We start from the raw sequence: 144,179 nt of genomic DNA, 5'->3' as shown, positions 1-144,179 counted from the left end.
GGGATTCAGATAAAATAGCCAGAGAAGGTTCCTAGAATACAGAGTCGAATAGATTCATCCAGGGTTTTGCCTCAAATCAGATTAGGCATATTGAAGACAAATTACCCTAGGCCATAGTAAACCCATGAAAAGGGGTGGGGGGGAGGGAGGGGACAGACAGTGATTCTGCTGGGAAGACCTAGAAGAATATGAAACTTGCCATTCCACTCTTCTCACAACATCGAAGTCTTTCTTTTGTATATCATCGTTTTTTCTTTTTTTCAGCAACTTGGCCAAATACCTGCAGCTGGCACTCCTGGGTCTCCCATAAACTCCAATTACCCAACCTTTTAAACTCATGCAGCAATGTTCCATGCTGCTGAGGTAGTTAAATGGAGTAAACTGGTATACATATGCCAGCAATTCAACTCACACAACCTCATTCAAACCAATGGATATCTTCTTAGGGTAATCAACTACAAAACTATAACCAGTCACAAAGATTATGACCAGGGCAAACAGCATGGAATAGTCCTTCAAATCAATGCCTGAAGACAAATTCAGCCTTACTAGTCAACCAATGAATTTATCAATCCATCCAATATTTATTAAGTGCTTACTGTGTGCCATGTACTGTTCTGAATGCTGGAGGTGGAGGTAAGTGGGGAGACAGAGACAGAGATTGACACTAAGATAATTAGAGAAGAGTTAGACAGAGAACAGCAATCCTTGCACTGAAATAGCTCACAATACAAAGGCTTAAACATATAAATATCTGGGTACATAAAAGATACATAAAGAATAGATAGAAGGCAACTACTAAGCATTGGAAAAAATGGGAAAGATCTCCAACAAAAGGTGGTGTTTGAGCTGAATCTGGAAAAAAAATGTCTGATTCTAAGAGGCAGGGGTGAATAGGAAAAGGGCTAATCAATACACCAGATGTCCAATGAAAACAAAATAGATTAATTCCTTCCCCTTTTGTATCCACTAGCTGGTTGCTAGAAAGTCCTTAGGACTTCTCTCAATATTTTTTTTCCAGGTGATCATTTGTGACACGACAGCAATAACTAGCATGAGTTGATTGAAAGACAAGTAAAATATAGTACATTGGTGGTATACTATATTTTAAAGTAACTTCCTCTCTGTCTCCTAAGAGTGAAAACTACAATAAAGCACTAAGTTTAGATCAGAATGTGTTGAACCCAACCATGTAATCCCCAAGGTATAGTGGAAGCAATACTAGATTTGAAATCTGAAGGTCAGGGCTTGAATTTTAGTTTTATTACTCACTAACTTCATCTTTCTGGATCTCATCTAGAAAATGAGGTGTTTGGTCTAGGTGACTGCTAAGGCTCCTTCCAATTCTAGACTTATGATCCATCTTCTCAGTTCCGCCTCCTAAATGGTTTATGTCAGCACTTTGGATCTTGAGCTTTGTTCTGCAGTTGGGATATCATGATTACCACTAGATTTATATTTTTAACATTTCAAGCTTGGGGGGACCTTAGAAATCAATCCCTTCTTTCTATAAACTGAGGCCCTAAATGATGAAGGCACTTGTTCAATGTCATATAGCTAGCTAATCTCAGAACTTGTTCCTTTGTCCTGTGACTTGTAAACCCATGTTCTTTTTCACTTTGCTCCCCAAAACAGCAATGGGAAATTCCAAGCTGTTATTCTTTTTACTTCAAAGGAAGGGGATGTAGAAGGTAAAAGTATGGAGGTCAAGGAAGAGCTAGAGGGATTGAAAATTGGCTCCATTTATATTCCTCCAAACTTTGCCAATAGTCACTGGTTATATCCCATTATCTCTATTTGTAGTGCTAGTATTAAAGCAAAGTTCTCTTATTAGACTACTGATATCTGATTACCATATTGCATAGCACTCTCTAAAAGCCAGGTGATATGATGGGCAATTAGACGAACTCTCCATTTTCACTAACCTATCACCACTACTAAAGAGGGAATAAACAAGATATAGGGAAAAGTGAAGGGAAGAGACAGATAGACACCAATCAGTGTTTATCTAGAAGTCACTGGGAACAAATTCAGGGAAACTTGGTAAAAGAGGATGCCACACACCTAATTAGATATCCAGGCACTTAGATTACATGCACATAGCTTTGCATGGGATTTTGAAAGAGAATGAAGGCCTTGAGGTTTTGTGATTCAAATCCCAATGCTCATCTGACTTCTCACAGTCAATTGAAAAAAAAAAAGCTATTAAAAACCCTATGGTGAAGACCTTTGAGATCTTCAACGGGAGGCTGACACTGGAAAGCAAAGGTATTCAAGGTCATGTACAGCATGCTGATTTAGACCAATCAGCACTGGTGGAAACAAGTTTCGAATAAATCAAGATCAAACCCATGAACTACAAAACTACATGTTTTTATCCTCTTATTTCCAGAAAAACAAAACAAAACAAAACATTTTTATCCTCTTATTTCCAGGGGAAAAAAGGCAGGGGGTGGGAGGGGAGGGATTTGGGAAAATCTCCTATGCATGATTTAACTTTCTTTTTTAAATTTTATTCATTTTATTTTTAATTTATGAAGTAAAACAAGCATTTACATGACACAGTAGAATAATAAAAAGATGATTGCACGTGAAACTGCAAACCTATTATGTACGACTTGTTATTCCTTTTAAGTATATACTAAATTTATCATGTAAATTTCTTTTTTCCTCCCTCTCCCAACCCTAGAGATGGCTACTATTAGAAACAAATATGTATATATCTGTGTATATATAGAGATATGTGTATGTGTATATATATGTATATATATACACATACATAATCATTCTATACATACTTCTATTTATCAGTTCTTTCTCTAGATGCAGATAGTATCTTCCTTCACATGTCCTTTGTATCAGCAATACACTACCAGGTCTATTTCTAAAGATGATTAGGGAAAAAGAAAAATAACCTATATGTTCTAAAATATTTATAGCCGCTCTCTTTGTGGTGGCAAAGAACTGGAAATTGCAGGGATTCCCATCAACTGGGGAATGGCTGAACAACGGTATATGATTGTGATACAATACCACTGTGTCTTATGTCATGTCTTATAAAACATAATATGCTTGTTGATTTCAGAAAACCATGGATAGACTTGCATGAAATAATGAAGAGCAAAGTGAGCAGAACCAAGAGAATGTTGTATACAATAACAGCAATATTGTTTTAAGAACGACTTTGAGTAACAAAGGCATTTTGACTATTACAGACACCCAAATTAACTACAAAGGACATTATGACTTAGCTTTCAAACAAATGAAAATAATCTTAATAATTCATATCTATGTACTACTTAATGATTACAAAGAGATTTATGCACATTCGCTGTATTCATTGAATCTTAGGATCAGGGAATCATAAACTTGTACTTGTTAGAAACCTTAAGAGGTCATCTAGTCTAACCACTTCCCTCTCATTTTACAAATGGAGAAATTAAGGACCAGAGACTGATATAGAAACATTGTTTCTACAAAGCTGATTTGAGAGCAGAACTGGAATTTGAATCCTGGTCCTATGACTCAAGTCTGATTATCTCCATTTTATAGCTAAAGAAATTAAGGTTTGGAAAGGTAATATGATAAAGCCCAGGCTCTGATAGTCAGTCAATAAGCTTTTATTACACACTTACCATGTGCCTAGCATTGTGCTAAGTGCTGGGGATACAAAGAAGAACAAAAGCAGTACCTGCCCTCAAGGAGTTCACAATCTAGCGGGTGAGACATCAGTAACTAAGCACGTACAAAATACATACAGAAATGGTGGAAATTAATGTCAGAGATGAAGGCGCTAGTGAGACCAGGAAAGACATTTTACAGAATGTGGAATTTGAACTGAGTCTTGAAAAGACAGATATAGGATTCAAACCCAGGTTTTGTGACTCTGAGATTAATAACTTTATGATGTCCCTATTAGAATAAGCATGCAGTGGACTCGAAGGTAATATACTGATAGTGGAAAGTATGCTGACCCTAGGGTTAGAAGATCTGTGTTCAAATCTCACCCCTGACATTTCTTACCTATGTCACTTTGGGCAAGTCACAACCTCCCTAGACATCAATTTTCCCATCTGTAAAATAAAGGGTTGGACTAAATGACCTTTGAAGTCCTTTACAACTCAGAGCTTTGAGTTGGTTTATAGAATTGGAATGAAAATCAGGGAGATTTCACACTCGTCAGGTTTTATAAAGGGTTAAATAATAAAACTTTTATTGAACTTGAAACCTTTGGCACAATCATTTTATTCATAGTGCATGCTTCTATGATTCCTATGTTCAAACTGCCAATGTGGGAACTCTTTCTATCAGTAAATTTCAGTAGAAAATGGAGGCTGAGTCATTAGCTTTACTGAAATACACAGGAATAGAGGTGATTTTTTTTTTTAAGAACAAAGGTATAAATAATAAATAATTGAATTGAAACATGGGGTCAGTTGGTATGCCTGCACTCTTCTAGACACACATACAATATTTCATCCTGACGGAAGACATTGCCATAGATAGCAAAATGTTGTACCATAAAGCAATGACATATCATTACAGAAGACCATGTCACACATTCCATATTCCAAGGGCCTAAAAAGAATTATAGAAACAAAAGTGTGTATATGTGCATACATATGCACATATATAATGTGTATACATATACATGTTATTGTAACTATTAAGATAAAGATACAGATAAAATAAAAACCAATCTCTACTTTCTCTTCCCAAGGCAGAGTAAGTAGCATCCTCAAGAAATGGATATTTGTCCAATGAAACACAAATGAGTTAATATAATAGGTTGTTTCTATTTCTAAGCGCTTCTTTATTGAGCTTATATGTGAAATTTTAAAATTATGTCTTCCAGACCTGACTCCTCATCAGTATGGCCCAATGCCAAAGAGGTACCCTGACATAAACTATCATTTGCAAACCTCGCCATTTGCAAGTATCCCCTTTTCTGCGTCTTCCATCTCAATAATTGTTTGCATAGATCTGCATAAGTTACACATCAGTTATTACTTTTCTTAGGCATCTGAGGTTGAAAATAATCATGCTATTATTAACATCTTTTCATGATTTTTCCCCTTATTGTATACACCATTTTTCTTCCCTGCCAGAGAAGAGATATGAGAGCAGTTTGTAATAAAAAGGTAATAAAATACAAAATATTAATATTATCATGGTTAATTCTCCTTTCTGTCAGATTCTACCCTCACAAATAATACCTTCTAGGGAAAGACAGAACAAAGGAAGGTAGTGGGAATTTCTAATCACCTCATCTCCCTGGCTACGTTGCTCCTTGAGGTCCTATCTTCTTCAGTGTTCAGTGGAAACGCTCTGGAGCCAGAAGACCTGGGTTCAGATTCTACTTCAACCACTGACTATGTGACATTGTTCAAGTCATTTAAACTCCCTAGGCCTCATTTTTGACTCTGAGGGTCCTTCCAGCTCTGTATCTATAATTCTATTTACTAAAGATACAACAAGAAAGAACACTTTTTAGATGATGGTTTAGACACAGGGGTGGGGAACCTGTGGCCTTCTAGGTCCTCAAGTGTAACTCTATTCAGTCAAAGGGCTGCACTTGAGGACCTAGAGGGTTACATGTGGTCTCGAGGCCACAGGTTCCCTACCACTGAGTCAGGCATTCCTGAACACTCAGTTGAAAGTCCTGGGGTTCAATTATCATCTCTTGACAGATGAATCCTAAGATCTATATATCCAGCCCTCAAGTCTCTCCTGACATTCAGCCCTATATCTGCAACTGCTTATTGGACCTTTCAAAATGGATCTCCTGTAAACATCTTAAATTCAACATTTCAAACACTCATCTCTCCCCAATAATATATACCTTTTTGAAACTATTTCTGACAAGGGTACTCCATCATCCTTCCAGTCACTGAGGTTCACAACCTTGTCACTGCGAGGCATTATCAACACCCAAGTCTTACTGACTCCAATTTCCTCTTCAATCTCCTGAATTCATCTCCTTCTCATATTCTCCAGGCTGTTAATCTACTCACCTCTTGCCTGGACAACTGCAGCAGCTTCCTCTTTCATCTGTCTGCCTAAAGGCTCTCCCTTCCCAAAAGCCATCATCCACATGGCTGCCAAAGTGATATTCCTCAAGTATATTTCTGACCTTGCCATTCCCTACTCAATAAACTCCAGCATCTCCCTACAAGTTCTAGGGTCAAATACAAACTCTTTGGTTTGGTATTGAAAAGTCTTCACAAACTGGATCCAATCTACCTATGTTGGTTTTCATCATGCATTACTGTCCTTCATTTTCTGTACCTTCCAGTCAAACTAGCCTCCTTGGCTTTCCTGAGCCACGACACTTCACTCATCTTGGAGGCTTTGTAGAAGCTGTTTCTCATACCTCACATGTACTCCCTTCTCACCTCTTAAAATCCCTAAACTCCTTCCAAATTCTGCTCAAATGCTACCACCAAATAAGGCTATTCCTGATTCCGCGGCTGTTAGTACCTCCCCCAAAATTACCACGGATATATTTCAAATATGCCCACAGATGTACTTGCCTCCTGCAATAAATTCTGAATTCCTTTAGGGAAGGAAAAGTAGCATTTTTAATCATTGTTTATCTGACTCCTGGTACATTTATAGTTACTTATTAAATGCTAGTTACCTTACTTCATTTGTTGACTTAGTACCTAGTACCTACAGATGCTTAATAAGTGCTCCTTGGTTGATTGAGAAGATCATAGGCTGTTGTGGGACTGGATGTTGCTGGAACTGAGGAGGTAGGACTCAAACTCCCACACTCTCATAGCACTAGGTGGAACTATGGCAAGCAGTAAGGCTATGGTGCACAACTTGGGGAACTGGGAATTAGCGTTGACCCCAGTTGGTTTGATCTAGGATGCTGCTGAAGGCCATTTGAGGAAGAGGAGGATAAAAATAGTTTTTAGGAATTTTGCAAGAAAAAACATTATAGCAACTTTATTTGTTTTTATCTTCTAACCTGTTTTTACTTGAGGGTATTGAAAAGTTATTTTAGTAAAAGCACTGTTTGTTCCAGGGATGAGGAACCTACAGCCTTGAGGCCACGTGTGGCCCTCTAGGTCCTCAAGTGTGGCCCTTTGACTGAATTCAAACTTCACAGAACACATCCCCTTAACAAAAGAATTTGTTCTGTAAAACTTAGACTCAGTCAAAAGGCCACAGCCAAGGACCTAGAAAGCCACACGTAGCTTCAAGGCTGTTTCCCACTCCTGGAACCCTCTGGCTCTGAAGTATTCATTGTACTAGATGCAAAGTAACCCAGATAGGGATAGGTTCATAAATTTAGAACTGAAAGGGATATTTAAGGCCATCTAATCCAACCCCATTTTACAGATTAGGAAACATGTTCACAGATGACCAAGGTCACACAGGTTAAAAAAAAAAGCCATAAAGCCAGGATTTGAACTGGTGTCTTCTGTTTCTAAAGCCAGTGATCTTTCCACGTTACCATGTTGGCTCTTCTTATGTTTTCTTTGGTTCTGGAAAAGGATAGGAAATCACATTAACATGTACACCCACTAAAATTTTGCCTGGTAGAAAAAGGGAGCATGAGAATCGTCAAAGGAAAATAATAGAATGAACTGTACATTTCAAAAAGTAGATTGAATTGGAAGGGAGAGGTAAGAGTCTAAAGATAGGAAAACAGGCTAATAAATGAAGAGGTGGCTAACAGATGAAACCTCATTGCACGGAAGACCTAGATTGTCATTCTGTCTCTGCAACTTAATTGCTTTGTGACCTTGGGTAAGTAACTTAACCTCTCCAAGTTTCATTTTTCTCATTTATAAAATGTTTGCACTCTTTTGTTGTGAGGATAGAATGAGATAGCAAAGCTATTATTAGTATTATCAGCAACCCAATCAGCAAATGCAGGAATGCTAATGCAAAAGAGAAACTTGAACGCATGGCATTTCTGCAAAGTTATGGTTTAACTACAGGGACGCTAAGAGATAGGGAAGAAAAATAATGAGGCATGATATCAAACTTCCAATTAGCTAAATTAGAGTGATGCTGGGAATCACCACTGCTTTTACATCTTGGTTAAATCAAACAGCTACAGATGATACATATCCTTCTGTTTGAATTGGCCCCCAGATGCCGAAGCCTGAGTGGTGGTATCTATTTCTGTCTACCATTTGGTTGCGTGGATTCTCAAAGACACCTCAAACTGAGATCCTCCCCCTAAAGCCCCTCCTCCCACTGACTCCACTATTCTTTGTGTGACTACATTTTACCCATCACCTCATGTTCCTAAAGTTGGGATTGTCTTTAAACTTTCTTCTCCTTTATTTCTGTCACCTCGCATAGCTTGTAAGTGACCAAGCCCCATCCATCCTACCACTGCACCATCTCTCATATCTACTCTCTCATTCAATTCCCACTACCATCACCCTAATACAGAAACTCATGACCCTCCCCTCTTCCGCCCCCCCCCCCCCAGTGTAGAGTATGAAAGAAACCTTCTCAGAGGCCTTTCCATCTCCCTTCTTTTCAGTCATGGAATTGCCTCCTAAAAACTGACAGTCTGAAGCAGTCACAACAAAGATGCAATAAGCTTACAGGTCAGACAGAATTACACCATTTGCACTGGTTCCATATGTGGACTATTAGCTCCAACCAAGTGAATTGAAGAAATAGCTTCAAATCATTACCTTCCTCAGGCCTGAACAATGAATGAGGTATTATCACAATCACAAATTGAAACTGGATCACACTTTTGGGGAGGTTTCCTGCCCTAGAACGGAGATAGGTAGAACCAAGTCATATTAGCATGGCATCAAGCACTGAGATGAAAAGGGAAAGATCCCACAGAGAATTAGTACTTTTGGCAATATCCAGATGTTTGTCATCCTATAAAATAGGCATCTGGAGTTTCTTTTCACCTCCCCCTTATCCCTTGCCAATCCTCATTTTCATTAGAGTATTTGATAAAATTGCCAACTATAACTGTGTTTACATGAAGTCACTTGGATTCCACAAAGTGCCACTGTCCCAGAGATGAAGCACAAATAAGATAAGGGGGCTATCACCATTACATGGTCTCTACTATTGGCTGCCTCCTGGACCTTCTCAGTTATGGGACAGAGCTCCTCTGTGCAATAGAGATTCTCCTCCATCTTCATTGTGTGGGGGTGTAGGAGGGCTCTGCAGAACTGATCCCCTGCAGACACAGTGAGCCATGTGAAGGATTAGTCTGCTATGTACAGTCTCATCAATATGCCTTTTCTCCAGTTGGCTCCAGCTGCCAACTTCAATTGGGGAGGGGGAGGGGAGGTGGCATTATTGGTTCCAACTTAGCTTAGTCTTTTGGCCTTTTACACACAATCTGCCCCCCTGACCCAGTATTAGCATAACACTCATTAATCAAGCTCCATCCTCCAATTAATGGCCAGCTGTGTGGATGCTGTCCATTTAATAGCTTCTGAATCAGTCAGGCAAAAGGTTAGGCAAATAGTTTTGGCAAGAAAAGATGGGGGGGCCCCCAATTTGAAGGGGTGGCATCTATCTATCCAACAAGTGCATTTGACCTCATTTTCAACTGATAGGGAAAGAGTTGTGAGATAGAGCTGGCTAATAACACTCCCCTCAGTTTTGCCTCATAGTTGGCCTAGAGGCCACACTCTCTCCCCTCCTTCTGGCCTGGGGTTACCCCTCTTCACATCACTGCCTAGGCAACCGGCCAAAGAAGAAAGCTCTGATTTATTGCTCTTGGCAGCATCTAGGATGGGCATTTCTATAAACCCAGCGCCAGGACCGACTAATAAAACATACACTCAGATTCGCCCCTCAATAAATGTCTTTCAACCTTTAATCCTGTTTGTTGCAGTCTTTAAGGGAGGCATTGATTCGGCAGGCAATGAGCGCTTTTCCTCCCATCTATCTCATACAAATCGATGCTCTGTCACCCTACTCCACCCAACCCGACAAAGGAGCAGCCTCGAAGGGGAGAGGAGGGCATCTCTCCAGATTTATTTCACTTCTTATGAAAGGAGTTTTTAAAACTGCCATTTGAGTCCTGCTTCTGCACAATATTTCTGATCCTTAGCAACTCCAGACTTTTTCTTCCATCACTACTTCCACTCCCTATCAAAGGTACCAGAGTCCAAGACAGAGTCCTTGACTGTGGAGCCCTTAAAAATGGAGTTATGTAGAATGACCCTCCTGGGTTTGACGAAAAGCTGTGCAGAGAATGTTTTGTTTGTTTGTTTGTTCATAACAATATTTCTCTCAAACTTGGACCCAGAAAACCAAATAGGACACATACTTCTTAAATTGTTGTTTGTTGTTGTTGTTAGATTGTTGTGGTTGTTGAGTCATTCAGAGGCAACTAGGTCATGCAATAGAGTACCAGACCTGAAGTCAAAGACCTTGTGCTCAAATCCAGATTCAGACACTTACTTTCTGTGACCTTGGGCAAGTCATTTAACCTCAGTTTGCCTCAGTTTCCTGATTATTAAAATGGGGATAATAATAGCCCCTACCTCCTAGGGTTGTTGTGAGGATAAAATGAGATATTTGTAAAGTTCTTTGCAAATCTTAAAGCACAGTATAAGTACTAGTTATAATAACGATGGGGCAACTAGGTGGTGCAGCGGATAGAGCACCAGGTCTGAAGTAAGGAAGACTATCTTTCTGAGTTCACATCTGACCCCAGACACCTACAAGCCATGTGACCCTGGGTAAGTGACTTAACTGTTTGCCTCAGTTTCCTATCTGTAACATGAGCTGGAGAAGGAAATGGCAAACCATTCCAGTATCTTTGCCAAGAAAACCCCAAATGGGGTCACCAAGAGTTGGACACAACTGAAATGACAGAACAACAACAATATTAGTTTTAGGCTGGACTTGTGATTTCATCATAATAGGGCTCTCTGTAGAAATTCTCTCTATCTAATATAGATCAGAACTAGTTCCATAACTTACAGAGTTACTCAGAGTCACATAGCCAGTGTGTGCCCAGATGTGAACCTCGGTTTTCCTGACTCTGAAGTCAGCTAGGTCTCTTTTGCACCACACTATACTGCCTCCCTCTCATGCCTTAAGCAGAGTTCTAGAAAGGTTAAGAGAATCAGAGACAGTTAAAACTGAAAGGGATTAAGGAGATTTTTTTAGTCTAAGTTATCTCATTTTCTAGCACACTAGAGTTTAGCTCCTGGTACATTCTCTATAAGCTCCATGGGGAAGAGTTCTGTCTTATTTAAACTCATTCTCTCTCTCTTTGTACCTTGCATGATGCTCTGTATAAATGTTTGTTGAAATGAATTAGAGAAACTTGCCCAAGGTCACAGTACCAGTTTGTTTGCAGGGACCAAGAAAGCTAAGTGAAGTTGAACCATAAATTAAATTTCAATTTGTTTTATTGGACAAGAAATTCTTCCTTGTTTCTTGCATAGCTTGCTATTATCTGCCTAGTCAGATGTAGTTCTTGACAAGGAACCAGACTAAAGGTCCAAATGCATCTCCCCACGTATGTGGTTTGCATCTCATCCTGGAGATGATAAACAGTAAGTTAATCGACTGAGTTCTTTCTCTGGACACTTAAGCTGGGAAAGAGGAGAGAAGAGGATGGCCCGGTTAAAGTATCATTTTCTGTGCCCTATACCCAGAGGATGAAAGTCACTTTCCCACCAACATGGCTCTTCCTCAGTCTCTGGTGGCACAGAGCTGCCAGTCTACCAGGGAAAATGCCAGAGCACCCCAGCTGTGTGATTGAATTAGCAACAATGTTTCCAATTTCTGGGAAGACGTTTGACAGAATTCTTCCGACAGCCGCAGAGATTAATGCACCCGCCAAAGGCAATTCTTCTAGTGAAGCAAACTAAGCAATGCTGATTTCCCTGCCTCCCACCCCTCATTGCTGTCTGGCACCCACATCACTTTCCTTTCCCTTCCACACCACAGATCAGGACTCAGTGAAATACCAAACAGTTAAGTTGGACAGTGGCTTCAGATGCACAGTGGTCACATCTCACGCAAAGGCTGGCCAAGACTTCTTTATGAAATTATGAGACCAACTCAACCGAAGGAATAATGAAACTTAATTAACTCAGTGGTGCTCCTTGCTGGGTTTTTTTTTTTCTTCTTCTTTCTTGGCACTGACAATGAAATTGAATTGCAAGTACATTCATTTTCATAGGCCATCACTTTCCATCAAGCCTAGTTTATCCAGCTCTATCCAAAAAAGGAAACCCCCTTGGCACTCTATGTTTCCGCTTGTCTACCTCCCCCTTTGTATCACACATGTGGACTAATTAGAGCAACATCAAAGCCCTGGCACCAAGACCAGAGACTCCATGTCTACTCCCCAAATCATCTACCTGTGCCACCACATTTACCATGATTTCATTGAACCAGGATCTTCCAGTAGGAATATGAAACCATCTCTAGACAATGGAGTCCAAGGACACATATAGAGAATCAAGGCACAGGTCTACACAGATTGGGAATATAAAACTAGGACAGACTTCCTTAGGGGTCCAGAACCTGAGTGTGGGGGGCTAACAAGGAAGGGAGAAAAGTAAGGAAATGAGAAACTCTGGCAGAAGTGGATCATGGTCACACACCTAGAAGTAAATATCTGTAAGTCATAAGATCATAGATTTAGAGATGGAACAGACCTCTCAGGTCGTAAGATCTCAGACTGAGAGTTAGAAGAGCCCTTGCCAACCATTTGGAATGACTCCCTTCATTTTATTGTTGAGGAAACTGAGACCCAGAGAGGTTAGATGATTTGCCCAAAGTCACATCAGTAATAAATGGAAAGAAAAAAAATTGCATATTCGAGAAAAAAGGGGAAAAGGCATTTCTCCTGATCACCAGTTTTCTTAGTGGCCTTTCCATTCTAAATTCTCAGCAATGGAGACAGTAATAGATCAGAGAAGACCCATACTTACAGAAATTCCTACCCAGTTTTCAGATTTTAGGTTCAATTAGGTGGCAAAGTAGATAGAGTACCTAGCCTGGAGTCAGAAAGATCTGAGATCAAATCCTGCCTTAAGTACTAAGCTGCTGTGTAACTCTTGTCAAGTCATTTAACGTCTGTTTCCCTCAATTTCTCTTGTAAAAATAGGGATAATAATAGCATCTACTTTCCAGGGTTATTGTAAGGATCAAATTAGATAATATTTGTAACACACTTAGCACAGTACCATATAAATATTAGCTATTTTATTGTAAGGATCAAATTAGATAATATTTGTAACACACTTAGCACAGTACCATATAAATATTAGCTATTATTGTTGTTATTGTTACCAATATTATTATTATTGATCACAGAACCTAGGCTCAGGTCCTTGCTCTGTTACTTACTAGTTATGTGACCTTTGCAAAGTCACTTCACAATGACTTGTCATAGTGACAACTAGCTTGGACAGTAGGAGAACATAGCCTATTTTATCTCCATGTAGGAGCTACTGGGGGTGGGGGGAATGCTAAAAGCAGAGGGAAAGGAGGGAAGAGATACTTATTAAGTGCCTACTATCTACCAGGGGCAGTTAGGTGGCACAGTAGAGATAGAGTGCCAGACCTGGAGTCAGGAAGATTCATCTTCCTGAGTTCAAATCTGGCCTCAGACACTTACTGTGTGACCCCAGGAAAGTCAATTAACTCTGTTTGCCTCAGTTTCCTCCTCTGTAAAATGAGCTCGAGAAGGAAATGGAAAACCACTCCAGTATCTTTGCCAAGAAAACCCCAAATGGGGTCACAAAGAGTAAGACACGACTAAAACAACTCAACAACAGCAACAACACTGTGTGCCAGGCACAGTGCTAAAGCACTTTTTTTTTACAAATGTATCACTTAATTCTCATAACAAAACCTTCCCATTTTATATTTTAAGGAAACTGAGGCAGACAGTACTTTTATGATACAGCTAAAAAGTGTCTGAGGCTGCATTTTAACTTAGATCTCTAGGACTTCCAGGCTCAGTATTTTATGGACTTCACTTAGCTTACTCTAAAGAAATTCAGAGTTAATTAAAAGTGTCAGAATGTAAAGCACAAAGTGCTTTTTAGGTAATAATACTATCCAATTCCCTTGTTATACAGAGGAAGAAACCAAAGCCCAGTGAGGAAAAATGATTTACTCAAGCAACAACATAAATAGTCAAGGAGGGACTCCAAGCCAAGTTCTCTAGCTGCAAACCCAGTGCCCTTTCTATAATATCACAATACAGTGACTCTGCTCCAAAAGTAGAGATAAAACCTTGGCATGTCTTTGAGGGTAAAAGTTAGAATATAATCCACTTCTATATCATATCACCATAGCTGTCACTCAGAACACAAAAGCCATTTTTGAACTACAGAGAGCCAACCTCAGCAACTCACAGGCAGATGAAGAGAGAAGGAATGTCATCTCCTTCAAAGTGGTGTTGATTAACACACTTGGGATACAGCCTTTGTTTCACAATATCTTGGAACTTGGAAAGAGCAGATCAAAGGGGAGCAACACCTCTCTCTCCCCTTCAGCATCCTCTACTCCTACCAACTTAACTCATCCCTCTGTCTTCTGTAATCCTCGCTGGGAAAAATCACTCCAATGCCTGTGCATAATATATGTTCAACAGTTTTAGACTTGAGGAGGGATAGCTGGTGGGAAAGTGACACCAGTGAAAAATGGATACCAGAAGACCATAATGATACCCATTTGCATCATGGAACTCAGGGAAAGCTCAAGGGAAGAGAAGGGGATATGTATAGGACTGGAATAGTTCTACTTGGGCTCTTGGAGCAGTAGAGAAATTCATTGCCTTGAGACAATGGATATTAATTTGTTTCTTTAAAAAAAAAGAATAACATAACTGAATAATTGGGAAACACAAGGAAAAAGATAATACCAAACTCATTAAGTGAAGCCACAATGGCAAAAAGATATTTGATTTGTTGCCTTTTCTATCGACATAAAGAGCTGTGTATCGACATAAAGAGCTGTGGAACCATGAAATTCATTTGGAGAAATCTAACCCTGAAATAAGTTTTTTATTCAATTTTCTGTTGAGAAAAGTGAAGGAGATAGGGTAGACATCTTCTTTTATGGTTACTCAGAAAACAAGGAGCCAAGTTGAGAAAAAAATTTGGAATTTTGTTACCAGTTATTGTACTCTAGCTCTAAGCAGAGCAGTAACTAAAGCATCAACCTGGGGTGCCTATTTTTAGGGTTGCTGCTTTTATTCCTTAAGTAGAACTGAGATTAATATCTAGTCAACAAGAATAGTTAAAATAGAAAGCTATCCACTCTACTAAATTCTTTTAGGAGACAAATGTAGTCCTAATACCTAAACCATGGAAACCAAAGAAAGAGAAATACAGGCTAATACAATTAAGAAATATTGATTTTTAAAAATTAATTAAAATGCTTGGGGGAAAGTAACTATGGTGGTGTATCCAAAAAAATATTCATTATGACCAAGGATTTATTCCAGAAATGCAAAGATGGTTCAACATTAGGAAAATAATATAATTAATCGTATTAAAGAGAAAACATCTAAAATCATATGATTAAGCCAATAGATACACGAAAAGCCTTAGACAAAGTATAATACTCAGCAAAAAACCCACCACCACTACCAATAACAGCAACAACAAAAAAAAATTCTCCAAAATTTATTTATCAAGGGATCTTTTTTAAAAAAATGATAAAAATATCTGAAACCAAAAGTACACATTATAAACAACATGGAAACCCTAGAAGCTTTTCCAGTGAATACAGTTAAGGAATGCTATTTCTGTACCATTTTTATTTAGTTTTAAAATGCTAGCAATAACAATAAGACAAAGAAAAGAAATTAAAGATAAAAAGATAGGCAAAACTGAGACAAAACTATCCCTATTTGCTGATGACATAATATTTTGCTTAGAAAATCTTAGGAAATCAGCAAAGACAGTAATTGAGACAACTAATCACTTCTTCAATACTACTCAAGTTAGTTTACAGATTTTAGTGCTATACCAAACTACCACAAGAATATTTTATAGAGCTAGGCAAAATAATAGCAAAATTCATTTAGAGGAACAAAAAAGAATCTAGGATATTGGGGGGGGGGGTTTGAATGAAAACAGAATAATACCTCCCTATCTCCAACTGTATTGGAAAGCAGCAATCATTAAAACCATTTGATGCTGGTTGAAAACACAGAAAAGCAGTTCAACGGAACAGTTCAAAAAAAAAAAAGAATTGGAGATAACTGAAATCAATATCTCAGTGTTTGATCAATCCCAAAACATAAATTACCAATTTATGGGGCTGATGAGGCAATGGGACCCCTAAAAAAAGCCCTGAGGCTTTTAAGGCAGACTCACCTTGTACCTTTACATTTTGGGGTTCCCAGTGATGAGGATAGGATCTAGACCCCAAAAAGGAAAAACCTTGGACTTTCCCACAGCGCCAAATCTCTGGTGTTCCCCTGAGGCTATAATCCCACCAACTGGCCTTTCATTGTGGCTAAACCCAATCTCTGTTAACCCTTCCCTATGACCCCCCACCATTTCCCACCCTTAATCCTAATGAGACTCCATTCTCCCTTGGCCACATGCTCCAGGTCCCAGGAGTTCTGTTCACCCCAATTTACTGTCCACTCCCATCCAGATCTCCTTAGATCTCTCCTCCAGTCTCTCAAAACTACTTGGCCACTCCTAGATCCCTCCCATAGTATTTCTGTATATAAGGACCATCTAGTCTCCATTAAGGTACTTAGATTCTTATAATCTAGCCATTGCTCAAATTCTTAAGATCTAGCCATGGGCTCAGATTCTTACAATCTAGCCAATAGCTCACTAATGTTCAGACTCCTTAAGAGTCTGCCCAATGTGACGGATGTTCTAATAAACCTTGTCTTTGGCTGAAAGAAGGCTTGGGTTGAATTCTTTCAGTCAGGAGCCATGTGTCATGATTTTGGGATTCTAGCACCCTAAACCTCAACACCAGCACCCCAAACAGCATCACTATGAAGCAACTATTATGTGGGAATTTCTGGGAAAACTGGAAAGCACTCTGGCAGATATTAGGCATTGCCAATCCTAACACCTTATGCCAAATTTTAAAAAAAAATTAAAAATGGATATGGAACCTGAATATTGAAGTTCATACCATTAAAAAAAATGGAAGAGAAGATTATAAACCTTTGCCAGCTATAAGAATGAGGGGTAGAGGCAATTTCAAAATCTAAAATAGGTAATTTTGATGAAATAGCACTAAAAAATGCATAAACAAAATTAATGCATGTAAAGAACACAAGTGTTCAACTGGGGGAAAAAACCTTCCCATTAATGTCTTTGATAAAAGGTTAGTATTCAAGATATACAGACAACTAACAAAAACATAAGACCAAAGCCATTCCTCAAAAAAGAAGTAGTTAAAGGATATAAACAATTCTCAAAAGAATAATTGAAAACTATTGACAAATAGTCCAGCTCATTAATAAGAGAAATACAAATTCAGTCAATAAACATTTACCAAGTACCTACTATGTGTTAAGAACTGGGGATACAAAAAAAAAGGCAAAAAGACAATCCCTGCTCTCAAGGAGATCACAGTCTGATCAGAAAGACAGCATGCAAACAACATGTGTAAGCAAGCTCTATATAGGATAAACTGGAATTAATCAGTTGAGGGAAAGTACTAGCATTAAAAGCGGGGGGGGGAGTTAGGAAAGATTTCTTGTAGAGATGGCATTCTAGCTGTGACTCGAAGGAAGCCAGGAGGTATCTATTAGGAGGGAGTGCATTCCAGGCCTGAGGGACAACCAGAGAAAATATCTGGTGCAGAGAGATGGAGTATCATGTTTGGGGAATAGCAGGAAGACCATTATCACTTAATCACAAGTATGTGGAAGGTAGGCAGTGTAAGGAGTAAAAAGGTAAAGGGAGGAGGTGCTGTGTGAGTTAGAAAGTACTGTGGCTTGTCCTTAGTTCTGGAACAGGACCATGACATCAGGGAGATGATGACATAGCTTGCAATTCACTTTGATTTGAGTGAAGGAGGGCTGTGCTAAGTCACCAGCCTCACTTTCTCCTCCCGAGCCATCTGGGTCTAGTGGCCGGATATAGATAAGGACAACTGGAGATGGCCCAGGATGCAGTGGGAGATCTTGGCCTGCTTAAGTTAAGGTTTTTTCAGGTTTTCACTTTGACTGAGGCAACACCCATTCAGTGAATAGGCCTCTTTAAGAAATGAATCAAGGGATGGCCCCTTTAATAGAAAACAAAAAAAAAAAAGAGAAAGAAAAGAAATCAAACTGGGAGGGGAAGAACTTCAGGGTTGCTAGTCAAAAGAGAAACAGTTACTATTTACATTCACTCTGAAAAAGAAATCTAGCCAGTAAACCCCAAGTTAACTAGGTAGGTTTCAGCCATCAAAATATACCTTCCTTTGGGCAGAACTCCCTCAGGTAAGGGCAAGAGGAGAGGAGAGGAGAGGAAAGGAAAGGAGTTGCCAAACTAGAATTGGCCAGCTAGGTCCCCAGTAAGGCAACTAGGACTAAAGCAAACAGAGAGCTTTATATTTGATCCTGGAAGTAATAGGGAGTCAATTAAATTTTTTGACTGTGGAGGTGGGGTGGGGGGTGGTGGTGAGTGTATATGACATGGTCAAACTTGCACTTTAGAAAGGTAAGTTTAACAACTGAATGGAGGATGGATTGTAGTGGAAAAAAATTCCAGGCAAGAAGGCCAACCAGCAGGATTTTGCAATATTCCAGGTATGAGGTGATAAGAGTCTTCGTTTGGAGGAGGGGGGTGCATATAGGAGAGATGTTCTGAAGATAAAATTGACAAGTCTTGGTAACAGATTGGATATATGGGAGTGGGCTAAGAGACACTGAGGAGTTAAGGATGATACTTGGGTTGTGATCCTGAATAATTGGGAGGATGGTGGTACTCTTGACTGTAATAGAGAAGTTAGAAAGAAGGAAAGATAATGAGTTCAGTTTTGAACATGTTGAATTTAAGATGTCTTTGGAACATACAATTCAATATATCTAACAGTCAATTGGAGATGTGAGTCTAGGGGTCGTAAGAGAGGCAAGGGCTGGATACGTAGATTTGAGAATTCATCCACATAGAGATGATAATTGAATCCATGGGAATTGATGAGATCACCAAGTGAAATAGTTTAGAAAGAGAAAAGAAGAGGGCCTTGGTCAGAGCCATGGGGGACACCTCACTCTCTGTGAATTGTCAGAGATGACAAAAATGATAATAGCCAATGTTGGAAGAGATGTGAGAAGACAAGTAAAAAGATGCATTGTTAGTAGTGCTGGGAATTGGTACAAATATTCTGGAAAGCAATTTGTTTATGTGCGATTTGTTTATATCAAATTAAGTGACTAAAATATCCACACTCTTTAACCCAGAGATTCTGCTGTCAGGCATGTACCCCAAAGAAGCCATTGACTGACTAAAAGAAAGGCTTGGTAGACACAAAATATTTATAATAGCACTTTCTGAAGTAGCCATTTCCTTCTCCATCTCATTATACAGCTGAGGAAACTGAGGCAAACGGGGTTAAGTGACTTGCCCAAGTCACACAGCTAGTAAGTGTCTGAGGCCAGATTTGAACTCAGGTCCTCCTGACTCCAAGGCCAGAGCTCTATCAACTGCACCACCTAGCTGCCCCAGAGAGGTTATGGTTTGGGTTGCTGTTGTTGGTTGTTGTTGTTTTATGTTTTTTTGGCTAGGCAATGGGGTTGAGTGACTTGCCCAGGGTCACACAGCTAGTAAGTATCAAGGGTCTAAGGCTGGATTTGAACTCAGGTCCTCCTGACTCCAAGGCCAGAGCTCTATCAACTGCACCACCTAGCTGCCCCTCTCCTTCCTTCTTGATTGAATCTATTTTGGAAAATTGAGTTAAAGGCACCTGTTCCACAGCTTGCCCAAGATGCCTTGTGTCTATGAGTGGTCAGTGCTTGTCTGAAGCAAAGAATGCTCCTTGAGAATCTTGTTTAAAGTATTCGGTTTAGAATGGGAAGGTGTCCCCACAACCCCTATGTCCTCCTTTCCCATTCCATTACCTCATCCCAGAGTTCAGCTAGAAATCATAAGTCCTGCTTCCTGAATTTCTGCTAGAACAGAAAGGACACTGACTCCAGAGTGAGAGAACTTAGGTTCAAATCCCATTTCTTGCACTTACATCTTGTATGATTTTAGGCAAATAGTTATATCTCTCTGGGCCTCAGTTTCCTCAAATACAAAAAGTGATTGGACTAAATGGTTTCTGAGGTTTCATCCACTCAATCTTTGATCCTATAACAGGAACACCCCCCCACACCCCCCACCCCCAGAGAAACATAACCAAACAGATGATACAACTACTTAAAAAAACCCGGACTTCCAGGAAGGGTATAGACAGTACATGCAGAGTAGAGATGCAGCAGCTTGGTCTTAAAAAAAAATTATTTGCAAAGCAGAAATCCAGATGTTTTTCCTTTGAGCTTTAAAAAAAAAAAAACAAAAAAACAAGCAGTAGCAGCTTGAAACTCTCTGTGTGGCCCAGCTGAAAAAATTCTAAGGATTGCTTCGAGGATCTCACTCACAACTCATCTTAAACTATCACAAGAAGACACCCATTAGAGAAAGGGAGAGGGAGAGTGTGTGTTAATGAGCTGAAGTGTGAGAATGGGGATGAGTAAGCAGAAGCATGAATACAGGGAGTGAGGCAAATGAAATAATTACCCAGCTTACCATTGTTACAACGCAATAAATTTAATGTAATTCCTAAAGGCCAACCAGTTCTTTTCTTTTTTTTTTAACTCCTTTTTACATTTTCAGAATTATGCTTTAATTAGCATAACATTTAAATTAGCGAATGGAATCTTAATTAGCGAAGGAAATAGACTTTTGTTGGAGTGGTAACTAAAACAAATAAATCCACTTCCTCTTTCAAGAGCAGTTTGCTTATGGCGCATTTAATAGCCTAGTGTACCATAAACAATTTGAGAGAAGGATAAGTAATTAAATTAGAAAACACACTGAGAGAACTCTCCACTGGCCAGCTCCCAGCTCCCAGCTCCACGATGCTGCTGTCTGATCTGTTGGGAAGCATGGAAAACCAGGGATGCCATCTGACTTCCAGTCCCTCCAGAGGGTCATCATATCTAGAAGAAAGTCTTCAAGATTATTAAACTTCTTTGGGATTTTCCATGAAATACCTGTAGCAAGTTGTTCGTTGTTGTTCTTGTTATTCTTGTTCTGTTCAGAGTGAAGGGAATATGAAAAGTCCCTGGGATCCTAACAGTATGGATGAAGCATTTTGGAGTAACTAATGGAAATGCTCTATTACTCAGTTTCTCATCAAAATCTTCTCATGCAACTCAGTAGAAGAAAAATAAAGCTTCATGACTCTGCATGTTAGACTACAAAATAGGACTTAAAGAATGGCCAATGTAGAATGGATACAATCTCACTCCACAACATGGGGACAACTGGATGAAATGACTAACCTAATTCCCTTAGCAAAAAAAACAAAAACAAGATGGTGCAGCAACATGAGAAAGTTTCTTCGAAATGCTCTGCCATGGATTCCAGATTCTTAGAGGAAAGTATTGTTGGCTTGAATTGAATCAGTGGTATATGAAGAGGTCTAGAGGTTTTGGAGTGCTCGAATGGACCCCAAGATTGTGGTGTCAGGCCCTGCCTGAAGGAATTCAACTCAAATCTTCTTCCAGCCAGAGAAAAAATTTATTAGAGATAAATCACATAAGCCAGGTGATGCCCTTAAGGACAAGCGGGCATGAGAAAACCTCAGCCTCTAGGCATGAGAGATTCTCAGAGTTTTAATGGGGGCCAAGGTGGATCTTATATACACTAAAGTAACGTTGGGTGGCCAGAGGAAGGGGGGGTGGTTGGGAAAAGGGTCTAGGTGAGAATTCCCTTTGGAAGATCTGAGGGATTGAATAAACAATGGTAATAGATAATGAAGGGAACTGGAAGGAGGAAGTTTGAAAGGCATCTGAATAAGATCAAAAGGTTGGGCCAGGGCTTTCAAAGAGAGATAAGGGGAGTAGATAAGGAACCTAAAAGTTTAAAGATTCTCTGGGACCCGTAGACAAACGGGAGCCAAATTCTTTTTAGGGCTAGGGGCAAAGCTGAATCTAAAAGTTTAAGGGTGTTCTGGGACCTGTAGACAAACGGGAGCCAGATTCTTTTCAGGGATAGGGAAGAAGGTGCATCTGAATAAGATCAAAAGGTAAGGCTAAGGCTTTCAAAGGGAAATACGGAGCTGGGGCCTATACAGTCAGATTCCCTTTGGGGCAAGGGGTGAGGATCTCGACTTGGGCCGAAACCCCATCAGTATATACATGAACTTCTCTTGGCATCCTAGCTCAGAGTCCTATATCCAGGACTTCAGGACTAAAAGTAATCAATATCAAGCACATTGCAATAGATATCAGTGCTGGGTTCTGACAGATTGTGACCTTTACCTTGAGTCATTCATGCTAATCTCTTTAAGCCTCAGTTTCTTCATCTGTAAAATGATTCTTGAGCTAAATGATCTCTGAAGTCCTGTTTGGACATTCTTTGATCCTGAGGCAAGTAATAGTAACTAAATTAATCCTACTGAATTCTAATTATATTAATTTAATAATGAAGCATTAGATGAAAGAATTGGAACTAACTAGATGTATGAGTAAGGGTAAATAATTAAATCACTCTGGGAATATGAGAATCTCATTCATACCTTCCATTTTTTTTTAAATTTTGTTACCCCATCTTGACTAGACTAGAAGTGCACCAGCCACTCACTGCCTAATCGTAATAGATTTGAAAGCTTTAACCTACTCTGTTTTTCTGACCTGGTGTAGTTTGCTCTTCTTTGGGGAGACTGATGATCCTACATTTCCAGGGATCATCACATTGCTACAGGACTTAGTGTGGACACCTGATTGGTTTTAGCCCTCCTGCAGCTTAGAACTCCCATACTCATGTGATCCTCCAGCCTCATCTTCCCCCAATACCAAGGATTGCAGGTCTGTGCCACTGTGACTTAGCTCTTGTCTATAAAGAGAGGGGGTTGGCCTATTTGATCTCTTTTAGCTCCCAAAAAATTATAACTCAATATTTTACTGCCAGTGTTTTACTTTAGGGAAAGTAACTAGGCAAACTATTTATAAAAGACTTTCTTATCTTTGGCTAAAAAGAGATAAATTTCACGTGCACACACATGTGCAGTACTAGTATCCTATATTTTCCTATATCCTATATTTTCACCAGTGATTTGAACCCTATAAGAAAAAGAAATTGTCATACTAATCAAAGCTTCTAAAGGATTATTTTATAGAGCTAGAAAAAAATGATAACAAAATTCATCTGCAGAAACAAAAGGTCAAGAATCTCAAGGAAAATAGTGAAAAAATAATGTAAGAAAGGGGTCTATCAGGATCAGATTTCAAACTATATTACAAAGCTGTAGTCATCAAAACAGTATGATAATGGGTAAGAAATAGATGAATCACTGGACAGAATGCTTACAAAAAATATAGAAGGAAATGAGCACTGCTGTCTAGTATTTAATAAAGCCAACTATCTTAATTATTAGGGCATGAACTTACTAGTTGTCAAAAACTATTGGCAAAACTGGCAGAAACTAAGTGTAAGCCAACATTCACAGGATATACCAAGATAAGCTCTAACTGATTTTACACGACTTATACATGAAGGGTGACATCATAAACAAATTAGAGAAATAAAGATGAAATTACTTAGATCTGTGGATAGTGGATGAGTTCACCACCAAAAAAGAGAAAGGATGACAGAAGGTATTTTGAGTTCTTAAAATTAGAAAGTATTTCCACAAAAAAAGAAACTTAAATTAGAAGAGAAGGAAGTAAATGGGAAAAAAAAATCTTTGCAGCAACTTTCTCTGATTAAGGTTCCATTTCTAAGCTATATAGTGAATTGATTCAAAATTATAAGATTAAAAGTCATTCCCCTAACAATAAATGGTCAAAGGATATGAATAAACAATTTTCTGAGGAAGAAATTCAAGCTATCAATAGCCATGGGAGAAAAAAAATGCTTTTTCACTAGTAAGTAATAAAATGCTAATAACCAGAGAAATCAAAACAACTTTGAGGTTCCACCTCATGCCCATCAGATTGTCAAAGTTGACAAAAAGGGAAATGACAAATGCTGGAAGGATTGTGGAAAAACAGGCACATTAATGCACTATTGGTGTAACTGTGAACTTGTCCAGCCATTCTGGAAAGCAATTTGGAATATGACTCATAAGCTATTAATCTGTAAATATGTTTTAAACCAGTGATGCCATCACTACTCCTACACTCCAAAGAGATTAAAAAAAAAGAAATAAGAAAAGAATCCATATGTACAAAATATTTCTAACAGCTTTTTATGATTGCAAAGAACTGGTAACTGATGGGGTATCCATAAACTGAGAAATGGCTGAATAGATAGTGGTACATAAATGTGATGGAATTACTATGTACTGTAAAAATGATGAAGGAAATGGTTTAGAGAAACCTGGGAAAATTTATATAAACTGATACAGAGTGAACTGAGTAAGAACCAAGAGAACAATCTACATAATAATAACAATATCATAAAGACAAATGACTTTGAAAGACTAAGGAACACTGATCATAGTGATAACCAACCACAACTCCAGAGGACTCATGATGAAATATGCTAACCACCTCCAGAAAAAGAGATGATGGACTCAGAACATAGAATGAGACTTTTTTTTTGACATAAACAACATGATAATTTGTTTCTCTTGACTTTTTGTATTTATTACAGGAGTTTTTTTTCCTCGCTTTCTCAATAAATGAGGTAGAAAAAATAGAAGGCAGATTAAAAATAAAAATCTAGAAATTATGAGCCCTCCTGTGTTGTTATGGGAAGACTGTTTTCAAATCCATTTCCTGGTCTCCAGCACAGCATCTTGGGGAGATGGGGACACAGCAACTCTCCAGGGAATCAACAATAAGAGTTCTGAATGGTCTGAGTCCCAGCCAACACTGTGTTTGGGAAGATGATAACTAAGGAAAGGAAGACTTCTCTTCAAGGCAAATTGCTTATCATAGAGAATGCTGTACCATAAGCTAAGCTTTCCTGGCTGGGTCAGAGACCCCAAAAGGCTAACTGCCTTTTCTACCATTTTAAGCACACTGCTCTTACTTCCAGGAACACACTAAGTGGGGTTTCTTTAATCCTATTGTTCAAGACTGGTGATCTCAGCAGTATAGGAAACCTTGCCAAAGCAGCAACTACTATGCTACTAAGAGTCTCAGAAAGTTACCTGGGGTGCTGGGAAGTTAAGTAATTTGCCCAACCGTTATGTGTCAGGCAAGACTTGAACCCAGGTCATACTTATTCAGACACAAGGCTTTTACTCTACCGTACCACTCTGCTTCTTTCAGTCTTATAATTTTTTTTTTTAGGCAATTGGGGTTAAGTGACTTGCCCAGGGTCACACAGCTAGTAAGTGTCAAGTGTTTGGTCTGAGGCTGGATTTGAACTCAGGTCCTCCCGACTTCAGGGCCTGTGCTCTATCCACTTACCCACCTAGCTGTCCCAGTCTTATAATTTTGAAATCCTAGTTCTAAAACAGATGCTGGACAGTCAAGTTGTCGGATATTCTCATCTTCAAACTGGGCCATACTTAAACCCTCCCAGAAGGATAAGAACCTTTCCTCAGGTTCAACTGTGGTGCTCATTTCCTAAAAGAAGAATTTCCTCATTCCTGTAGTTGCTCCTGTTCTCTCTCTTCTTGGATTAGTTTTCATGTATCTGTTTATGTTGTATCACAGAATTGCAAGTAGATATGTAGAGCTTGAAGCAACAGGATTATAGATCAAGAGACTTCAAGAGTCCTCTATCAATCAATCAATATTAAGTGCCTACTATTTGCCAGGCACTCTGCTAAGTGCTGGCGACATAAAAATGACAGTCCTTGTCCTCAGGAAATTTATAATCTAATGAGGGAGATAGCATGCAATTGTATATCAAGCAAGCTAAATACTGGATAAACAGGAATAATTAACCTAAGGAAGAATTAACTAGAATTAAGAGGGTTGCCCCTTGAGGGCAAAGACAGTTATTTGTTTTTGTGTCTATATCACTGATGCCTAATATAGTGGCTCATAGGCACTCGATAAATGTTTGCTTGTGTTGCTTAAGAATTCTCCAAAATAGGACAGAGCCAGGAAGGCAGAGAGAAGGCAGGGACTCACCTGAACTCTTCTCAAAACCTCTCCAAAGACCTTGAAATAATGCCCTAAAACAAATTCTGGAGCAGCAGAACTCACAAAAGGATAGGGTAAAACAGTTTTCCAGCCCAAGACAACTTAGAAGTTTAGCAGGAAAGGTCTGTCACACCAGGGTGAGAGTGCAGTGCAGTCCAGTGCAAGCCACACAAGCTCAGATTGGGCCCCAGGAAACCAACTGCTTCCAGAGCTCTCAGCCCACAGATGGTAATGGGGTCAAACAACTGGTCAGAAGGAGATTACAGGGATCTCTTTACTGGCATGGGGAGCAGGACTCCACTGCTTTGCCCATACTTGGATATGCGTTGCAGTCCTGGGTCTCAGCCCCATTAGCATACCAGAGCTTGAGGTCACATTGGAACAGAAACCTTCATCACAGTTCCAGGGCAGAAAAGAATACTTGTGGTCACTCACAGACTAGAACACAGACCAGAAGAGTAGTAAACACATCTCTCCTTAGTTCATACCACCTTGGAAAAACTGAAAACTTACAGGACCCTAGAAGTATCTCTGAAAACAGCTTATCAAAACCCCTGAAGCTTGGAACAGTGAGCCTTCTACCCTAGAAGCAGAGCCCCATTTTAGGAAAGAGTTAAAAGTCAAGAGATAGGCTGGGAAAATGAGCAAACAACAGAAGAAAATTCTGACTGTGGTGACAAGAAAGACCAAAAAGCACACTCAGAAAATGACAGCCAAGTCAAAACTCCTACATCCAAAGCCTCAAAGAAAAATATTTATTGGTCTCAGGCAATAGAGGAGCTCAGAAAAGATTTTAAAAATCAAGAAAGAGAGATAGAGGAAAAATTGGGAAAGGAGTGTGAGTCAAGAAACTCATGAAAATAATAGTCATCAGCTTGGTAAATGAGGGGGAAAAATACTGTAGAAAATAACATCTTAAAAAACAGAATCAGCCAAATGGTAAAAGTGGTACAAAAATCCAGGAGAAGAAAGCCTTGAAAAGCAGAATGGGCCAAATGGAAAAAGATATGCAAAAATTCCCTGAAGAAAAAAAAAAATCAAACCTTTAAAAGGTAGAATTGGTCAAATGGAAAAGGAGGTACAAAAGCTCACTGAAGAAAATAATTCCTTAAAAATTGGAATTAAGCAAGTGGAAGCTAATGACTCTATGAGACATCAAGAAACATTCAAACAAAATCATAAAAATGAAAAAATAGAAAAGAATGTGAAATATCTCATGGAAAAAAACAACTGACCTGGAAAATAGATCAAGGAGAGAGAATTTTAAAATTATAGGACTTCCTCAAAGCCATGATTTTAAAAAAAAGAGCCTAAGCATTATTTTTCAAGAAATTATCAAGGAAAACTGCCCTGATATTCTAGAACCAGAGGGTAAAATAGAAATTGAAAGAATCTACTGATCACCTCCTGAAAGAGATCCCCAAATGAAAACTCCCAGGAATATTGTAGCCAAATTCCAGAGCTCCCAGGTCAAGGAGAAAACACTGTAAACAGTCATAAAGAAACAATTCAAGAATTGTGGAGTCATACTCAGAATAACACAAGATTTAGCAGCTTCCACATTAAAGGATTGGAGGGCTTGGGATATAATATTTTAGAGGGCAAAGGAACTAGGATTACAACCAAGAATCACCTACCCAGTAAAACTGAGTATAATCCTTCAGGGGAAAATGGATATTCAATGAAACAGAGGACTTAAAAGCATTCTTGATGAAAAGATTAGAGCTGAATAGAAAATTTGACTTTCAAAACAAGGCTCAAGAGAAGCATAAAAGGTAAACAGGAAAGGGAAATCATAAGGGAATTAATAAGGTTGAACTGTTTACATTCTTATAAGAACTTTCTCATTATTAGGGCAGTTAGGAGTATATATGGACAGAGGGTACAGATGTGAGTTGAATATGATGGGACAATACTTAAAAAATAATAAAATTAAGAAGTGAGAAAGAGGAATGTACTGGCAGAAAGGGAAAGGTAGAAGTGGAATGGGGTAAATTATCTCACATAAAAGAGTCAAGAAAGAACTTTTACAGTAGAGAGAAAGATGAGGGAGATGGTGAGAAATGTTAGAGCTTTACTATCATTAGAATTGGCTCAAAAAGGAAAAAAACATGCACATATCAATTGGATATAGAAACATATCTTACCCTATAGGAAAGTAGGAGAGGAAGGGAATAAGAGAAGTGGAAGGGGTGCTCAAAGAAGGGAAGGTGGATTGGGGAGGCAGTAGTCAAAAGCAAAACACTTTTGAGGAGGGATAGGGTGAAAGGAGAGAGGATAGCAAAAATGAGGGAAATAGGATGGAGGGAAAAACAGTCAGCAATCATAACTGAGGAATAAAATAATTTGAAGCAAGTTTATCTGATGAAGGCCTCATCTCTCAAATACATAGAGAAATGAGTCAAATTTATGAAACTAAGAGCCATTCCCCAACTGACAAATAATCAAAAAATATGAACAGTCAGTTTCAGACTAAGTAAACAAAGCTATCTATAGCTTTGACATATCTATATTTAAATTACCATTGATTGGAGAAATGTAAATTAAAACAATACTGAAGTACTACCTCACACCTATTAGACTGGCTAATAGAACAGAAAAGGAGGATGACAAATGTTGGAGGGGATGAAGGAAAATTGAGACACTAATGCAATATTGGTGGAGTTTGTGAACTGATTCAACCATTATGTAGAGCAATTTGGAACTATGCCCAAATATTTATACCAGCTCTTTTCTGGAGGCAAAGAATTGGAAATTGAGGGAATGCCCATCAATTGGGAAATGGCTGAACAATTTGCATTATATGATTGTGATGAAACACTATTGTGATATAAGAAATAATGAGCTAGATGCTCTCAGAAAAACCTGGAAAGACTTGTACGTACTGACACAAATTGAAACGAGAGAATCAGGAGAACATTGTATTCAGAAACAGCAATATTGTAAGATGATCAACTGTGAATGACTTAGTTATTCTCAGCGATAAGTCTGAAGGACTTATGCTAAAAAATGCTATCCAGACCCAGAGAAAGAAATGATGCAGTCTGAATACAGATAAAAGCATACTTTTTTTACTTTCTTTATTTTTCTTGGGTTTTTATTTTGGTCTGTTTCCTTTTATAACTAATGGAAATTTGGAAATATGTTTTGCATGACTCTACATGTATAACCTATATCAAATTACCTGCCTTCTTAATGAGGGAAGGAGAGAATTTGAATTCAATCTTTAAAATGAATGTTGAAAATTGTTTTAAAATGTAATTGGGGAAAAATAAAATACTAAATTTAAAAAATTCTCCAGAATAGGAAAACCCAAAGCCAATCCCAGGAAACCCATTCTAATATATGATAGCTTTCAGTCATGCTAAAGTATACATGACTAAGTACAGAGGCAGGCCAAAAGCTAAGAGACGTGGGTTTCAAAAGTTGAAGGACCTCTTCCAGCCTGAAAAAAAAATCTAGGATCAGAGCCTGTCTCCTGTTAATGTCACATAAAGGGAAAAAACCTCCTGGAAGTAGCCAATGGAGTCTGTGGTCAGATTTTCTCATACACAATTCTCATAGTGAATTGTTTGACATAAACCAAGGTCTAAACTTTCTTTTGGACCCTACACCCACACCCACACCCACACATACACACACACACACACACACACACACACACACAGAAGGTTCCTCAGGACCCTTGTCTCTTCTAGATAATACAGAGATGAGACCTTTCTCTTTCTGAGGGAAGGAACTATATAACTTGCTAACAAAAAAAGGAGGACTATATCTCAGCACAGACATTTATCCCTCAGCCTATTCAATATATTGAATGCAGTGTCAGCTCCCATAATAGTGTGACTAGCTTGGAAATCACCAATAGCTGATCCAGAAAATATTGTTAAACTTTTGATAGGACCCAGCCCCAAATCATATTTATACAGACTGCCATCCTGCATTTCTCTAAGCATGCCAAATTCGCCATTAACAAAGACAACAATTTCTACTTAGAGGAATGCCCAAAGACTTAAGTAGGGTGAGGTGACTGGGGCTTTGTTCCAGAGAGAAGACAATCAGGGACACATTCTTCCTCCCGTAAGTATCATAGAGACCATCATCCCTACGTCTCATATACTTATATAGCACAGCCTTGTCTCTTTTCTCAGCCCTAAGTCACTATCTACAGGGTTCTGGTATCATAGAACCATTCTGTTGGAGTCTATCTCCTGAAACGCCAACCCCCAGATGGACACATGCCAGATTTTCTGGGGACAGACCACACTTATGGTTAAACTCTCCTCCAAATGTCACCACTGTTGCCTTCACCATCCAACTATTCTCTACCATTCTCTAACTTTCCTTCCTTGACTGTTTTTTGCCATAGGTGAAAGAATCCCTAGTTTAGTACTGTTAATTTCTAATTGCTTCCCCTTCCATCCTATGTACCAATGATTGCTTCTACTTGGTATGTTTGACTCCAGTTGGAATAAGGATCCTTTATTTTTGCTTACTGGTACATCTTAAGAAAATCTGAACATTTAAGATTGATTTAGACAGGTTACTTAGAAGGCGGGCAAGGACTTAATTTATCTGTTCTATTACAAGCCATTATTTCCAAGCAGTCAAAAGTGCTCTGAAGGAATGGGACACTTTTGATAGCAGTTTGGGAAAGGTGGAGGGGAATGAGAGAAGAAACCTAGAGTAGGCTTTGAAGAGGGGAATCCTGGGCATCCAGGAGACAGGGTGATAATAGATGTCAGTAAGATGAAAAGAAGCAGGTGAAAAGGCAATGCCCAAGCCCAGCTTTACCCCTTTCATGATTTTTGCTTGAGCCTAGACCATGTTGGCAATTAATAATAAGCATATTATTTCTAATTTTGTCCTTAGTGGAGATAAAGGACATAATTTATCTTCCCTATATAGTTACTTCCCTCCCCCACTCCCATCCTTATACACATACACACACTCTGTTTTTGCAGGATAAGAGAGTTTGAAAGGGGAGCCTCCTCTCTCCTCCCACTTTATGCACTGTTAATAGGGCATGCAATGAAGCCGAAGGACTCAGGCTGAAAGCTGGTGCAATATGCTTCAGGTCTGGTGAGTGAAGAGGCAGGACGTTTCTTCAAAGGGAGAGCTGAGGAGGAAGCAAACAGCCATCAACAATTCATCCCAAATAGCACTTGGCACTTACAGATCTTTCATCTCCCTGAGCTTGCAAATCCTTCACACTCAGTAACTCGGACTTTAAACACCCGGAGGTGCAAAGGTATTTACTTGTTCCCAGGTGGGTAACACTCTCCCTGCCTTCTTTCCAGAGAGGGCACTGTCCAGAAGGAAACAAGTAACCCCAAAGAAATGAATAAAAGCCATTCTGTGGAAGGAAGAGGAGGGGGTTACTAAGGTTGAAAAGGAAGCTGCTATCTGTTGGTCTGAAGGGCAGTCTCCTAGAAGGAATTCTGGGTTGAAGAGTCAGGACTTGTATGTTCTATTGGACTGAATTCTTAAGAGCTGCTTCTTTAGAAAAAGGGCACAGATGTGAGTTGAATATGATGGGATGATATCTGTGCCTAAGTCTCATTTCTGCTTTCTCTCTGATGCCTGAATTTCACTTCTCAGTGGGCAAGGCCTTTCATTACATGATGACTGATAAGGCTGAAAATGCAAATATCCCTGAGGGACAGAACAAAGTGACATATATAAACACCAAAATATTAAAAATAAAAACTGATTTAAGATCCTTTCTAGGTTGGGTTTTGATAGAATGAGAAAGAAGGGAGCAACGAGATGACCAGATGCCTAAAGGGAGGGGTATCCAATGGGAAAGGGGGCACAAAAACTAGATATTCAGAGTGCTGAAAAGTAACTTAACCTGCTTTGTAATTTTGCAAACAGCTAGCTCCAAAAGCCAAGAAGGCATTTCAGGGTCCATCTGCTTTTCCTCCCTCCTGAGTATTCATCAGAAACCAACGACCAATCCACTGTCAACTCCTCCTGTGTCAGAATGTCATCCTCCAATGGAAAGTGTAAAAGGATATTCAGACCTCCCCTTTAGGAAGAGAAAGGTTCTGAACTATAACTGTGTGGATTCTGGGAACTGGAATTCCATAGGGACAGCACAGTTTCTCTCCACCTTGAGAGAAATATTTTTATGAGACACATATATAAAGGATTGAGAGGAGTAAAGCCAAAGGGGATGAGTATGAAATTCATTCTTGGTACAGGCTTGGAGAAGAACAAGACACATGGCAATGCAACAGTGGCTATAGAAGAAAAGAGATGACCCCCCCCCCCAAGATATTTTTTGCAATGTGAGATCAGAGGTTAGTGTCTTAGCCTTATAGGTTTGACTCCAGCCACCAAATCCTCCATTCATTAGGAAAATGTTGTGATTGGGGTAGTTTGAATGGATTGAAACTATTGGCTGTTATAATTCCTTTTGATCAGCAAAAGGACAGACAAGGTTTAACTCCTGGCCCCTCCCCACTACTTCCACATTGTCTACAACTGGCTTGCATTTTTCCATATGGTTTCTCTGTTTCTTTAGGCTACTTTAATTTGTGGTTTAAAAAAAAAATAAAACTGTGATCTATCATGACCTCTTTCTGATTCGTGTTTATTAATGGTGAACAAAGAGCTTGCAATAGAGGAAGCGATTGAAGAACTTGGAATATATAGAACAAAAAAGCATAGAGTTTTGCAATTGGGTCCAAAATGCTAGGACTTGTTCTATCTCACCTTCCTCCTCCCTATCCCCCATTTGCAAGGACTGAACTGAATGAGATCTTATGATTTTAATAATAAGTCTTACAGGTTTCTATAGGAACACACAAAGCAGAGATAAACCAGCCAGCTGATTGGGTACCATTTGATCCTTGGCTATGGAGTCATGAATAAGTAAGACTTAGGTGACTGAGTGGTCAGTGTTTCAATGAAGCTTCTAGCCTCCAGAGAGAAGAGTGGACCAAGGTGTGGGCCAAGGGAAAGTCATGATCCTCTGGATCACTTGATAGAAGGAGGAAGGAAGATAAGGTCTGGGAGGAGTGACCACACCCTGGGGCAAATGCCCCAAGGACTACTCCTCCCTCACCTGTACAACCAAATTATATTTTATAGTGCTATCCTCTGTTTACAAAAGTCTCAGCACCTCAACTAAGTGCCCAATAAAAAGATGAAAGAAAGAAGTAGAATCCATATTTAGAATATCCCTAATGAGCTGAAATATTTATGTCTTAACTTTCCTGTCAAAGTCTCTTATTAAAGATGAGATCTCTCCAAGTCAGGCTTAAGACTTCTTTGGTAAGCACCAAGGAAAAACTAAGGGTCTGAACATAGATAGAGACCACAATCTGAGTCAGCTTGTTAGGAAGAGAGACAGGGACAACTGAAGTGGCAAAGTGGGAGAGCAACTGAGGGAGTTCATTAACAGTGCCAGGGGTGATATTGGCACTCATCTGATCACTACAGGGAGGCTTCTCGGAAGAGGCAGGAATTCTAAAGAAGTCTGAAGGGTAGATGAGAAAAGGAAAGAGAGCATTCCAGGGAAATGGTACAGCTTGGGGGAAAAACAGGAAGGAATGGGGAAACCAAATGAAGGGTACACTGCACTGCTCCCTCCCCTGCACATACCCAGGAACCAGTCAGTGGAAGAGAAAGCTTTCCTGATTCCGGGCCCCCTCGATTTCACTCCGGCCAGACAACTGCAGAGAGCAATAAAACTTTAATGGCTCCCAGTGGGTCGATTCGGCAAGAAGGAGAACGCTATAAATCTCACCCGATGCTTATGTGCAGCTTAAAAAACAAACGGCTCCAATCACACTTAGCAGAGCCAGCCAATTTCCCCACCAGGCGGATGTAGCAGGGGAAGATTTACCCACCTGCAGGACTCTGTGGAGTGAGGAGTTTGGGGGAGAATGAGAAAAAGGGAGAGGTGGGTATGGGGAAAGAAAGGTCAGCTACTGAATCGATGACAATGATTTCACCGTGGACGGTTTGATGCTAAAACATAACACACATATACACATACCCGGCTGCCCTGCTAAGCATCAGTGGACAGGTGGCTTGAATAAATCATCCCCCAGTAGTAAGACTTATTTGTGGAATCAAAGCTCTAGCTGGGAAGTGACCTCTTGGCTCTCTGGCATTGCTTCGGCGTTGTCCCTAGAGTCCTGCCTGTACCTTTAGGGATCCCCACTTTCTTGGCCACTCTCCCAGCATCAGAGGATATTTGACTTAAGCAGTGCAGATGCATGATGCACAGGCGTTGGCTCTCACTGCTATTTCTTCTTATCTACCAGCCCTGGGAATATTAAATGGAAAGCAAAGTGAAGTGAAAAGGCTTTATGTCCAACAGAACATGTGCTGTTTGGCTCACTCTTTGCAACTGTGATTGCTCTCATCCCTTCAGTACATATCTAGGATATAGGTGGGGGCCGTCATCCCAATATATATCTTGCCACTGGACCCAGATGACTCTGGAGGAGAGAGTGAAGCTGGTGATTTTGCACAGCCCTCCTCACTTAAATCCAATTCACTCGCAAGTCATCATCTTCATGATGCCATGGTCCTCTTTGAGAATGAAGGACAAACCACAACCTGTGAATAGTAGTAGCTGTCCCTAGGGGGACCCAACTGCCCAGTTCCAGTTGGACAACACAGTTCCTTCTTTCCTTCCTTCCTTCCTTCCTTCCTCCCTCCCTTCCTTCCCTCCCTCCCTTCCTTCCCTTCCTCCTCTTCCTCCCTCCTTTCTCTCATTCACATAGGGAATCATATCCTTATCTGCAGGTGCTCTGCCCAAAGGAATATAAATTTTGATCACTTGAAACCTCAAATGATATCTTGGCATTTACAGGCTAGATTGCTTTCTTGAGGACCATGCCTTAAACCCAAATCACTCTGGCTCTCATTGAGTGGCCAATATTAAATCCTAGCCCAAGCCTCTCTTGGTCATTGTTTGGGCCCGGATAGTCCAGAGTGAATGTAGAAAGCAATTGTTTCTATTTCTATTTTCTGTCTCTGAGGGTCTTCTGGAACTTCCCAGACTGATTTTTTTTATTAATTTATTTTGATTTATCAACAATCACTTCCATGTGCTTTTGAGTTTAAAATTTTTCTCCCCACGACGGTGCACAATCTGATATAGGTTATATAGATTTTTTTTTCTTTTTTACTAGATAAAAGAGGCCATTCTTTGCTTCATTTCTTATCTAGCCTTAATCACTGAATGGGCTTTGACTCAGTGAAACTGAGACCTGGGAAAAACCTTAGCTTAAAAAGGCCAAAGGCTCCCACTGCATCTGGGGCCATCTCCAGTTGTCCTGATCTATATCTCGCCACTGGACCCAGATGGATCTAGAAAAAAAGAGTGAGGCTGGTGACTTTGCACAGCACTCCCTTGCTTAAATCCAATTCACTTGCAAGTCATGGAATTATTTTCCTGATGTCATGGTCCTCTTTGAGAAAAAAGGACAAATAACAGGATGTAGGAAGTTAGGCAGTTCAGTGGACTTAGATTCAGTACAACCTGAATTCAAATCCTGGGTAAGACACTTTCATAAGTTGTGTGACCCTGGGCGTCACTTAACCTCTCTGGGCCTCAGTTTCCTCATCTGTAAAATAGGAATGATAATAACACTTTCCTTTCAGGGCTGTTGTGAAGATTCAAATGATAGAATATTTGTAAAAAAAAAAAAATTCACTTAGCACAGTTCCTGGCACATTATCTTCCTTTTTCCTCTCTCTTTAGGAAAAAAAGTTTCTCTATAGGTTTCATAACACTGCTCTCCCCTAGTACTCTTGCCAATCTAACTACTCCTCATCCTTTTTTTTGATGAATCTTCACCTAATTCTAGGCTATGTCTCCCAATGGCGGGTGTCCCCCAGGGCTCTATCCTAGACCCTCTTCTTTTCTTTTTTTTTAATACTAGTTTATTTAGTGATCTTATCAGCTCCCATGGTATTAGCTCCCTATTATCATCTCTATGAAGATGACTCTCAGATCTACCTGTCCTGCCCTAACCTCTCTCCTAATTTCCAGGCTTGCATCTCCAACATTACAATCTAGATGTCCCATAGACATCTTAAACTCACCATGTTCACATCTGAACTCATTAACTTTCCTCTATCTAACTTCTCTATTACTGTCACTAACCCCCCAGTAATAGAGAAGTTAGAAATAGGGGAGGGTTTAGGAGGAAAGATAATGAGTCTATGGGATATCATATAGAGGATTTATTTGCTTGTAACCTAGGTGTCATCCCCAACTCCTCACCCTCTCTCTCAACTTCTTCTCCCAAATACAATCAAATGTCAAGTTTTGTCATTTCTACCTTCATAAAATCTCTGAGATAAAAGTCCTTCTCTCTGACACTGAAACCACTCTGGTACAAGCCCTCATTACCTCCCATCTGGACTATTGCAATAATCTACTGATTGGTCTCCCTGCCTCAAGTCTCTCCCCACTCTACTCTATCATTCACTAAGCTATCAAAATGATCTTCCTAAAGTGGAAGTAGAACAATATCCCACACCCTCTCCTCTCCCTTGCAAACAAATATAAAATCCTCTATTTGCATTCAAAGTCCTTCAAATCCTGACCTTTTCCTACCTTCCAGTCTTCTTGCATCTTCTTTCCCTCCACACACTCTGTAATCCTATGACACCAGCTTTCTTGCTGTTCCTCGCACAATAAAGTCCATCCCTTGACTCTGGGCATTTTCCCTGGTTGTCCCCCATGCCTAGAACACATTCCCTCCTCATCTCTGCCTCCTAGCTTCCCTGGCTTTCCTCAAATCTCAGCTAAAGCCTGTGAGAAGCATTTTTCATTCTTTCTTAATCTTAGTGTCTTCCCTCCGAGATTACTCCCCTCCCCAATATATATGGTATATGCCTTTTTTTGTACATAAGCTTGCATGTTATTTTCCCCATTAGGCTGTGAACTCTTTGAGAGTAGAGACTGACTGTCTTTTGCCTTTCTCTGTATTCCAGTGCTCTTCACAATGCCTGGAACAGAGTAGGTGCTTAATAAATGCTAATTGATTGACTGATCCTAGAGGTAATAGATGAAAAAGAGAAAAAAGTACATTCTAACCATGGGTATTGGCCTTTGTGAATGTGCAGTATGACAGAAACATGAAATATACATGTTATCATCAAGCTTAACATTTGACTTTTTTTTCAGCTGACCTCACAAGTTGCATTCCATCATAGCATTGAAGATTTCATCTCTTGCTTAATGCTTCAGAATAGGGCATCCTTAAAACAGTAAAGGCAATCTCAAAACAACAAAGCCAAAATGAGAGTATGTAAAACAAGGTCTGAGACAAAAGAGTTAGAGAACACAGGGGTGACTGGAACTCTTGGCAAAACTTGGAGAACTAAGGACAATAGAGGCACTATGGTGTCATCCACTTGGCATGAGAAGACCTAAGTGGGAATCCTGATTCTATCTGTGTAATCATTTCAACTTACTGAAGAGCAGTTTCCTCTTCTGTAAAATCAAGGGGTTGGACCAGATGGTTGCTAAGGTGCCTTATAGCTCTAATTCCTATAATTCTTTTAAATTTCAAAATGAGGGAGAAGATTGGGGAAAGGGAGAAAAAGAGGAGCTAGGTTACTGTTACATGGCCAGTAAGTGGTAGATTCAGTACCCAAATCCAGGGCTTCTGAATTCTAGTCTTATGTTTAGTTGAGTTGGGACAAAGGAAAAAAGACTTTTCATTAGCCAATTTAGGACATAAAGACATTTTCCTTCTAGTCACTAGGAAGGGAGAAAGCTATTGATGCCATCCAAGTAAAAGTCAACTAAAAAAACACATGGAGGGGCAGCTAGGTGGCGCAGTGGATAGAGCTCCAGCCTTACAGTCAGGAAGACCTGAGTTCAAATCTGGCCTCAGAAATTTGATACTAGCTGTGTGACCCTGGGCAGGTCACTTAACCCCCATTGCCTCACCAAAAAAAAAAAAGCAAAAAAAAAAGCACATGGCATGGACATAAAGCTCACAGAAAATACTTAAATAATCTGTTACAGGTTGTTGAGTCTCTATTTCCTATCAGACCCTGGCCTATTTGTGTTTTCTTCCTTCTGTATCCATTTCAGAAACTTTCTCATCTAAGCTTTTTCAGGCCCCAGTACAGATGTGAATTTTGCAGGGCATATCAGGGAACTATCTCCTATCTTGATAGGCCATTCATCTGTCCCCACTATTCTCAAACTTGAAAGAGGGAGAGATGGGGAGAGAAAACATGCAATCACGAAAGAAGATTTATGCAAACCTGGGTTTGCCTTCGGGTTAAGGGTACAGGGAAGCCATGACCTGCACATCCCAAACAGTAGAGATCCTGCAGAATCTGAAGGAACCTCACTATGATGAGCTCCTTCCTGCTAGACAAAACTACGTAAGTCTCTTCCCCAAACTCCAGATAACAACCTGTCTGCTGCACATTGGCTGAATCCCATTCTCTCTACATGAGAAATAGGGAGAGGGGCTCTGATAGGCAGGAGAAGGATTGAGCTAGAGATCCAAAGCTCTGCCCTTTTATTAAGGCTCCCAAAGCATTCTGGCCAAGTGCTGAGTTTTTCCTGACCTCCATTTTGCTCAGGCTCCCCTCCTCCTATGCCTAATCTCATATGCCTTTAGTAGCCCATCCAGTGAAAGAAAAAAAGAAAAGAAAGCAAGCAAAAGAAAAAGGAAAAACATCAATGCTCACTCACTGACAATAAGCAACTGTATCTGCCACCTCCTAAGGGGCTGTCTGAGTCCCAGGGAACAATGCAAACACATCCATCTTCTCTCCATTTTGCTCTTCCACATTAATAAAGTCAAGGATACAGGCAGCTGGATACAAATGACTATTAGTCTTGTTCTTTCTGCAAATTTAATTTTCACAAGGGAATTACTGGGCCTCAAATACCCCTGAGTTGACCTTCTCCGGTCCAAGACCAGTGCCACTGGATTCCTCCTCTTGAAAGCCTCATGTCATCTCCAGCTGCTTCTCTTCCCCTCCCCTGATTCTTTCAAGTTAAATAGATTAGGCTAGTGTGTTTATCTTTTTTTTGTTGTTGTTGTTCAGCTAATGGATGCCCAGATTCACCTCCATTTTACAGTGCATTTACCAAGCTAAAAACGTCTTCCTTTTAAGCAAGGATGGAGGAACAGCTTCAGATAAAATTTAAAAGGGCACCCAAAGTCTGTGGGAACCTCAAAACTCTGCACTTAACCAAGTTCTTTTACTGAAATATTTCCAAACCTATTAAGGTCCATTGTTGCCTTCCTATTACTGTTTCTCCTTTGTAGAGTTATAAATTTAAGATCCAACAGGGAAAAAATTACTTCTCTAGGTTCAGAATTATTGAGGTACATGGATGGTCAAGATTAGATTTTTAGCGAGCTTCCCTAAATCACAGAATAATGGAGCTGGAAGAGGCCTCTACAGTTAGTCCTTTTGTTGAGGGATTTACTCTGTGAAGTTTGGATTCAGTCAAAGGGATGCACTTGAGGACCTAGGGGGCCACATTTGGCCTTGAGGCTGGAGGGTCCCCACCCCTGGGCTAGGCCATACCCTAGCTTCTCCTAGATGGTCTCAAACTCAGGAGGAATCTATTCTATTTTTATTTTTTAAAGCGATGCAGCTTCTACCATCTTCTTTATCAGTCCTTGTCAACCCTGCAGGAGGCTTTCCTCCCCTTCAATGTAGTCTATGCTTTCTGTCTGCTAACCTTCCAAATGATAATAATAATAATAATAATAATAATAATAAATATTCCTAAAGCACCTGATTCTTATCAAATGCTTTCACAACCCTGTGAGGTAGACAGGTCAGGTATTGTTAGTAAGTCAACAAGCACCTATAAAGCGTACAGCACTCTGTTAAGTACTAGGTTATTGCCCGTTTACAAATGAAGAGACTGAGTTAGAGAGCTGATAATAACTAGTTAGATGGCACTGTAGATACAGTGCCAGGCGTGAAGTCATCTTCCTGAGTTCAAATCTGGCCTCAGACACTTCTTAGCTGTGTGACCCTAAGCAAGTCACTTAACCCTGTTTGCCTCAGTTTCTTCATCTATAAAATGAGCTGGAGAAGAAAATGGCAAACCACTCCAGTATCTTTGCCTAGAAAACCCCAAGTGGGATTACAAAGAGTCAGACAAGAAACAACAACAACTTGTTAGAAGTTAAGAGAAAAGGCCTTAGAGACCATCAAGTCCAACCCTCTGATTTTTCCTCTGTCCTTTCCTCTTCTCTTTCTATACACTTTGACTTGGAGATCTCATCAGCTCCCATGGATACAATTATCTCTATGCTAATGATTCTCAAATCTACTTATTTAGTTCTGACCTATCTACTAACTTATAGACATTTTACCTCAATATATCCAAAAATGATCTAATTTTCTTTTTCCCCAAACCCTTCCTTCTTCCTAACTTCCTTATTACTTGTTGATGTTACCTTTGAAAAGCTTTTGTATATGTCCTATTGTCTCTTCTGACACAGCAACCATTTTGCTGCAGGCCCTCATCACTTCATGCCTATTTACTGGTCCCTCAGCCTCAAGTCTTTGTCCTTTCCATTCCATCCTTCATTCAGCTGTCAAAATGATCTTGCTAAAGTGTAGGTCTGACTATGTCACCCCTTTACCCATCCTTCACCCCCCTACACACATACACATACACACACATTCAATAAACTCAAGTAGTTGCCTTTTACCTCCAGAATCAAATATAAAATTCTCTGCTTGGCTTTCAAGGCCCTTCATAACTTAACCCTTCTCTTCCCTACTCCACCCTGAATTTTGCAACCTTCTTATACTTTACTCTTTGTCATGTATTCTGTGATCCAGAGATACTTGCCTCGGTACTGCACAATCTCCTGACTTTGGATATTTTCACTGGATGCTCCCATCCCTGAAATTCTCTGCCTCCTGGCTTACCTGCATCTCTTCAAGTTCCAACTAAAATCTCACCTTCTGCTAGAAACCTTTGCATATCTTCTTAATCTTAGTGCCTTCCCACTGTTTATTATCTCAAATTTATCCTGTATATATCTTGTTTATACTTACTTGTTTGTATATTGTCTCCCCATCATACTTTTTAGCTCCTTGGGTGCTTAGCACAGTGCCTGGCACAAAATAGGTGTTTAATAAATACTTGTTGACTGGCTAGACACCACCCTGGAAGAGTATAGACCCCAGATATTGGTCTTGTGCAGAAGACAATGAAGCTACTGCTGGGGAGGACATCACAGGGTGTTATAGGAGGTTGGGGTGGAGGAGGAACAAGAGGGATGGACCAAGGAAGAACTCATCTGGGATATGCCTGCATGCCATCTGGTAGCTTCCAATTTTAATTAATTATTCTGGCTAACTAGGTGCTAAGCTTAGTTATTTCTATGCAGATGAAGGACTATAAGAACTGTCAAAACAAAAATGTAAAAATTTTCAAAATTGCATACTCTTTAAACATCATTATTTCAAATTTTTACATTTTCCAAATTTCAGTACCCAGGGACAAAGGTCCTACCACTTTGCCAAAGCTACCCTTTTGATGTTATTGATAGCAACTATCCAAGGTGTCCACAGGGCTGTCTATAATAAATAACTTAATATTGATTTCAAACTCAAAAGCCAAAGGCATCACAATGAAGCCAAAATGTATATTTCTCATTCCAGCATTTAACAGATTAGTACATTAGCAGGAATTTTACACCCTTAGGGCAAAAGACCACAGACAGAAAAAGCCTATATGATGTGGTCCCTAATAGTTCCATATAAATCTGGACATAATGTGTTCCAATCCACAGCCATCATTTCTTGGGATTCAACTGAGAAATCTTTTTCCTTCTATCATAAACAGGTATGCTGTGGCTTAAGTCAGGAATAAGTCTACAATGTGTGACAAAGCAGTCACTGCCCGAGGCACATGTGTAGCGCCTTCAACTCAGGGCTGTTGATTGGAATCTGCTGAGTGGGCTGAATATGAAGTCTCCCATAGGTTTGGATTGGCTGACTCTTGGTCAAATAAAGTAATAAAGGGCTGCCAACTACTGAGGTAGCAACAAGGCATGAGTTATAAAATGAAATAAGGATTGACATGCCTCACACGTGTAATTGTGTGTATATATGCACATACATATCATGGTTCATAGGCTCATAGGACATGAGAGCTAGAAGGGGTCTTAGAGATTTTCCAGGTCATATCTCTCTCATTTTATACACACTTGCCTTTAGCCATAATGTATGCCTAGGTGTATGTTGGCTTTTTAAAAAATATTTTAATTTCTAGGACTTTATAGTTAGAGTCATCAATGAAAATTTAAGGAGGGGGCTCCCCAGGGATCTGACAATAGAGAAAACTCTAAATGGAATGTGGAATAGGCAGGGTCTCTGCAGGAGTGTGGTTAGTTTCAAGAGAAACTATCCTCTTTTATGCCTATTAGTGGTAGTTGTTCAATAAATTGAGTTATTAATTATAATAATAATTTTCCTCTCCCCAGGATAGGGTGGTGGATTGGCTGATCAGATTTGGATTAGGCGGGGCTCCATGCCTTGCTAACCCTCAGCTGGAGGAAATCCTTCTCCATGGAGAAGAGTCTGGGGATACCCACCCTGATTCACCCCACCCTGCTCTTATCACTCCTTAATTCTGCCTTTTCTTCCACACTCATGTGTTTAAACTGCACACTGTTATTTTGTGCTTGATATTCTGCTAAATAATTGTACTCGTGTTGCTTTGTTTGTAGGCTTTGAGACTGTAGATGCCTGGAGGGCTGGGAGCATGTCTCATTTCTTTTATTATTCTTAATAATCATAACAACTTATAGTCATATAATCACTTAACAGGTTTACAAAGCACTTCCCCTACACTGCCCAAAATAATCTGGGGATGTGGGCAGGATATTGTCAACCCCATTTTATAGCTGAGAAAACTCAACCTCAGAGAGACTAAATAAATTGATTATGGTCACACAGCTTGTCTCAGAGAAGGTATTCAAACCCGGATCTCTTAGTCATACCCAGTGCTTCTCCTACTATGACCAATCACCTGACATTTATTAACCACTTATGATGTGCCAAGTGCTCTGCTAGGTGCTGGGGATACAAGGATAAAAAAGATACATTCCCTGCCCTTAAGGGGCTTACATCCTATCGAGCAAGACATTTACATATACAAGTTTATAAAAAATAAACATAAATTTATGGGGAGGCATGATGCTGGATGTGAAGAGACTCAGGAAAGATTTTATATGAAAGGTAATGCTTCAGCTCATCTTTGAAGGAAATTAAGAGTTTCTACAGACAGAGGTGAAGAAGGAGCACATGCCAGGCATGATGGACATTTTATAGAGTTCTTTCCTCGTAACTCTGATAAGGCCTCCAGTGCTATAAATATCATCAGTTTTATTTTACAGAAAATTAAGTAGGTATAAAGTGACTTGTCCAGGGGGTAGGTAGATGGTGCAGTGGATAGAGTACCAGCCCTGGATTCAGAAAGACCTGAGTTCAAATCTGGCCTCAGACATTTGACACTTACTAGCTGTGTGACCCTGGGCAAGTCACTTCACCCCATTGCCTTGCCAAAAAAAAAAGTGACTTGTCCAAAGTGACACAGTTAGTAAGTGAAAGTCAGGATTCAAACCCAGGTATTTTTTACTTCTACTGTGCATACTGTGGTAGTTTAGTATGGTCTGGGAGTCAGGAGAGCTCTGTCTCAGTCTTAGCTCTGTCTCTAAGAAGCTGGGCAGCCTTGGGCAATTGGCTTACTTTTTCTACATCAAGGGTTCTTCTTGAACAGATTTTGGGAGCCTGAAATCTTGGATCAGAAAAATATATATATACATATTTATTTTCACTAACTTCAATTGAAATGCTGTCAACTTGGGGGCATGCCATAACACTACAATAGAAAATGGGGAAGAAACTAAGGTAATACTATGACATCTTTTGACATCGTGGCATGTGAATGGATGAGGGTGAAACAAGCAAAAATATGGTGTTCATTCTTAAAATCACTTAGATATAAATGGAAGACCCTTGGGCTTTCTCCAATTTGTCTAGGCAATTCTTAACCTAGCAATTTAGGAAGTGTCTAACAAGGGAAAAGGAAGACTAAATCGGTTACCATTAAGATAAAGCAATGGAATAAGCAGCAGTTGAAAATGGTTTGCATAGTTTAATTAATAAATGAGGTATTACTGATTTTAAAAAAAGGCATTTCCTTCAATTACTTAAAAATATATTCTGAAAAGGGACCCATAGTTTTCAACAGAGTCCCAAAGGATTCATGACATTAAAAAAAAGGGTAAGAACCCCTAGTGTAGATCTTAATTTCCTTAGATATAAAATTCAGAATTTACACCACACAAGATGAAAGGTAGATCACTATCAGTGCTAAATTTCCAGAAACTTTCCCCAAATGTGATCGGTATAGTATCCTGTACGCAGTCGGTGCTTGACAATTGTTTGGTAAATGTTGTTCTTAGTCATGTCCAACTCTTCATGATCCCATTTGGGATTTTCTTGGTGAAGAAATTGGAATGGTTTTGCCATTTCCTTCTCTAGTTCATTTTACAGATGGGGAAAATGAGGTAAATAGGTTTGGAAAATGAGGTAAATAGGTTTAAGTGACTTGCCCAGGGTCACCCATCTAGTAAGTGTCTGAGGCCAGATTTGAACTCATGAACAAGAGTCACCCTCATCCCAAGCCCAGTGCTCTATCCATTATGCCACCTAGCTGCCCAAACATTGTGGTTACCTAATAACTGCTCTCAGATTCCTGATTCCAATGCTGGACCAAGTAGCACTGAATGAATGAACATGTGATTTCCTATCCAAGAATCTGGGGACAAAACACCAAATTCTCCAGTCAAATATGGTTCCCTTGACAAATGTGGACTATGTGTCTAGGGCAAGTTAAATACTAGCCAAACTGTACCTGGCAACTCAAAGGCTTGTGATAGCATATAGGCCTAATTCTCACATTTTCTACTTCATTTCCTATGGCTGTCTGGGATGGGTTTAGGTTTGGGATGATCTATTCATTGTTTCTTTCTGTTCTCCTGGTGTCTGGTCTCTTTCTTCCAATGCCCTTAAAACTGAGGCAAGTGTAAGGCCCGTTAAACAGGGGATAGATTGTCTTAGATTCTGCATCTGCCACTCACTGTCCTCAATCCAGATCCAGTCAGTCAACAAACATTTTTTTAAGCTCTTACTATGTGCCAGGAATTGTGTCAAGCACTGAGCATACCAGGAAAGATAAAAACAAAGAATTTGTTCTCAAGGAATTCACATCCTAATAGGGGAGACATCATGTTCAAGTTACATATATATATATATATATATATATACACATATACATAAATATATATATATATATATTTACAGGTAAAATGTAAAATGGAAAGTAATGACAGAGGAAAGGTATTTATATGGCAGAAGGCAGGATTTTATTTAAGTCTTGAAAGAAGCTAAGGAAATTGAGTCTGAGGGGAGGAGAAGGAACCTTCCAGGCATGGGAGAAAGCCAGTGTAAATGGGTGGAGTCAGAGGATAGAATGGTATGTATGAAGAACGGCCAGCAGGCCAGGATAACTGCTTTGTGGAGGACACAGAAGGGAGTAACTATAAGAAGACTGGAGAGCCAGATTGTGAAAGACTTTAAATGGCAGAGGACTTTACTCTGTCAGAGCAGAATAGTGTTTTGATCCTGGCCATAATAGGGAGCAACAGAGTTTACTGATTAGAGAGGTTACATGGTCAGATCTATTGGTCTATTCATTTCAGACCCTCCTCCCCCTCTGCTATGACTGGTTTGCTGTGACATTTGGTTTTCACCTTTATAAAGCAGAATTTTGATGTTCCCCATGGTCTTACCATTTATTTATAATGGGGACAGCATCTATGTTCTGCCCATCTCCCCAAATTTCTAAGCCTTTTCTAGGCCTGATACTATTAATCTTCTCAAAACAGAGGGTGGAATCACTATCCACAGTTTATAGATTACTTAACTGAAGTTGGAGGTGATCATCTATTCTGTGCCTTTCTTTCTCCCTTTGGACTCAGAGTCTCCCTTTCCAATGCCATCAGATCTGAGGTTAACCTAGCATGGAAAGGATTTAGCTAATATCCTTCCCTAAGCCAATAGAAAAGGTGAAGAGAGCCATGTTTCTGACTCCTAATTAATTGAGCTCCCTACTTGAGAGACCATATGGGGTTTAAAGGCAGTATTATATAGTGGAAGTACCCTGGATTTGGAATCAGAAGACCAGAATCCATCACTTCCTAGCTATGTGAGCCTGGCAAGTTCTTAATCTCTCTAAGGGTCAGTTCCCTCACCTGTAAAATGGGAATGATAATACTTTCACTTCCTACCACCCAGGGATTTTATATGGATCAAATTAAATATTGTTATTCAGCATTTTCAGTCCCATTCAACTCTTTGTGACTCTGTTTGGGATTTTCTTGGCAAAGATACTAAAGTGGCTTGCCATTTCCTTCTCCAGCTCATTTTACAGATGAGGAAACTGAGGCAAATAGGGTTAAGTGATTTGCCCAGGGTTACATAGCTAGTAAGTGTCTGAGACCATATTTGAGCTCAGGAAGATGAGTCTCTAAGCCTGACATTCTATCCTCTTCACTACTTAACTGCCCTGAATGGATCAATTTAAATAAATGCATGTAAAACCTTATAAAAATATAAAAGTTCATATTATGATTATTTCAGTGATGACAAATTACTGTATGATTGCACTGGCATTTCTCAAAATATAAATATCAAATAAAGGCCTTTAGCATGTGGAATAGGCCTGCTATGGAGGATTTATAGAAAGATATGGAAAGGAATCATACTGGGAGTGTTTTGAGTACAGTCCTGGCAGTAGACAGTGTCTCCTTTCCAAAGACCAGTCCAGCTCAGGACAGAGACGCTCCTCACCAGGAGGCCGGCCACTTGGCAATGAATCCTTTGGCCAACCATGAATCCCTTGGCATCTCATGAAACAAAGAAAAAAAATACAAAATGGTTTTCAGTTCTGTGTGTCTACATTCTGCAATGATGATGACAGAATGGCAGAAAAAAGAAGAGAGTGTACTAAAAAGTGAGCATGAATCTCATGGGAGGGGCAGGTCCACAGATGATTTGCGATCTTGAAGAGAACACCCGTATTGATTAGGGTACAGAAGCACCTCAGATACTTTGAAATATTGCAAGTTGAGAATGGACAAGAGTTGCCCAGAATCTGAAGACAAAGATCAACCCTGATGGAAATCTACACTGATCAGATCACCTATCTATTGAAATGTCAAGCCTTAAGTATTATTATTTATTTTCATTATTACTAGAGATATGGATACGGATGAGTTCTAGACCTATTATTTCATTGATATAGGGAAATTTCAAGTAAGGAAATTCCCTCTACCAGGCCAAAGCAGCATATTCTTTGCAAGTTGTAGTCTTAGAGAGTCACCTAGAACATTAAGCAGTGAAGTAACTTGCCTAGGGTGACACAGCTAATATGTGTCAGATATAGGACTAGAGTGTAGGTCTTTCTGGCTTCAAGGTTGGCTTTCTATCCACCCTGCCTCCTCCTCCTCCTCTTCTTCCTCCTCCTCCTCATCATCTTCATAATCAACAATAAAGTTATTCTCATCCTTTTTTAGTCAATCAGCAACAGATATTATTAAGCCAAACACTATGATAGGCACAGAGGATACGAAGGCAAAAATGAAAAAAATTTGATCTTAAGAAGCTTACTTTCTATCCCAGAGAGATCACATGTATTTAGAAAATAAAAACAACATAAATACAAGGTAATTAAAAACAAGGTCATTAGCAAGAGAGAGAGGACTTCAGAAGTTGGGGTGGGTTATGGAATCAGAAAAGATTTCATGTAGAAGGTGGTGCCTGAGCTGTGTTTTTGAAGTAGGAAGGACTCTAGGAGGCAGTGGTAAGAAGAAAGAGAATTCCAGGCAAAAGGGGCAACCAATGAAAAAACATGAAGACTGGACATGGAATGGAGTATGTGAAGATCAGAAAGAAGGCTCGTTTGGCTGGATCAAAGAATGCAGCAAGGGGTAGTGGCTGAGGGAGGTGTTAATGTACAATAAGAATAGAAAGATTAGTTGGGGTCATGTTGCAAAGGGTTTTAAAAACAAAACAGAGGAATTTATCTTTGATCCTAGAGGCAAGAAGGGGCCTCTGATGTTTACTGAGAAGTGACTGAGGTGGCCAGATCTGCACTGGAGGACAAACACTTTGGCAGCTATAAGACAAACAGACTGAAATGGGAGCAAGCCTTGAGTCAGGGAGACTCATTACCAGTCCATTGCATTAAGCTGGGTGAAAAAAGTGATGAGGTTCAGAACCAAAACAGTGACTTTGTGAACAAAGAGAAGAGGTCGAATGTTAAGAGATGTTGTGGAGGTAAAAATAGCAAGATTTGGCAACTGACTGGATATGTGGAGTGAGGGCGACTGAGAACCTGAGAGTCTGGAAGGATGAGGGCGCACTCAAAGGGGAGCTTGGAGGAAAAGGTAATTTGTTCTGTTTTGAATATGTTGAATATGGGATGTCTCTGTGATATCCAGTTTGAAATGTCTAATGGGATGTTTGTAACAATTGAAGCATAGAGGAGGGATAGTTCTATGAGTCATCCTCATCAATGAAGTTCAGATATAACTTTCTATCATTCTTTTGCTTGTGATCCTAGGCAAGTCACTTGACCCTGTGTGCCTCGGTTTCTTCATATGTTAAATGAGCTGGAGAAGGAAATGGCAAACCGCTCCAGTATCTTTGCCAAGAAAAATCAAAATAGGGTCACAAAGAGTTGGACATGACTGAAAAATGACTGAACAGCAGCATTATTCTTTTATATTTAAAGTTCTGTGACCAATTGCACAGGTGGATTGCTTTTTGGAACTGAATGAAAGTATGAGCCCATCTTGCATAGACTCATTGAAAGCACTTTTAGGATAATTCAATAAAAGACAGAATGATGAGGATGGTATGCACATCATCTTGTTCCCACAAAGTTTTGGTTTATTACACTGGATTTTTATATTTTGAAAGCTTTTCATTTCATGTAGTCTTATGATTGTGTCATAATTACCCACTTCTTCTCATCTATCATCATATTATCAGCTTGCCCCAGGAAAGCACCTGTAGCTAGTTGCTTGCATATAGATGAGAATCTTGCAGCTCTACAATAAGTGACCCAAGAAAATAAAGATTACAGATCAACACAATGACTCCTAGAGAACCCTCATTTTTGAAGTCAACTGGTACAAATATAGTTCTTTCCTTTTTCATTGCTGTTTCACAGCTCTGCTTTGAAAGCATTCCTATTATTCCTTGTGTGTTTGCGCCTTGCTTCTTTTCCTATTTCAGTAATGGGTGCATTGGGTAGGGACTATGCCTAATTGCTTGCTGTTTACATTGCCTGGCACATTAGTAGCCCTCAATAAACATGTTATTATTGTGATTATTGTTATGATCTATCACAGCAATAATCATTCCTTTAGATTTCTAGTCAACTCTGTGAGCCAAGCAGAAACATACAGACCTCAAGAACTTCAGACAAAGATCTCATTTGGGGAGAGGAAGGGTACTTATCTGAGCAGAACCTCCAAAGCAAGGGAGATTAGATGGTGATTATCTTCTCTCTAGAGATGAAGTGTACCATGGGAATAGCCTTAGCCCAGCCAGAAAGGATGGGAAGTAGAGAAAGAATGAGGTACAGATGAGAAGAGATATAGAAAAGGAGAAATGGTATTAAACCACAGCTTGTTCAGAGGCAGCAAAGTCCATATCTAGGGCTGACCCAGTGGCAAAAGACCTGCTCAAGTGAAGATAAGAAAAATCATTTACTGGGTACATTAATTTAGGTTGGGATGTGGGAGTTGAGTGTTTCCTGGATCACTCATTGGATAAGCCCTGTCAGGAGTGGGGTATGAGCTGTTCCAATGAGATGTAATAATTGAATTTGTTTTCATTTAATTTGGAGGGCCTTTAATTAAAAGCCAGGCTTGTGTGTGCAGAGAGATAAAGCCTGGCACATGGAGACTGGGGGTAATTTGGGTGCTGAATGCAATAATTAATTGTAAATTTGGAGGTCAGGAGACTGGCACTATCTTCTTGAAATCAGCACAGTGAGCTGGCCATCCGGATGGAATAGACTCATAAATGGTGGAAACGCTTAAGTGATTTTTGAAGCCTTAATAGCAATTACAGAGTAGCGTGGAGGTTAATTTGCAGAGTTCATTAATCAGAGAAATAAACATGTCAGTGATCACCCAGTAAAAGGCAACCTGGAAAAGTCTTGGTTTCTTAGCCATGATTTCCCAGTGCTCACTTTCTATTTGAAAAGCTCCAAAATCTACATTAGTGATGAATGTCTGACTAACCCCTCTTTCAACCTTGGGCTGTTGAATAATGTATCTCTCCTCTCCAAGCCTAAGGTTAAACCCATGTACCTGACCACAACAACAACCTTCCTCTAAGATAATCCAAACATGTCTTAAAGTGACAAGGCTGGCAACAGAGAGAAAGTAATAGGATATACACTACAATGCGGGGCTTCTATTAACATTCAAGGATACACCATCTAGAATTAGTGTCAGAAGACAGGGCTTGAATTAATATCCAATATTAATCTTGGGGTTAGGATTATGGGGTTAACCAGAGTCATCCATCTCTGAATGCAGTAGCATTTTGTGATATAAAGTGATAAAGCAAAGATTGTGCTTGGATGTGAATTTGCTGCCCAGAGAAATGACATCCCATTAGAGGCACATTTTGTGCATGAAGGAGCTTTATTATAGAATCACATCCCAGCATGCAATGGTAGAGTTGAGGTTTCATTACCATCTTCATCCTTGGGGAAAGTGATTGGGTTTGAGATTCAGTGGTTCCGGTCATATCTAAGAACCTTTCCCTTGTGAGCATGTATCTCTTCCCTGGAAGCATAGAAGAGACAAGATGACCTTCTAGCATATTATCCATAAAAGGGATTCATCACTAAATGGAAGATTGGACAAAATGACCCCCAAAGTCTCTTCCAACTTGAATAGTCTATGATCTGCAGTAAGGGCATCATGAAATGTAACATCTCGGTAACTTACCAAATTCATTTGGCTTTTTTGTAGCTAACTAGACCATGCCCAGCTTTGGTGGATTGATAGAGAAAACTACTACAAGAGGGTAAGGCTAATGTTAACCGTTATGAATTAATACTTTATGTCTGTAAAGCACTTTATAATTTATAGACCACTTTCCTATAAGCTATCTTTTTGGATCCTCATAATAATACAGTGAAGTAGGTAGGATGGGTTTGCTTCTGTTTTATAGGTGAGAAGATAAAGCTCAGAGACATTTAATATCTTGGCCAAGACCATGAGTTTAGTAGGAAATAGACCCAGGACTTAAACCTAGGTCTTCTGATTCTAATTCCAGTGCCCTTTTCATGGCACCAGAGGACTCTGACAGCAGACAAGACCACAATAGGCACTATAATAGTATGGAAACACCACTAGAACCAGGGAGGGCAAGGATAGGATTTTTTATATTTATATATCAGAATGAGAACAGCAGGACTCAAATAATATCCCATTCAAGCCAAAGACCATCTGAAGGATTCCAGTGATCACCTGACATAGTCCCTTTTTAACTCTAGGTTTCAGCTTTAGGTTACTGGAGTTAGAAATCTTGAATTCAAACCCGGCCTCAGATAGTTATTAGCCATGAGGCAAGTTATTCAACCATTCTCAGTCTTAGGTCTTCATCTGCAAAATCGGGCTAATAATAGCACCTCCTTTCCAGGGTTACAAAGATCAAATGAGATTACATATATAAAGTGATTTACAAAGTGCCAAGGAAAGGCTAGTTATTATTTTTTAAATGATCTTTGTTTGTTTTTGCTTTTTGGTGAGGCAATTAGGGTTAAGTGACTTGCCCAGGATCACACAATTAGTAAGCATCAAATGTCTGAGGCTGGATTTGAAGTGAGGTCCTCCTGACTCCAAGGCTGGAGCTCTATCCACTGTACCACCTAGCTGCCCTAAGGTCATTTATTATTATACTTCGGGTGTGAACTATCCATGGAGATTGTCTTTATGACTATCCAACTCCTAAAGGTGCAAGCACCCTTTTCTTTGGGAGAGAGAAGGCTTTCATGGGATATGTGTGCTTGCCTAGGATGGCAGCAAAAAGGTGGGGCAATGGGCAGGGTTTGTCTGTAATAAGATATTTCTAAGAGCCACACTCTCAATTTCTTTTTCTCAAGCTGTTATTACTCCCTTGAGAAGGGCTGCATCAAATGAAATTGTGGCTTCCCTTTCTCTCTATTTTAGGCAATAGCTTAGAAGTTGTGGTTTTTGTTTGTTTGCAGTTTTTTTGGGGGGGGAGGGGTTGTTAGGTTTTCTTTTTCCCTCTCAAGTAAAAACACATGTTAAGAAGACAAATGTCATTTTCGTTGACTCTTTTGAATGTTGCTAGGAGAAAAAGAAAATAGTCACAAGCCTCCAAATGGGCTTTAAAAAATATATTTTAAATAAACCCCTTTAAAAAGAAGAATACCTTGGTAACATGTTGTACATTCTGATCCCCAGAGGGATAACCTGTATAAGACTCATGTATATGAGTATAGGTGGTGCAGTGGATAGAATGTTGGACCTGGAGTCATGAAGACTCATCTTCCTGAGTTCAAATCTGGCCTCAGACATTTACTAGCTGTGTGACCCAGGGCAAGTCACTTAACTGTGTTTGCCTCAATTTCCTCACCAGTAAAATGAGCTAGAGAGGGAAATGGAAAATCATTCCAGTATCTTTGCCAAGAAAACCCCAAATGGTGTCAGGAAGAGTCAGATATGACTGAAAAAATTACTGATAAACAACAATAATGACAATCCCATAGACCTCTGCCCACTGATCATTCTGAGAAGGGTAGAGGAATGCAAAACAGTACCTAGAAGATATCCTAGTGTTGCATGGCTTTGACTGGAAAGTAGCTGAGCCACCCAGCCACTCCCAGAGACACATGTACAGTGTCCTAAGGGATTGGCTCTTTGGGGTGATGCAGTAATCCTTTGGTGCCTGTGATACCAAAAGGTAGAGGAGAATAATTCCAAAGGGGACTGACCACTGAGCTAAGAGGAGCTGCCACCCTACTAGATTTTAAAGGGAGAGATGATTCCATCTCCTCTCATATTTGTTGCTATTGTGGGTTGTTCAGATAGGCTGTATCTATGTGATGGAAGATCCTGAAAATGGTGGATGCTACAATTCTTCTCTTTGGAGGCAATTTGCTGCTTGGAAAAGAGTCATAGATCTGGAATCAGAGAATCCAAGATCACATCCCAGATCTGTCAGTAAGTGACCTTGGGAAAGTCTTTCAATGGTTCTGAGCCTCAGTTTCTTTATCTATAAAGTAGAGGAGTTGGACTAGAAATAATGACTTCTATCATTCCCTCCAGCTCTGAATTTATGTTCCTAAAGCATTCTTAGACACTTTAGCAAAGAACTGGAAAGCTGTCAATTGGGATTGAAAAAGAGCTGTGGTGCCCAGAGAAAAGAAAAAGTAGATAGAGACTATGGGAGCAGTAGAAGTTGAGGAAACAGTAGGGTTCATGTAAAGAAAAATTTGCTAACAATTAGAGCTATACCAAAACATAATGGGCCATTTCAGGAGGTTGTGAGTTCTTCTTTACTGGGAATCTTCAAGCAAAGACTAGATAGAATCTACTTGCTCTTATTTTGGAGGAAATTCTTTTGCAATGATGGATTGGACTAGAACAGATCATGACTAGGGTACTTTCTGACTTGGCAATTCCCTTATTCTAACTGCTGCCTAACCTCTCTTGATTGGGGCTACCTGTGACCTCCACATTCTGTTTTCTCTAAGCCCTCTTATTCTCAGTCTTGGCTGTGTTTTTGGCCCTGAGCTGAGAATACCTTCTATGCAAAAGATTGGAAGTCAATCTTGTTTGTCTTTCTATAAGCCACTGATAGTGGGTTACTACTGCCTTTTCTGTTGGCACCATCATCTTTGATACACTCACATACAGAACATGTTTTCACACATTGGACATACTGAGAAGAAGACCTTTTTGCTGATACATGGTTAGTAATTTTAAAAAATCGATTTAGATTGTATGTAGTTGTTATGCATTCATGCCTGGTGTAGGTCTCTCTCATCCTCACAACTATCATCATTATCAGTATCGTTTGGATTAGGAGGTAGGAAAGCTAGATTCTGGTGACATGTGTGACTTCGGGCAAGTCACTAATACTTTTGAGGCTTCAGTTAACTCATCTTTAAAATAAAAAAGGTTAGACTAGTCAATCAACAATCATTTTTTTTAAATGCTTCCTATCTCTACAGTGATTTCTCAGATGAAACTCTATGATTCCCTGATCATCATGTAGCATTAACAGCCAATGAAATCTAAAGTTCTCCTAGACTTCAATCGAAATGCAGTGTCCATAAGGAGGGAGGCAGTAGTCTTGCTGTACTCTGTCCTGGCAGACTATACCTGGAAGCCATATATCAAGAGGGATATTGATAAGTTGGAGCGTAGCCAGAGAAGAGCAAAGAGGGGATTAGAAACATTGTCATAGAATAGAGGTGGCTTGGTGGAGCAATGAATAGAATGCTGGGCCTGGAGTCAGGGCCTGAGTTGAATCCACCTTCAAACACTAGCTGTGTGACCCTGAGCAAAACATTTAACCTCTTTTTGCCTCAGTTTCTTTAACTGTAAAATGGGAATAACAGCATCTCCCCTGTAAGATTGTTGTAAGGATCAAATGAGATAATATTTGTAAAAAGTTATTACACAGTGCCTGGCACATAGGATGCTATATAAATGCCTGTTCCCTTCCCCTCCCTTGCATGGAAACCATCAGGAGACGCTAAAGGAACAAAAGACTTAGGAGCGCCTACCTAAAAATCGCGGCATTAAATGTTGCCCATGCATCTTAAAGAGGTTGAGGCATAACAGAATCATGGATATAGCTGTGGAAGGAACTTCACAGGCCCTCTACTCCAGCCTGCTCATTTTACAGATGAGAAGACTGAAGCCGAGAAAAGTGAAATGACTTGCCAAAGTCACTAAGGTGGTAAGGGACAGAGCCAGGATGCAAACCCAGGTTCTCTGACTCTAAGCCTAGTTCCCTTTCCACTGGATGGTTCTTCTCCTGGCTAATTAGCAAAGGAGCTAGGATTATGGCTTTAATGTAATGGAACTGCTAAACTTGGAGAGAGGAAACCTGATTCGAATGCCATGCTAGTTATATAAAACTAGATAGTCACTCTCAGCTTCAGTTTCTCCACCCATAACTGGTAAGGATTATATTTATCCTTATTACCTCGGGGGTTGTTGTTTTGAAAATACTTATAAACTTATAAACTGTATAAACTGTAAAGTATTATATTAAATGTGAGTTATTTATCTAATTAGCCTTCTACCAAAGGTTTCATAGGAGAGAACAGAACCCTAAAAAAGTGGGATAGAAGTCAGGTAAGCGTTGATCAGGTAGGAGGAGATAGAACAGGTAAATGACTGTCCAGAGATAATGAGTCACTACACTGGAAGGGCCTAGGAAGCCAGGAGAAGCATGGAGGTGCTAGACACCAGGAGAAGCATGTCTAGAAGGGAAGATGGGAGGATGCCAAAAAAAAAATAATAATAATACAATTCTTTTTGTGGAGGCAGCTTGGTGGTACAATGGAAAGAACATCAGTCCTAGAGCCAGGATGACCTAAATTATAATCCAGCCTCAGACATTTACTAGCTGTGTGATCTAGAACAAGTCACTTAACTGCTATCTGCCTCAGTTTCCTCACCTGTAAAATGGGGGTTATAATAACATCTATTTCCTAGTGTTGTTGTGATGATCAAATGAGATAATACTGCAAAAAGCAGAAAACAGTACCTAGTACATAATAGGTATTTAATAAATGCTTATGACCTTCCTCTCTCCCACTGTTTATGATTTTGCTAAGATTCCTCAGGTTGGAAGACCACATAAATTATTTTTCCTCATCTTATCCATAATAAAGGTTTTTTTTTTGTTTTTTTGTTTTTTTTTTTTTTAGGCAATTGGGGTTAAGTGACTTGCCTAGGGTCACACAGCTAGTAAGTGTCAAGTGTTTGGTCTGAGGTCAGATATGAACTCAGGTCCTCCTGACTTTAGGGCCCATGCTCTATCCATTGCACCACCTAGCTTGCCCCATAATAAATGTTTTAAAGACTAATCTCTCTCTCTCTCCAAATTTTCCCTCTCTCCCTTCCCCCTCCTTCCTTTTTTTTTTTACCACCTTCCTTCTTCTTTCATCCTCTCCCTCTGTCCTCCTCTTCTACTCCAAGTCTGGGGACTAAGCCAGATCAGAGTTAACTTTCTCTGTGCAAGAACAGTGCTTAATTAAACATTTTAATTAAAACCTACAAGAGTGATTGTGCTTGTCAGTATGAGAAAGAAAGGCTAATAAAGTCCCTTTCATCCAGTCCAACAATTGGCCCAAGGACAGACCACTAGAAAAGAGGCAGTACCCATGCCTCAAAGACAATGAAGAAACTAAGGTCTTGATGTGCCCAAATTGCTTCCCAGACTCATTTAATTTTTCTTGGCAATGTCAATAATAAGGGGCGAACAAGAGACAGGACCATTTTGCCTTCCTTTAAAACCTGGAACTGAGTCAAAAATGTGGAATTGGGGGCACACAGAGAGACAGATACAGTCAGATGAAGGAAGATATCTATTCCTCCAGGGCCTCACAACTCACACCCAATTATTTTGTATCTAATATGTATATCTGCATCTATGTGTGTGTAATATGTATATATATATATATATATATATATATTATATATAAAAGATGTGTACTACATTTAAGTGATATACACATATTGATGTATGGGTGTATATTATTCATAGATGTACATATAAACATGCATGTTATATTTACTGTTTTTTTATACAGGCTATTTCCCCCTAGTTCCTTGAAGGTATGGACTGTATTCTTTTTGTCTTAGTAGCCCTAAAACTTAGCACAGTGCCTGACACATAGTAGGACCTTAATAAATGTATGTTGAATTTAATAAATGAAGGCACAAAAACAGACACACATTTTTGCTCAAAACATTGAATACCCAAATGTGCAAGGCACAACAGACATAAGCACAGAAAAACTAGGATAGACATATTCTGAAGCATGAGACTCAGTGAGATTGTGTCTATAAAAGCCTGATTCTTTAAAAAACCAGGTTCACATAAGAACCTGGAAGTTCATCCTTTGGGGAGTTATACTTGGAAATGCTCCAAACACCCTAAAAGTTCCATTGAAGCTAATTCCTTGAAACTTGACAATTCTCCTGGGAAAGCAAGTTAACAGCTTGAATTCATAAACTCCAGGTTCTGTTTTCTTTCTTTTCCTCATCTCATTAGCACAGTCATTTGAATAGGTTATGTGTTTTAGAAGCATTTTCTTGTCTTAGTCTCTAGCCTAGGGTTCTTTGCACTGTTTACCCCTCAGTGGTAGTTACATTCCTACTTTGGTGAACATTAATATTATTGAAGAAGAAGCAAATGCTGGTAATCTACAGGGTGCTAAAGACTAGAGCCAAGCAGGAAACTCAGTGTGTTTAAATACATAAGGTTTGGTAGAAGATACCACCATTCAACATGTCAACAAGTATTTCATAGACTGTAAGAAAAACCCTTAGAAGACACAAAGTCCAATACTCTACTGAAACAGAAGCCCCCTCTGCTACAGCTCCAATTAGTCATCATATAGCCCCTATTGACAAGTTATTACTTCCCAAAGCAGTTTATTCCATTTTTGGACAATTTTGGTTGGTTTTGCTAAGAGATTGCTAAACCCTAGACTTTCTGGCAAGAAGGGTAAGAGAGCATACAATCTACCTTTAATGGTGGCCTTCAGAAACCTCAATTAGAACTCTGAGAGCCTGGTCCAATGTTTTTCTTCCTAAATAAACCAAACTAAACTAAAATAAGTTGACTCTGTTGAAATGATGCCATCCTATCAACATCACTAATGGAAAACAGCCAGGGTAAAGGGAAAGAGTATATCAAATGATAACAGCTGCTACTTATAAAGTACCTTACGATTACAAAGCACTTTCATAACAGTGGATCTATTTTGATTCTCACAAGCACCCTGCAAGGTAGGTGGTACCAGTATTTTTATACCCATTTTGTTAATGGAGAAACAGAGGCTCAGAAAGACAATGTAACTTGTCAAGGGTCAGTAAGTAGTGAACCTGCAACCCAAACTCAGGTCTTCTGACTCTAACTAGAATACTGTCTAGAGCTCCCTCTGCCCTTTTCCCCCAAGGGTCTTCAGATTTTATTGGGGAAAGCTAAAGGGATACACATGAAAAAAAGGAAAACCTGCATGCTGTAGAAGGGAGGGAGTATGCTGTAGAAGAAACAGTGTAGAATCTGCAGTTAAAGAATCTGCACTAGGATTGTGTGAGCACAGGCAAATGATTTAACATCTCTAAGACTCAGTTTCCTCCTCTATAAAATGGAGCTCATAATGTTCCTACTACCTGCCTTATAAGATTATTGGATCAAAGAAGATCACATAGGTCAAGCCCTTCATAAGCCTTAAAACCTATATAAATATGAGTTCTTATGGTTAGAAAGCAAGATCAAGAGTTGATTACTGTATTATTACTATATTATTCTTTGCCAGGAAGGATGGCCTTAATTTTATCTCAGAATCCTAGGAAAGAAGTATATTCTAATAACCCAATTAGATATGGAGAAACCATAGAAAAATGAATGCAAGACACTTAGTTGTCCCTTTAGTTGAGGAGTGGACTCCATAATCTCTTGGCATCTTTTATGGGATCACAGGATTATAACTTTAGAGCTAGAAGGGACCTCAGACACAATCTAGACCAACTTCCTAATTTTAAAGATAAGGAAACTGAGGCCCAAAGAGGTTTGAATGACTTACCCAAGGTCACACAGTTAATACATATTTTCTGGGTCTATGTTTTTTGGGTCTCAAATTTTTGGGCATTTTTTTTCAGTACTAAACATATATATAATATATACATGTACATATAAAATATGTGTACTACATTTAAGTGATATAAACATATTGATATATGTGTGAAGAATAAAGCTAAAATAATAATAATTCATACACATATATATACATATATACATGAGTGTGTATAAATAGAGCATTTTAAGGTTTACAAAATGCTACAAGTTTAAAGAGTAAAGGAGCAATAATGGTGGTGATGACTATTATATCTGCTCAACATTATTCAATGACTCCCTGTTGCCTCTGGGATAAAATACAAACTCCTTAGCCTGACATTTGAAGCTGTCCACAATCTGGCTCCCACATACCTTTCCATTTTTATCTCATAATATTCCTCTTCTTCTGGTCCAATGGATCTACTAGCTCTTCCTATTCAGGATATTTCATGTCCTGCTTTCTTGCTTTTGTGGTCCCCCGTATCTCGAAATGCACTCACCATCTCTCCATGTCCATCTCTTAGAATTCCTATCTTCCTTCAGAGCACTGTCCAGGTGCTGTGCTCTCTCTCTCTCTCTCTCTCTCTCTCTCTCTCTCTCTCTCTCTCTCTCCCTCTCTCTCTCTCCCTCCCTCCCCACCCATATGCACACACACACACACACACACCTCACCCACCTCACCTCAGTTGTTACAACTGCTTCTGTCTTGGAATTTTTGCATTCAATTTTCACCAAGTTTGTATTTATTTACTTAGGTACTTGTTTCTGCAGTAGACTGTAATCTCCTTGAGGGCAGGGATTTTCATTTTTATCATCATATCCTGAGTGCCTAGCACAGTTTCTTCTTGCGTATAGTAGGCACTTAATAAATGTTTGCTGAATGGAATGTCTCACAAACATTCCCCAGAACAACTCCGTGAGGTATTTAGTACAAATATATATCATTATCCCTATTTTACAGATGAAGAAACAGGCTTAGAATACAATTGACTTGCCCACGGTCTCATTCAGTAGGTATTAGAGCTGGAATCATAGTTGAGTGTGGTAACACAGAAAAGGCTTCCTGAAGTGGGGTCAGGACTGCACCAGGTTCATAATTGTTGTTCAGTCGTTTTCAGTGTCAGACTCTTCATGTTCCCATTTGGGGTTTTCTTGGCAAAGATCCTGGAGTGGTTTGCTGTTTCCTTCTCCAGCTCATTTTACAGATGAGGAACTGAGGCAAACAGCATTAAGAGATTTGCCCAGAATCACACAGCTAGTAAGTGTCTGAGGTCAGATTTGAACTCAGGAAAATGAGTCTTCACCATGCCACCTAGCTGCCCTACCTCATTGAATCCTTGTTAATTGACTAGCCTTTGGCATAATTGTAACCAAACCAAGGCATCAACCACAAAGCCAGGTGACATTAAGTTGTGAATGTACTTCACTACCAAGCCTGGACTTAGTTATTTAACTTCCCTGAATAACTTTTGAATACAAACTGCCTTAGAAGCAAATTTGGGTCTCCTAGGCCTGAAGCTAATTCATTTGGGGGGAAAACTGTGAGAGAAGCACCTGAGATAGCTTGGTCAAGCCCAGAGGAACAAAAACTCCCCTTTGTATAGTATTCTGCTCACAACAGCCCTCCATGTCATGTAGTATAAATACTAACAACTCCACTTTGCAGATCAGTTAACTAAGGTTTGAAGATATTGGTCTATGGTCACACAACTCAGAAATATCAGTTGGGATTGAATCCAGGTCTCCAGTCTGCAATGCACCTTCTATTATATCTCACTGCCTCATACTGTTCTCATGTCCAAACAAGAGCACACCTTCATCCATCATGAAAAGTGTTTCTTTATTTCCACATCACCTTCAATCTCATGTACTTTACTGCCCTGTTCTTCTCTCCAAGTCACCTGGGGCAATCGACGTCTCTCTTTAATTAGCTATTTAGAACTCTTGTTCATTTGCATGAATATGAATTATACCAGTTGATTCTCATTCTACTTTTCTCTTTCCCAGTGTACATTTTGACTTCTTTCTGTCTTTTGGTATTATTCTTCTGGCCTCATTGGTGTGAATAACTCCCAATTAAGATCCATCTGCAAACGTCATTAACATGCTATTTACTCCCTCATTAACACTGAAACATTATAATTTATCATTATCTTTGGGAATGATCATGGGACTAAGGGTGTGGGAGCCTTAGGAAGTTCTCCTTCTAATCAGTAAATTGAAAGGGATAAATCAAGGGAGCATGAAGACTATAAAGGGGTATTTCGATGACTCTCTGACTCAGTTTCCAAATAAAGAGGAACATAAAATTTCCAATTTAACTTCAGTGACCAACATGGTAAGGATGGAAAACATCAAAGAACTTAGAACAGAGAACTCTGTTGAAAACTTAAAAGGTTAGGGCCATTTGTCCATCCATTTATATGTTTAGTACTGCAAAAAATACACCCAGAAATTTGAGACCCAAAAAACATAGACCCAGAGAAAATGTATTAACTGTGTGGCCTTGGGTAAGTCATTCAAACCTCTTTGGGCCTCAGTTTCCTCATCTTTAAAATTAGGAAGTTGGTTTAGATTGTGTCTGAGGTCCCTTTGAGCTCTAAAGTTATAATCCTGTGATCCCATAGAAGATGCCAAGAGATTATGGAGTTCACTCCTCAACTAAAGGGACAACTAAGTGTCTTGCATTCATTTTTCTATGATGTCTCCATATCTAATTGGGTTATTAAAATATGCTTCTTTCCTAGGATTCTGAGATAAAATTAAGGCCATCCTTCCTGGCAAAGATTGCAACTAATTCATTGGATGTAAAAAGATAATTAGGCCATACACTGGAGGCAGCTTAGAATAGTGAAAGATAGCTGGCCTCAGACCCCAAAATGCCCTGGGTTCAAATCTTGTTTCTGACATATGCTAGCTGTATGATCCAGGACTAGTCCCTGAACCTGTCAGTGCTCCCACACAGCTCTCTGAAACAAGCTGCTAGTTTACAATGAGAAGGGGAGTTTCTCTACCAGGATTTCCCTATGCCAAATCACAGATAAGTTGTTTTTCTTTTCAGTTAATATGAGCAGCTCTAATCCTATTACTATCCTGCTAGAAAACATTTAATGACTCCCTATTGACTCCCTAAAAGTTACCTCAGATTACTACTCCCTTTTTCATACTGTAAACATTTACTAGAGTGAATTTTAGACCATTCTCCAAATACCATTTGCATGTCTTTTCATCATTGACCAAATTATTGCCTTTGCTAGGAATAGCCTCTCCTCATATATCCATTCAATCATATTTTACTCATCCAACAAGTTCCAGTTCAAATGTTAACTTCTCCACGAAGCTTTCCAGTGCTTAACACAATGCCTGGCACACAGTAGGTATCTGAATAATTTTTTTTTTGTGGTTGACTTATTGAGTTCCCTAATTTCTTCAAATGAAAAAATAATAACTAGCATCTGCAAGACATTTTTAGGTTTGCAAAGTACTTCACAAATATTATCTTTTATACTCCTAATAACCCCAGGAAAGGAGATGCTACTATTATACCCATTTTATAGATGAGAAAATTGAGGCAGAGAAAAATTAAGTGACTTGCCCAGCATCACACAGATGATAAGTGTTTGAGGCAGGGTTTGAAAAGGTCTAACTCAAAATCTAGCACTACTACACTAGCTGAAAGTTCTCTTTTCTTCCTTAGAACTTTGTAGATTTTTGGTCAGAACCCTTAGATTCATCACACACTATTTTGCATTTTATTTGTGTTCACTTCTTATCTTCCCTAACAGGCACAAAAATGAACTCCTACTCGAGTTAAAAAAAATGTGCAAGCACAAATTGGAAGACAGTGAATCAACCATTCATGTGAAAAGAGATCTGAGGGTCTTGTTCAGTGATATTTCAGTCATGTCTGACTCTTCATGGCCCCATTTGGGGTTTTCTTAGCAAAGATACTGGAGTGGTTTGCTATTTCCTTCTTCAGCTCACTTTACAGATGAGGAAACTGAGGCAAACAGGGTGAAGTGACTTGCCCAGGGTCACACAGGTAGTAAGTATCTGAGGCCAGATTTGGACCCAGGAAGATGAGTCTTCCTGACTCCAAGCCTGGTGCTCTGTGCACTATGGCACCACCTAGCTGCCCATCCTGGTCAGGTAACATCTGGCTTAATGAATTCAGTTCATTGTCATTGATAAACTGACCCATTTCCAGAGGACAGCCAGAATGTTGAGGATACTAGGAATCCAACCATACCAGAAAGAAGCAGCTGTAGGAACGAGGGTGTTTAGCCAAGAGAAGAAAAGACTTGGGGAGGGGCCAGAAAGCTATCTTCTAGTATTTGAACAATTGTTAGGTGAAACAGGGATTAGCCTTGTTGGGTTTGGCACCAGAAGGCAGAAGTGTACAGAAGTTATAAAGGCAGATTTTGGTCCGAAAGGAGGAAAAGTTTCCTAATGAAAAGGAATTTACATGGTAGAAAGAGTGGAAACAGTGTTAGCTTTGGAGTCATAGCACCTGGGCTTAAACCCTGCCTTTGTCACTTACTACCTGTGTGAACTTAGAAAAGCACTACATCTCTCTAGGCCTTGGTTTCCTTATCAGTAAAGTGAGAAGCTGGGACCTCTAAGGTCCCTTTCTTAGTTCAAATATGGTCTTTAAGTTTAGGATCTATGGAATAGATTGCCTCTGTAGCTAGTGAGTTCCCCCTCATTGGAGGCATCTAATGAATCATAGCAATAGCTACCGCGTGTGTGTGTGTGTGTGTGTGTACATACAGATATAGATACAGATATAGATATAGATATAGATGATATAGATATAGATATAGATATAGATATAGATATAGATATGTATTGAGGCAATCAGGTTTAAGTGACTTGGGTCACATAGCTAGTAAGTGTCTGAGGCCAGATTTGAACAACTCAGGTCTTTCTGACTCTAGGATAGGTGTTCTACTCATTGCCCCACCTAGCTGTCCCTGTATAATGTTTTAGTGTTTGAAAAGTGCTTTATATATATTATCATACTTGATCTGAACAACCCTGAATAACAAACCTGTGAAGTTAATGTTTTTATTCTCCCCATTTTACAGATGAGGAAACTGAGGCTCCAAGAAGTTAAATAACCTACCCAAGGTCACAAGATAAAATCTGAGGCAAGATTGGAATTCAGGTCATCCTGACTCCAAGCCCACTACTCTGTCTACTAAACTCCACGTTCTTTAAGATGACAATTTGACAAGTATATTGTTGAAGGATTCCCAATGGGTTGGACATGCTGGCTTCTGAGTTTCAAGATTTTATTAGTCTGTGAACCTACAATCCAAGACCTTCTTGAACCTCCTCACCAGAACTAAAAACCTTTCTGAGCCTTCTTGGTTTCAAGAGAGAAAGGGTTAGAACCAAGCATTCTTTCCACTATACCTCCTGCACATGTACCATCATACATTCTGCCTCCCTTTTCAGCTCTAAATCATGTTATCAATCTGCCTTATATGGAAGCTCCAGACCCTCAATCATTTAAATTGTCCTTTTCTGAACCACTTCCATCTCTATGTTATCCTTCTTGAAATTCAGGGACCAGCATTTCAAATGCAGGACTCCACAATTCTGTTCAAAAGAGAGTTAAGTTTCTCTGAAGGGTTTCAAATAACCCTTTCTGCTCATGTCCATCATCTGCTAGTAATTTGGGATACAGACACATATAAGGCTGATGTCTTCAAGAAATAAATAATAACTCAAGATCTTTTTCCTGGATTACTGACCCAGGAAATTCACTGAATAAACTGTACAACCTCCATTTCCCTTTGTATTACTTAGATTTGTACCTAGGATAAATCTGTTGGTATAGTAGACAAAGCACTGGGTATGGAGTTTCAAATCTTGAGTTCAAAGCCTATTCAAATGCCTGTGTGACCTTGAGGCAGCTAAGTGACACAGTAGATAGAACACTAGGCTTACAGACAGAAAGATCTGTGTTCAAATATGACCTCATGTACTTATTAGCTGGGCAAGTCACTTACCCTCAAAAAACTTGCCTCAAGTTTCTTTAACTGTGAAATGGGGTTATTAATAGCACCTACCTCGCAAAGTTGCTTTGAGGATAAAATATATCATGAAATGAAATATTTGTAAAAAGTAATTAGTGCCTGGCACATAGTAGACACTATACATAAAAGCTTCCTTAGTCCCTTCCCTCATTCAGATTACTGAACCTGAAACTTGGTTTTCTCATTTCTAAAATAAAGGCGTTGGATTCCATTAACTCTTGAGTCCCTTCTAACTGTAAAATCCTAGGATCCTAAATAATTTAACCTCCTTGTTCCCTAATTTTTCACACTGACAGGAAAGAAGTTCCTCTCATCAGGGTGCTCAGGATTGATGAGCTGAAGTCTTCACACAGTTTGATTTCCTTTGGAAAAGAAGATCTGATCGTGATGGTGATTGACAAGCTATGAGAGGAATAAAATACAGCCATAGTCCTTTGTGAAAACATGCCTTCCACTCGGTATTGGAGAAGTAAAGGGGCTATTCAGTTTTCTGATGACAAGGGCTGGACAGCACACTCCTTTCTGCTGATCCAGCTTCAAGTCTCAACTAAATCTCATCTTTTACAAAGAGCTGTTCCAGATTCCTCTTAATGCTAGTGCCTTTTCTCTGAGATTATCTCTATCCTGGATATATCCAGGATGTATGTATCTCTGTCTTGTCTATGTCTTGTTTGTATAGGGTTGTCTGCATGTAGTCTTCCCCATTAGTCTATGAGCTCCTTGGAAGCAAGGACTGTTTTTCCCTTTCTTTGAATCTCTGGTGTTTAGTTAGCACAATGTCTGGCACATAGTAGGTACTTAATAAATGCTTGCTGACTTGACTTAACTTTATCTAAGCAGTCAGTTCTCAGTTTCTCAGGGCAAAAATTGGTTCAGGTCATCTCCCCTCTGCTTAGCCTGTATCTCCCTTTCACCATGGGATCCAGCTTGGATGGATCCCAAGAGTGGGTTGTTAAATTTCCAGTATGAGCATTCATACCTCAGAAATCAAGAAAGCTACAAACTTGGGCTCAATTTATTGTTTCCTTGCTTGTCTACACTTAAGTGATGGAGAAAATGTTAATAATTCAGGTTAAACTTTAAAGTGTATCAAGCATTCAGGGTTTATTAGTTTTTTTCTGCTATTAAACATTTACCAGAAGGCCACTACCCCACCACCACTATATAGAAACCCCCCCCCCACAACTACCGAACATCAATTAGTTTATGTTCAAGGGAAGGCATTAGTTTTCACATTAATCTCAGCTAATAACAATAATAATAATAATAATAATAATAATAATAATAACAATAGCAATAATAATTAGAAAGGTAAAAATTTACAGTTAAGAAATCATAGAATATACTCCAAAACCAAATAGAAACAGTACAGAGTTGTTCATGCTCTAATCTCCCTCTGTTAGCACAGATGGTTAGAAATGAATGATGTTAGCTCACATTTCTATTGTATTTTTCTTGCATTCCTGTGAAGGAAGTAGAATGAGCATTATTATTCCCATTTTACAAGTAAGGAAACTGACCTTCAAATGAGTTAAGTGACTTATCCAAAGACACACATCTAGTAAATTTCAGAGCTGAAACTCAAATTCAGGTCTTCTGATTCCCATGTCCTGTGCTTTTTCTACTGTAATATGCTACATTTCACAAATATCACCCAGTATGATACCCACCAATCCTGTTGTTTTTTTTCCAGACACCCTTAGGTTGTCTCCTAGGTTCCATTTACCATAAGAATGGCAGATAGTATCACAGTAAAGATGAAGAAGAGATAGTAACTACCAATTTTCCCCCTTCCCCTATTTCCATTTGTGGAACTGTAACAAATAAATAACATCCTGATTCATTATTAATTGCCTTTCAGGAGATCAAAATAAAAAAGTAGAATCCAATGAATAATTCTACCAACAATTACAAGTCTTCTAAATAAAAAGAAAGGTATTTGATGTGGATGCTGAGAGCAGGGGATAATTAAAATAAAATAACTGATTTCCATAAATAACGAAGATGGGAAATTATCTCTGACTTCGTTTGCAGAAGCTCAATTTCCAATCTCTCCCCCATGAAGAGGTTTAACCATTTCTGTTCTCATTCTCGGCACTTCATCTGCGAGGAGGAGATGGTGCCTTGCAAAGACACCATTGTGTCATTCCTCCCAAGAACTGAGCTACTGATCTGTTAGAGGGAGCTAAATTCAGCTACTCCCATTTGAAAACAAAGTAGTGAGCCTGCATAGTTGTTGTAAAAAGACACTGAACATAGGCTATAAATATCTTTTTTTCTCAAGACACACATGCACACACATACATATGCTGTGGTCACAAATTACCCAACTGAGAACAGAGTAGGAGAACCATTACAGTACTAACAATACATTGCTATTTCTCTTATATAAAGAAAAAAGTTTAAAAAAATCCCCACCTACTACAACAACAAAAATAGTTCACTGCCAATGTTGCCTCTTTCAAATGAAAACAGCATTTCAAGAACTAACAAGAGTCGAGGAGCCAAACTGGGAACAACTTTCAAAGTGAAAGGATTGCAACCTTTACATCTGTTGCAATTTTTTTCTGACTTGGCAATAGGGAGAGATGGGAGCTAGGAGATTGCAAAATGGGAAGATTAAATGATCACCCCTTTTCCATGCCACATTTTATATATTTTCCTGATGTCCCTGGTTAGTGGTGCCCTCCTTCCCTCAAACTGCCTCGTATTTCTGTTTTATCTATTTTGGATATACTTACATAAGCATATATTGTCTCCTTCTAGTAGAATTTAAGTTCCTTGAGGGCAGGATCTGGTTCATTTCTTGTTTTTGTAACCCCTATACCTAACAAAAGCAGCTAGATGATATAGTAGATAGAGCATTTGGCTTGGAATAAGGAAGGCTTATCTTCATGAGGTCAAATCTGGCCTCAAACACATTACGTGTGTGACCCTGGACAAGTCACTTAGCCCTGTTTGCCTCAGTTCCTCATCTGTAAAAATGAGCTGAAGAAGGAAATAGTAAACCACTCCAATATCTTTGCCAAGAGAACCCCAAATGAGGTCACAATGAGTCGTACATGAATGAGACTCAACAACAATAAAATACCCAGCAAAATACCTGGCATAGAGTAGTCACTTAAATGCTTATTGATTGTTTTAATTGCCCATTTATGACATTTATCTTTGTAGATTATTCTGCCACAAAAATTCTGATAACCAATTAAGAATAAAGCCAAAATACTAAATGTTTCAAATAAACTCACCTACTCAATGTTCCTTAAATTTGATGTTCCATCTCCCACCTCCTACTTCCATGTTCAGACTGTTAATTATATTTGGGTTGTCCTCTGTCCTCACTTCATTCAAGACTCAAGTCATGTGCACCCTCTACGGGAAGCCTTTCCTGTTCTTTTTAGTGGGTTCGCCTCTTTCCTCTTTGAATGAGCTTGTATTTAATTATCAATTTACATATTGTACTCTCCCTTAGAATGTGAGCTTCTGACATTTAAGAACTGTTCTTCATTTTCTTGTTTTTGTATTCCCCGAACCTCCTATGGTGCCTTGCACCATATTATTAAGCACTTGATGAACTGAATTGAATTGAATCAGCACTCAGGAATAATAGGTAGACAGTATTCATGACTCCCCTAAGGATTTAATTCAGTAAGCATTATTAAGTACCTACTATGTGTAAGGCACCGGGGCCAGGCAATGGGGATTCATAGTTAAAACTAAAACAGCCCCTGCCATAATAATAACAGCTAACATCTATCAAGTGTTTTAAAGTTTGCAAAGTTCTTTACATTTAGTACCTCATTTCAGCTTCACAACAACCCTGCAAGGTAGATGCTATTATTATGCCCATTAAACAAATGAGGAAATTGATATTTAGATAGGTTAAAAGACTTGTCCAAGGTCACACAACTATTAAGCATCTCAGGCAGGATTGAAATTCAGGTCTTCCTGACGTCAGGTCCAATACTGTACTCTACTGCATCATTTAGTTGTCTTACATTCTATTATTATGTGGGGAGGTGATGGATATGGCATGAATATAAAAAAGTATAAGTAATTATAGTAAGATATAATTTGAAGAAGGAGTGAGGATTAACAATGGACAAGGAGTAGGGCTTCATGGAAATGATGGAAGCTGAACTAAGCCATGAAAAAATAGAATTCTGAGAGAGTGACAGAGACAGAGACAGAGAGAGACAGAAACAATGACAGAGACAGAAAGAGATAAAGAGAGAGACAGAAACAGAGAGACAGAGAGAAAAAAGACAGAAAGAGAAACAGGGAGAAAGACAGAGAGACAGAGGCAGACAGACAGAGACAGAAAGAGAACATATTTCAGGAATAAAGGGTGGTCTGTACAAATGCACAATGGTGGAAGATAAAGTGTTGGTGTAGAGAACAGCTAGTTGAGTCTGGCTTGAATATACAGGCTAAGAAGGTAGATGAGAGCTAGCCTATAAAAGACCTGAACTGTTGAGCCACTGAAAGCTTTTGAATAGGAAAGCAATATGGACATACTTATGCCTTGGTAAGATTATGTTGCATTTGTGAAGAAGGACTAGAGGGAAGAAACAGTTTATAGGAGATCAATGGGAGGCTATTGCTATGTTGCAGGATTAGGCATACACAGAGTGTGGCCCCCTGTGAGGGGAAGGGGAAGGAGAAGGACCAGTGGTAATGGTCCCCCTCAGTATGCCAACATTCTTGGCTCATGCTCTATATATGCCTACGAGTCAAGGCAAAGGATGACAATGACCTCAACTACAGTAGTGGCCATATTAGTAGAGAAAAGGAGATGGATGTGAGGGATGTTGTAGAGACAGACTTCACAAGACTTGGCAACAGATTAATAGATCAGATAAAAGGAAGGGAGATAGACAGAAGAATTAAGGATAACTGCAAGTCAAACTTGAATGACTAGGGAGGTAGGGTGGAATGCCCTCCACAGACACAGAGAAATTCAGAAAATGGTCAAGTTTAAGGGAGAAGACAATCAGTTCTATGCTGGATATTTTGAGCTTGAGACGTCTCTAGGATTCCGTTGTATTCAATTCAACAAGCATCAATGTGTATATTGAAACCCACCAGTATAGGGATAGGGATCGGAGCGGAGAGAAAGACCATGAACCAGGTATTTAACTTCTTGAAAAAGAAAGAAGAGCAACCTGGAGGCTGACAGATTATAACCACAAGAATCTGAGTCAGGTGAGACAGATGGATGGAGTGAACCTCTAAGGCAGAGACGTTGCTAATGATGTTGGAAGAAGGAATATCTGGACATGGTTGGAGGGATCAAGAACCATATCTATCCCTCCTCTTGGTTCAATATATCCAGGGGAGAGAAAGAGTAAACCAGACTGGAGAGGGTCTCTGGGAACATAGTTTATTCATTCAGTAGAATGTGAACTCCCAGAAGGCAGGCATTTAATAAATTCGTGTTGAATTCAATTGAATTTAGTTCAAGAGGGTGTCAGTTTTCAACAGAGAGGGCTATGCTTCTAGTAGGCTCCGTTTCATTAGCTTTACAAATGGGATTGTATAATCTATCAGCTCTAAGGAATATTTCCTAGATTGGAGCATGCTTGCCTATGACAGGAAAATTATACACCTAGTGATAAGAAGCAGGAACAGAACCCATAGCAATATATTGGATTTCTTCTCTATTTTCATTTTTATTTTCTCACTGATGATTTTTGTTTTTGGCAACGTTCAATGTCTTCTTGGATTTATTATTTAATTTGCGTGGTGATATTATGGCACAACTACCCAACCACCCAAACAGGGAATCAGACTTTAATTAGCATTGATTGGATGTATCAGTTATGGTTGGGATTAGGATTAAAATGCCTTGTGTATTCAATTATCATGCAGAAGTTTGGGATTGTCTCCCCAATTCAGGCATGGGAGCATTGGGTATGAGATCTATTGGCTACTTGTGCCATGCTGAAGGATACAGGTCATTATCTTCACCTTCAACCAGCCTTTTAATGATTCCTGGAAAACAAAGAGGCATTTGGGGTCCCTGCATGCATCTATGACTTCCCACTTTTGAGCAAATAAATTTCTGAGGACAGGATGAGGCTTCCACATATATTTGGTTCTTTTTTTATTATTATTATTTTTAGGCAATTGGGGTTAAGTGACTTGCCCAGGGTCACACAGTTAGTAAGTGTTAAGTGTTTGGTCTGAGGCCAGATTTTAACTCAGGTCCTTCTGACTTCAGGGTGGGTACTCTATCCACTGTGCCACCTAGCTGCCCCATGCTTCCACATATATTGATGGAGCCTTTTGCCAGGTTCCCACTCTTAGGCACACCTTATTCCCTCTTTCTTCTCCTACCCAGATACAGTGGAGAGGAGAGGTGTCAAATATGCTACATTAGGCTTACATAATTCCCTGATGGAGACTGAACCAGATTAAAATGTCATTGGGAAATATTTAACAAAATAAAAATACAACAAAACACAGATAAATTAATATATGGTTTTCAAAGTCAATATGCAGCCCATAGGGATCCTTACAAACAGTTTAATGACCCTTGTTTCTAGTTGAGTTTGACACCTCTGGTATAGAGGCAAGAGTACTCTCATTATAGCCCTTCCCTTCATGAATCCCACCAAAAATGACAACCTCTTACTTCCTATGTTTTTGTATTAAATTATGAGCTTCATATTGAGTATCAATGCAATTAATTAAATTTGTTTGCTAACTATATTTGAATTAATTTTGACTCATAAAATGTCATAACTTTCCATCACTCTCTCTAAATTCCCATGAGGTTGATTTATTTGTCCATTGTTTCTCATTTACTTTTCCTTATAGTCAGTTAGAGTATACTATATATGGTTTGTTTGTTTTTTCCTGCTATGCATTATTTCATAAAGGTCTTTCTAGATTTCTTTATATTCCTCAAATGTGTTGGTATTGATTGCACTATAGTACTCACCACATTAATGTACCACATTTGTTTAACTGTTGGCCTGTTGTCGGATTTTATTTATTTATTTTTTTTTGCAATTACATATAAGCCTCTATGAAAATCTTTGGGCAGATAGTTCTCCTTTGCCATTGTTGTTTTTGATAACATTCACAGTATATTCCCAAAAATGGAATTGTTGGACCAAATGATATGAGAAATGTTTGTAACTTTTACCAAAAACTCTCAAATTGCTCCCCTAAAGATTCTGTAATTTTATAATTGCAGCAGCAATGAATGAGTGTGCCTGTTTATCCACAACACTTCTAATATAGAATTTTGTCACCCTTCCTTATCTTTTTATCATCATTGGAAAATATTTGTCTAATGATTATTTGCATTTCACTTGTAGTAAGAAGACACATGAGTTCAAATTCCACATATAGCACTCATTAGTTATTTGACCATGGGCAAGTCACAATCTCTCTGAACCTGTGTTTCGTCATTGGTAAAAGAGGGATCATAAAAGTAATAGCCTGAGAGGCATTGTGACATAGTGGATAAAAAGATGACTCAATAGTCAGAAAAACATGGGCAATCTTAACTCTGACACATCCTGACTGTGTCTGGGCAAGTCATAGAATCTCTCAGTGCTCTGGGCAACTCTCTCAAGACTCTAAGTAGGAGAGAAGGCACCAATCTGCATTGGTACAAATTCCTCACTTGAAACTCCTACACAGATGAAATCATAGACCTGTTTTGTTTTGTTTTGTTTTTTTAATTGCTCACATTTATGTAGTATTTTAAGGTTTGCAAAATATTGTAAATATATTATCTGTTTTGAACTTCAAAATAACACTGTAAGGTAGGTACCACAGATATTATTATCTGAATTTTACATATCAGGAAACTGAGACTAAGAGATTTTAAGTAGCTTGACTATGGCCACATTCAATAAATATTAGAAGTAGGATTCAAATTCAAGAAAATTTTTCCACTGAGTGGCTTAATGAATAGAGCACTAGACTTGAAGTGAGGAAGACTTGAGTTCAAATCTAGCCTCAGACATTATTAGCTATGTGACCCTGTGCAAGTCATTTAATCTCTGCCTGCCTCAGTTTCCTCTTTTATAAAATTAGGATAATAGTAGTACCTACCACCTAAGGTTGTTAAAAGGATAAAAGGAGATAATGTCTATAAAGTACTTTGCAAACTTTCAAGTACTATGTAAGTTCTAGATATTTATTAATATTATAAGTGGACAGCATGATTGGTGATGATATATACCTCACCCTATTCCCATATGATTTTGCCTTCTTTTGTTTTATATTTTGAAGGATTTTTATTCCACATAGCTTAGAGATTCAGTATTTGATATCACAACATGTATTTTAAGAACTGTTCTTTAATTTTTTTTAGTTCAATGTTCAGGTGATTGTGAGTAACAATTCTGCCCATGATCGCAGTTCAGTTCTAGTCATTATTTATTGAACTCTCAAGGGCATTTTGAGGTTTGTATTTGCATTATGGGGATTTTTAGTCTCAATTTATGAAAGATAGTGAGCTTCTATTGTAAAAATTCTCGCTACCAGGCTATGACTTTCTAGGTATTTGCTAGGTGGTAAATTTTGGCTGTACAAAGTGATGTCTTGCACAATTTTTACTATTTATTTGAATGCTATCCTTTGATCAGTAAGTTCAGGTCTTTAAGAAACCTCTTTCTAAAATCTCTGGTGGCAATGACCTAATCCTGAATTGTCGCTATAAACTCTTCTGTTTCTACAAACGAATCCATGTGACTCAATCATTCATTCAATACTTCTTTGTCCACATATAATCGGTTCATGTGCATATTGCCTATAGTGGATATGTTGGTTCTGTCCTTTGAACTGAACTGTTCTTCATGATACATCTGGAAGTAAACCATCAGCAGTTACATTCCACAAATCCAATGGCATATACCTATTGTCAGGTTTTACTACTGCTCAAAATGATATCTTCTTGTACTAAAAATAATTTTTAAAGTTTTGAACCTTTTATCACATGCTCTGAGAATATCTATCAATTCCCTTGTTCCTTCTTAATGGGTAAGTATTAATCTTTCCAAAGCTATCTTAGGGTTCTGGGTCTGCGTTTCATTGATATCCTATAGGTTTCTGTCAATATACTTTCCCAATTGACCATGGTACATTTTAGGATTTCCAAAATATGTTAAGACTGGTATGACATAAGTATCCATTGCTTTAAGTATGTACTTTCCATTGAACTCTAATTTCAGGCTTCCAGTAAGGCTCTTGGCATGAACATCCATAGTTTTCTCATTAATAGTTTTATTTTTACATGTGTATTGCCTAAAGATCAAGGTATTTTTAAGTACAGTGGTTTAATTTAACCTCTAGAATCAAGCTTAAAGACTTCAGACTCCTTGGTTTATATTAAGTATTTTATATTTATTGAATACAAATTATATCTTGATACTATTGGAGCAAGATTGCAAGAAGTAAAGCAGCTATTTAATTGGTTTTGGTGGAGCCATATAACGTGACATCATCCATATACATCGAGTGATTAATAAGATGTTTTCATATGACAACTTCATTATCTTGAACTCCTTATTCGGTTCTATTTAGCAGAGATGATTATAGGTTTAAGGCTAAGCAGAACCATAAAGAGTTTAAACTGTCTCCCTGTAATATCTCACATTGTATATTAATTGTTCTTGACATTATTGTACTGGTGGCATGGTCTAAATAAAGAATAATTTTCCTTGTGGACATTAAAAACTCTAGTGGATTCACTATCCTTGGATCTGTTATATATTTGCATCATCATCATCATCATCATAATTACTGGTATCTTATTCTCATCTTTTTTGATAACATTTAAGCAGAAACAAGTAAAAGGACAAGTATCTATCCTACTATTTAAAAAAATTAATATTCTGCAGACCACTGTACAAGTAGATAAAAATGACTGCTTTTTGGAATTCACTGAGAATATTACAGCGTAAGCTCATGTATATTCATTGAATGCATCTTCAGAACAATTCCAGTAGTAGACAGGACAACAGGGATGAGATGTAGGCATACCTAGTATGCACATACATATACATATATACACATATGTATATGCATACATATATAGTATCCCCAAAAGTCTTACAGTAATTTTCTGTTATTAAAAGCTTACTAGAACCATACTGACTTTTAGGATACTGGATATCATATTTATCATATCACATCATATCATGTCATATAATATCCATTAAATATTAAACTATTTGAAAGTATAAAACATAAATATAACCACATATGTATATATAAAGTATTATTATTACTTTTCATAATACTATGCTAGATACTGTATGAAAGACCTACCTAGATACTACCCCTAACTCCTTGAGTAGTATAATGTAAAACAGGCTACAGTGGAAGAACATTAGTATCTAGAGAACCTCAGAACAACCCAATAAAAGTGCATGACAAATAGGATGATTTTCTTGGTAATGTGTGACCACTTGGTCACCCTATATGGTAGGCTGGATAGCCTCTGTAAATATAGACTACATTGGGATTATAGATTGAGAGCTGGAAGCAATCTTATTTATTTATTTATTCATTCATTCATTCATTTATTTATAGACAATTGGGGTTAAGTGACTTGCCCAGGGTCACACAGCTAGTATGTGTCAAGTGTTTGGTCTGAGGCTGGATTTGAACTCAGGTCCTCCTGACATCAGGGCCAGTGCTCTATCCACTGCACCACCTAGCTGCCCCTGGAAGCGATCTTAAAGGCTATCTGATCTAACATCTTTTTTTTTTCAGATGAGGAAACTGAGGCCATGATGTGTTAAGGGACTTGCCCATGGTCATGCAGGTAGTAAGTAATATAGGCCAGAAGTGAACCTAAAACACTGTGCCAAGCTGGAAGGGGGATGTCTCTGTAGTTTAAGGATGAAGAAAGAGACTTGAATTAATTTAGCTGAGGTATGAGGTACCTGGTTTCTTTGAGCATTCACCAGGACCTACTGATGGTAACAGGAGCAAGATGATGTGATGGGGGGGAACAACAACAATAACAACAACAGAAATAAAATCAGAAGACCTGGGTTCAAATTCTAATTCTGATAATTTTGAGCCATTCTGAGCTGTGTGATCAGAAAAAGTCATTCAGTCAGTGAACATTTATTAAGCTCCTACTATGTGTGAGGAACTGTGCTATATGCTGGGGAAACAAACCAAAAAAGGGGGGGGGCAAAAGACAGCGTTCACCCTGGAGGAGCTCACATTCTAATAAGGGAGACAACAAGGAATATGTACAAACAAGTTATCTGTAGGATACAGATATTTTAAATTATTTATTTAATACTAATAATAAACAATCAGTAATAATAATAAAGCAGATTTCTTTCTCTGGTGATCAGTTTCTCTATCTTTAAGGTGAAAGGGCTGAACTAGATGACCTCTTAGGTACCAACCTTGCATTTCCAATTTGGTTAGGGCAATCAGAAGACCTAAGTTTGAGATCCCAAAACTCAACAGGTACTGACCATTTGAAACCAAACAAGGCACTCAATTTCCCTTAGCTTCAGTTTTCTCACCTGCAAATTGGTGGTAATGATATGAACACTACCTACCTCCCCCTGTTGTTGTGAAGAAAACACTATGTCAACAGGGTGTGGGGCACTGTTATTTCACCTGCTCTCTTTCTCTCTTCTGCATGGAAGCTTGTAGACACCCTCCCTCCTCACTTGCATTACGCTCAGCCCTCAATTCAGGACTGCTTCTAAATTAATTCCACTGGCAGATACAGAGGTAGCAGTGGCAGAAAATAACTTTAGGTGTCTCTATTCTCTATTCCCTGTTGAACCCTGCACAGTATTGCTCATTACAGTTAATCAGAACCACAACACTACATCCTGGGTGAAAATAATAGGCCCCATTGTACATTAGTAACTAGCTTCCGTAGCCCTTTCATTGCCACAGTTAACACCTATTATTTCCTCCAGACACCAGTACGCTAATTCAGGATCATTCAGCTCTGAAGTGGGGTAAGTAAGCTTAGCCACACTGCCTAGTCAGAGGTAAGAGTTCAGGGTTCCCCCGGCCTGCCTGGGAGAGGAAAGTAGATGCTTTGTATGGAAGAGGAGATTTTTGCCAAAATCGAAATGCACCACCCTCGGTGGAGGAAAGAAGGCAAGTGATGGCTTCATTAGAATGTTTGCCTAGAACATGCCTGAGACTCACCAGAACAAAAGGATTACAGCACTTAGATTCAGCTTGCTTTCCTATTTGCAGATGGGGCTTCCAGGTACACAAGGGACAGAGATACTGCTCTCCAAGCTTCACTCCAGGTAAAGTTAGGCTGAAAGCACCTGGTTTATCTTTTCTCCACTTTGTCCCAGGACATCAAAATAGAAGTCAGTGGAGGGGGAGGTAAAAGGACACTGAAGTTAAAAGGAGAATGACAATCAGGTACTCAATAAATATTTAGGGGAAGCCACCATAAGGCTAAAGATGCAGTAAAATGCAATGTGTGCTAGACTTAAAGTCAGGAGACGGGTTAGCATCTCTGATGACTACTAGATATCTAATTAAATGTAGAGTCATGACTTGGATGAGTTAACTAGATTTTGTCCTAGAACAATGGTATCTTGAGGGTGTACTTCCTCCCCTAATTGATCTGGATCCCATTTCTTGGGATCTTTTGCCTGTTTGTGTCATTCATTTCCATTCCACTCAATTGCCTAGTTTAATGTCTCTACCTCAGGGTACCATCACTGCCATATCCTTTCTACAATTGTCTTGCCCCAGGTGAAAGAAATCCTTGTTTCATCTCCGACCATAGGCCAGTTACTTAAACTCTCTGAGTGTCAGTTCCCTCATATGTAAATGGCAGTGCACATACCAACTCACAGGGTTGCTATGTAAAGTGTTATATAACCCTTAAATTGCTGCATAAATGTGAGCTAATAAGCTATTACTAGGCACCAGAGGATCATAGTAAAGATCAGACACTATCCTTGATCTCCTAGAGTGCACTGTTTGATTGTTCTCAGTGGATATTTTAGCAATCAGTGGAGCCAGAGGTAGAAAGAAGAGGTAGAGCCCCAATACATAGAATTTCAAAGCTAGAAGAAGCCATAAGAGGTCACTTAACGACCTCATAAGCTCCCATGGGAACAATGACCATCTAGAGGCTGATGTATCCCAGTCCTTGGTCTCTCCTGAGCCCTATTCTCATATCATGAACTATCTATCAAACATTTAGACCAAGGAGTCCTATAGGTATCTCAAAATCCACATGTTAAAAATGAAAGTTATTATTTTTCCCTACAAACCCTCCTCTCCTTCAGACAGCATATTGCCAAAGACGACTTGTACATGAAAAGTAGTTCCAAAGACATCATCAAGCACATGTATGACTAGACAAGAAAGTAAACAAGCCAAGTAATAAAAATTGGAGTAACAGATGGACAGTCCAAGGGTTGCACCAGGAACTATCAGATTAAAAATGAAAACCTACACAAAAAGGTCCACAAGAACATTGAATGGATGAATGGTCTGAGAATTATGAAAATGTAAGGATGGCAGTCTCATAGAATAAGAAGACATAGACAAGCTGTGACCTCTATCAGTGGAAATAGGAAATAATATCCACTGAAGAGCAGCCTGAAGTTTTCCCTAAACCAAGAAAAACAGTTACATGGTTAGAAAATAGCTCTATTCACCCCCATATGGTTCTGCCTACCCTAAAACCCACTCATTCATCTATCTTTCCATCCATCCATTCTTTTTAAATAAAATTAAACTTTACTGAAGTCACAGGGATAGTGAATTGGGACAAAGGAAAATGAACTGTCACTCCCTTTCCAGAAGCAATGTTAGAGCAGATTTAATTACTGCTCCTCAATCAAGAAGTTGGAAGAGAAACAAGGTTATACATGCATAGTGACAGAGCAGACAGCAAGGAGATGGCTGGAGGGGGTGATCAAATGGGATGTGAAACATGGTCCGGATTCTGGGGCTGGCTAGATATAGAATGCCATGTGTATTTTTACTGGATAACTCACAAATCAAGACATTATGACCCCAAGGCAATGGTGTCAAAACTGAGTGGATTAAGTCACCCAGAGCATGGTCTCAGATCAGAAAAGGAGATGGGCTGTGGCGAGAGAGAAGGATCACAGATGTACAGATCAAGTACCCCTTTGCACTCATGATGGCCTGCTGGTACGCATCCAACACATTTGGAGGATCTATGGAAGGACATGGACAAGAATTCCACAGGATGAAAAGGCATGTTATAATGAAGTGACAAGATCACAGACCCATTAAAGCATGGAATTAATGAAATCCCAAGTGTTTACTAAATATTTGTTAAATTGAAAGAATAGGGCTAAGATAATGTTAAGAATAGAGAGAAAGGGAGCCATTCCAAGCCTTCTGGGAAATCCAGATGCAGTTCAACTTTAATAATGTTTCTGTGGTTTTATGATTTGTGCTCTAAATTGGGGACAAAAAAAAATTCCTGCTCAACCTACCTCACAGGGATACTGTGAGGATCAGAGAGATAAAGGGAGAAAAGCTATAAAGTATTCTCAGTTCATTCAGCTCTTAGGACTCCTCTTTTCACTTTTCTTATTGGGGCTGTTTCCCAGTATGAGATCAGGACTCTCAGACAGCCTGCAACCCTGTTAATGTTAATGGAATTTAAACTCCTGTGGGTGAGACTAGTTGTATACAGACCTAGAGCCAAAATAATTTGATGGATTGGTTTCCTGAGGAGTATAAGGGACTCTAGATTACTCCCTTTTATCTCCTTCAGGATCAAGTTATTTGTTGAGACAGAGTAGATATTACCCACATAAAACATTGTCCATACACCTCTTTCAATGACCAGGTTTGAATAATTAGGAATTTTCCCCTGAAAATACATCTTTTGGAAGTGGTCATCTAGAATTCTTTCCTCTAAAAGATCATGTTTCTCACTTATGCTTTTTATACATTAACATAAAAGCTGGCCAGTGACCTCAATGGTATTTTTTTGTTGTTGCTTTAGACAAAACATACCTATATTAAGGGGTTTTCGTATCAGACCTGTGATTTCATCCTTAGAGGAGAACTCTCAGAAAGGGAACTCCTTCTGCCAGTGTAGATGGGCTCTTGCTCTGTAATTTTTTGTTCTAAGGAGTTGCCTGGGGCACTGTGACATTAAATGGCTTGCCCAGGGTCACATAGGAAGCATGAGTCAGAGGTGGGCCTTGAGCCCATGTTTTGATTCTGAGGCTGACTATATGCCATATCTCCCTGCCTATGACGCTATTCTTATCATATTAATAATTAATGTCCTTTAAGGCGTGTGTGTGTGTGTGTGTGTGTGTGTGTGTGTGTGTGTGTGTGTGTAAAATCATTTCATCTCCTTGCCCAAAGTCGTCCGGTGTATCTCTCTTAGATAAAATGTGTTCTTCTTAGGCTTGGCATCTAAGGCCCTTCACAATCTGACTTCAGCCTACTTTCTGGCCTTATAACTCATTATTCTCTTTTGTGAGACTATGTCCTAGCCAAACTGGACTCCAAGCCATTACCTAAACAAGACATGACATTTCTCACTTCCATTAGTTCAAGGATCCCATCCACAAACCTGTAATATAATCTCTCCTTCTGTCATCCTTCCAGAATCTTTGTATTCCTTCAAAGTACAGCTCGGATGCCAACTACTCTGTGAAGATTTCCCTGATGATCCTATTCCCTTGGCCTGCTCAAAGTAATCTCAGATTTTCCTAGAGCCATTTGTTTGGCTCTCTATTTTCCCCCATCACTCACTACTTTTATATTTTGCTTATATGGGTAGGCATCAAATCCTGCCCCAACAGCCCCATAGCAGGTCAAAAGCTCTTAAGATAGAGGGAGTGAGTATCTTTATATTCTCAGACACTAACACATCACCATGCACCATGATCTTTTTCTTCTCTTTCTCTCTCTCTCTCTCTCTCTCTCTCTCTCTCTCTCAGCTGTATGAGGACTCAATCCCCTTATATCAATTTTTATTGCTTCTGGCCCTTACTCTCTAAATGATAAGATTTGAAATTATGCATACTTTTCAAAGCATGGTCAGTACAACACCGTAAAAAACCCCACCATATTTGAAGTTTGAAAACTTGAGTTTGACTCCCACCTCAGACACTTTCTAGTTGTGTGACGCTGGGCATCCATTTAACTTTCCCGAGCATCATCTGTAAAATGGGAGTAATTATAGCACTCACCACAGGGTTACTATAAAGATCAAATAGGATAACATATGTCAAGCACTTTGCAAACCTTAAAGTGTTGCGTATTAACAATGATGATGATAGTGATGATGATGATGATTAATAATAATATAAATGGCTAACATTTATTTAGCACTTACTATGTGCACTGTGCTAAGTGCTTTACAATTATTATCTTGTTTGATCCTCACAACAACCCTGGGAAGTAGATGTTGTTATTATCCCCATTTTTCAAATGAGGAAACCAAGGCAAACAGAGGTGATGTGACTTGTCCAGGGCCACATAGCTATTAAGGATCTGAGGCTAGATTTGAACTCCAGACTTCCTGATTCCAGGCCCTGCCCTCTATCCATTGTACTATCTAGCTGCCTTTTTCATATTAATATGAACTATTATTATTAGTTGTTCTTATGTTTATGACAAGTTTGTGAGGTATAGTTGGTGATGTTACCAGGGAAAGTAGCCTTAAGGAGATTTGGTAACTCACTCAAAACCACATAGCTAGGTAGAAGCTAGCTGGGGAATGGAATTGAGCATTCCTCACAAAGGCCTAAATTGAAAGGTCTCAGGGAAATCTCTAACCAACCCGCAGCTTACAAGGCCTCTCTCTCCATGTTCTCTTGGAGGGGATGAAAGTGGGATAGCTTGGAGCTCCAAGTTCACAGATTACCTCACAAAGCTGCTCCCCGAGTCAAGGACCCAAGGCTCTCTGGTTCCCTGATCCTGGTGCCAAAGGGAAAAGGTTTAGAGGAACACACGGTTGGAGAACTCCAGCTGCCAGTGAATACTGAGAGCCCTAACAGCCCCGAGCACAGTGCCACCCTCCCAGTCTTGGTTTGGCAGGATTACAGTGAGAAATCAAAACCTTTTTCATATCTATGCCAAGTTCCAGCAAAAATGCTCGGAGTTTCCAAATCAAAAGTTTTCCCCCTGAAACCCATTGAGAACAAAGTGGGTGTTTATGGAATTGAAAATTTAATCAGAATATAGGGTTCTGTTCTGGGTCTGTGCATTTTTAAAACCATTCATCTATTGTGTTGTAAGAAAAGAGACTTTAAAACTTTTTGATCAGATTCTGGAATGTTAAACTCTACTAGGAAAAAAAATTGTATATAAAATTTATTGCTTTTCTCCTCCTCTTACAAAGGATAATTTATTTATTTCATTTCATTTTTTCGCTGGGAGGTTATTTGTTGTTGCTTATTTTTTTTTTTTGACAAACAACCCTTCTGAAGTGCCAGAAAGAAGTGAGACTAAATATACATATTGCTTAGGTACGAATGTGTGTAAGTGTGTGTATGTATGTGCTTTAAAAACTTCCTTATTTTTTAATCACATTGTACAGAAATAATAGTCCTGGCTTCTTTATGCCCATGTTGGTTATACCAGTCTTCCAAATACAGCTCAATCATGACATCTCATTCCTCTCCACCTCCCACAACCCCTACCCAGGGCAGAAATCACCAGCTCTGGTCCCTTTGGCTACTTTTTGTGACTACTATATCCACACACAGCCTAGGCTCTGCCACTTACAAGGGATCGTCTAATCCATGGATGAATCTTGCAAATGGAGATGAAAGTAAAACTAAATATGAATGCTCGAGGTTGGAGCTCAGCCATGGATTCCAGACCACAGACTACCTGAGGTTATGATTCAAATAAGAATGTGGATATGGAAAGAAGAAAATCCATCCATCTGGAACTCTAGTGGGAGAAAACAAGAATGTATATGCATGGTACTTTCAAAGAAATAAAGTATCTAAACCTTAGAAGGAAGCTTCTATGCCACAGAATCACAAAATTTCAGGCAGCCATCTAGTCCCACCCATGTGTGTAAAAATCACAACAAGAATGCCGCTTACTTGCTAGCCAGCTTCTATTTGGAGACCTCAAAGGAGAGGAATCTTGTCACCTCTTAAAGCAGTTCATTTCACTTCCACATATTTTAGGATGTTTGGAGTTTTGGTTTTGGTTTTTTCTGACATCAAGCCTAAATTGGACTCTGAACCCACTGTTCTTGGTTCTGCCTTCTGAGGCCAAAGAAGAAAATAGCCAAATCCCTCCTCCCAATGACCGGCCTTTCGACACGTGAAGACAGTAATCACATCCACTGAATTTTCTCTTCTCCAGACTAAATGTTCCTAATTTTTTTCAACCAATTCTCATGTGACATGAACTCAAGGCCCTTTACCTTCCTGAATGTCCTTCTCTGGACACCCTCCAACTTTTTAATATACTTTTAAAACCATGTTGCCCAGAATTGAACACAATATTTCAGATGAGGTCTAGTGTGGGCAGTCTACAGAGGGACTATGACCTTCCTATTCCTGGAAGCTCTGCCTCTCTTAAGACAACCAAATATCAAATTAGCATTTTTATTTACTATATCACAGTGCTGATTTGTAGTCAGCTTAGGCTTATGGTCCACTAAAACCTCCAGCCCTTTCATTTTTCCAAAACAACTACCATCCAGTCACTCACCAAGTACAGAAAATCCCTCTACAACAATCCTAGAAGATGGGATTTCAGGAATGCACATGAGAAATGGTAAACCAGATATGGCTAATGATGTTCCAATCCATGGAGACCAAGTCAAGTTTCAGTTCAGTCCCTTATCTCTTCACAATCCTAAATACCCCTCTTCTAAATTAATAAAAACAGATGACGACCTAGCAACTCTGACCTATCACAATCTTATTTTTACTCTTTATCAATCAATCAGCACATATTTATTCTGCCCCTACTATATGCCAAGCACGCTATGCTAAACACTAAGGACTGAAACAATATTGTCTGTCAAGATGAGTTAAGATGCAGAACAAACCAGACACTCTGGAGAGTCACAAGAGAATGAGTAGGCATGGTCTCTGCCACCAAGAAATTTACGTTACATCATTTTGGCAAGAGGAAAATACACAAAAAATACACATATGGATGACAAACACAAACACATTGGACCGTAGAGTCCTTAAAGGAGAACAAGGCTAGAAAGTGGGTCTGTGCAGATTCTGAAAGCTCTGCTTTTAAATTTCTACCTAAACAATCTCAACTTTCCTTTCAACCAAGGATGATTAGAAGGCTGAAGAGCAGGACCTAGTCATTCCACTCAACTCATTCAATGACTGCTGGGTTAACCACTACTACCATAGTAACTACTAAGAGCTAAAAAAATAAAAATTAAAAAAAGTTAAAGGGTTTGAGGCTATTTAGCTTGAAGAGAAGGATGGGAGGGGGAGGCATATGGCTATCTTTAAGCCTATGAAAGGCTCTTGTAAGGAATCTGCTAATCAGAAGCTCTTTATTTTTATAAAGGAAAGAACAAGAGAAAACAGACTTTAATTACAATGAGACAAATGTAATCTTGACATAAGTAAGACTACTCCTTGCAGCAAACTATAGAGGAAAGCTATAGAACAACTCTTCTGGCCCACTTTTAAGACTAGGATAGACCCATCTTAGTTGGATACAGTACAATCTGACCTAAAGTCGGTGACAGTGGAGGGATTGGGGGAAAGGGATAGAATGCTGTCTAGTCCAGTCCTTAAAGTTACGAAATCAGCAGGGTCCGCCAGAATTAGAAAGAGGGGACATAGAGATATGGAGGGTCTCTATATTTTTTCAATACATTTTTTGAAAAAAAAAAGTTACCAGATGGGTTGGGGCTACTATTCCTAAAGAGTAGAATACTGTCTTCACCCTGGAAGGTTATCTAAAAAGAGCAGGCTTAGAAATCACTCCATTACATTACATACCAGTGTAATTCTAAAGACCATAACTTTTAAAACCTCAAAGCTGACTATTTCCCTCCTCCACTGAACTGAAAAACACTGTTTTCTTAAAAGGAGGAAGGGTACATAAGTGACTGGTTGTGATTAAGGTCAGAATAAAATTTCCTAGGCACAATTTCCTGAAAGCTACAGCTTTAAATGACTACCTAAGTAGCCGCCCTGAATCTGAGAGGAAGAAAAACAAAGAAATGGAAGAATGGCTCATTTGTTTCTTTCTTTTAGTTCAGCTTTTCATTAGGATGGTCTCACTGCATTATGCACTGCTCAGATGACATCAGGAATACTATATCTGGTTCTAAGTATTGCATTTAAGAAAGGACATTGAGGGAAAAAATAATGTAACAATAACTCAAATGCATATGGCACTTTAAGATTTACAAAGTTCTTTCCTCATAAGTCAATCAGTCAGTAAACATTTATTAAGCATCTATTAGGTGCCAGGCAGTACGCTAAGCACTCCTAACACTCCTGTGAAATGGTTACAAGTACTATTATTGTCATTTTATAAGTTAAGAAACCTAGTCTTCCACAGAGGTTAAGTAACTTTCTAGTAATCACTTTTATTGTCACAGCCCAGATTTAAACTCAGGTCCTCAAAGTTCCTGAGCTCAAATCTGGTTTCAGACACTCACTAGCTGTCAGACCATGGACAGACCACTCAACATCTTTTTGCCTAATCCATTGGAGAAGGAAATGGCAAACCACTCCAGTATCTTTGCCCAGAAAACCCCATACAGGGTCATGAAGAGTGAGACACAACTGAACAACTGAACAGTAACAATAACCTCAAAGTTCAGCACACTTTCTAGGACTGTGTCCAGGGGAGAGTGACAGGACTCAAAATCACAGCAAATGAGAATTCAGCATTCTAGCAGGAAGGCAAGACTAGCATGGCAGAAAGAACTGAAGAAAAGAGAAGATTTAGGAGGGGCGCAGTGTTGTTGTTCAGTCGTTTTTCAGTTGGGGTTCTCTTGTCAAAGATACTGGAGTGGTTTGCCATTTCCTTCTTCATCTTATTTTACAAGTAAGAAAACTGAGGCAAACAGGATTAAGTGACTTGCCCAGGGTCACACAAGCTATTAAATACTTTGAGCCCAAATTTGAACTCAGAAGATGAGTCCGCCTGACTCCTGGTTTGGTGCCCTGTGCACTATGGTGCCACCTAGCTGCCACAAAAGGGACACAATAGCTGTCTTCCAATATCTAAATGATTGTCATACGGAAGAGGGGTAAGATGTATTCTGTCTCTAGAGAGAAGAACAAGTACCAATAAGCAGAATTTGCAGGAAGATTGACTGTTCAAAAACATAATCATAAAATATACATCTAGAGCTGTGAGAGGCTTGAGATGCCATTTATTCCAACCCCTGCATTTTATAGATAAGGTCCAGATTGTGACTTGCTCAAGGTTATATAGGTAGTAAACCTCAGAACTGTGATTTGAACCTAGGTCTTCTGAGTCTAGGCCCAGTGTTCTTTTAAGATCACTAGAGGAGTTAAAGAAGATGGTTGGTAACCAATTGTCAAAGATAATATAGATAAGATTTACACCAAGTAGGAGGTTGAGCTACTTGATTTCTCAGATCCCTACTTTCTCTGAGATTCCATGATTTTTTGACCTTCTTACCATTGTCCTACCATGGCACTCTATCCACTGTCCACTGACCTGCCCATATTCATCTTGAATAGTGGTTCTCAAAGCATGGTCCAGAGGTTCCTGGGGGTCCCCAAGACCCTTTCATGAGGTCAAAGGTCAAAATTATTTTCATGATAATAGCAAACCATTTTTAATTTCTAATATGTACCACACAATTCCACAAGCATTCAAACAATGAAGATCTATTGATTTAGTGCTATTTGGGTGCAAAGCACTCTATTATTGATGAATATAAAGATGTTTTAGCTTGTGTGGTCCCTGCCCTTGAACTTCCAATTTAAGAGATAAGACACAAGCATGTAAACAGTAAAATAACAATATCAGAATTAAACAGTGCTATAGAATAACAGAACAGATGTCACAATGTTGTAATATACATACTTTATTGTAAAATGAGCGATATTATTTGGAGAAATGACTTCCAAATCACTGCAATTTCAGAAGAGAATGGGATCATTTTTCATAAGCTTGGAGAAGGTGGGATCTGCACTTGGCATTCACACTCACCGGATTAGGGGAACAAAGGGCATTCCAGGAGAGGGAAACTTTCTGATGAAAGGTAACAGATACAAGCCTATGTGGTATGGCAGCAAAGTACAATGGAGAGCTCACTGAAATTTGAGAAAGGAAACCTGGATTTCTCATTTACTACCCTTGTGATCTTAACCTCCACCTCTCAGTTTCTTCATGTTGAATTTGTTGGTCAGTCATTTTTCAGTCATGTCCAACTCTTCATGGCCTTATTTGGGGTTTTCTTGGCAAAAATACTAGAATGGTTTGCCATTTCCTTCTCCAGATCATTTTGCAGATGAGGAAACTGAGGCAATCAGGATTAAATGACTTGCCCAAGGTCACAGAGGCATTGAATGGCTAAAATCAGATTTGAACTCAGGTCTTCCTGACTCCAGGTCAGCACTCTAACCACTGCACCACCTAGCTGCCCATCGTTGTTATTCATGTTGTTGTTGTTATTTATTATTATTATTTAAAAGGAGGGGAAGAATGTAGGCAACATGGGGAACTCAATAGACCCTAAGGATATGTTATCATAAGGGGAATTATGATGGGCTTCAAATCCATCGATTGATCACCAAACACTTATTAAGTGCCTACTATGTGCCAGGTACCATGCTAGGTACTGGGGATACAAAGACAAAAATGAAAGAGTCCCTACCATCAAAGAGCTTATACTCTACTGAGAAAACAACACACCCATACACAAATCAGTATACAATCTATATAAATCAAATATGACTTTTTTTGTGGGGTGGGGATGGAAAGCACAAGCTGCTTGGGGATCAGGAGAGACTTTATGAAGAAAATGGTGTTTGACTTAAGGAAACTCAGGCTTCAAGGAGGCAGAGGATAGGAGGAAGTATTCCAGATGCAGGAGACAGTTTGTATAAAGGTATGGAGAAGAGAGATGAAGCATCATACCTGAGGAACAGCAAGAAGTCTAATTTGCCTGAACCATAGAGCACATGAAGAAGGGTAATTTATATTAAGTCTAGAAAGGTAGGTTTGAGACAAGTGATGAAGTGCTCTAAATGCCAAACAGAGGAGATTAAATTTGATCTTCAAGCTGATAGAGAGCCATTGAATAATAAAGTGACACAGTCAGATCCCTGTTTGGGAGCAATCATTTTGGCAGTCATGGGGAGAGTTGATTGAGAGAGGTGAGACTGAAGGACAGGAGACCAATTAGGAGGTGAGAGACAGTAGGGGCCTGAACCAGAGTAATGGCTATATAAGTAATAACAATGACAACAACAACAATAATAACAGTATTTTTATACAGCAAAAATGCTACATAAATGCCAGGCACAATACTAAATCTTTTCCAAATATTATTTCATTTGATCCTCACCAAAACCTGGGAGTAGGTATTATTATTATTCCTATTTTACAGTTGAGGAAACTGAAGTAAAAAGAAGTTAAGTGGCTTGCCAAACTAAAAAAGAACGGGACAGAGGTTACAGCTGTGGTAGAAGGAGAACCCATTGACTTGGTAACTGATTGGATATACAGCACAAGAGTAGAGAACTAATGATGACTTCCAGGTATCAAAGCTGCGTGACTCGAATGATAGTGATGATGTTCTTGACATAAATAGGGAATTTTGGAAAAGGGATGGAATTTGGAGGAAAGATAGTTCTTAGACAGTAAATTTGAGACCCCTACTAGGCATCCAGTTTGAAATGTACAATACATAGGTGATGATGTTAACTAAAGCCTAGGAGAGACTAGGGTTGTATTCACCAATCTGGGAGTCATACACCTTTAGATCACGGGTTCTTAACCCAGGGTCAGCAAATATTTTTTATATATTTTGACTATTTTTTTTATCTTAGTCAGTTTCCTTTGTAATCCCATATGTTTTATTCTCTGAATTTAAAAACATGATGCTGAAAAGGGATCCATAGCTTTCGCTGGACTGTCAAAGACATCCATGACACACACAAAAAGGTTAAGAACCCCTAGTTTTAGATGATCATTGAATCCATGGAAGCTGATAAAGTCACCAAAAGAAAATGTAGAGAGAAGAGAGGAGACATAGGACAGACCCTTGGAGTTTATTCACAGGTAGGAGTGCTACATTCAGTAAAGGAGGCTGAGAAGGAGACATCAGACAGGGAGGAGGAGTACCAAGAGACAGCAATGTCATGAAAATCCACCAAAGGGTAAAGAGTTGTTGGTGCCAAATGATGAAGAGAGGTCAAGAAGGATGAGGAATGAGGAAATACCTCATATTTGACAATTAAACTATCACTAGCAATTTTAGAGAGAGAAGTTTCCATTGAATAACGAGGCTGTAAGCAAAAGTAGAAAGAACTAAAGAGTGAAACAAGACGAAGTACAGGCAGTACAGTACAGAGCAGTTCTTTTGAGGGCATGGAAAGCCAGATGAGGATGTTACAAGGATGATGCAGACCTGGGAATGATTGTAGGCAAGAGGGAAAGGAAGACAGTAGACAAAGATGAGATTAGAGAGAAAGAGGAGGTGATTGAAGACACAGTTCTCTGGAGGGGATAGAAGAGGATGGGATGAAGGGTCCCTGTAGAGGAGTGGCCTTGTGAAGAAACAGGCCTAACTCATTATCAGGCACAAAAGTAAAGGATAGAGGGTAGAGGTGAAGCAATTGTTGTTCAGTTGTTTTACAGTCGTGTCTAACTATAACCCCATTTCTCAGCAGAGATACTGGAGCACTTTGCCATTTCCTTCTCCAACTCATTTTACAGATGAGGAAACTGAGGCAAACAGGCTTAAGTGACTTACCCAGGGTCACACAGCTAGTAAGTGTCTGATGCCAGATTTGAACTCAGGAAGAGGAGTAGCCCAGCACTCTAACCATTGCACTACCTAGCCTAGCTGCCCCAGGTGAGGCAAATGTATTTTGAAATGCAAAGAAAGGGAGAAGGGAGTGCAAGGTAGGAATAGGGGAAAGGGGAAATAAAAATAAGACAAAACTTTCTCTCAGCAGAAGGTCAAGGAGGATTCTGATATGTGATAATCCCTATTATTTACTCTGTATGGGATCTCATACAAATCACTTCTCTTTGGGCCTCAGTTTCCTCATCTGTAAAATGGGGCAGCTGAACTAGATGATCTTTAAGACTGCATGGTAAGTTAGAAAGAACACTGACCTCTAGAATGTTCAACTTCTACCTCTAAAGATTACTATCTGTGTGACTTTAGGCAAGTCACAGAGCCTCTCTGGGCCATGGTTTTCTCATCTGTAAAATGAGGATTAGATTTGGTGGTTTCCGAGTTCCCTTCCAGCCCCAGATCTATGATCCCATGATCCATTAGCAAAATGTATAGCATGTACGCCAGTTTCTGTGAACATCCAGTGGTAAGAGAGTAGGCAATCACAAACTAAAAGTCAGATGTGACTGCTTGCCCTATAAGTTTGTATTAAATCGTAGTTCAATTAAATTCAACAAACCTTTATTAAATGCTTACTCTATACAGAAACATTGTGTTACCTATATCGGGGAAGATACAGAGTTTATGGTTCCTGACTTGCTTAAACTCAGAATCTAATAGAGAAATATGACATGTACACAAACAGCTATAATGCAAAGTGCCTAAGAAATACATTGTGCTATGTGCAGGAATCTAACAAATAAAAATAAAGTTTTAATTAAAATAGCCGCAATAAAACAATTCACATTTAGATAGTGCTTTAAGGATTGCAATATACTTTACATATATTATCTAAGTTGATCCTTACAACAAATCTATTATATAGGTAAGACTCAAAGAGGTTAAGTCACTTGCTCAGGAACATACAACTAGTGAAGTGTTTCAGGTGGTATTTGAACCTAGATTTTCCTGATTCCAATTTCAGTCTTGTGTCCACTAAGCCACACTACAGGATAGAGAGGAATAGAGGGGGAAAAGTATATTCTAGATATAGGGAACATTGTGAATGTAGACATAGAAGGGGATGCATATGGAACATGTTGGGCATGAAGCCAAAGGAATCAGAATCCAATTTGGCAAGAATATGAAGGGGAGGGTTACATGAGAAAGTTAGAGATAGATTAGATTAGATTGAGGATGGGATCCTTGAAGATTAAACTGAGCCTGAACTTTTTTGGCAGATAATAGGTAATTATTAAAAGCTTTGGAGTAGAAGCAGAGTGGCATATCCAGATCTATGGATGAGGGAGGGAGGAAAACAAGCAATGACATAAAGGACGCATTGGAGAGGGGGGTGAGCAGAGCTGGGAGCACCTATTAAGTGGCTATTGTGATAGTTCAGGCAGGTGGTAATGAGGGACTGAACTAGAAAAGTGGCAATGAGAAGAGAAGATTAGACAGATCTAAAAGCTCCTGTTAAAGTAGAATTGGCAAGATTTGATCACTGGATAGCGAGGGAGAAGGAAAAACCAAATAGAATAAAAACAGGGGATGGGGGACGATGAATGGTGTCACCACTGGGGGAAAAAGTGTTGATATCAAGAATGTAAAGTTGGGGGGGCAGGAGAAGTTATAAACCTGATTTCAGACATGTTCCATGTCGGGTGGGGATAAGACAGCTATCTATTCAGGCAGAGATGTCTTATAGACAATCAGAAATGCTGGCCTGGAACTCAGGAGAGGTCATGGCTGAAAATAAAGACCTGAGATTTATTCGTGTGCAGGATATGCTTGAAACTATGGGAGTGAATGAGATTGCCAAAGGAGAAAGTGGAGGGAAAAGAGGAAGGGTCAAGGACAGAATTTTTGAGGAACACCTACCTTAAAAGGTTCAGGAAGAGGATGAGGAACCATAGGAGCAGCAATTAGAAAAGAAAGGTGAGAAAAGGAGACTGTGGTGGTCTCAGGAAGCCAAGGGAAGAGAGAACGTCTAGAAGGAAGGCAGGGTCCAAAGTATAGGAAGCATGATGTGGAAGCATGGTACAGTAGAGAGACACTGGTTCTAGAGACACATACTGCCAATGTGACTTTAGTCAGGACACTCCCTTAGCCTTAGTTCTCTTACCTGGAAAATGAGGAAGTTGGGCTAGACTGTAAACATATGATTCAGGGGTCTAAGTCTGAAAATGGGCCCTTTAATTTGTTGATTAGATCACTAGGGACCTCATGATAGAATTTGATATTGCTTAGAGATGACTGTAAAAGCTTTGCAGGAATGTGGGCAGGGAGTACAAACTTTTTTGAGGGTTCAGTACCTCTGCAGTAGACAATGACCAAATTGTGAATTGGAGGTCATTCCATGCCGCCAAGATGTGTAATAAGGAAATGCAAGCCCTCTGCCTGGGTGCAGGGCAGGGTAGCAGGGCAGCTGGGGGAAGAACCTAAGATCACTGGTACTTAAGGTAATGGAGACCTGAAGACAGGCTTGCAGAGTTTCTATCCCACGGGAAAAAGGCAAAAGCTCAAGAGAAAATGCACAAGCAAAGACTAAGATATAAACAAATTCAAGATCCAAGAAAACCAATCAAAGAGGAGGAAAACAGAGTGGAAGAAGGGGCAGTGGATAGAGTTGCAGGCCTGGAGTCAGGAAGATTCACCTTTCTTAGTTCTAATCTGGCCTCAGACAATACCTATGTGACCCTGGGCAAGTCATTTAACCCTGTTTGCCTCAGTTTCCTCATCTATCAAATGACCTAGAGAAGAAAATGACAAACCACTCTGGTATCTCTGCCAAGAAAACCCCAGATGGAGTGATGGAGAGTCAGACATGACTGAAAAGCAATTTAACAACAACAGGGTGGAAGAGAGAGAAGGAATCAGATCTGATAACAGTACCAGTTGTGTCAGGTCATAGTGACAGGGTTATGTGCCCACCATCCAGTTTGAAATCCCTTAGATTTTTAGATTCCCTCTACCTCCCTTCCAAAGCCTCGGCCTCACCTTTTTGATCTTATTCAGATGGGCCTTCCTCCCTGGTCCTAAAAAGAACCTGGCTCCTGTTTGTCCTTAGAAACTGCCATAATTTCCCTTTGAAGGCTCTCTTTATCTCCCTTTGAAAGCAATCTTCTACTTTCCAGTTCCCTTCATTATTTATTCTCATTGTTTATTCAAATCTCTCAGACCTTTCAAAGGAATTCCCACCTGGACCCTTTTTCTCAAACACCTCCCCCTTCAACTGGCCTTTCATTGTGGCTGCACCCAATATCCCTTCCATTGTTTTGCCTTCCTATGACCCCTGGCCATTTCCCACCCTTAATCCTAGCTCGGCCCCACTAGGTCCAGGACCCAGGAGTTCTGTTCACCCCAGCTTACTAGCCACTCCCATCCAGATCTCCCTAGGCCCTTCCTCCCATCACCCCAAACTACTTGGCCACTCCTAGATCCCTCCCATAGTCTTTCTGTACTTAAGATCCACCTTTGCCCCCATTCAGAAGCTGAGAATCTCTCAAGCCTAGAGGCTGAGGTTCCCCATGGCTTAAGATCCACCTGGCCTCCCCCATTTAGAAGCTGAGAACCTCTCACGCCCAAAGGCTAAGACTCTCATGCCCGCTTGTTCTTATGGGCACCACCTGACCACCCCCATTCAGAGGCTGAGCATTTCTCATGCTCGTCCTTATGGGCATCACTGATGTTTGGGTTCCCTGGGAATCTGGCCTATATACTTTATCTTTAATAAACCTTTTCTCTGGCTGGAAGAAGATTTGGGTTGAATTCATTCAGGCAGACCTGGTGCCATGAGCTGGGGCTTTTCCCAGCACCCCAAAACCTCTAACGATCTTGGGGTGCCTCTGTGCATCTAGGAGCACCCCAAAACCTCTACACCTCTTCAATAGGAGATAATTATTTTTTATATTTGCTTAAAATTTTACTATAATTTACTATGATTTCTCCTATTTGTGTGAATGTACAATAAATGCAAATAGTTAAAAGCAAATATTTTAATTTTATATCATTATTCAAATGAAAATTTGAAATACAAATTTTTCATCCCCCTATCTCTAGTACATACAAATCCACTGTGTGAGTCGTTGTAGCTTGGTCCTTGAAAGTATTCTTAAATTTGTATCCCTCTGATTATCCTCAGAAATGACATCTATTTATGCTGGGAGATCACACACATACATACACACACACACACACACACACACACACACACACACACACACACGCACACACACACTTCCCTTCTTGCTTAAAGTTCTGCAATGGTGCCATATGCTATGAGTAGGCTCTGACATGTTTGACATGTCACTAGCTACATGCTATGTGCTCCAGGGGCATCTGCGGCACCAAACAGCAGCAGCTGCTCAGGAGGGATGCGAAGTTTTATCAGTCTTGACTGTGGGGGCGGGGGGCAGGAGGCAAAATAGATGTCACCAAAAAATAACTTTCCTAGAGGTTTGACTCTTCAGAAACCTTATGCCTACAATCCCTGCCTTAGGGAATATGACTATTTGCTTCTGGGATGGGGAAGGAAAAACATTTGACACAGTCTAAGGTTGATTTTTTTTTTGTTTTGTTTTTTGATACTGTGGCAATGTAGAAACAGGGGTGGAACAGGGAAGAAGATGAGAAAAGAGAAGCGTGGAGAATTGGAATTAACAGAATTTGAGAGAAGGGATTTCAGGAGCCATTTAGTATCTACTCCATCAACAAAAGGAATTCCTAATATGATATGCTCAACATCTAATCTCTGCTTGAAGACCTCCAAGGAAGAGGAAACTGCCACCTCTAGAACAGCCTATTCCATTTTTGGACAGCTCTAGATTTCAACTTTCACCCCTTGCTTTTGGTCCAGTCCCATATTATGAGTTCAAACAGAACAAGTCTATCCGACTCTCCACATGAGAGCCCCTAAAGAGAGCTATCATGTTCATCTGAGTCTTCTTCAAGCTAACTATTGGCATGTTCTGGAATACCACCAAGTTTCTATGTTCTTAAAAAAAACTAACCGCTTTTGGGGAGGCTGAAGGTGAACACCTAGAGAAGGAATGATGATATGCTTGCCCTCTAACTTTCAGTATCCTGTGAAAAGGCACTCAGGGGTGGGGAACCTGTGGCCTTGAGGTCACATGTGGCCCTCTAAGTCCTCAAGTGTGGCCCTTTGACTGAATCCAAACTTCACAGAACAAATCCCCTTAATAAAAGGATTTGTTCTGTACAACTTGGACTCAGTCAAAAGGCAACACCCAAGGACCTAGAAGGCCAACTGTGACCTTGAAGCCACAGGTCTCCCATCCTTGGCTCAGACCATTATAGTTAAAATTCAAACAATCTAGTACCCTGTGCTCTGTTTCCCCCCCTCTCAACTTCCTACATCAAGCAGAGAATAGACATGTTTTGTTGAAATGAGGGTTTGTTTCACAATAGTGAAAGAGTAAATTAGAAAGGTAAATTTGGACAAATTGTGGGGGCCTTTCAATGACAATGAAAGGAGTCTGAAGGTTTGTTTTTTTCTTCCCCCTGAAGGCTATTTGTCACTTGTCTCTTCATTCAGAGAAACACGTACAGGTGTGTTGCATAAATGCTTATTGAACTGAATTAAAATGCAAATGTAAAATGAGATGTGCCTTTCAGTGATAATGCATGGATCCTTGGAATTCACTAAGTTGGGGAACAAAGGGGAAGAAGGAAAGAAAGCAAGGGGAGAAATGAAAGCAGGAGGGCCTTGCAGAACTCTGAAAGATAAAACAGATGGCACCTCAATGGGAGTTTTGCCCCACGTAGGCTTGCATTCTGCTCTGGGTTGGATACGACATGCAAACAGCTAAGCACATACATGATAGTTTGAGGAAAAGGAGTAAGTACTGATCGCTAAAGGGATCAGAAACAGTAGTTTCCAAAAGGAGATGTCACCTGACCTGGGCTTGGAAGGAAGCTCTTTCCCATTATCAAAAACTTCTGTTCAAGGAAACTGTTGATTTTATAAAAAATGTGTTTTATGAACAAATATCTAAGAGTTTTGAATGAATTTGCTGCTTGTCCAGCTGAAGATTGGAGGTACTAGAAGCCTTGAAAGAGCTATCTCTAAGTGATTTGGGATGTTTAATCTACACACTGTTTTATAACACCCTCTTGCCCCACCCATGCCCAGGTGTCTCTCAAAATAGGTCACAAAATTTTCAAAACAAAATAATGTTCTTTCATTTTGATTTTATAAATAAATAAACATGTACTATATATCATGAATGGAAAGATCTCAAAATCCAATAAGTAATGTTTTTGTGGGAGGAGGTGGGGTAGAACAAAGGACATCTATATCTATGATTTAATCAATGTAAGGAATCCCTAATTAAATAGTCAGCAGACATTTATAAAATTCCTACTATGTGGCAGTCACTGTGCTAAATGCTGGGGATATACAAGGGTAAAAATAAAACAAATACAAAATTTTGCCTGTCATTCAAAGTCCTTCATAACCTAGCCCTTTCCTCCCTTAACCTATCCAGTTCTCACGTACCTTACTCCTCCCTCCCTCCCTCCACCCCACAACATATAAATGCTCTTGAATCCAGTAACACTGTCCTTCTTACTCATCTATAAACAAGACTCTCCATCTTTCAGTTATAGGTATTTCCTCTGGCTGTCCCCCAAGCCTGGAATTTCTCTCTCCTCATCTCTACCTGCTGGATTCTCTGCCTTCAGGTCTCAATTAAAATCCCACTTTCTACACGAAAACTTTCTCAACCTCTCTTAATCCCAGTGCTTCCCTCCTTTAATTATTTCCTGTTTATCCTGGATATAACTTGCTTGTACATATTTGTTTGTCTCCTCCATGAAATGATGAGCTCCTTGAGGGCAAGGACTATCTTATGCCTCTTTTTTTGTGTGTGTCCTCAATGCTTAGCAAGTGCCTGGCACATAGTAGGTGCTTTGATAAATGCTTATTGAGTGACTGATTGAAACAGACATTGCCCTAGAGGAGCTTACAGTATAGTGAGGGAAGACATGTACAGATATAGCTATGCACCAAATAGATATAAAATACCAACATGATATTGGGAGGTGGGGATGGGGATAGGAGAAAAGGATTATGTGATTCAATCAGCAAAGTCTCCATGTAGGAGGAAATAATTTGAGATAAGCCTTGAGGGAAGCTAGAGATTCTAATAGTCAGAGAGGAGAAAGGGATGCTTTGTAGGCATTGTAGAAACACTCACCACTACCAGCATGGACAATATGTCAAAATTCTATGAGTTGGGAATCACTGAATGACACTCTTCGAATCTATCTGATAATTAAGTGCATTACCAGCCACTTCACTCTCATTTTGTATTTCTGGTCTAAGAAATTAATCACATGGAAATTAATCAGACTCATCTACTTGGTCCCAAAATCCAGCTTTACAATAAAATTGTCATTTTTTCAGATAGATTGAGTATCAAGGCCTCAGCTTCCAACAAATTGATGCTACAAGAAAGGGTGTGGCTTGTACATATAAACCCCCAAACCAAAGAAAATTGGGTTAAAACGCCAGCTGTACGGACACAGCATGTGGTCTCTCCCAAGCTCTCAAACCTGAAATGTTTTGATTTTCAGAGAGAAATTACTGCTTGACATTGTCTCTTCCTCTTCCCCTAGTCTCTCTTCTGATTACCAGTCCCTCCTTCAGTCCAACTTGGCTCCAGTTCCTAACATCCCCATCCCAGCTGTTTGGCTTCCCTGCTCATCACGAACTGCCTTGACTGATCAACTCTGCCTTTCGTGGTTAATAGCAGAAAAAGCTTTAGCTAAGTAATTGCTGGTAAATAGGACCCAATCATCCTAGGATGGGTCCCTCTGTGACTTAAAGAGGCAGTGTCACATATAGTTTTGCACCCACAAGCCACAGACAACCCAAGACAGAATGAGTTTCCACCAGGAATGTGTCTCTTCTCTCCAGCACAAATACACTAAATAAAACTCCTCCTAGGCTCTGAAGGAAATTCCTGGGTATTAATCCCCATGATACAGAGGGATAAAGACAAATACTGGTAGAAAAGCTGACCTGGTTCTATGCCCCTATTCCATGTCTGTGAGCTATAATTCCCCTGCTGTGACACAATCTAAGTCACTCTGTTTTCACCAGAATTAAGTGGTCTGGTATAATAATTATCTGAATTAAGCCTGGCTGGCCATTGCCTTGCTCCTAATGAGTAACACTGGGGAGTAATTAGAAATAGCTACTTCTGGTGGCTGGCTGGTCACCGCCTCACCCACATCAGCCCGGACTTTTATGTTAACCTATGTCAAAGGAAATTGCTCTCTCCGTGGGGCTTCTAGAAAAGGAAATGACTCTTTCCTACATACAGATGCACCTTACTGCCACCGGGATTTTGTTTCCTCAATCTCCAGGGAATGCTTCCCTTTCTGTCCCACTTACACAGACTTTGGTTCCCCTTTTTCTATTTCTAGCCTGGTAAGTTTTCATTCATTACAGTATTGTAATGTGCAAGACCCCAGATTGCTCCCTTCTCTGAAACCTTGGCAGCTAAAACAGTATTGATCACAGCTTGATGCCTCAACCTCCTAGTTCCCATGGCTTACCCCACCCATATATAGCAAAGAGTTGCTGGGATTGCTGAGCCTAGAACAGGGGTGGGGAACCTGCAACCTTGAGGCCACATGTGGCCCTCTAGGTCCTCAAGTGTGGTCCTTTGATTGAATCCAAACTCAGTCACAGGGCCGCACTTGAGGACCCAGAGGGCCACATGTGGCCTTGAGGCCTAAGGTTCCCTACCCTTGGCCTAGAAATAACCCTCCAAGGTCCACTTGCTGCTGCCCATCAGGATTCCTTGATAATTCATTCCATATCCCTACACAGGAAATGAAGCCCAGAGAGGTCAATGGAATTCCAAAGACAAGCAGGAAATAACAAGCAGAGTTGAGATTTGAACACAGGGCTATTGACCCCCAATTCAGTATTCTTTCTACTACCCTATGGCTGCTTACCTTTTCTTTCCTCCTATTTAAAATACTGTACTAAGCTGTACAAAACTCTCTAGCTCTCAGATCCAAGGGGGGATCAGGGTACCCCAAACATCAGCACCTCACTGAATACAAGGACAATAACCTCCATGGGAACTTTGCTTCCCACAGAGCATGTCCAGGTTGTTTTCTTTTTGAGGGAGGAAGGGGTCAGACATCAAAATAATTCAAGAATGACAATTTCCCCACTGTTTCTAGCACAATCTGAACCTCCTATGGGAGCCTGCAATTGGGAACTTTCCAACCCCATTGCAGAGAAGCTCGAGGCTTTGGTTCCTGCTGCTCTTGCCAAGTCCTGGCAAGAGACTTAAAAGCCATCCAGAGCTTGGCCCATGGCAACTCTAGCTACAAGGGACTGAGTTCCATTTAGAACTGGATGGCTGGTTCCCATGGTCTCCCAAGACTAGACTTTGAAAGTGTCAATGAAGCCCTGGGGAAAAAGGCCAGAGCAAGTGAGATTAGAAGACAATCAAGCTTGGAGAAGAGCCCTTCTGGGCTTGGAGGCCCTGGGAGATAATGGGTACTACTGAGCAAACAGAGCAGAGCCAGGGTTCTTAACAAAGACTCATGAAAGCACTTGACAAATATGCCACTCTCTTCTCTGTCTTTTGCATTGTGGATTGAACAAAGCAAAAAGGGTTCCTCTTTCCAGCTCCTGGATTCTGGTTTTCCTTCCAATTTACACAAAAGCAAAGGAAACAATCTGCCAGTGTTTCCATACTGGGAAGTCAAGAGAAGGCTCCCCTCAACAGGCACACATGTTGAATGAATAGAACACAGCTTCTGCTGGGCAGAACCATTCTCCATTCTCAATAGAGGAGGAAGTGAGAAGAAGCTTTGTTATTATGTGATAATTGTCATTATTGATAACCTAGGTATTTCCATAATCAGATATCAGTGTCATCCAATGGTACCTCATCCAATCCAACAAATTCAATTCCACAAAGATGTATTAAATACTTACTATGTGCCAGGGCAGCTAGGTGGCACAGTGGATAGAGTGCTGGGCCTGGAATCAGAAAGACTCCTTTCCTGAGTTCAAATCTGACCTCAGACACTGACTAACTGGGTGACCCTGGGCAAGTCACTTACTTTCTTTCCCCCAAATTTCTTCCACAGGATAATAATAGCACCTATCTCACAGACTTGTCAGTTAGTCAATAATTATTTATTAAGGGCCTACTTTGTGCTGGTCACTATGTTAAGCACTGATGATACAAAGAAAGGCAAAAGACAGTCTCTGCTCTCAAGGAGTTTACAATCTAATGTGGGAAATAACATTTAAACAACTATGTACAAACAACCTATATGCAAGATAAATAGGAAACAATCAACAGAGGAAAAGACTAGAATGAAGAGGAATTGGGAGAGTTTTCCTGTAGAAAACAATATTTGATTTTAATTTTTTCTCAATTACATGTAAAAAAAATTAACATTCTTTTTTTTAATTTTAATTTTAAATCCTCTCTCTCTCCATTCTCTGTCCCCTTTTAAAGAAGGCAAGTAATTTGATATAGATTATACATGTGAAATCATGCAAAACATATTTCCATATTAGCCATGTTACAAAAGAAAACATAGACCACAAAACCCCCAAGGAAAATAAAGAAAGTAAAAAAAAAGAGTATGCTTCAATCTGCACTCAGACTTCATCAGTACTTTCTCTAGAGGTGGATAGCATTTTTCATCATAAGTCCTTTGGAATTGTCTTGGATCATTGCATTGTTCCAAATATCTAAGTCACAGTTGATTGTCATACAATATTTCTGTTACTTTGTACAATGTTCTTCTAGTTCTGTTCACTTCCCTTTGCATCAATTCAAATAAGTCTTCCCAGGTTTTTCTGAAACCATCCTGCTCATAATTTCTTATGGCACAATAATATTCTATCATAACCACATACCACAACTTGTTCAGCCATTCCCCAATTTATGGGCATCCCTTTAATTTCCAATTCTTTGTCACTACAAAAAGCTTCTATAAATATTTTTGTACATGTAAGTTATTTTCCTTTTTCTTTGATGTCTTTGGGGTACACAACTAGCAGTGGGATTGAAGGATCAAAGTCTTTGCATAGTTTTATAGAATTTTGGGGCATAGTTCCAACTTGTTCTCCAAAATGGTTGAACTGGTTCACACCTCTACTAACAGTATATTAGTGTCTCAATTTTTCCACATCCCTTCCAATTTATCATTTCCCCTTTCAGTCATATTATCCAATCTGACAAGTGTGAGGTGGCACCTCAAATTTGTTCTAATTTGAATTTCTCTAATCAATAGTGATTTTGAGAATTTTTTTCTTGACTACAGATAGCTTTGATTTTTTCTTCTGAAAACTGCCTGTTCATATCCTTTGACTATTTATCAAGTGGGAAGAAGATAAGATTTTAGGTGGTCCTTGAAGGAAGCCTCTTATGACAATTAAATGAGATAACATATTAAAGTCCTTCATAAATTTTAAAGTACCATAGAAACATTAGCTATTATTATTCAGTGACTTGTCTAGAGTCACAAAGCAAGTATATCTCAGAGCTTGGACTTTAACCCAGGTCTCATGACTTCAGGTATATGATCCATACTCTAAATCACATAATTGTATAGGGCCAGTCCTATACATACGAGTGTGTGTGTATAGATATATACATATATATATATATATATATACACACACATATATACATATGTATATGCAAGAAAAAACTTATAAAATAGGACATTTTTTTTCTTTGGTGCCCTCAGTTTCCAATTTCTGTATTGCTTTCCCTTAACCCAAGCATGTCTACAACATTAAAGATGCAGTATCTTCCTATTCTCTTATTCCCTGTTATTCTAGCCCCATATTTCATGAAAAGAACTAATAAACTTATTAATACTTTGGTCTAAAAGACTAAAAACATAAAAAGTTTTTTTTTTTACCCTCCCAGGGGATTTGTATTTTAGCAAATACATACAATTCATACTTCAATTCAATAAACATTTATTAAGCCCCCTGACAAATTCTCTGAATTACGGTAATAATTTCCTAAATAGCCTTTCTGTGGTCTTAAATCCATCCTGCACAAAGATTAGTCTTCCTAAAATGCTATTTTTGATTAGCTCATTTCCCTTATCAAAAACTTTCAATGACTCCCCATTCTCTGTAAGATCTAGTTCACATTTCTTTAGCCTGACATTTATAAAGAATGCTTTGTACAATCTGGCCCCAATCTACCTTTCCAGATTTACTTCCTAATATTACATTATCTAAATCCTTCACTCCAGGCACATTTTATTCACTGTCCCTAAAAGGCACTGCTGAAAGTAGCTTTTGACTACAGCTTGTGGGCCATGTGGGCAATAGTCAGCCAGGATCTGATAAGTAATGGTCAAAGTAACTAAATTCAAGGGGATACCCCAAAATATGCTCTAATATGGATAGTTAGAATGATGGGGTTGGGATCTGGGCTCCAGAAAGGAAAAGCCCTGGATTTTCCCACATGGCCAAGTCTCTGGCGGTCCCCTGAAGCTATAATCCCATCAACTGGCCTTTCATTGTGGACCTCCCTATGGCCCCAGGCCATTTCTCCATTCTCCCTTGGCCATGTGGTCCATAGTAGTCTCATAGACTACTTGGCCACTCCTAGATCCTTCCCATAGTCTTTCTGTATATAAGGTCCATCTTGTCTCCATTAAGAGGCTTAGATTCTTAAAATTTAGCCACAGCTCAGATTCTTAAAATCTAGCCATTGGTCAAATTCTTATAGTCTAGCCAATAGCTTACTAATGTTCAGACTCCTTAAGAGTATGCCCAATATGATGGATGTTCTAATAAACCTTGTCTTTGGCTGAAAGAAGGCTTGGGTCGAATTCTTTTGGGCAGGACTCACATGTTGTGATTTTGAGGTCCCAGGACCCCTGAGCCCCTAAACCGCATCAAGAAGACTCTGGTAAATAGAGCCCACACAAACTGTGTAAATAAGGCATGAGAATCAAACATTTTGCTATGGCAGTTAACTGTGGGCAGACTTGAGGATCGAAGGTCTTGATCAGTGCTGGTGAGCCAAGTGTGAGAACTCTTCAGTAACCTGAAAAGTATGCTAGGTTTGTGTTGCTTCCATAAGAAATCATCAAATATGTGTATATTCATTGAAAATTCCTCTTTGCCCATTAGAAATTCTAAAAGTACTGGAGTAAGACTCTCAATTCTCCATCTGAAGAAAGGAAGCAGTAATCCAGATGGAAAACAAAGCAGAAAAAGTAGAACAGAGACAAAGGGACTTCCCAAAACAATTATCCACTTTGAGAGGTCAATGAAGGCATGAATATTATCACTAGAAGGAACTAGGGAAGAACTTCTAATTAAAATGAAACAATGAACAAGAAACCAAAGAGTGGCAATACTTGTTTAACACATCTTCCAAATTTCTATTCTATTCCTCATCTGGGCATGGAGGTGACCTTGGATTCTTCAAGTTTCTGACAGTAGAACATAAGCTAGTTAGTTTGACACCTAGGTATCGAGGAGGCACAATGGACAGAGCACTAGACTGGGAGTCAGTAAGATCTGAGTTCAAATCCAGCTTCAGACATTTACTAGCTGTATGACCCTGAGCAAGTCATTTAACTTCTGTCTGACTAAGTTTCTTCATCTATAAGTGGGGATAATAATAGCACTACCTCTCAGGAATGTTGTGAGGATAAAATGAAATATTTGGAAAAGGCTTTGCAAATCTTAAAGCTTTATGTAAAATGCCAGCTATTATTAATTATGATAACGATGATAAACTCTGTTTCAACAACACATTTTAAAATGGTCCTCAGTCCTTTGATTTCCACAATAGTAATGGAATGACAAAGACAGAAAAGGGTGGTTGAGAATGCTAAAGCATAGGCAAGATTCACATGAGATCAGAAGGTACACATGGTTGTGATATGAAGTGATGAAGGTAATATTTGCATTAATGAGATCATGAATCCATTGAAATATTAATGATATGGCTCTTATGCAAGTCATTATTGGTAAAATGCTACAACTTAATCAATCAACAAGGATTTATTCAGTGCCTCTATATGCCAATATGAAATCTATTATGCATTTTCCCATTGTCTATTGAATCATTGAATTTCTTTCTTTTTTCTTTTTGGAGATTTTGATATGCCATGACTCTAAAGCTTAGAGCATCACTGGAGGAATATCTTTTTCTAATGGGCATTTATGACAGGGTGCAATTAGAACTGTCCAATAATAGAATGTCCTGCCTGCCTGAAGATATAGCAAGTTCTCTATCATTAAAAAGCTTCAATCTGAGGGTGGGTGACAGAGACAGGAGCACTCAATTCAATTCAATTTAGCAATCAGAAATGGTGTAGATGGGATGCTTATTTCTCATAGGGCATCAATGAAATGACCTTTGAGGTCTCTTCCAAGTCTGCAAGTCTATGATTAATTGTATCACATCAATAAATATGTGTTGATCAGTTAATAAGAGGCTTAAAAACCCACGGACCAAGGAAACAGATTTCAAATGGTGGAATTTCCAACATCACCAAGTCAATCCTGGAATTTTTTTTTAAAGGGAGTATTGGAGACCTTGAAAGTATCCTTCAAATCATACCACCAACTCTGCCTGCTCACAGGACCAGATCTGTAGACATGAACAAAAAGGAGTATGCATTTGGAAGAGTCATTTACAGAAAAAAAAAATAATTTAAGGAGCTGAGAATTTGGTCTGTAATTCAAGAAATCAAACTACAGCCAGGGTAAACTGTAAGGAACTGAGAATTTCTGTGTGTCCCAGAATCTGAGTTCAGATCTCCTGTTAGAAAGCAAAAAGACTTTTCCTAGTTAAAAAAATGCTTCAGAGCTTTTGACTATCATTCTCTTGGGGAAAAGTGCTAAGATTGGACTAATGAGTCTATTAGGCTTAATTAAACCAATGTGAAGTTATTTACTTAATCCTAAGACAATCTCACAATAGAAAGAGTCCCAGAGGATACTAGACTATATATATGTTTTATGTTGGTGCACCTGATAACATATCCTAGTATAGCTTAGGTACTTTAAATACAGAGCTTGAAAAGGGGAGCAGGTGATTTGCCAAAATATTCACACCCCTCCCAATCCCACTGTCTTCCACTTCCCCCGGGCTGTGCAACCCTAGCTGAAAGCAGGATTTCTGCTTTCAGAGAAAAAAAGTGGCAATCACAAGAGTGTGCTCAACAAGCAAATGAGGTCTGCTTGGCTCTGGCCCTATCTTAGCCAAGAGAATCTATCTTTTGCCCTGCACTCGGTGCTTTTTGGCAGCTCCTGCCCAGTGAGGGGGCTTGTCTATTGGAGCAGAAAATGGGAAGAGCAGTTGGCTGGCTAAAGAGAGCATGCATGGAAATGCTGCCCTTTGCAGGCTTGCTGAAAACAAGAACAAATTTGCTTTTTTGGAAATGGTGAATTGCCTGGTTGGTTCTGTCCCCACTTCTGCTGTCTCCATTCTCAAGGGGAGGGGGAAACAAGGGTAGGAAATCATTGTAGACTTAGTTAAAAATATAGAGTCATCAGAAAGGTGGGGGAGTGACCAAATATCTCTATCGCTCAAGTTACCTCTTTGATATCTTGAGGTTCTGTTCTACCATCAATGTAAGCTCTTCATCAACTAACAGAGATTGCAAACTCATCATGCCTTAGTACAAATTAGTTTGTTTTTTAACCTGGGGTCCATAAAATTTTTTAATGTCTTGACAACCATATTTTAATGTAATTGATTTCCTTTGTAAACTTACATATTTGATTTTATGCATATGAGTGCAATCTCCAGAGAAGGGACACATAGACTTCACAAGACTGCACATTAAGTCCATGACATGAAATAGGTTAAGAGTCACTGTCTTAGTGGATCATGGGATAACAGGTTTACAGCTAGAAAGAACCTTAGAGATTCACTTTGTTCAACACCCCCTTATGTTCCAGATGAAGAATCTGAGGCCCAGAGAAACAGAATGTCTTGGCCAAGGTCATTTAGGTAGTAAGTGGCAAAGCTGGAGTTTCAATACTAGTCCTTTGATTCCAAACCCAGTCTCCTCTCCATCACACCATGTTTTGATGATACAGTTTCATGTAGCTGAAAAAGAAGTCATCATATGGTAACTAATTGTCTGGGGCATGAGCCTCTCAATAAACTTAGTCAAGCTAGTCTTTAGATCAGAACTCAGAACTCAGCTATGAGCTCACACTCAAAGTTTTTCTGCCTTTGTATGAACAGTCAAAGTTGATACTCTATCGATAAAACCATCAGTAATCCATGGCTTCTTCCAGAGCATGATAAGGCACTGAAGTAAGGCCCCAGATCTCTCTACTTCATGCATTATTGTTCGGTGAATAATTATTGATCATGCACTATGCATATGGCATGGTGCTAGGCACTATGAGGCTTTATGAACACATGCTATAGCATTCTCAGAGAACAGAAAGAACAATCTAGTTGAGGAAGAGCATGCATGTGAAGGAGTTGCATGGAATGAGATTAAGGAGCTGAGTTGGAGCCAAATGGTGAACGGCTTTGAATGCTAGGTTATGGTTATAGAGGCATTTTTGAATACTGATCTGGCAGCAATGGTGCAGAGGTAAGGAGGCTGGGCCTAGAGTCAGGATGACCTGGGTTTAAGTTTTGTCTCTGACATGTACTAGTTTTATGACAATGGGCAAGCAACTCAACTTCTCAATGCCCCATTTATTTTAAAGAAGAGTTGCCAATGTGCATCAATGAAGGCTGTTACTACAGGAGGGGAAAACAAAAATACTGATGAATCCCACTGATACAATAATATGTCCAGGCCAAAAAAAAACAAAAGGTAAATCTGGTTTTAGTGTGTAAGATAGATAGGAAGGAAGACAGGGAGAGACTGAAGGAAGGGAGACCAATTACACTAGGATGTGCTAAGTCCAGTAATCAAGGAAGTAAACAATTAGAAGCAGTAAATGGAGCCACTAAATGGTACAGTGGAAAAAGAGCCAGGCCAAGAGTCAGGAAGACCTGAGTTCAAATCTGACTTCAGACTCTTACTAGCTGTGTGACCCTGAGCAAGTCACTTAACCCTGTTTGCCTCAGTTTTCTCATCTGCAAAATGAACTGGAGAAGGAAACAACGAACTATTCCAGTATCTTTGCCAAGAAAACCCCAAACGGGGTCACAAAGAGTTGGACATGCATGAAACAACTGAACAATAATAAATGGAACTCATAAATGATTATGGGGTCATATATCTTGAGCTGGAAAGTGCCTTAGAGACTATATAATCCAATCCTCTTATTTTATAGATGAAGAAATTGGGACCTAGGTAGTTTAAGTGACTTATGCATGGTCTTCTGGATGGTAAACATCAGTAATAGGACTTGAACCCACATCCTCTGACTCCAGAGTCACTACTCTTTCCACTATATCATGTTGCTTCCATGGATACCATTTATTTTAGTTTTATATGGAAGTTGAACATTTATAAATCTACTGCCAAAACTAGAAGATCAAAGGAGCCAAAAAAGCACCTTAGCAAATATTGATTTACTTTCCAACCAGAGGGAAATAACATCCAAAAGCAACACTAGCTTAGAATATCAACTTATTTGTAAAATCTTATGAGGAGGAATGATGGAAGATTACAAACACTATCATCTCACAAAGCAGAAAGATGCCATTAAAGGGAAAAAAAATTAATAGAGACTCAGTAAGAAAGCCAACAAGACAAAAACATCCCAAAGGCATTTCAAGATGATGATAGCAGAAGGAAAACAAACAGAAGAAAAAATGGAAAAGATCTGTAAACAAAATTATAACAAACTTTCACCATCAAATAAACAGATCTCACATTCACTTGGACATTAATGCCACTTCCAGAGGTACTTATAGAGGAGTTTTAAATGGCATTAGAGAAAACAAAGACAGGAAGAATAATCTGATTGTACCAAGTACATGAAGAAGAAGTCTGTGCTCAAAGAGACACAATTATGAGAGCACTGAGGAGTTGATATTTAAGGTATCTGAAGGTGTGGGGGGGAAATCAGACCTTATTAATACCCAAAATGCCACCACGAATAACTGCCAATTTATAAGCCTATTGTCTCACCAAAATAAAAAATTTATATAAGTCTCTACACAGCAATCTTTAGTATCTTTGATAAGGGTATCAATATCAAACAAATAAGCTTTTTCAAATGATATTTAACAAGGGACCACATCTTTGCCATTTCAAAACTGACTAAAAGATTCAGAAAATATAAGATCCCATTGTTCTTATTGCTTGTTGATTATGAAAAAGAATTTGATCTGGTAGAGAAAGGTACCACCTTAAAAGTTCTTTTCAAATAAGGCTTCTTCTGTCCAAACATCAAAACCATTTAAGATTCCTTGAAAGAAATAACAAAAGAAATAACTCTTTTCTATGACCTTCTGATCATAAATATCAGATGAGGCATAAAAGAGGTAGATGTATGCTTGCCAAAAGTGGTTACCATAGTGATGGGTGAGATGCTGCACAGAGTTCAAGTTGAACAGAATTTTTCTATTTTCCTAGAATGCAGAGCCTCCTAGAAGATATGGGTAACCACTCAAATGAGTTTAGCTTGACCATCCACATGAGGAAGACCAAGTGGATAATGCATGTCTTTTGTCCAGATTATGACATGCAGTTGGGTAGACAACCAACATTTGCCTTTGGGAAATTTCAGAGCTTCTCTAATGACCCCAAGCTTCCCATGGAAGTGAAGATCTAACTGTAATTATGATGATCTTTTAGTATTATTTTGTAGCCACAATATGTGGAAAACAACAGTTTCAGAAGAATAAAAAAAAATACTAACACACAAAAGACAAGGGAGAGACTTCTTAGTATGAACAGGCTACAACATATAGTCAATGAGGAACTTCAAAGAACAGGAATGAAAGATATTATCAAAGGAAATGTGTGATAAGAAGAGAGGAAGAAAAGTCATGTCAAGGGAAAGGGACAAGGGAAAATAGGAATTTTCTATTGTATTCCAGTGGTAGCCTTACAATGGCAGGAAAAAAAAATCCCTTGCAGCAAACTTATGTGAGAAAAGGACAAAAATAGCACATGATGGGCAAATGTGGATAACTTACAATATGTATAAATAAGGGGAACTCCCAAATCCTTAGAGCACAGGGCCATTTGAGTATTTTGAGGGAGAGTGATATGCTGACCCAGATAAGAAAGAATAAAGGACCAGACTTGGATGGTGACAGGTGGGAAAATAAGCCCTAGTCTTTTTTTCATAATTAGCATGAGGGCAAGGAAACCCTCTTTATTGACTTTCTTTCAAAGACAAGGTTCTTTCAGTTGTGTTTTTCTCAATCCCACAACAAAGTACAAGTGCATGTCACTAATCTCTAAATCTTCTTCCAATACCAGAAGTCAGGCATTGCATTTCCTTGATGTATCTTTGAGTGGGACAAACTTCTGTTTTAACTTCCTTTGGTTAAAAAGAAGCGATTGATCTTTGTCCCAGTCACTCTATTCCCTACATTGTGCAAGAATCAGGGCAAGTGGTTATAGCCTGGATCATATGCTAACCTCTTGGAATAATGTTATTTGTGTGTCCCCACAAATATCCATGACTGGGTATAGGAAACATACAAGAGAAAGCCATCCACAAGGAGACTATCAAGAAGAAGCTTGTAACCAACTATGACAGGAAGATAATAGTCAAGAAACACTTATTAAGTGCCTACTATGTTCAGGCACCATGTGTCAGTACCTACTATGTATCAATGCTTGTACTAAGCATTAGGAGTATAAAAGGAGTCAAAAGACAGTCCCTACCCACAAGGAGTTCACAATCTAGTGGATTAATAATATTAATGTAATAATAATTAATAAGAGAGACCACATTCTGACAACGCCCACCCTATTCCCGTGATTTGTCAATGTCTCCCGTATGTCCTCTGTCCATCTACTCTCAACTGTGTGGAGGCTCTGGGGGTGCAGGTATAAGCAGTGGGCAAGTCCCTCCTGGAAAAATTAAACTCACTGGACAGGAGCAACCTAGCCTCAACTCAGAATTCCCACTAGGTTTGAAAATAGCATTTGCCTCTGATTCTCATGACTTGCTATCTATCCATTCCCCAGGCTCAGTCCCATTCCCCCTATACTGCCACAACCAGTGGAAGCCATGTTTTGTCTGCTCAGTGGACAGTTCTTGCTCTCTCTCTCTCTCTGTCTTTCTGTGTACCTCCATCTCTAATTCTCTGACTCTATCAGTTTCTGACTGTCTTTGTCTCAAACTCTGGCTCTTTGTACCTCAATTTCATTCTATCTCTGTTTCTGTCTGTCTCTACTTTTTCTGTCTCTCTATCTGTCTCCAACTCTGCCTCTCTATGTCTCTGACTCTTTTGACCTCTGCCTCTACATATCTGTCTCTATCATCAATCTATCCATCTCTCTCTCTCTCTCTCTCTCTTATCTCTCCACACACATACAGAGAGAGAGATCAGTAACATTGACCCCTTAGAGTAGAGATGGCAACAACTCTGGATATTTTGATCAAGAGGAGAGTTTCTAACACAGACTTCCCCTCCCCCACCATGGACCTGCCATACACACACACACACACACACACACACACACACACACAGAGCTCAGAGAAACACAAAGGGTAGGTGGACTCTACTGATTGCTTCACCAAGTCAGACCTCTTCCTCGGAGACCCTCTACCAGATCATGACCTGTCTGGAATCTTATTGAAGGTAGTGAGTCATCAGACTGGCTTCAACGCAGTGGATGAGTCAGATCTAGGCCACATCTCAACACTAACATCAGTCATTGCTCTGACAGGTGACCTGGCAAGTGAGGTCAAGAGAGAAGGGAGCTAAAGAACACCAGCACAAAAGCCTGATCTGATCTTTGTTCCAAATGAACTTGAATCTGAGAGGAAGTGAAAGTTGAGTAGTTCCCTGGCAAAGGAGTCTTTAGAGATGTTTATCAGAACAGCACCAATTTCCCCATCCAGGACTGATATATCTGAAATCAAATTTTATCATTATTGCCTTCAAACCAAATCTTCCTCCCAACTTCCCTATTTCTATAAGTAACACCACCATTTTCCCCATCCTTAGTCCCATTGAAATCTTTTTTGTTTTGTTTTGGAGGAAATGGGGTTAAGTGACTTGCTCAGGGTCATACAGATGGTAAATGTCTCAAGCCAGATGTGAACTCAGCTTCTCCTGACTCCAGGGCCAGTGCTCTGATCCACTGTGCCACCTAGCTGCCCTGAAACCTTAAAGTTATTTGGATTATCTCCCTCTTCTTCACTGCCCATATCTACTCAGTTTCCAAGTCCTATAAATCCTGCCTTCACAATGTGTCTCCCATAAAATCTCCTCTGCCACCATGGCCACTCCCTTACATCTATTACTCTGGAGCCTCTTTCTGCATCCTGAACCTTTCCCCAAAACTCCAGTGTCATATTTCCAACTTCCCATTGTACATCTCCCTATGAATACCCTTCCATCTTCACAAGCTCAATATGTCCAAAATGAATCCTTCCATTCCCACTAAGTTTTATGAGTCTGTTGGTGGTACCACCACTTTCCTCATCACCCAATCTCATATCATCAATCAATTTTTGCATTTTCCTGCCGGTCACTACTTGCATCAAGTCATCACCAAGCCTCGTTAATTCTGTTTCTGCAGTCCCTTTTGCATTTGTTCCCTTCTTTAAATTCAAACTGCAACCAGCCCTGTTTCACACCCTCATTAATTTTTAGCTGGACTATGGGTCTTCTTGGTCCTGGTGTTTCCTCTTTCCAATTCATTCTTCACACCGTTGCTCAAGTAATATTTTTTAGGCATTGCTAAGTGTCCTTCTTCTACTAAAACAATTTCCAGTGGTTCCCAGAATCTACCAAATAAAGTATAAATTTTTGATCCAAACATCCTGGTCCCTTCAGAAATGTCTTATCTAGCACTACTTCCACTTTAAAAACATGTCTTGTTAAATGACCTGTCTATTCATGTATTCTTTATTCCACTCAAACTGAAGTGCAGGCCACCCCCCTGTTTTACCCTGCCCACTTCTTCCTCCATCCCTTTACTCACACTATGTCCCATCCCTGGAATAGACTTCCACACAGCTTCTTACTGATAAAGTCCTTCTCTTTCTTCAAGGCTCACCTCTGATGTTACTTCTTCCATGGAAACTTCTGTGGCTCAATTCACTGAAAGTGTTTTCTCTGCAAATTTCTCATAGCCTTTTGCTAGCACCTCTACTTTGAACTTATCATACCTGGAATGTTTTCCATCCTCACCTCCACCTCTTGCAATTCCTAGCATCCTTTAAGCCTCAGCTCATGTCACCTTCTTAACACTTTTTTTTTTCAGACAAAGATGAGGTTTATTGGTTGGGGGGTGGGGAGAGGTGAGATTTTAAGAATTTGCACTATGGTTAGACTCAAGGAATCTGAGCATATGTGACACTTGTATTGACAAGCAGCCCGATTGAATCTAAGCCTTTAATGGAGGCAAGATGGATCTTTTATACAGAAGACAGTGGGAACAGAGAAGAGGCCTAGAAGGAATTAAGGGTGGGAAGTGGTGGTGGAGGGCATCAGGAGGTAACAGACAATGAAGGGCTGGGCTAGATTAGAGGTAACAGAGAATTGGGAGATTGTAGGTCACAATGAAAGACCAGTTAAAAGGATTACTGGGACGGGTAGATGCCTCAGGGGAACACCAGAGAATTGACCATGTGGGGAAAATCCAGGGCTTTTCCTTTTTGGGGTCCAGATCCCAAAGACGTGGTCTTTTCCTTTTAGGGTTAACACCTTCTTGCTTCCCCTTGTTGTTAGTGGCCCATTACACACACACACACACACACACACACACACCAAACACTTTATAACTATTTTGTACATATCCTATATTTACTTATCTGTGACCTAGTAGAATGTAAATTCCTTGAAGTCAGGGACTGTCTCACTTTATTTGTTATCTCTAGCACAGTACTTGGCACACAGTAGGTACTTAATAAATGCTTGTTGATAATCACAGACTTTTATGTATCTTAGTCATCTGTGTACATGTCTCCCTCTTACACCAACTCCCATCCTCCATTATGACCATTGAAATGGTGCCATTCATTCTTCCCTATCTTGCCAGGTCTTTCTACCTAACACAAAATAAATGATTGTGTTCTGGGCACCAACTTTAAGAAAGACATAGATAAGCTAAAGAGGGTACAAAGAAGGGTAACAAAGACAATGAAAATTCTTTGATTTATGCCTTGTGAAGATCAGGTGAAGATGTAGGGCCCAGAGAAGAAAAGATTTAGGGATGATATGATATGGATAGATAGAGATCTTTGTGTCTCTAGAAAATATCCCAATGTCATACACATAGTCAGCACTTAATTAATGTTGACTGAGTTTCACTGAATCATTGAATTGTGATTACTCATGGTCTGGCTCCTTTAAATGTTAAACTACTTAGTCATGCTGAGTCATATAGTCAGAGAAAGCCTAGTCTGACAAGAGGCAAGTAGTAAGGGGATTATATTAGAATTGAACAGACAAGGCAGAGAAGTTTTACTGGAACTAGGTAGTGCAGTGGACAGAGTGCTGGGCCTGGAGTCAGAAAGACTCATCTCTCTGAGTTCAAATCTGGCTTTAGACACTTACTAGGTATGTGACCCTGGGTAAGTCACTTAACCCTGCTTGTCTCAGTTTTCTCATCTATAAAAAAAGCTGGAGAATGAAGTGGCAAATCACTCCAGTATCTTTGCCAAGAAAAGCCCAAAGGGAGTCACAAAGAGTTAGACACAACTGAAAAACAACATACAGCATCATCTTCCTTTTTTAATTTTTAAGACTGGATCTCCCTATTTTGCCAAGGCTAAAAGTACAGAGGCCGTTTATAGCCTGGTCCCACTGCTGATCAGCATAAGAGCTTTGACCTGCTCTGTATCCTTGCCTGAATGGGTTCACCCCTTCTTAGGCAGTCTGGTGTCCTTCTGTTCTGGGGGCTTACCATATTAATGCTAAACATAGTGTAGATATTTAACAGTCTTAGCTCATTGTAGCTCAGACTCCAGAGTTCAAGAGATTTTCCAGACTCAGTTTCCTTGGGATTACAAGTGTGCACCACCACACTGGGCCACATCTCCCTTTAATATAAAAGGCCAGAGGAAGAAGAAGGCTGCTCGAGATTTTCTTAGGATAGAATGGAGAGGGCTGAGCAGAGACTAGATCTGAATTGGGAACCAAGGAAGACTCAAACCAGGTGAATTCAAGATACTGTGGCTCATACTAACACAGTGAATAGTGAAGAGGTGTTAATGTAGTATTTAAACAATGAGACTTAGATGAGAATAGATTGAATGAGAAAGAACTAGAGCAGAATTAATCATGGCCTAGTTAAGAAGATGAGCAGTCCATCTTTCTGGTACTTGGTATTTTTCTATTTATTCTTCCTTCTACTTGGTATTGTTTGTTTTATCTATTTATATTTGATAAGTGAATTAATTATTTTTTGTTTTGTCATTCTAAATAAACATCATCTTTATTACAAAAACACAAGAGTGGTATTTCCCTAGGGTTCTTAGTTTTCCAGTGTTAGTGGCCCATATCTAAGTTGCTATGTTATCCAAACAAGACACTCCACCACAAACCACCCAAAATGAATGATTCTACAATAAGGCCTGGAGAAGAACAAAGGACCCTTTTAGAACATATCCCCAAACCTCAAAATAACCATGGGAATGCCATGGTGCCAATCATTCTTCCCATATCTTTCTGCCTACCAAATAAAAAATAGTTGTGTTCACTTCTGGGCACCAAGTTTAGGAAAGATATTGAGCTGAAGAGGGTCCAAAGAAGGGTAGCAAAGATAATGAAAAGTCTTTGCTCCATGTCACATGAGAATCAAGCAAATAAATTGAGGATGTAGGGCCCAGAGAAGAGATGATTTGGGAATGATATGATAGTTCTCTTCAAGTATTTGAAGGCTATTATATTATAGTAGGGTCATGGAGTAGTTATGAATAAACTAGATTAAGAGTCAGCAAACTATGGCCAAATTGGATCCACTGCCTGTTTTTATATAGCATGCAAGGTAATGGCACATTCTTGGTGACTGGGCTGTACAAAAACAGGGATCAGCCTAGATCTGGGCTATGTGAGTCATAGTTTGCCAACCTCTAGACTAGATGACTACTGAAATGCATTCTGACTCTAAAAGGCAACTAGGTGGTATGGTGAATACTGCCCCTGAGGCATCTCATTCTACTTGGAATAACTCTAGGTTTTAGGCCTTTTTTCCCCCTTACATCAGGCTGAAATCTGCCCCTCTGTGACTCCCACACATTGCTTCTAGTTCTGCCCTCTGGGACTAGGCAAATGAAATCTAATTCATCTTCTACATAGCATCCCTTCTAATCCTCAAAGCCAGCTCACAAGCCTAAGTCTTTTATTCTCCAGGCTAAATATTCACAGGCCCCTTGCTATATCAACTACTTCCTATGAACCTCAACTAGCTGGTCAATGCTCTTCCTAAAATATGGTACTTATAACTAAAAACAAATACAAAGGGAGCTGGTTTTGCTTAAAGTATTAGTTTACGTGTTCATGGCAAGTTCCCATTTAAATCTGTATGTGTTAGAAAGTATGTATGGACTCCCGATCAGGTGCTGAAGAAGTATCAGAAACCTCTGCAAGGGGACATTCTCGTCCCAAGAGTAATGCTCTCCCAATGAGACTCAACTCCCATTCACCACAAAGGCTGGGAAAAGCACTAGAACTTCTCTCCCTTTCCTAGTAAGCAAGGTAAGCCTAGATTCTTTCTAAGCTGTTTTTCTGTGGTACTTAAATTGTGCATTTGGGAGGTAAATATTCAGGTGGCTGACTAATAGCCTTGCTGAACATACATCTCAGAACACGTGATTTCTATATGAAAAGAAAGCCATATGTGAGGAATATCCCTAGTACATTAGGTCAAACTCTTGTGATGAATTTATGGGAAGACACATGATGGTCCAGGTATTTTTGGAGGCAATACCTATATCAATGAGATCACAGAGTAGCCAAAAACTATTGTAGAATAGGGCAGCAAGGTGGCCCAGTGGATAGAGTGATGGACCTGAACCCATACTCATCTTCCAGAGTTCAAATCTGGCCTCACATACTTACTAGCTAAGTTATCCTGGGCAAGTCATTTAACTCTGTTTGCCTCAGTTTCCTCATCTGTCAAATGAGCTGGAGAAGGAAATAGCAAACCACTAGAGTATCTCTGTCAAGAAAACCTCAAATGGGGTTATAAAGAGTCAGTCATGACTGACATGACTGAACAAAATCTATACAGGTGAGATCTCAGATTAACCAAAGACTATTAGAGAATTTTTTTTTGTTTATCAATACATTCAGTGTGATACAGATATTTCAAATCCACTATCTATCGATATATGCATAATACATATATATACCACATATATGCATATATAAATATATATGTATGTACACATATATAAATACATATGTAAACATGTTCATTGGATGTTGAGTAAAGAGATGTAAAGAAACAAAGTAACTTTGTTTCTCTTTTTCACTTTTTGGAGAACTCTACTGAAATGAGTAGGAGGTAAGAGGTTCACATGCAGTTGCCATGGTTGATGGTAGTTCCTTCAAGAAGCTAGTGATGCCACAGAAATCAAAGCTGAAGGGAAGTCAAAAGGATCAAGTGGGATTGACAGGCAGGGTCACAAATATCAAAGCCAAGAGCACAAGGAGAAAAAAGCAGAAACCAAACAGAAGAGGAATCAACCAAAGCAGAATGTTGAGAGGAATAGATCAAACCAAAGTGGATAGAAAACATAGGGCAAGATGGGACTGAGAAGCCAGAGGTCAAAACTCTAGGCAATAAGATCATAGATTTAGAGCTAAGATGGGGGCAGGGGGAGGATTTATAGATTGTTGAGTTTAAAGTCTCATTTTACAGATGAGAAAACCAAGGCACAGAGAGCTTAAATTATTTGCTAGGAACACACAGCTCAGCTAATAATGTCTGAGATGGGATTTGAACCCAGGTCTTTCTGATTCCACGTCCAGTGCCTTACCCACTACCCCATTGCAAAAGTGCACAAAGTACCTTACTATGGAGACAAACTATTGTGGGACAAGGAATGCTGACCCACACATGTTTTTGCTAGGGTGGCAAGGAATGGTGGCCTTGTTTAACCCTGTATCTTCCTACTATGTATGAAGTCATAGTCTTAACGTCCTTCCTTTTTTCCTTCTATTCATCATATCCTTTCCTTTCTCTAAGGCTTATTCAACTCCTTATTGTCAAGATCCTTTTAGTGATCCTGTACCTTCCCCCATATTATCTTTTAATGTCCTTTGCCTTTTCTGTATCCCCAGCACTTGGCACAGTGCCTAGCACATAGTAGGCATTTATTGATTGATTATTAAATGGTGCTGATGTTCAAATCTCTCCAGCCTGTAGCATAGATAGCTTTCTCCCTGATGCGTAAAGCACAGACAGGAGGAAAGAATACCTGAGATTTTCCTAGCCTCAATGGCACCTTCATCACTAGGATGGAATGGCAGGTGAGCAGATCTCTGAGTTATAAGCCTGCCAGCTTTCTCGTTGGTTTCAGCTCAAAAAAAAAAATAAAATAAAAGAGACATCAACTGGAAAGCTCAATGCTAAAATCCAGTCTTAACCTTTGAAAATATAATTTATTCAGACCTACTGTATTACTGAAAGCCCAGTGAGGAAGGGGGATTAGGTGGCCAAGGCAACTTCAGTCAAAAGAACAGGATAAACTGAGTGTCTCCCCATAGATCCTTCCCCCAGGAGAAAAGGGAAAAAAATCTTTCCAGCCAAGTTATTAAAATCGAAAGACCTTGAGGGACAGAGGGATTGGGAGGGGAGGAAGGAGGAGGGAGGAGGGAATCACTCGAGCAGTAGACTTTTTTCAGTGACTATGGGTGGTTGGAATCAAGCGGGGTTAGGTTGGAAGGCTCCCTAGGGATAGCAAAGAGGATGAAAGTCAAATGGGCTTCAAACACTTCCACTGGCCACCAGCTAAATCACAACCTTGACTGAGGTCTCCCTGAGCTTGACCAGCTGTCACCTACCCTACTGAACAGAGGACTCTTGGACCCCATCTGGAGTACAGGTCACCAGAAACAGCCTTCAGCATCCAGAACTGGCCTCTGAGGACTCTGTGGCTGGGGTACCCATTAGGAAAGTGAGGAAGGGTTCTTGGTTTTCCTTCCTCATTCCTTTCTCTGCTGGCCAATTCAAAAGGTGGTTCTGGTTAGTGCTATGGTATAGCTGGGAAGGGCAGGAAGGGAAGAGACAATAAACAAATAAAAAATAAGGATTCCCACAAAACAATAGAAAACAAATGTTAGCCACGAGTAACATTAGGTACATAAGACATTGAAGCACTCTTCTACTACCACTACCACTAATAATTAAATAATAGTTATTATTTTTATTGTTTTTGTTATTATTCTGGGCTGACCAGCAATAAAACTGGTTATAAACAATGTACCTGAGCTATTCTACATGTCAAAAACAGTCCAGATATGGTTCAAATTCACATTTCTGGTAACTTGATTTGGTTTTTTTTCCAGCAACTATTTTATTTTGACATTTTATTTCCAGAGTCTAATATGGTCCATGGAACATAGTAGGTACTTAATATCTACTTGATGGTTGATTTTAATACCAATCTCCTTCCAGTAGTGACATATGGCTGTAAGCCACGAAGTGCAACAATCTCTGAAAACCTGAGGCTGAGGATCACTCCAAGGTTAATGGAGAGGTGCCGTTTGGGTACAAGCAGGCAGCAACACATTAGAAAGAAGGAATTACTTTGCAGAAGTAGTGTAAAGGATGTCGTCAAGGAAACATATTAGAGAAAAAGAGATGGACTGGTTATATGTCAAGAGTGTAGCAACACTCACCTAGGGGGGCATGCTCCACTGGCATCCTCAAGATGTTAAAAGAATTCAAGAAAAACAACCAACATTGTGACAAAGTTATGGGAGGGCATGGGCAAGAAGTTGGGCAGGCATGGATGGGGTGTAACCTGCATCACTGGAGTGAGTGCCCATGTCAGGGAGACCACAGAGCAATCGAAGTGTTTGTGTCAAACAAGTGTAAGAATCTATGGTTCTCTCTGCCTGCTCTAAGATAAACACCAAGAAGTCTATTGGAGGGAGAAAAGCCAAACACTAATCAGATGCATATCCATCACTGGCTATACATTTTTCAGTTTCAAAAGGGGCAGAATTTTAGGGAAAGTATGCTTAGGGATGTCACACAGCTTTAGCTGTGTTCCTTAGCTCCCCAGGGAGAAAACAGATAGTGTTCAGACCCCTCAAATAGTAAAAAGTATCAGAATCTCACCCTTTGTTCTGACAAAGGAAAATGGGAGTTAGAAATCCTTATAGAGGGCAGCCAAAGAGGGGATTTTCACTGCAGCTGATATGAACCCAATTAGGCATATTTTGAGGAAAGGGTGTATGTATATTAGATTTTAATTAAGTAGTGTTAATTATAATCTATGAGATGTGCTTACTGCTTATCTGATAATTATGAGAAAGCCAATTTGGCTGCTGGCTTGTGACTAATTAAGTGGAATTAGTAATGATAATTATAGATTTAATTTTAGTGTGCCTTTATTGGGAAAGGGGCAAATCTGTTTAGGATTGGGTGGCATGGGGTCAGAGGGCAAAAGACAGCTAGGGAGCATTAAGGACTTCCTGAAAAATCCTGCAACAGGAAAACCTTGAGATATGGAGAAGAAACACTGGTGAACAGTTATCTTGTGTTGAGTTATTCTTCCCTCTATACAAATTCATCTACTTGGTCAATTGTCCCCTCTCTCAATCTCTTTTCTGCCTCTTGCTGTCTGTCTCTGACTCTCTCTTTCATTCTTTCCTTCTACTTCTTTTGGACACTATCTCTTCTCTGTCTCTGTCTCTCTCACTGTCTGTCTCTATCTCTCTCTGTCCCTCTCTGTCTCTGTCTCTGTCTCTATATCTTTCTCTGTCTCCCCCCATCTATCTTCCCCATCTGTCTCTCTATGTCTCTCTCTCTATCACTTCCCTCTATATCCTTCTAGGTATCTTTCTTTGTCCTCCTTAACTATCTCCTCTCCCTTTCTCTATCTTCCTCCTCTCTAGTTCTCTCCCCTCTCTCTTTTCCTTCTTCCCTCTCCCATCCTTTCCCACTTTCTCTTTTTTCTGGGAGATGTCCCAGAGTCGGAAAAAGGTTTAAAGGAGATCTTACTGAAGTAAGAAAGCTTTCTGATCTGTTGCTGAGGTTTCAAGCCTCAATTTAAGAGAAAAAGATCAATCAATGTATCCAGTTGACAACAAATTTCATTAAGAAATTATCTTATTTGAAGAAACAGATGATTATATAACCTTCCTGGGGCCATCTCTGTAGATTACACTCTGTAGTAGACTATGCCTTAAGGAATGACCATTTTTTCCTACAATTTATAAAGATATACTTAGTTTTGTCAGTAGGATAGACACAAGAAAAAATCAAGGCCTATTTTCTTGAGAATACTTTTAATTCAATTCAATAAGTATTTATTAAGTCTCTACCATGTACTAGGCACCGCACCTTCTTCTGTAACTTAACTTATTCACTAACCAAAGTAATCTAAGATTTAGCTTTTGATTTTAACATATAATTTGTCAATTACATATTTCCACTGATTACATCTCCACCTTATGTCCCTTTTTTGATTATTAACACCTGGAGGACAGAGACAACTATATCTCTTCTTTATTTTGTACCTGAAGTAGCTCACAGGGTCATAGTTGGACAAATCTTTAGAGAACAGAAAGTCCAAGCCCTTTACTCAAAAGCAAGAATTCCTCTGCACCATCCATCCTCAACAGGTAGTCACCTAGCTTTGTCCTATTTCCAATAATATAGAACTTACTACAACCCATGCATTTGATTTGGAGGCAGCTCCAACTATTAGGATAGTTTCCCTTCTGTTGAGCAGGAATCTGTCTCCTGTAATATTTTTTTATCCATTGCTCTTAATTTGAACTTGTTAGAACTTCATAGAACAAATTTAATTCTTATTCTACATCAATCAATCAACAAGCATTTACTAAGTACCTACTGTGTGCAAGGCACTAGGGATACAAAGACAAAAATAAAACGATCCTTGCCCTCAAGGAGCTTACATTCTATTGCTAGGGACAACATATATACGTAGACGTATATAAAAATAAATATAAGGTACTTTAAGGAATTAGTACTTACAGCTAAAGGAGGGCAGCTAGGTGGCACATTGGGCTTGGAATCAGTAAGACTCATCCTGAGTTCAAATCTGGCCTCAGACACTTACTAACTGTGTGACCCTGGGCAAATTACTTAACCCTGTTTGCTTCACTTCCTCATCTGTAAAATGAGCGAGAGACAGAAATGGCAAACCACTATAGTATCTTCGCCAAGAAAACCCCAAATGTGGTCATGAAGAGTCAGATACAACTGAAATAATTAAACCACAGCGGCAACTGAAGTCGTCAGGAAGGTTTCCATACAGGAGATGGCACATAACAATAATCTGAAGCCAGATATCATGTTCCCCTTCTCTTCTCCAGACTAAACCTCATCAGCTCCTTAAACCTTTTCTTCATATGTCACAGTTTGGAATCATTTCATCCCATAGGTCCTCTGAACACACTAGTTTGCTAGTGGCCTTCCCAAGATATGGCATAACTCCATAGATATAGTCTGATCAGAGAAAAGTATGGTGAGACTCCTCTCTCTCATTCTGGATACCACATAGATTAAGATAGAATTCACTCTTTTGGTAACCACACAATACTGTCAAATTCTATTAAACCTTGAGTCAACTAAAACTCCTAAATCTTTTTCATGTGAATCACTTTCTTAATCCTATCTCCCCATCCTGCATTTATGCATTTGAATTTTGGAAACCTGAGTATAGGACTTCGTTTTATCCTTCTATAATTTCATCTCATTAGCTTCAGCCCATTGTTTCAGCCTCTTGAAAACTTTTTGGATTCTGACACTGTGATTCTGAGTGTTAGCTGTCCCTCCAAGCCTCATGTGCCTGCAAGTTTTATAAGCTTGTGTCTTCTTCATACAAGTCATCTTGAGGAGAACAAGTCCAAGAAGAGAGCCTTTCTACAGGTCACTAGAGATCATCTCCTCCAGATTTTGCCTACAATTAGTTATTAAACCAGTTATGGATCCACCTAACTATATTATCATTCAGTCTACATTCATTCACCTCGTGCAAAAAAGCAGGTTGTTGAAATATAGATACATTCAGCATTCCTCAGATTAGGTTATTAGGCATGACCTCATCTGTGTGAACCCCTGTTGGCTTTTAGCGATTGCTGCTTCCTTTTCTAAAGCATTGATGAACTGTCCAATATCACATCCCAGAATTTTTCCAAGGTTGGATGTGAAGTTCACTAATCTATAGTTTGCTGAATCTATCTTCTTATTCTTTTTAAATATCAGGATGACATTTTCCTGTCTCCAGTCTCCTGACATGTCCCCATAATTCCTCAAATATTACTGACTACAGTTTAAGTGATCACATCTGTGAGTTCTGTCAGTACCCCAAGGGTGTAATTTGTCTGGGCCAAGAGACATGAACTCATTTAAATTCCCTCCTTGCTGTCCTACTATCTCTCCACCTATCTCTGGCTCCAAATCCTTTTTAAGTATATTTATTCTATCCTTACCAGTCTGGAGATCACTTTCAACAGAAAAGACAAAAGCAAAATAACAATTGAGCAGATCTGCCTTCTCTCTGTGTTTTGTCATCATTGCCCTCCAACCTGTCCCTTGTAACAAGCCTACCCTATCCTTGTTCCTCTTCCTGCTCCATACATAACTAAAAGTGACATCTACATACCCTTTGTTTAATAAATACTGAATAAGAAACAAGCCATAAAATAAATGTCTATCATCACACCATATGGGACACAGACATTAAAGAGAAGGGGAAAAGCTCCCATCTTTTGCTTTTAACTTATTTTTTTTAAACATACAGCTACATGGTATAGTAGATAGAGCACTAGTTCTGGAATCAGGAAGAATTGAGTTTGAATCCAGCCTCAGAGAGTAGCTGTGTGACTATGGGCAAGTTACTTAACTTCTCTCTGCCCCAGTTTCCTATAAAATGGGGGTCAAACGAGATAATAATTGTAAAGTGTTTAGCATAGTGTCTGGCATATAGTAAGCATTATATAAATTATTATTATCATGACTATTATTTATTACTACTACCACTGCTGCTGCTACTGCTACTACTATTCATGAGGGAGCAGTAAAGGACTCTTCAGGCAATTTTAGGCATAGTGCCTCACCCCCTAGCCTGGCAAAGCAAGTGATTAGCACTGCTAGAAGCAAGGTCTTGTGAAGACGTGGGTTCGTTTTTTGAAGCCTCCTGGCAAATGCTATGATCTGTTTGTCACCATTATGAGCAGCAACCCAGCTGAGCTCTCCAGCTACATAGAATAACATAATACACCTTTGGTTTGCACAGTGCCTTTCCTACAGATCAGACCCCAAAGCACGTTACAGAGGGTTCCGAAGACCTGGTAGTAGGTGAGATCAGCTACAGAAGGCAACTACGTAAAGATATTGTATCGGGAATGAAACCAAGCGTCACTGAGTTAGCTTAGCCACCACAGAGCCCAAGTAGTTGCAAGAGCAGCTGGCGTGCTCTCCTGCTGTCGAACACATTCCCTTTGTTGACGATTTTAACAGGACAGGTCCCTTTATCCCATTCGTCCATTGAAGATAATAATAACAACAACAACAGCTGTCTCTGAAATAGAATGGTATGGCTACAAAGCATTTTACGCACTTTATCTCACTTAATTGTTATCCCCATTTTATAGAAAAACAAACTGAGACTGGGAAAGGCCAAGTCACTTGTCCATGTCCCACTGCTGGCAAGTGATGCAAGCCTGCTTCTAGATGAATTTTCTAAGAAAAAAAAATTTTTTCATCAGGTCACTCCCATTTAAAAAAATAAAAAAAAATCTTCTGTGACTTTTTTTTTGTGCAAGGGTCCTGGGGGGGGGCAGAAAGGGTGGGGGAGGTTCCACTAGGATCTAGACCTATGATGTCATCATCAATATAGGAGGCATTTGTCTGTAACTTACCATCTTGGGGCACTTAGGTGGCTCAGTGTACAGAGAACTGGGCCTGGAGTCAGGAAGACTTACCTTCCTGAGTTCAAATCTGGCCTCAGGCACTTACTATGTATGACCCTGGGCAAGTCACTTCACCCTGTTTGCCTCAGTTTCCTTATCTGTCAAATAAGCTGGATAAGGAAATGGCAAACCACTCCAGCATCTTGGCCAAGAAAACCCCAAATGGGGTCACAGACAATGGGGGTCAGACATAACCCGAAAGGACTGAACAGCAACAACACACTTGAAACTTATATATCTTCCAGTTTATATCTGAAAGTTACATCTGCCAATATGCCCATGATCACTTCGCTCTCAAGGGCATGACTTAAATCCAAGTGTTCCTGACCCCAAGACTAACCTTCTATTCACTGTTCAGTGGTTTCCAAAGGGGAGTCAGCGGCCCAAGAGTGTATCATCAAGCAGTCAGAGGACGTAGCCTACCCTCCCACAATAGCCAATCCTGCGGCTTTTCTCCACCACAAACACATCTGCCCTCATCCCCCGTACTACCCCACTTGGCCCCACTCTCTGCTCTTTGAGCTCCTATTCTTCCTCTTTCTGGGCTAGGTATAGACCCCTCACTGTGGGTATAGCCTGGACATTACTAATGCACTCATAATGACAACTGTACAGGTACCACTGGGATCATTTCCCTCACTCTCAACATACCTACCTCTAGAACCTCAGATGGTACCCTTTGGAGGATGGGCTCTATACTCCAAGGAAGCTTCTTATAAGAGCTCTCCCCTTTTTATGTTCTGAGTGGGACAGAGTGACTTACATGGGATAAGCAGGCATGGATGGCTTTGACAGGTCATAGATCTCATTACTTAATCCTTTCCCCAATATCCACCCCTCTTCTAAACTTCACTGTTACTTCCTAGGGCACCCCCATTCTTTAGTCACCCAGGTTCAAAACTTTCCTTCACCTCATATAACAATTTAATTGCTAAATCTTGTCTTCCACATCTTACCCCTTCTCTCTACTCACACAGGCACCATCCTGGTTCAGGCCTTCATTACCTCTCACCTGAACTATTCCACAATCTCCTAATTTCATATCTCTGCTTCAAGTCTCTCTAAACTCTAAGCCATCCTCCACACAGCTACCAAAGGCATTTTCCTAAAGTGAATATTCAGACGTATGCTGGTAAATGTTTAACAGGTTCTCCCAAAATAAACATACTCCTAACACACTTTTACATTTAATCTGTATTGTTAAGATTTTTCTGTATCCCTTTCAGATGTCTAGGCAATCTACAAAACAATAAATCAAGCCTTGATTTGTAGTGTTTGCTAATTTCTAAGGTGTAAACACTCACACAGCAAATTTAACAATTGGCAACACTCACCTATCTGATCATATCACTCTCTTACTCATTGAACTTCACTGGCTCCTTCTGACTCCAGGATAAAATATTATTTCATCTTTAGTTCACTTTTTTTCATCTCTATTTCTTGTGTAAGTTTTATAGTGACCCTAATTATTCATACAATAGTACTTATAAGTAAATACACACATATTAGGCATGAATGTTCGAAAAATGTTCAATAATTGAGGTGGAAAACCAGAAAACCTTGGAGACCACAGCCCTAAAGTCAGGATGTTTCTTTGACTCATTCTGTACCACATGGGTGTCAAAATCTTGAAACTGGTTTATAACAATTTTTCCAGCATAACCACTTACAGTTCTTACCCAAAAAACATTAGTCCAAACAAAATTATTTTTTTCTCTGTCATCTAAGCAGTTTTAACACTCTTGCTAGCATTACTCTCCTTGCCTAAAATTTTCCTCCTTCCTCCCTTCTTCAAACCCTAAGGCTTCTTAAACTTTAAGGTTCAGCTCAAATCTCTTCCTTTATGAAAACATCCTCCATCAATTGAGTTTTTTTTGTCTCTCCATACCTGGATTGCAGTGATCACTCTGTCTTCTAAATTACTACAGCCTTTTCATTCTTTTGGCCCTTATTATCTATCCACCTCAAGCGTAGCTAGATGGCCCTGTGGATAAGTTGGGCCTGGAGTCAGAAAGATCTGAATTCAAATCCAGGCTCAGACACTTAATAGCTGTAAATCACTTCTGTTTACCCTCAGTTCCATCATCTATAAAATAAAGATAATACTAGCACCTACCTCCCAGAATTGTTGTGAGGATTAATTGAGATAATAATTGTAAAGTACTCAGCACAGTGACTGGCATATAGTGAATGCTATATACATTTTAGCTATCATTATTATATTATCGAGGCAGCTAGGTGGCACAGCAGATAGGGAACTGGGACTGGAGCCAGAAAGACCTGAATTCAAATTCAACCTCAGTCACTTGCTAGGTGCATGACCCTGGGCAAGTCTCTTAACCTCTGTCTGTGGTCAGTTTCCTCATCTGTAAAAAAGGGGATGGCAATAATAGCACTTCTCTTAAATGGTTGTTGTGAACATCTAATGAGATATTATTTATAAAGTGCTTAGCACAGTATCTATAAAGCACAATAATTACAAATATTTATAAAGAACTTAGCCTGGTACATGATAGACAATTTAATAATTGCTTATTCCCTTCTCCTTATTCCCTCCTTGTTCAGGTGCATATGTCTTTCTTCTCGGTGAGATTACAAGCTTCTTGAGAGTAAAGGGATGTTTTTTGTTTTGTTTTGTTTTGTTTTTATTCCCAGATCCACTCTACTTTCACCACAAACCCAGCACCTAACTCATGTTTTGTATCACCACATCCCTTTTCACTGTTAATAAATTTTGGTCCAAGAGACCTGAATAAGTAATTTTACCTTAACATGGTGAAAGCTTCAAAGGCTAACCTATATTGCTAAGGGCCATTGACACTCAACAGTTCCATCACCTGGCAGCATAATGACATTTGGTTAATTCTATAAGTCAGAGTTCCATGACCCTAAAGGAGAACTAGAAATTAAAGGGGGAACTCTTGGGACCATGGATGGGAATCCAGCTAAGTCTAAACATGCAGAGGTCACCAGGAGAACTATGATGATCATTCACATGATTCAGATTCTCCTGAGGAAAATAGAGGTGAACAATGTTTCTGAAGAGACCAGATAATTGAGTTAGCAATAAAGCACAAAATCAAGGCCAATTATCAGCTGCATTAAAGCTAAAAGCAAACATCTTTGCCTCCTTCATATGGCATTTCTAAGTAAAAGCAGATTTTTTTTACAACTGCCTAGGTCTGCTATTAGATTCTCGGCTTTGTATTTAATATAACGGTGCCTGCACCCTCAAAGACTTTTTACCATTGCATACCCAGCAACATCTAACCTTGAAGAGTGACTCATCCAGGCTAGCCAGGCATCACCAAACTCCAGATAAGGAGGCAAAAATGCCTCAGTGAATCCAGTTTACATTTTTTGTAAATGGTTAGAGATGAGGTTGGGAAATGTAAGTCCTGATTGGCAGCAGATTAATTCCCACTGGCATTACCCTTCTCTACTTGTCCCTGTATCCAGGGGTCTCCTAGATATGTTTGTGTGTGACAAGGTAAGAATTTGAAGTATAATTTCTATTAGCTCTGGTGTGGCTTTCTAGTCCAGTTGATATCTGTGGTTTTTTTTGTTTTTTTTTTTGAGAACAGCTAGAGAGCTTGGTCAGTAAAGGCATGGTATACATAATGGAGGAGCTTAACCATTATTCAAAAAACTCCAATGATTTCCCATTAATTCTAGTATAAAATATAGACTTCTGTTTGGCATTTAAAGCATTTCACAATATGGCCCCAACCTACCATTCCAAACCTATTTTACATTACTCTCTTTCGGCATCCTGTAAAGCTGACCTTCTTAATGTTCCTCAAAAATAGTGGTTCATTTCCCATTTCCATAAAGTATTCTATGATTGGAATATATTTCCCCCTTCAGTGGATGAAGTGTTGGACCTGGTCAGGAAGCCAGGAAAACCTAAGTTCAAATCTAGCCTTAGACACTTACTAGTTGTGTCACTCAACCTCTGTTTGTCTCAGTTTCCTCAACCATAAAATGGAGATAACAATAGCATCTACCTCCCAAGGTTGTTCTGAGGATCAAATGAGATCGTTGTAAAGCATTTGGCACATAATAGGCACTTCATAAATGCTTCTTTCCTTCTTTCCTGGATCTTACTACTCTCCTCCAACTAAATCATCTTATACCTATCTTGCATATGCCTTTTTATGTATTTATGTCACCTCAGATAAAATGACAGCTCTTTGAGGGCAGGGATTATTTCATTTTTGTGTTTGTATTCACAGAACCTAATACCGAGCCTGGCACAAAGTAGAACCTTAACAAATGTTTGTTGCATAACTCATTGCCTCACATAATAGGAACTTACCTCAGTGCATCATATAGTGGGAGCTTAACATATTCCCCCTTCACTGCCAAATCCTTATACATAACATCCCATTCTAGGACAGCTTTTTATTTTTCTGTCTTTGGGTTTTTTCCATTTATATTTTTATTTGTTCTTAATATTTTGATTGATACCTTTTATTTTTACGTCATTCATTTTTTAAATATATCACTCCCCCTTCTACTACCCAGTAAACCAAACTTTATAAAAACATTTAAAAAGAAAAAAAGCTATACAGGAAAACCACCAATTATCAAGCATTCATTTTTTTCTTCCTTCCACCTCCATCCATTGGGGAAAAAAGATAGAATTACCAAACCCTTATCATCTAAGCACAGTCAATCAAAACAACTTCTCACATCGGTCATGTCTGAAAATGCATTTCTCAGTTTGCCTATTAGTCCATCATCTCTCTGTCATGAAGAGGACAGTGTTCTTTATCAGTCCTCTGGAAACATGGTTGATCACTTGATCACAGTTCTTAAGGCTTTCAAAACTGTTTTTACAATATTGATTTTAAGCATAAATTGTTCTTCCGGTTCTCTTGATTTCACTCTGCATCATTACATGCAAGTGTTTCCATGCCTTTTTGAAACCATCTTCTTCCCTCATTTCTGACTGTAAGGGCAAAGTGAAGAGTCATCAGGAAGGTTAAAAAACCTTGTGACTACAAGTATTCATAAAAAAAACTGGTCACTTTCGGCTGGGATTTGTGAATATATGAATGTAGAGAAGTAGTCAGGGCCTGATTTCCATTTCAAGGTCTCAAAAGAATTAAGACTGGAGTTTATAATGCCAAAACATTGGGGAGGGGGGAGTTATAGGGAAGGATAGGAAGGTAATCTTGAGTTTAATATCAGAGAGGGGAAGAAAGCTAAACTAGCAATTACTGTCCAGTGGGTCTAATTCAATGCCTACTAAAAATTTGGAATAAATATTAAGAAAAAATATGTAAGCACTTAGTGGGTAATGGAAACTCCAGGGAAAATGTCCTAACAGTGAGGCCTATTAGGCTGGGAAATGGTCTATTAGACTCTGGAAGAACCTCCTCAGGGAAATGGTCAGATCTACTATGCTAGAATCATTTAACATTGGACACACACACACACACACACACACACATTTTCAAGAAGATGCCATGAGATACAATCTAGTACCAGCTAAAAGAGATCATCAGCATGAACAGTACTCAGTCCAGCTCTGCTTCCAATGCCACATCACCCTCTGCAATGACAAATGAATATTTTGATTGCTTAGGGTAGTACTTGCCTGGTAGACTATGGATCTTAGCCAAACTTTTTTGTATTTTTCCATTGAGAGTGAAAAGAGGGGAGCACTGAGCAGCTGTGGCCTAAGGCCCTAGAGAGTGTGCCTCCTGGGCAGGCACCAGAAAGCTGCACCCAAACTTCTTTGGATGGGTCATCTCAACCTCCCCCTGGTCTCAGGTCTGGGTGAAGTGCACCATGGTCTCCTTAACCCAGCTCTTGAAGAGGGTGAAAGGAAAGGTAAGAGGGTGATGATGCCCCTTTAAACAGGCAGATTGAACAGCTTTCCCCAAAGAAAGGAGCTGAGCGAGAGTCTGTGACCGTCTTGGAAGGAGGAGGCTATCTTCTGGAAACAGCCAAGACCTTTAGCTCAAATCCATTAATCCTCTTTATTAAACCTGGGTCACCTCTGAGTCTTGGCAAATTAACCAGCATCTCCCCACTGCAAGTGCACCAAGAGGAAATGTACTGTATACCGCCTGTAATTTTCATGGACCAGGGCTCTGGGGTTAGAGGGCTTCCCAGGCTCTAGTTTCTGCTTTTGTCAATTTAAAAGGGAACATCAGCCTCACTTGTATAAATTACAGGCGAGGCTGTGGGGAGACCCCAGCTGCTGCAGCATCTCTGTTCCAGGCAGAAGGGCAGGGCTGCTGCACACCACTCTGCTGCTCTGATGATTCCTAGGAGATGTGGCTGAAGTCAGGAAGCCAGCCGCAGTTCAGAGCCAAGGGGACTCCTGAGTCGTGGGTACACACAGGGCTGCCCTCTGAGCTCCTTTTGGTCCAATAGCTGCCCTCAGGAAGAAGGACTAATGCTTTCTCTTCCAGAACCTTCGAGGTGTGGATCTGAATTCACCTCTATTTGACCAAGAGCATGGAGCAGTAACAAAATGGAACAAACACCTACATGGGGTATAGAAAAGGTAGATCTAGTTTTAAATCCAACCTCCAACTTCTCATTTGCTTTGCCCCTTTCCTTGAAAGCCATGGGCCTCCCCAGACATGCCTCCCCCCAAAAAATGGGCTTTGTGTCCATTAGAATTCCAGCTCTTCTACCTTCTGGCTGGATGACCTTAGATAAGTCACTTAACTTTGCTCAGACCCAATTTCCTCATATGCAAAATGAAGAGATTGGATGAGATGATGTCCAGGTTCCCTTCTAGATCTAAGTCTATGATCTTATGAACTGCCTTACTTAATTTCCTCATCTGGAAAGTGAAGGGTCTGGGATCCTGCCTCATCCATTCATATAATTATGCCTGCAGTTCATTCCAGGGTTGTATCAACATAAGCCTGCAATGCAAAATAGAACTAGTAATGCTCAAGATGTTTTGTTTTGGTTGGAGCATTTATTAGAATCTGAATAGCAGTATTATCTGCTTTTAGACTCCACTTCACCTGAAAAATTTGGGGGGTGAGGTGGGGGTGCAGGGAACTGGAGAGGGTTCAGACAAGAGCTGTGAAAAAAAATTATTAAAACTTTGGAAATAGACTAAGAAAAGGAATGCTTTAGCCTGGAGAAGGCAAGTCAAAGGGGTGACTTTAGAACAATTCTGGGAAAAGACATTTCCAAGGAGGATGGTGGTCCATGTGCTTGTCATCTTTCTTCTTTTGTCCCCACTGAGGAATCAGCAAGGGGAAAGGTAATCCATGTCACCACTCTAGACTTGCAACCCTGGGACTCCCTTGGGATAGAACTGTCTTTTGGGATATGGAAAATGAAGAGCAGTTTCTCAGAGCATGGACAGAGTGAGATTGCCTTGGGGGGGAGGGGGAGGGATAGAAAACTCACATTGAAAGAAGGTCACATTCCTGGAAATTAGGGTCTGCATTTTGATAATTAAAGAGAAATGAGGGAAGAGAGCAAACCATTTATACAGCCAATGACCATATTTTTCCTCCAAACAAAAATCAGGACATGATAAAGATTTTTTTTCCTCTTAATTTGCAAGTGGATGGGAAATTGGAAACTTAGACTGTTCCAAGAAAACATGGGACATACAATTGCGCTGATTATACAGCTCCTGTGTCCTACTCCCCCAACCCCACCCCTTCATTGTTCTGAGAAAAAAAAAAATATCAGAGTTCTATATTTAGAGCTGGAAGGGAACTTAGTGGGGATTTTTTTTTTTATTTTATAGATGAGTAAATTTAGGCTGAGACGTTTAGTGACTTGCCTAGAAATCAAATAGCTCCTAAGTGTCTAAGGCAGGATTGGTACTCAGATCTTCTGACCAAAAGGCCTGCGCTCTATTCAGTGTGACACCTAGGACCTGTATCCATAGATGGAAATTGTCCATACCCCAGGGTCAAAAACTTTTTGTTCTCACCTCTCTCTGTTCCTTGGACTTGTGGCTTTTTTCTTGACAAAGGCGGGATCTTGTATCCCTGCCCTGGAAGCTACATAGTGGATTTGGTTATAAATGAAGGATGCTTCCCAGCCTGAGGCCATGTTATTCCTTGCCTCCTAAAGTGTGAAAATAGAATACTGCTTTTCCAGACAATTTTGCAATCTTTCAGGAGGGTGTGGGGGAAAGAAGAAACCCACAAAAAGTATTTCCACTGAACAAATCAAAGGAGAAATATAAATACTGCCTCCTTTCTTTCCTCGCACCAGCAGGCACAGCCCAGGAACGTTAATCCAAATTCGGACATGCCTCGCTCTGACCCAGTCCAAGGGGATTGTATTTGCCACATCCCCGTGAATTGTGGATGGATTATCTGCTGTCACCGAGAGTCTCCTGGCTTCTGTCAGCTTCTTTCCCAGCTGTTCTGCTATTAAAACGGGGAGGGGGGGAGATAGGTTTTTGCATATATAATCATTGCAATGTCATTCTCCTGACACAATGGTTTCCTCCTCCGGCGTGACTGTGGTTCCTTGAGATGGAGCACCTGGGTCCCCATCTCATTCAGTGGGCCAGAGGGAGAAGGATCCAGGGCATACCACCATTTCTCCGAGAAAGAGAGAAGCCCCGGGGGGCTCTCATTAAGGCGTTGGTGGAATCGTGTCAGACCCTCGTCCACAGGCATGTAGGGCAAGTCTCTTGCAACCCGAAAGGGAGAAATTACACATCTCTCTCCAAGTCCACCTGCCTGCCTCGAGCCAATTTCGACGCCCTTTAATTCAATTCAGCTCCTCCTGACCTCAGCAGGCTGGAGTTTCAGAGTTACTTTCAACAGATAGCACCAATTACCAAGGTGTGAAAATAGAAGACTTGGAATTCTGAGAACAAACCCGGAGATGGGGAACTTTATTGAACTGAGAAAGAAGGTTGGGAGGAGTAGGAAGGGGGAGGGCTAACCAGCTCTCTCCCTGGGTATCCCTGCCTCCGATGGGCAATCAGAGAAGACGTCTATAGGAACTAAGTTTCTAGCGGGAGGGAACTATATCCACAGGCTTCAAAGGAGGGCTCCTGATTAAGGCCCTAATACACAAAAGATGTGAGTATCCCAAGGAAACTAGGACTTGGAATTAAGTGGAGTATATCAAAAGTAGCAAAGGGCACTAGCCTCGGTGGGGAAAAGGGAGAGAGATCTCTTTTTCAAAAGAGCTGTGTCAAGTGCTCGCTTCACCTACTTAGATGTATAAAATTTTCTCCAGCAAAATGAGAATTACAGCACATGTATCACAGAATTATTATGATAATCGAGAGCAAAGACTATCTTTTGCTTTTTTTTTTGTATCCTCAGAGGTTAGCACAGTGCCTGAAATATAGTAGGCACTTAATAAATGTTTACTAACTGCCATCCTAATTGCCAACTATGGGTCACCCTTGCCCTACATGAGACCATGTAGTACAGTAGAAAGAGTAGAAAACCTGACTTTAATTCCTGCCTCAGATACTTACTACTTATATAGCCTTGACAAATTATTTTGGCCTCAGTCTCCTCATTTGCAAAATGAGAGAGCTGGACCAGGTGATCCTTGGCTCCCTTCTACATCTGATCTATAACCCTCTACCTCCAAGCCCTGCCGAAAGTCAAGAAACTGCTGTTTGGGTCCACCACAAATTCTTATGCTCAAACCTCTCCTACTAATTTCCTGTAATCCCTTCCACAACCATTCACACAAACCTTTACAACCCCCAAATCTACCTTCATCCTCATACTTTTATCTAATTGAGACTCCTCATTTTCCACAATAAAGGCTCCTTGAGGACAGATATAATCGATCATTTGATAGATATAGATAGATAGCCTATATATATATATATATATATATACACACACACACACACACACAGTGATAAATGTGCATGTATACAACAAACCATACTGTGTATAGTATACATATATGTGTATGTTTATACACGCACATCCTAGTAGGATGCCCAGAGCTCAGCAATCACTTAATAAGAATTTGTTGAATTGAATCTGTACTTTGCAATCTACTACCCAGCCCACCTCCTCCCTAAAGTTAACCTCTCCTTTTACATATACCTTGATCCCATGCCCTCTGGGATCTGACTCCAGTAACATCTCTTTCTCTCATCTTCAATAGCTTCCATTTCCTTCCCTACTGCTTAAACATCACTATGACACCTCATTCTAAAAAGAAAAAAAAACATCTCTCTATCCTGACATTTCTTCAAGCTATCATTCACTCTCCCTTCCTCTTCACCACTGAGCTTTTATTAAGAGTAGATCAGTTAGGCCCCTTCCAACTCTAAAATTTGGTGATTCTGTCATAGTCTCTTACTCACCATGCATTTCACCCTGACATCTTTACTTAAAGGCTCTCTCTGATGCCACCTATTTGCTGAATCCTATCACCTTGCCTCAATCCTTATTCTCTGTGACCTTCTTCACCATGTTATAATATTGATCATTCACATTTTCTGAATATTCTCTTCCTTTTGCTTATATTCAAGAACACTACTTTCCCCTGACTTTCCCTCCTTGTATGTTCACACCTTCTTTCTCTCTCCTTGTTTGGTGCCTTTTTTTTCTCCCATACCAAAAATGTGAATGTTCCATAAGACATTATCCTCGGCTCCCCTTTCTTCTTTACCCTCTCTGCCTCAGGGGTTTCATCTTCTCCCATAAGTTCAATGATCACCCTTATCCTGATGATTCTATGATCTGTATTTCTTCCTTGCTAAGAAAGGTTACCCAGGATCACACAGCTCTGGAAGTATCTGAGGCAGGATTTGAACTCAGATCTTCCTGACCCCAAGTTCAGCACTCTATCTACTGCCCCACCTAGCTGCCCTGCCACAGAGGTACAATGGTATAATGGTACAAGTACTGGACTTGGATTGGATTCTGCATTGGACACTAGTTGCGTGACCATGGGCAAGTAGTCTCTCTACTTACCTATGAAGTGAGGATATTCACATCTATGGCCTTTACTTCACAGAGTTGTTGTAAAGATCAAATGCTATAATAATTACCAGTCACTTTGTAAACCTTACAGCCCTATATAAACTTCAACTACTATGCAGATCTCTCCTTTGTGCTTCTCACACAATATCTTGCTCCAGGTCTATGAGCTCACACACTCTCTCCTGATACACATCAGCACATCAGCAACTAACAAGTAACTTTGATTATCTGGAGCCTTAAAGAGTCAGTCATTCAGTGAGCACTCATTAAGAACCTGACATTTTTCAGGTACTGTGCTAGCCTTGGGAATAAAACAAAAGGTTGAAAAAACAACCCCTGACCTCAGGAAGCTCACAGTCTAATAAGGGAATACAGCAAGCAAACAAATATATACATTCAAGCTATATAGGAAGGGATTAAAAGAGAAGAGGCACTAGAAAGAAGAGGGATTGGGAAGGGCTTACTGCAAAAGGTAGAATTTAGTTGGGACTTGAAGGAATCCAGGGAATGAGGCAGAGGTGAGGAAGGAGAGTATTCCAGGCATGAGGGACAGGAAGAGAAGATGCCTGATGTCAGGATATGGAGGGTCTTGTTCTAAGAACAACTGGATGGAGTCTTGTTCAAAGAACAGCAAGGAGGCCAGTGTCAGCCATGGTGAAAGGGGTAAGATGTAAGAAATTGGGGGGGTAGATTTTGAAGGAAAGAGGATTTTATATTTGATCCTGGAGGTAATAAGGAGCCACTGGAGTTTACTGAGTAGAGGAAGTGATGGTGGTGGTGGTGGTGGTGGTGACATGATTGTGCCTGTACTTTAGGAAAATTACTTTGGCATCTGAGTGGATTGGTACCTATGTGACTTATCCGTGATCACATAGCTAATATGTATCATAAATAAGACTTGAACTTGTGTCTTGGTAAATGCTACAAATCAGGGATTAATTTATTATTTTGTTAAAGGTCTAGTTTAAGAAAGTCATGGAGAAAACTAACTTAAAGATTAAACTTAAAAGTGTGTTATGCATACATTTCCTCTCCCTCTCCCCAAAAAGCCAATTGTTAAATATTTGCCAGCAAATCTCTAGTAGTAATTGCCTTGTTTTTCTATTGTCCTCAGGTTCTAGCACAGAGAAGGTGATGAATACATTCTTGTTGATTGATTTAGGGAGTGCTGTGTGCAAGCACTGGGCTAGGTGCTAAGGATGCAAAAAGGCAAAAAGAAAACATTCCTCATCCTTCAGAACTTTACATTCAGGGAGGGTACAATTCAGAAAAGTAAAATTATATGCAAAGTATTACATACAAAACATAGTAAGAGCTTAATAAATGTCAATTTAGTTGGGTCAAATAAGATAATGTATGTAAAGGTACCTTTCTACTGCATAAATGTAAGCTATTAGGTCTTATTATTAGCATTATTAAATGTTCTGGCTCTGAGCCACTCTGGTGACTGAAGCTGAAGTCCTTTGGGATAGCAAGTTGTTCCCCACTGCATCACAGCCAGATAAATGGGTCTCTGAGTGTTACAAAGACTTCCGTATCATGAGCAGATTCCACTAAAAACTGGAACACAGGAAGGAACAATTAACTAATTGATGAATTTGTATAATATTTATACTTCTATTGGGAAAGATAATAGTTTGTACAAGTCACTATACCTAGAGCATTTTCCAATAGATAGATGGTTAAAATATGTGAATAAGAGATTTGCAAAGAAAGAAATCCAAGCTATCTACTTCCATATTTTAAAAAAGTTTTAAATCACTAGTAACTAGAGACATGCAAATTAAAGCAATTTTTTAGTTTTATGTCACACCCATGAGATAAAAGAGGAAACTGACACATGTTGGAGGAGTAGACAGAAATGGGCAAACTAATGTACTGTGAAGGGGACCAGCCATTCTAGAATTATGCCCTCAAAAGTTACAAAAGTTGATTTGCTTTGACTCAGCTATACGATTAAAGAGGTCAAAGAAAGAATAGAACATATATATATATATATATAATTATAATAGCTCTTTTCATGGAAGCCAAAAAAATGGAAACTAAGGGGCTGTCCTTCTTTTGGGGAATGGCCAAACAAATTATGATACAGACATTTCTGTTATGATATATGCATTCCTCAAAAGTACCTCACTATGCAAAATTAGGCAACAAAAATCATAGAGTTTATGGGGAATATGAGGGGTTAGGAGTACAGTGCTTGAAAACTAACATAAATATAAATATATAACATAAATATAAATAACATACATATATGTGTATATATATGATAAATATGGCACTTTACCTTAACAAAGACCTGAGATTTGCTTATGGAAGTTGGGTGTCAGAAGGATTGGAGCTAGTGAGTTATTGTGAAGTGTTGCATTTTTCTGCATTCTTGATGTTTCTTAAAGAAACAAATTAGTGTTATACTCAAAATGTTCCCTAATATATCAACCGAGATGGAACAAACCCTCATTTTGGAAACACATGTTATAGAGGAACTGACTGTATAAGGATCTGATGGAATATTATTGAACCATAAGAAATGACAAAATGGAGAGTTTCAGAGGAAACTGGGAAGAACTCTCTCAACTGATGCAGAGTGGTGAGCAAATATGGGAGAACAATTTATACAATAATAACAACATTGTAGAGAAAAACCAACTTTGAAAGAATTTAGAACTTTGATGAATGTAGTCCAGAAGACTTAAACTGAAACATGCCAGTCACTTCCTGCCTCCTGATGAACATAAAACAGAGAAAGACATATATTTTCTCGCTTGGCCAAAGTGGGAATTTCTTATAATTGTTATGATGAAAATTTTGTTACTGATTACTTTGGTTGTTGTTGTTCAATGGGGGAAAGGGGAGTAATGGAGGGGACACATTATAAATGTGCATAAGAATAAATAAGTAACTTTTTGGCTTTATTTTGGTTTATAAAAAAGGACCCTATACTTAAGTGTATACTGGTATCAGTTTGGGAAAGTGCCATTGGTTAAGTTCTTGTTATGTTGGTCAGTTCTTGGTTATTGATCAGTTCTTGTTATGAAATGCAAGACTATGAACCTATTTGTGTATTTTAAACATTTTCATTTACTCTTGAAGCCTACATTTTGAGGAAGTCAGGGTACATTGTGAAAGTAGTTTATTCAGGATTCCTTCAACAAATATTTGGTGAGCACAATTGGTGGGGAGGATGTTGCTTGGGAATGGGAAGGAACCTTATAAGGTCACTTTAATTTTATAGAGGAAAAAAACAGAAGTGAAAAGATTTTCTCCAGGTAATACAATGGCAGAGCTGAGATTTTAATGCAAGTCTTCTGAGTCCAAATCCAGCATTCTCTCCACCATGTCATAATTTTGTAAGTTAACCTTATACTTTTACATGACTGACAAAATTCATCTGGTCAGCTTCTCAGAGAATTTAGGGAAGGTAGTTCTCAGACTTGGCCATGGGCCTGTACTCCAAGTGTTTCTACTTCGGTAAGAATTTCTAGAGCTTTCTCTCTATAGATATAACTTTCTGCCACCCAGAATGATGAGACATTGGAGTAAGGCCTGATATCTCACTATTTCATGAGTTATTCACAGACCAACAAAATTTTGGGGGCATGCCTGTGGTAGGTGCTGGAACTGATACAAAAGAAGGCCAAAATGAGTTCCTGCCTTCAAAGAGCTTCCAATTCAGTTGAGGAGACAAAGTCACATCCATGAAAAGTTAGCTACATCCAGTGCTGCACATATTAGCTGCCAAGTGAGTACCATATTTTGGTAATACAATGCTTGGAAAGTTCCCTGGAGAATGGGGTTATCCAGTGAAGGCTTCTCAGAGGATGAAGGTTTTAAGCTAGTTCTTAAAAGATTTATAGGACTACAATAAACACCAAGAAGGTTTAAGTAGAGGAATAGCATAAGGATAACATGAAATTAAGAGAGGAGCCTATATAAACAACATGGTATGTTTGTACAGTGGGTAAAACAAACAAATAAACAACAAAAAAGCAATGATCTGGGGCCAGATGGTAAAAGACTTTGAGTGCTACAATATGGTCAAAGGGATGTGTGTGTGTGTTGTGTGTGTTTGTTTTGGTTTTGATTTTTCCTGGCAGTATGGTATAGTAGAGAAGAAGCTGGTCCTAGAGCCAGGAAGGTTTGGGTTCAAGTACCTCCTTTCACCCATACTAGTTGCTTGACCCTGGGCAAGTCACTAAATATTCAGTACTCTAGGTTAAGCCAATAGTGTCAAACTCAAATTAAAAAACAGCCATTAAACAGTACATAATTATCCCTAAGGCTGCATATTGACCTAGAAAACCACATATTAACCATATTAACATTAATAACTATGTTCCATTGTGGTTTTTATTTATTTTGTTAAGTATTTCCCAATTATATTTTAATCTGGTTTGGGCTACACTAGGGAGCATTGCAGATGGTGTATTTGACACCTCTGCTCTAAGCAATTCTCTAAGACCCAAAGTTACAGGGACAGTATTGACCTGCTTTTCTAGAAGGAGTGTTTCCTCATCCAGGGATTTCCTTTATCAATGAAATCATAGACTCAGTCCAATATTCCTATGTTTTCTGTATAACCTTGTATGTGTCTTTGAATCCATTTACCATAAGTATTTTCTGTGCCTTTCTCTATTAAAGGCTATCATATCTGATAACCATATTATACATTGAGTATCTTTTCTAGAAAAATCTCTGTTACTTAACATTTTGGGGAGACTCTAGAGCAGCTATACATAGGCTTTTTAGGAATTTCCCTGGAGTTTCATTTTAGGGTTGGGACAGAATCAGAAAAAGAAATAAAAACCTGACTTTTTAGGGGTCAAGGTCCCTGTGATGAATCAGGGTCCTTGTGAACTCAGAGCCTTTCCCCTTGTGGCAAAGAACTTCCTGGGCCTTGGAATTCATGAACACGTGAACACACACTATATACATACATGTGTATATATATGTGTGTGTGTATATATACTGTGTATATGCGTTATGTATATATCACATAACATACACATACATAACTAAAAATATACATATGCTTCATTACTCTGAATCTATCTCAAGTGTTCCTCCCTCTACTCTAAGAATCATTAATTTTTTTTTTTTTACTGCCAGTGGGGAAGAGAGAAAACACAAAGATATATATCAACAAGTCCTCAGACCTTTAAGTTAGATGCCTTGCCCCCCACCATTGACCATGTTGCTGGATTAGTTTCCCTAAACATTTCCAGATCTCTGTTACGGTCCTTCATAGGAAAAGGAACTGCTGATGCCCATGCTATTGCTGGTTCCTATGAGTATGACTTGATAGATTGGCATATGGCCCTTCACATGTCCCATCCCTCCTTCTACTTCTAGGACTCAATTGGTGGCATTGCTCCTATCTGGGCCATGAGTCCCCATCAGCCTGACTTGTGGCTTTCTCCACCAAGAATTCTGTTTCTGCTGCAGAAGCCTAGTGTATAAGGGAAGAAGCAGTAGGATTTGGAGGAGAGACACCCTACTCTATGAAGGCCATTTGGTCTGGAAGGACTCAACTCTCCCTACTTCCCTTTTCTCTCTCCTCTCTCCTCTACTTTCCTCCATCTTGTTTCTCTCCTCTTCTTCCCTCCTTTTCACTCTTTTCTCACTTCCTTTCTTTTCTTTCCCCTTTTCTGTCTTCTCCCCTCTCTTTTTCTCTCTTCTTACCTCTTTTATCCCCTCCCTCTACCCCACCCCCAGAAGCAATCATTCCAACAGAATACAGCTACTGACCTGCTCTTAAGATGCCATTTTGGGTTCTCTAGCTACAGGTATTTCCGGGGTCTGTGGCTTTAAACCCAATGTCTCCTCCATTTCTGCCTAGTTGCTGCCACAGCTCCCTACCATAAACCAGTCATAAATCCTCTATCTTGGTAAATACACGGATTTCGGTCTCTTCTATTGCTAAGCTGCCTTTTTTTTTGACACTAATTGCTCTGTAGAGTGTGTGCAACTGGCAACACCTTATTAAAAGTGAAATATATTATACTGTCCATTTATTGCTACTTTATAGAGATAAAGTATCCAAACTACACGGAAAAAAAAAAAACTGGCGAATGAACTGAAACAGAGGGTTCTGAACAGGCAGAGTGCTTGAGGGCAGTCCTGGGGATATGGGCACTGTCTCAATTATACCAGATTTTCTTATTGGGCTAAGGGCTGGGCCAGGTGAATTCTCCATCTCTCTCCCTTTGTTCTCCCCCTCCACACACACACACACACACACACACACACACACACACACACTTATTTCAGACTCCAAGATCAGCCCCCAAAGAAACAAGTTCTGATGCCCAGAAGACAGAAATGCATGTGGTCCTTCTTAGCCCTGAGAAAGTGCTGTCCAATGAGCATGAGTGAGACCATTCGTTACTTTTCTTCCTTCCAAGGACAGAACAAGGGCAAGGCAGAGGTTCCATATGAGAAGGAAGGAGGAAGAAGACAGCAAAAGCAAGAGGAATTCAAACACAGATCTGAGACCATCATGCTATTTGCAGTGAGTTGGGTAGCCTTGGCCAAGAACAAGCATATTAGCATGGTAGATAGACAGCCAGTTGAGTTCAAATCTTGCCTTTAGCACATAATAGCTGTGTGGCCATGGGCAAGTGTCCTATGCATCTCTCTAAGACTATAAAAAATGGATGAGCTTCCAGTCTGGACCAGTTTCTACATTTAAGAAATCACAGGTCCATCCAGACCAAAAAGTACAGTAGAATATAAACTTGTTAAGGGACAAGAACTATTTTGTTTTGGTTTTCCTATGTATCCTTAGTTTCTAGTGTAGTGCCTGAAATATTTGGTCAGTCATTTTTCAGCCATGTCCAATTCTCTGTGACTCTATTTGGAGGTTTTCTTGGCAAAAATACTGGAATGGTTTTCCATTTCCTTCTCCAGCTCATTTGACAGATGAGGAAACAGACAAACAGGGTGAAGTGACTTGCCAAGGGTCACACCGGTAACAAGTATGGAAGGCCAGATTTGAACTCAGGAAGATGAGTCTTCCTGACTCCACACCCAGCACTCTACCCACTTCACCATCTAAGTGCCCTACCTGGCATATAAGAGATCCTTAATACATGCTTATTCATTTTTTTTTCTCTCAATCTTGACTAAACCCAAAGCCTTAAATCCCAACCTAAGTCAAACGCATCAATCCCTATGGACATTGAGTTCCATATAGGAAACTCAGGTATTAGTGTAGTGTCCAAAGCAGATACTCAAATTCAATTTCATTATTTCAGTATTTATTAAGGGCCTACTATATACCAGACACTGTAGGATACAAAGACAAAAGTGAAAATGTCCTTGTTCTCAAGGAGGCACTGCTATATTGAGGAAAAAGTAATAATTTTTATCTAAATTATAGGTACAAATAAATATAAATTCAAATAAATAAATACAATACAAAAAATAAATATTTATAAAATGAATTTAATATAAATACAAATAAATTATAAATATAAGATATGTACAGGGTAATTTCTGGGAGGAGAGTATTGAGCAACTGGGTGGAATCAAGAAAGGCTTCCTGAAGGAGGGATTACTTGAACTGAGTTTTGGAGGAAGCTAGGGATTCTATGAGGCAAAGATGAGTGAGGAAAAAGTATATTCTAGGCATGGGGGCTTCAGCCTGTGCAAAAGCCTAGAAGTGACAATTAGGATGTCATGTGTACAGACTAGCAAGAGGGCAATTTTGGCTAGAACAGAGATTGTGAAGAAAGGTAAGATATTCCATAAGCTCGCAGGTGTAGGTTGGAGCCAGACTATAAAGGGATTTAAAAGCCATACAAAGAAGTCTGTGTTTTATCCTAAAGGCAAGAAGGAGTCTGCTGCTTCTTAAGCCAGGAGTAATGAAGTCAGATCTCTCATTTTGGCAGTTGGATGGAGGTTGGATGGCAGAGAGAAAAAGAGTGGAAATGAGGAAACCCAATATTCAAAAAGGAGAAACAGGACCAAATTCCACGGCTTCAAACTCCACAGTCCAAATTCACAGCACAAGGTTTCCATTAAATAGCTCAGGAAATAGTATCATCCCTCTGGATAAAGAAACAGTTTGGGAACCTGAGAGAGAGAAGATGAAGGGGCTGAATGAGATATTGTTGGATGGAAGAAAGGACATGGGAAAATATAAGAAGGCCATCCAAAAACTCAAAACACTGTTAGGGGGTTTCCCCTGCTTCTATAACAGCAAAATTATCTTAACAGTGTTGAAATCTGATTAATTGTGTTAAACGCACTTGCTGGAAAGATTCTGTTTTCAGTAGCCGTCCTCTTTTGTCTTAGTAATGTTTTACTGCTGATCTCCATCCCTACTGGCTTTGAGAAACTGCCAAGTGGGACTGGGTGGCCCCGTGAGCTAGGAGATAACAAGGGAGATGTAGGGATGGGGAGAGGAATCTATTGTCCCTTCTACATTTTGTGTTTCTGAGATACCAAATTGCCAGATTGCTTTGACATTTCCACGACCAAATTAAAATGCGCCACCATGGAGACAAAATGTCATTAGCCTCATTATAAGTGATTGTGTTAAAATAAATACAAAAATAAAGTGGAAATTAGTCCAAACCATTAAAATACAGAAACAAAAATGGTCAACAGGGACCTTACATGTGACAGACACTGAACAGCTCCAGATACCCTCTAAGAAGAGGGGGAAGATAAATGTAACAGGAAAAAACAAAAAAAAGGTATGGGCTTCCAGTTTTGTTAGCACACATATTGAAACTGAAGATATTCTACCCTCTGCCACTGCTT

Source organism: Vombatus ursinus, unplaced genomic scaffold (genome assembly GCF_900497805.2).
Source record: "Vombatus ursinus unplaced genomic scaffold, bare-nosed wombat genome assembly UNPS02014813.1, whole genome shotgun sequence".
NCBI lineage: Eukaryota > Metazoa > Chordata > Mammalia > Diprotodontia > Vombatidae > Vombatus > Vombatus ursinus.
Note: the sequence above shows the minus strand (reverse complement) of the source record.